At 38.4% G+C, this 143,950-nt stretch overlaps 7 protein-coding genes, 1 long non-coding RNA gene and 2 other non-coding genes across 15 annotated transcripts in view; 4 read left to right on the top strand and 6 right to left on the bottom strand.

Moving 5' to 3' along the window:
• LOC125230074 (CTD nuclear envelope phosphatase 1 homolog) overlaps window positions 1-5,035 on the bottom strand; it is a 12,247-nt gene extending 7,212 nt beyond the window's left edge. For both annotated transcript variants that reach the window (XM_048135077.1, XM_048135078.1), the window contains exons 1-3: window positions 4,784-5,035; window positions 4,634-4,700; window positions 1,955-2,145 (exon numbers count right to left, since the gene is read on the bottom strand). In XM_048135077.1, the coding sequence (XP_047991034.1) occupies window positions 1,955-2,145; window positions 4,634-4,700; window positions 4,784-4,882 (357 nt within the window). In that variant the 5' untranslated portion in view covers window positions 4,883-5,035. The remainder of the gene's footprint in view (window positions 1-1,954; window positions 2,146-4,633; window positions 4,701-4,783) is intronic.
• Window positions 5,036-5,301: 266 nt separating this feature from the next.
• On the top strand, window positions 5,302-19,229 carry LOC125230073 (AP-2 complex subunit mu). Of its 3 annotated transcripts, none has more exons than XM_048135075.1 (11): window positions 5,302-5,440; window positions 5,663-5,851; window positions 6,847-7,009; window positions 9,808-9,923; window positions 10,680-10,782; window positions 11,443-11,565; window positions 13,267-13,435; window positions 14,182-14,389; window positions 15,286-15,450; window positions 16,379-16,496; window positions 17,411-19,229. In XM_048135075.1, exons 2-10 carry the CDS (start codon window positions 5,675-5,677, stop codon window positions 16,484-16,486), a joined length of 1,332 nt encoding a protein of 443 aa, XP_047991032.1. In that variant the 5' UTR covers window positions 5,302-5,440; window positions 5,663-5,674; the 3' UTR covers window positions 16,487-16,496; window positions 17,411-19,229. The 3 variants fall into 3 exon arrangements, with proteins under 3 accessions (XP_047991032.1, XP_047991033.1, XP_047991031.1); XM_048135076.1 differs by having other exon boundaries at window positions 5,304-5,466; window positions 13,276-13,435; XM_048135074.1 differs by having other exon boundaries at window positions 5,304-5,466.
• A 2,054-nt stretch (window positions 19,230-21,283) lies between these two features.
• LOC125230673 (protein hairy-like) lies at window positions 21,284-25,448 on the bottom strand. Its single transcript, XM_048135911.1, has 4 exons — window positions 25,326-25,448; window positions 24,453-24,548; window positions 23,797-24,064; window positions 21,284-21,573 (listed from the first exon to the last, which is right to left on the bottom strand). Exons 1-4 carry the CDS (start codon window positions 25,389-25,391, stop codon window positions 21,332-21,334), a joined length of 672 nt encoding a protein of 223 aa, XP_047991868.1. The 5' UTR covers window positions 25,392-25,448; the 3' UTR covers window positions 21,284-21,331.
• A 7,954-nt stretch (window positions 25,449-33,402) lies between these two features.
• Window positions 33,403-55,228, bottom strand: LOC125230397 (luciferin 4-monooxygenase-like). Its single transcript, XM_048135536.1, has 12 exons — window positions 55,117-55,228; window positions 54,559-54,766; window positions 38,827-39,016; window positions 38,396-38,539; window positions 37,880-37,937; window positions 37,783-37,836; window positions 37,045-37,179; window positions 36,745-36,876; window positions 36,210-36,290; window positions 35,247-35,393; window positions 34,569-34,734; window positions 33,403-33,722 (listed from the first exon to the last, which is right to left on the bottom strand). The coding sequence occupies exons 1-12, from the start codon at window positions 55,207-55,209 to the stop codon at window positions 33,595-33,597; spliced, it is 1,536 nt and encodes a 511-aa protein (XP_047991493.1). The 5' UTR covers window positions 55,210-55,228; the 3' UTR covers window positions 33,403-33,594.
• LOC125230051 lies at window positions 44,793-53,612 on the bottom strand. Its single transcript, XR_007177482.1, has 4 exons — window positions 52,892-53,612; window positions 49,140-49,274; window positions 48,891-48,981; window positions 44,793-45,095 (listed from the first exon to the last, which is right to left on the bottom strand). It is a non-coding gene; the product is annotated as an uncharacterized LOC125230051 (long non-coding RNA).
• A 21,068-nt stretch (window positions 55,229-76,296) lies between the features above and the next one.
• LOC125230577 (putative inorganic phosphate cotransporter) lies at window positions 76,297-93,920 on the bottom strand. The gene is made up of 11 exons (XM_048135774.1): window positions 92,758-93,920; window positions 91,275-91,477; window positions 90,826-90,906; window positions 87,437-87,680; window positions 85,986-86,200; window positions 82,725-82,886; window positions 81,493-81,625; window positions 81,087-81,200; window positions 79,664-79,794; window positions 77,816-77,914; window positions 76,297-76,749 (listed from the first exon to the last, which is right to left on the bottom strand). The coding sequence occupies exons 1-11, from the start codon at window positions 92,849-92,851 to the stop codon at window positions 76,675-76,677; spliced, it is 1,551 nt and encodes a 516-aa protein (XP_047991731.1). The 5' UTR covers window positions 92,852-93,920; the 3' UTR covers window positions 76,297-76,674.
• Trnas-aga lies at window positions 77,194-77,267 on the top strand. The gene has a single exon. It is a non-coding gene; the product is annotated as a tRNA-Ser (tRNA).
• Trnaa-ggc lies at window positions 82,568-82,639 on the top strand. Its single transcript has one exon. It is a non-coding gene; the product is annotated as a tRNA-Ala (tRNA).
• Window positions 93,921-94,624: 704 nt separating the features above from the next.
• LOC125230204 (transmembrane protein 19) lies at window positions 94,625-104,340 on the bottom strand. Its single transcript, XM_048135286.1, has 5 exons — window positions 103,990-104,340; window positions 102,894-103,142; window positions 97,837-97,986; window positions 96,471-96,791; window positions 94,625-95,982 (listed from the first exon to the last, which is right to left on the bottom strand). The coding sequence occupies exons 1-5, from the start codon at window positions 104,135-104,137 to the stop codon at window positions 95,822-95,824; spliced, it is 1,029 nt and encodes a 342-aa protein (XP_047991243.1). The 5' UTR covers window positions 104,138-104,340; the 3' UTR covers window positions 94,625-95,821.
• A 533-nt stretch (window positions 104,341-104,873) lies between these two features.
• LOC125230249 (arf-GAP with coiled-coil, ANK repeat and PH domain-containing protein 2) lies at window positions 104,874-142,476 on the top strand. Of its 3 annotated transcripts, none has more exons than XM_048135356.1 (20): window positions 104,874-105,029; window positions 105,139-105,255; window positions 105,972-106,145; window positions 108,877-108,961; window positions 112,134-112,277; window positions 127,234-127,329; window positions 127,903-128,153; window positions 131,545-131,661; window positions 132,895-133,062; window positions 133,947-134,053; window positions 134,708-134,796; window positions 134,965-135,059; window positions 136,745-136,888; window positions 137,694-137,764; window positions 138,284-138,427; window positions 138,994-139,151; window positions 139,851-139,964; window positions 140,318-140,424; window positions 141,134-141,282; window positions 141,711-142,476. In XM_048135356.1, the coding sequence occupies exons 1-20, from the start codon at window positions 104,977-104,979 to the stop codon at window positions 141,728-141,730; spliced, it is 2,403 nt and encodes an 800-aa protein (XP_047991313.1). In that variant the 5' UTR covers window positions 104,874-104,976; the 3' UTR covers window positions 141,731-142,476. The 3 variants fall into 3 exon arrangements, with proteins under 3 accessions (XP_047991313.1, XP_047991312.1, XP_047991314.1); XM_048135355.1 differs by having other exon boundaries at window positions 136,745-136,915; XM_048135357.1 differs by lacking the exons at window positions 104,874-105,029; window positions 105,139-105,255 and adding an exon at window positions 105,397-105,419 and having other exon boundaries at window positions 136,745-136,915.
• Window positions 142,477-143,950: the final 1,474 nt, after the last annotated feature.

The raw sequence follows: 143,950 nt of genomic DNA, 5'->3' as shown, positions 1-143,950 counted from the left end.
TTCATACAAGTTAGAGATGGGCCGAATACGGGCTTTGCCGAATACGAATATTCGACCGAACATTCGGTTCAGCTGTTACCGAACCGAACATTCGGCCGAATATTCGGTTCCGCCATGTTTTAAATCCTGGCTTAGAGCTAAAAACTTTTCAATGATTGGTAATGGGTACTAAGGTTCTTAATGTTCCTATAATTTAGTGCAAAAGAAAATTTTGGTTTTTGTTTCTTCAGCTACGTTATTTTTACTTTTTTACATAATTATTGTAGGTACTTATATTTTAATGCATGTTATCTCCCTTTGGTGGTTCCTTAGAATGCTGAAATAGGAATTAGGATGTCATTATCCGATGAAAAACAAAACAACTTACGCTACTTATTTACTTTGTTTATTCGGTAAATATTCGGCAATGTAACCGAACTATTCGGCCGAGTAACGAATATTTACCGAATATTCGGCCCATCTCTAATACAAGTGTTCTAAGTCGACGCCGCATAGAATGTACACACGCCCGCCCACCCCACTGCACGCTCCGGGCGTCCACAATTTTAAACTTTATCTACATATTTAAAAGGACCAGTATCATATCACTTGACTAACACATAGTTTAATCATAGATCATGGGAAGTTAACAGTCAGACAGCGACTTCCGGATTTCCAAGGGTTCGGGGACTTTGGACATATTAAGTTGCAAAAAAGCTGCATTTGATTGGTTGGTCAGTTTTTCGAACAAAACAAATCATATCTTTACCGCACCATATATGTCTAATAATTATGCAGACATATGTATTCTATCCCCAATGTCGTGTCGAGCTTGTTTGCATCCCCAGGGCAAAAATGAGTACTTCGTATCTGTCGTACATGTATATTTACATATTAACATGTCTCATAAAGACGCCACATGTGGCATGCATGTGCTAAGTGTTCACACCTCGCTTTATATTAGTTAATTTAATTTATTTCATCTTGTTCCATTCATTAGTGTACATGTACATAAGGGAATGAAACGTTTCAAAATAACGAACTTTATAGTACAGGTTGAGTCATGAAAGCCGGCAGATGGAATGAACGAAAATAATAGACGGGTCCTTCATGAACCGTGTTTACAACGTGATAACGTCGTTTATTTGGTATTTTTGTGGATCATGGAATACTTACGCACGCAATATGCTCATAATAATAATTAAAGTAATTTTATTAGCAAATGGTCCCTGTCTTTCTGTATACATTAGGAAATATTTATTTTCGCAACCATGAAGTTTGTTTATTCATACAGGGTGTGTTGTTGACTAAATAACATCGTGACCGGCTTCCATCTCTCTCTCTTTATAAGTTCTCTTTAATGCAAATGTTCTCTTTATTTTTTTTAAATATCTACTTCTTACTTTTTAGTTATAATAAACATAATTATGTTAATACTTTAGCTAGCTATTATTTAATAGTTACTCTCCTGAGGTTCAGGTTCCCACGATACAGGCTGTGCCTAGTGTGGGGGCCATCGAATTTTTCTTCTTGATTTTATTTCTTGAAATAAATATATTGGTATTGTTATTTTTAATAAAATACAAAATCACATACAAAATTAATATAAAATACATATAAACATAATTATCATTCCTAGACCTAAATCTAGTTTTCCAGTGGCTGAGGACAAGCTCTCCTGGTGGTCAGGACTGCAGTTATATTAATAATTAGTCTAATTATTTCAAAGTAATACTTTTCCATTTGTAGTTAGGGATCATCCACATATTACGTCACACCAAATTTCAGGTTTTTGACCCCTCCCCCCTCCTATGTCACGCTTTTTTGTATCCCTTTAACAGGGATTGTCACATTTAGTATGACCCCCCCCTCCCCCTTACACTGTGACGTAATATATGGATGACGCCTTATAGATATGAGATAAATTTGAATTGAATTTCCAAGATAGGTAAAGATTGCAATAATAGTCACTTACTATATCAAGAAAGTAGTCAACATGTGGCCGCTTGTGCACAAAGAACCTGACGGGATGCTTGTCTATGGTGACTTTCAGGACGAAGTCTGGCGGCGTCCCCGGCTTCACCGTCGGCCGCAGCATCGCGTCGTGATGCGAATGGATTAACGTCTCGTCTAGGTCTAGGACCAGCATCTTTCTCTTAACTAGACCTGAAAGTTGAAGGACTTGGTTAGCGGTTATTGCATGGTATGAATGTAGGTAATACATGAAGTTTAAGCGCAATAAAAACGCACCTTTTAGAAATTGAGGTATCTGAAGTTTTACCATTTAAATACCAAATATAAAGGTATTATTGTAATGTAGAGAAATGTAACTGGTAACTGGTTTCTGGAGAGAATAATTATGAGGGCAAAGTTGAAGGCACATCTTGTGCTCAGGCTCCCCCCCCCCCACTAGGGAGCCCCTCTATGAAGGGAGAGGGACCTAGTCTTCAACAGAATGACATGATGTCACGATCCTCAGCATTGAGGGAACAACTGAAGAAGTAGATTGTAATCTTATACTTTTAAACGAGCAATTCTTGTATATTTATTTATTTATTTATATATACCGACGATCTCGGAAACCGCTCTAACGATTTCACTGAAATTTGTTATGTGGGGGTTTTCGGGGGTGAAAAATCGATCTAACTTATCCTTAGGTCCCGGAAAACGCGAATTTTCGAGTTTTCATGCGTTTTTCTTCGCGCGCCATCTCGTGTGCAGTAGTTGTACTGTTAAGACAGAATTCTTTCGGTCGATGTAAGTACTATTTATTGCAAAGACTAGATGGCGACACAGGTCAAGGCTAACACAAATAGAAAAATACACTATTTGAGCTTTTGTGGCGAAACGCGCGCCATCTCGTGTAGAGTAGTTGTGTTGTTAAGACTGAGAATTCTTTCGCTCGATGTAGGTACTATTTATTTTTGAACTAGATGGCGACACAGGTCAAGGATACGAAACAGAACTGAGCAAAGCTCGGTCGTCCAGATATTGTAACTGTAATTTTCATAATTGCATTTGGTTGGTACAGTAGAAACAGCATACACCTTTTTTTTGTATGTCTATGCCTCAATAGCTGGGTCCGCAGAGTGAGGCACGCCACGAGGCAATGTGCTCAAGTGGCAAATATAATATAGATGTGCCTTGGTGGGGCAGGTTGCTCGGCCGAGCAAAATGTATGTGGACCCAGCTATCCAGTAATGCCTACATTAGTTGTTTCAACACTGCTTGGTATGTGTTGACCTGCCTTGACATTAAAAAGTACCAAAAAAATGCAACAATATTATGCTAAACTTGAAATCTATGTACATTTTTGGCATTTAGACAATGGATAAAATTTAATGTCAATAGCAGATGTTTTATTTCCTATAAACATGAATTGTATAATAATAAACATCTAAGTCATAATGAATATTGTTTGTTGTGTAATATAATATGTAACAATGTTTACAATAAAGTGCACTGTTGATAGTTCATATTTCATACTATTTCCTTTCATAATAAAAACATTTGATAAGAATGTTTGTCCTTATTTCATTTTATACAATTTAAACATTACATTATTCTTATTTAATGAGAATGAAAATTATATATATGAGGACCAGTAATGACTTTCTGTTACATTACCTTTATGTGCGATAAAAAACCTTTTATTCAGATTTTTTGTTGAAATCAAATCTCAGATGTAAAATATCTTATGAGTTTATGTGATGGTGCCATATCTTATTCATTTCCTATCATTTAGAACACTATGATTGGATTTCAGCACCTTATTAGTAATCGGGAACCCATGTGTTACCCAAAATATTATTACAACCCTCAGGTATTGGATGAAATTGTCATTAAGGTCCATAATAGCTATGAAATTGTGCTAAAAGTAAATGGGTAGGTAGCATCTCTGAGCAAGGAATCAGTTTAAACACTTTAAACCCTAATTTAGTTTTATAGTATGTACAGTGTTCAATCAAATTTAAGCAAGGTTGATTTTGGGCTACCACAATTAGGCTTCTAGGAACTGAGTGCTCATTGTCGACTATGGCATGGTGTAAATACTGGGAAGTCAATTGCTTATCGGACACTTTTGAGAAAAAAAAATTGTTTATGGGCATGGCCAAAATAATCAAGAGTATTGTTCCTAAGTAACATTATGTGGTGGTTATCTTATCAATGGACCTTAGAAATACTCTATATTTCAAAATTATGCAGGAAGTATGTTATCATAATGCTATCTTAGACAGTGATATCAGAAATTGTTTGTTGATACATCTATGTCAATATTGTGGTAAACATGTTTATGGTATTAAGACTACTAAGGTAGGAAATATCCTATTGATTTAATTATTAATGAGTATAAAGATCCATGTAATAAGAATTTTATGATGGCATCTAAAATGATTAGGCTTGATAGGTTTATTGACAAGACATGAAGTACGAAAGAAAGAGTCATACAAGATTCTTAGGGCATGGTTACAAAACTGTATTGACAATACAAGGCTCAAAGAAAGTCTTATAGCCTAAACAGATATTAAGGTATTTAATGCATGATAAATCATCCAGACTCTGATAAAACATGGATATGATAAGGATAAAGGGAAACGTAGTATGATTTGCATTAACACGAGAGATAAAGTATGCAAAAACAGATAATACTTACTCAGCCTATGTCTAGATACTGGGGACAGTGGGTACACCTCATACTTGACAGATTGGTATTGAGCCAACTGAAACCAAACCACGTGAACGTTCAGACGTCTGCGCAAATACAATAAAACACAACATAACAAACACTTAAACTTATAATTACCGCTCGGTATTGCTTCTTAAACATATAACAAACACAACTCCATACTTTCGAAGCAAGGAGCATAAACGCGCGAAGGCCCATTTGCAATTGTTTCAGCATTTGAATTGTTTACGAAATGATCAATACTAAATAATCAGGTGTAGTTTTAAACAATAAAGTACACGACGGGATCATTGACGGCGTAATTCAAAACAAATCTTATTGAATCAAGTGCCGAAAACATCTAACCCGCCATGACATAATCGACCCAATTCCCGCACCACAAGCAACATAGAACGTTTTTCGTCCTTTCAAATTTTGTCTGTGACTTATTGATGCGTTCAAGTTAATAATCGTATTCAATTTAATAATCAACTGAAACCAATTGATTTAATTGTAAATTATTCCTCATATTCAGTTTTCTCATGAATTATTTTAATTGTGAATTTGTGCATCCAGAATATTTTCATTTTCATTTTCTCTTCCTTTTCGGCCCCCACGAAACGGACGATATTATATTATCTGTTGACAGTATTGACGTTTCATTTTTGGGGGCGGGCATCATCTTCTTCGATTGACCGAAATACAATTAAAAATGCTGTAACTCGTCAATCCTCATTAGTATTTAGTCAGATATTTAAATACTAACACCTAATGTTTGTATCCAAAGGATAGCAGGTACGTGACTGCAGGCGAAATATCTAGTAAGTTCGTTAATGGTGTCCTATCGGATCTATTGGTCATATCCTGTCTTTTACATTTTTTATCGGTCTTATTGTACTCTTATAGCTATTGTTCTATTGGTAATAATGTTCTCGTATGTATTTGAATTGAAAAAGTCTGAAAAAAGTAGTAAGTGAGGGTATCCGCCCATCAAAACTGACATTTGGCAACTTGTAGGGTACAGTCAAGATGATCGGGGGGTTGTTCGTGTACAACCACAAGGGGGAGGTGCTGATCTCGCGGGTGTACCGCGATGACATCGGGCGGAACGCCGTGGACGCGTTCCGGGTGAACGTGATACACGCGCGGCAGCAGGTCCGCTCGCCCGTCACCAACATTGCTAGGACCTCGTTCTTTCATATCAAGGTAAGTTGTTTCCCTTTATGAAGTGCACAGCATCTTGTTAACTAGCAGTTGGATATCCAGATATTCCAGAGGTCATGGTAAGTTGGCTTGAAGAACCTTGTACACTGCCCCTAGGGCCGAAAATCCACTGTCATAGAAATATGATCATATCTATGAATCTATGATCATAATATATATGATAGTGTAAGTTCGGCCTAAGAAGTCAGAGATGAGATGTCATAAAGCTTTCTAAAGCTGAAAATGATGCCTTTGAATTCTAATCCATTTTAAATCTTACTGCAGGTGAATTCACAAGAGATGGCACAAATATAATGAATGAATGAAGTAAAATATACCTGTGTGTGACAGATTAACCAATAAAATGGTAGCGCTTCATAGTTACAACTGTATATTGTTGCTTCCATTATTAGGATGGTATGTGCCCCTAACCCTTAACCACTGACATATAAATGTTGTGTAATCTCAAAGTTGTTCTGATGCTTTGCTAAAGATCATAACTGGTTATCATATAATAACACTTCAGTCTTAAGTGGTTAATTCAATTCAATTCAATTGAATATAATAACACTTCAGTCTTAAGTGGTTAAGAGATGCCATTGATGGGCATTTTCGCGAGAAGAATCTCAAAAAAATTTTTTTCTAAGGTATGTAAATTTTATGTTTTTCCTACTCAGAATCACAAGCCCTTGCGATCTAGAACAAAAAACAAGAGACAAAAAAATGGTTCCAAAATTTTGTATTATTTTGCTTACTTTCCACTTTGTAACCGCTGTATAAAGTCTTTAAATTTGGTGTCAAAGTGGAAAAATGAAATTCGGGATGCTTCTTTTCAGCTAGTAGGATCGAAAGGGCTCGTGATTCTTTGTAGGGAAAACATTAAATTTACCTATATTAGAAAAAAAAGTTTTTGAATCTTTTTTCGCGAAAATGCCCTGATGTTAGCACAACAACTGTACATTGGAAGTATTTTAAAAACAACTTATTTTTTTTACCAGCGAGCCAACATATGGCTGGCAGCAGTGACAAAGCAGAATGTGAACGCCGCCATGGTGTTTGAGTTCCTCCTGAAGATCATTGATGTGATGCAGTCCTACTTCGGCAAGATCTCCGAAGAGAACATCAAGAACAACTTTGTTCTTATCTATGAACTGCTTGATGGTATGAACAAGTTTTATGCCTTAGTTGCTAAATTAAATCTTAATTTGTTGGACACATATTATCATGGACATAACCTTAAAGGGTTTTTATTCTAAAAATGTAATTAATACTTACTATTTGAACATGATTATGATGATGATTATATACTATTGTCCTCATCAGGAGCATAGGGCTCTTAGGAAGGATTTCCACTGTTCCCGGTCCAATGCGGCCTCCTCCATTTTAACATATGCAAAAAAAATGTTACTAAAGCTAAACCATCCCTGCTATTTTATAAAATTTATACTTATCTGATTAGTAATATAGAAGTAAGTCACATGACCAGTAACCCAGTCCTAGTTTCAAGTTATAAAAATTATAAAATTACATGTCACTTCACTACCTACCAAATATGGCCACTTAAAAAATGAAAGAGATTTTGAGAAATAGTATTGTTCTTATACCTTGGACAACTTTAAAAGAATACTACTGCCTTATTATTATCCATACGGTCGATACTGATCGGGCACGGCGAGCGCCCGCGCTTATATCAGTGCAAATACTAGGAAGGCTGGCCACCGCGAGTCGTCTTGTAATAGATGTCTATAGGGGTTGGTCTGTGTATCCATACTAATATTAACCCATTCATGGCCAAGGACTGTCGAGCGTACACATCACGCCGGGCCACCATACAAACCGTTTTTAGCTAAAACGCGTGACTCAGCTCATGGGTCTCTGGCCTGGCGCGAACGCAAAATAAATTGCCGCTTATGAATCCGGCCAGTTGAACAATCTTATGCAACATTTTTACGAACCAACTGTTATCTGTTCATATTCAAAATAAATGTATTTACTAATTTGTTGCTATTTGTAAGAATTAACATTTTATAGTCTGACCAGAAATATATGATTGTCAAGAGGATGCTGTTATTCTCATATAATTAATTAATAATACGGTTCAGAAAAGTATTTAAAAAATATTTATAATGAAATTCCGCAACTTAGCGCGTGATTATGTATATTTCTAGTCATCCATAGCCAAGGTCACAAAAATCACAAAATACGAAATCACTGAAGAGCACTGCGACGAGTATAAAGTCGCCAACGAATAAATCATGACTAAATAGAATTTCCCATATTACTCTAAAATACATCCTAATATTTAATTTCTTGAGTTTTTGTCAAAAATACCACGTGAAAGATGAGACGACCGCTTAATCCGCCGCCGCTCAGGTGCATTCTTTGTTTATTGGCCAAGTGTCACCGATAATCTTACATGTGGCCTGTCATGATCTTTGTTTTGGTAAACGTCATTATAATAGAAACAATAGAGCACTTAAAAACTGTTATAAACACCACGCAAATGTTTAGAAAAAAACTTGTCTTGTAAATATTTGTCACACACTTTTATGATAATACAATAATTACTATTTAGTTTGTGACTGTTTAAGCCGCCCTGTTTTTGTAATGAAACAAAAAATATAGCATGGTAATAAGTTTGGTTCTTAGAAATGTTGCTTGCTGCCATCCAAACAGTTATCCGTTGTAAAATGGTACAATTTGCAACGAATTTCGTCATGAAATAAGCTTTAAAACAATGCAATAAAGTTTATTTTTGCGTGCTATGAAAATATGTGTAGATTTTACAAGTAGCGCCAGGCCACGGTGACCCATACCTTGAGTCGGGTCTATAACTTCAGGCATATATATATTATTAATATTTTTGAAATGTGGATTCATCCATTTGCTTGCAACACGTATGTATCTCGAATTTCAGAATATTGACTATATTACACTTATAGTAAACCAAACTTGAATATTCTCGACCCCATTTCACTAAAAAAAAACATGTTTAGAATGTTTTTTTCATTATTACCTTATGAAAATGGTTGTTAGCTCAAACTATACTTACATTATTACGTTATATTACGTTTTGTTTATGTTTAAATCAGAATTTATTCAGGACTCACATGCGAGTCATCGGCCCTGCGGAACTGTTCCACCATGACTCATAGGCTGAGTTGCTGGCCCTGAATGGGTTAAAAACTGGCCAAGAGCGTGTCGGGTCACGCTCAGTGTAGGGTTCCGTAGTTTTCCGAATTTTTCTCAAAAACTACTGAACCTATCAAGTTCAAAACAATTTTCCTAGAAAGTCTTTATAAAGTTCTACTTTTGTGATTCTTTTCATATTTTTTAAACTTATGGTTCAAAAATTAGAGGGGGGGGACGCACTTTTTTTTCCTTTAGGAGCGATTATTTCCGGAAATATTAATATTATCAAAAAACGATCTTAGTAAACCCTTATTCATTTTTAAATACCTATCCAACAATATATCACACGTTGGGGTTGGAATGAAAAAAAATATCAGCTCCCACTTTACATGTAGGGGGAGTACCCTAATAAAACATTTTTTTCAATTTTTTATTTTTGCACTTTGTTGGCGTGGTTGATACCAAATTTTAGCTTACCAAATTGCTTGGCTTATTGGTACCAAATTTTAGCTTTCTAGTGCTTACGGTTACTGAGATTATCCGCGGACGGACGGACGGACAGACAGACATGGCGAAACTATAAGGGTTCCTAGTTGACTACGGAACCCTAAAAATGGGACAGTGTTTGTACTGTTTGTGTCTGTTTGTTTGTCGTCTTTCACGGCAAAACGGAGCGACGATTTGTCGTGATTTTTTAAGTGGAGATAGTTGACGGGATGGAGAGTGACATAGGATACTTTTTGTCTCTTTCAAACGCGAGCGAAGTCGCGGGCAAAAACTAGTTTTTTGGAAAAAGAATGATGAACGAAGGCTGGTGTATCTTGCAGAGATCCTGGACTTCGGGTATCCTCAGAACTCGGACACAGGAGTGCTGAAGACATTCATCACTCAGCAGGGCATCAAATCCGCCTCCAAGGAGGAACAAGCTCAAATCACCTCCCAGGTACGCTCATATTGTCTACTCTCTGATGGGAAAGAATATCCATCAAGTCCACACAATAGTAGATAATAGAACATCACGATACTAGTGTGAAAAAAAGGAAGTTCGAAACGAGTGGCGATAAATTAAAACTACTACTACTACTGAAGGGAGTGTTTTAAATCGACACGAGTTACGAATTTCCTTTTCGCACGTGTATCGTACGACGTTTTTCAGAACAGATGGCCCTCCGAAGTTTCGACCTGATATATAATGAACCACTTCTCGCACTAGTGCGTAAAAAAAGCACCATCATGTACTGTCCTGTACATCCCGGTCGTCATTTTTAACTGAATATTTTTTAACCCCCGAGTCCCCCGACGCAAAAACGACGGGTCTGTCTGTCTGTTTGTCTGTCAGTCTCCTATAATGTCCTGTACATCCCGGTCGTCATTTTTAACTGAATGTTTTTTAACCCCCGACGCAAAAACGACGGGTCTGTCTGTCTGTCTGTCTGTCTGTCTGTGTGTGTGTCTGTGGCATCGTAGCTCCCGAACGGATGAACCGATTTGAATTTTTTTTGTCTGAAAGCTGAGTAAGTTGGGAGTGTTCTTAGCCATGTTTCATGAAAATCGGTCCACTATTTGCGGTTGGGGCCGTTGGGGGTTATTTCAAAATTTTTATTTTGTGGTTTTCCTACTCCCGCATTTACTCTGCCAATTTGCATATCTGAATCTTCAATTATCATCATCAATTAATATCTAAATCTTCTGTCAACAGGTGACAGGGCAAATCGGATGGAGGCGCGAGGGCATCAAATACCGACGCAATGAGCTGTTCCTTGATGTGCTGGAATACGTTAACCTTCTCATGTCGCCCCAAGGTACGGTATTTCCATTTGTCAGATACACAATCAGATTTTTGACTCGAGTTCGATGACGTCACTACATCGCTGACAGCGTTTTCGGTGGCCAAAATAAATAAAAAAATTACACACATTATTCATCGAAAATACGTAGTCATCATACACTTTTAATACCCAAAATTTATAAATATTGGTTTTTTATGTCAAATACTACAGAAGACAATTATTTATTGTGCCAAATTCGCTATGAGTCTGGTAGCCTATTTATCGCGCGACCATGCTTGCCTGCCAGGAGTGCCAGGACACTTCGTGAACGTGTGGAACGTCATAATAATTCTGCAACAAAACTCCTAAAGTTGTGAATTTGAAAAAAGTTTCTACATAACATCCACGTCTCTGTGCAAAATTTAGTGCCATTATTATTTCCAAAACCATTGCCAAGATAAAATAAAACTGTATCTGGAAACATTTCCGTCTGAAATGTGCAATTTTTCAAATATCGATTATTCGCAAAAACGACTTAAGTTCCTACTAAAAAGGAGGCGCTTAAGCCCTTCTTGTAGTGTACGGAACCCTTACAACGCGAGTACAACTCGCACTTGGCCTATTTTACAGGGTAACATTGAATTCGGTGTATTGAGGCTATTTTGGTTGAGTGTTTGTGTGATATTGTTACAGGGCAAGTGCTATCAGCCCACGTTGCTGGCAAGGTGGTGATGAAGTCTTACCTATCGGGCATGCCAGAGTGCAAGTTCGGCATTAACGACAAGATCGTCATGGAGGCCAAGGGCAAGGGGAATGGTGAGTTGCTTTATAGATATATCAAGTTTAAGATTATAACGAACTTAATTGAATTACGACGTATAAGGTTATTAATATGATGAATTTGGACTCAATAAAGTAGGTCTCAACTAACCTAACCACGAAATTAAAAATTTGAAAAACCGCGACCGCGATTTAGTAGACCGATTTTCATGAAACATGGCTAAGAATTCTAATGGGGTGGCAACGCGCATGTGACACTCTTTGAGTTGCAGGCGTCCATAGGTTACGGTGACCACTTTCCATCAGGCGGACCGTATGCTTGTTTGCCACCGACGTAGTATTAAAAAAGAAACCTGTGACAAAACCTGTGACAAACCTGTGAAACCTGTAACTATATTGAATGTTGTGTTAACATTTTATTGCCATATCGAAGACGCCATTGAACCCGCTCAAACGGTATCACCGTGGCTAGGGGTCGCGGGGTTGGATAACGGCCGGTAGCAGTAGGGCTAGCAATCACCGGATCGCCAAGCCGTCCACAAAAAGACGGCGTCAGACCGCCCCACATGTATGGGGCGCGCCCCGACACAGCCCCCACAGCGCCCAGCGCGGAAGGGGCCACTCACACCCCAGCAGGGGTGTCGAATGACAACTCACACACAGACGCCATTGAACATAGAACGTATGTAAGTCAAAACCTGTGACATTTTACATTTAACATTCATTGACAAGGAATTAAAAGACAAAAAATAAATCATTTCCGCCTGCTACGTCCACAAAGACACACACACAGAGGCAAGACAGACAGACAGACAGACCGTTTGCAGACGCGACGACGGACAGACAGACAGACAGACAAGACGCAAACTGTTCGTTCTGTCGGGGATCCGGTTAGCAAAGAAAAGTCTACATTGGCCGTTTGCCGCGCGAGGTAGTCGCTGCGTTCTGTCGCGCCAATACGCTCTGTCGCGCCAATACGCAAGAGCGATGAGCGTTTGTGCCATTCGGCTACGTACGCTGATCTGTCTGCTATTATATTTTTTGCTGTGTACTTAACACAGCAAAAAGGAGTGTACAATTTTCTAATTGTTTTTTTTTTTTTTTAAATACTACGTCGGTGGCAAACAAGCACACGGCCCGCCTGATGTAAAGCGGTCACCGTAACCTATGGACGCCTGCAACTCAAACAGTGTCACATGCGCGTTGCCACCCCATTAGAAACTTGTACATTCCCTTTTGCTGTGTTATATAAGTACACAGCAAAAAGGAGTGTACAATTTCTAAGGAGGGTTCGGGTTGCCGACGACTCAAAGGACAAATAGACGGAACAAGTTAGTTCCGTAAGTCCTCCCGTCATCAGCACACCGCACCCTCGTTGAGCTCTGGCAGCCTTACTCACCGGCAGGAACACAACACTATGAGTAGGGTCTAGTGCTATTTGGCTGCGGTCTTCTGTAAGGCGGAGGTTCTACCCCAGTTGGGCTCTGCTCTAGATTCGAGTGAGACGATATCCGCTGTGCTGTGCCCTACCACACAAAGCGGAATATCATTCGCTATGCCCTACCTCCTACCGGTTCCTTGAGTTGCAGGCATCCATAGGTTATGGTGACTGCTTGCCATCAAGCGACCTGTGTGATTCTTTGCTACCGACGACGTAGTATAAAAAAAAATTGTTTCTGTCGAATAAGTCATATTCTAAATGCCTACACCATTAATATTATCCGATTCCCCCCACTGAATTCTCAGGTGGCATCTCCGGCAACACGGACAGCGACCCGGCGCGCTCCGGCAAACCGGTGGTCGTCATCGACGACTGCCAGTTCCATCAGTGCGTCAAGCTTAGCAAGTTCGAGACGGAGCATAGCATCTCTTTCATACCGCCTGACGGGGAGTTTGAACTCATGAGGTGAGTTTATCCAACTATTGCATCTCTTAACTAACAGTAATATTTGTTGATGATTGCCTTCCATCATACAGATTGTAGCATCTCTTTCATACTGCTCGAATTTTGAACTCGTGAGGTCATTGATGATTGCCAGTTCCATCATGATTGCGTCCTTCCCATCAGTGCGTCAAGCTTAACAAGTTCGAGACAGAGCATAGCATCTCTTTCATTCTTAGCATGATGGGTATATTACGAGTTTGAAAAAAAAAAAGTATGCGTGATGAGTTTGAACTCATGAGGTGAGTTTATCCAACTATTAAACCCCCCTTTTGCATCTCTTAAGTAACATGTATCGCTCCGGTAAGCCAATGTTTGTTGATGATTGCCAGTTCCATTTCGAGACCGAACACAGCATCTCTTTCATACATCCTGATGATCCTGATGGGGAGTTTGAACTCATGAGATGAGTTTATCCTACTACCCCCTTATAGTTCTCAGTGCCACTTTTAGCAAGGAAGGGGAAAAGAAAAAGAAATTGTGATATTGTAGTGACAGTTGCTAGCCCATCGTGCATCGCCCAGCCGATGCCCACGGGACGAAAGAGGGCGGTGAAATTTACAACCCGTTATCACACGGGTATCAGTACAGTATTGACAAAATGGGGTAATTAAAACAGTCATTCTACTATCTGTGTTATAAACTTTGGTTACCTTAGTTGGAAATTCCACTAGTACTCGTCTTTATTAATCTTATACATTTTGTTTCAGATACCGCACAACAAAAGACATCTCGTTGCCGTTCCGCGTGATCCCACTCGTGCGTGAAGTGGGCCGCACTAAGATGGAAGTCAAAGTGGTCCTTAAGAGCAACTTCAAACCTTCGCTGCTCGGACAGAAGATCGAAGTTAAGATACCCACTCCGCTCAATACTAGCGGAGTTCAGCTCATTTGCCTGAAGGGAAAGGCTAAGTATAAGGTACTGCTATTTTTATAAAGTGATTTATGCTTAATTTTACTCTCGAAATAAGATGCAGAAAGTGGTTCTTAAGAGCAACTTTTAGCCTTCGGTGCTCGGACAGAAGATCGAAGTTAAGATACCCACCCCACCAGTGGAGTGCAACTCATCTCTCTCAAGGAAAAGGCTAAATATAAGGTATTGTTACTTTTAAATAGTCATAAGTTTGGTTTGACATTTTGTCACAATTTAACTCTATTCCAATAAGTTACATCAAGAGCAAGAGTTGGCCTGACCTGACTAATGTTTGTTCTCATTTAGTGGATTTTTCCTTGTTTAAATTTTATGGTGTCAAATTAGTTCCAGCAGCAGCTGGTAGCATTAATGTCACACATATCTATAAGATGACCTGTATTTGTGACAATCAGCGCCACTCAGTCACTCAAGTTACCAATAGCACCTCTGGTTATTGTCAAGTGATAAAGATAACTTTATCTCATCCTTCTGACCTCAGCCACTTCCATATTTCCGCACCAAATATTATTATTATTTGTTAATGCATAGGCTTAAAGCTGATGATACGTGCACGTCAATGTCCTGATGCATTTGTGTTTTGTCCATTCAATAAATATTTATCGAGGTTTATAAAAGAGTTCACTGCAGGTGCACTGATTACGGTTTCTTGTGATCATTAGTGATGTGATCATATTCTTCACCAATAGCCGGATCCACACAGAACGAGGCAATGTGCGCACGTGGCAAACGTCCAATGTTGAGGCAGGTTGCTCGGCCGAGCAAAACGCGTACACTGCCTCGGCCTAGGCACATCTACATAGCACGCTTACCTCGCGACATGCCTCGCTTTGTGTGGACCGGGCTATTCAGTAAACAAAATAGTAAAGTTGTACATTTTTCAGGCATCAGAGAACGCGATAGTATGGAAGATCAAGCGCATGGCGGGCATGAAAGAGACGCAGCTATCGGCCGAGATCGAGCTGTTGGAGACGGATACTAAGAAGAAGTGGACGCGCCCGCCCATCTCCATGGGCTTTGAGGTGCCTTTCGCGCCCTCTGGCTTCAAGGTAAAAATATATACCACCATAGATGAATAAGTAAGGGAAGAGTGGTAACTCCATACATCAGTAAATGCGGGTTATTTGTATAGGCATAGTTAAGTGACATCTAGCGACAATCACGCGTCAAGTAGCGTGAATTATCGTAAGTACTACTACTCGATACTAAAGGGCAGCAGTGTCTCGTCTGCCAAAAAAATAATATTAGAACAGTTTACAACTTATATTACAAGCAGAAGGAATTGAAAACAGAATACTGATTGATACTATTGTAATATTAGCTAAAAAGTCGTACAAGTACTGATAATTTATGCTAGTTGACGCGTGATTGTCGCTAGATGTCACTTAACTATGCCTATACAAATAACTCGCATTTACTGATGTATGGAATTACAAATTTTCCCTTACTTCGTCATAAATCTAAACCCAACGTGGAATATACACTTGTTATTTTGTCTAGTGATGTTTTCCTACAACGAAGAGCCACTATTAGAAAAGCAAGTGATATTTCTGAAATTTTTAATAGTAGGGTTATTCCCGCTCCAACGGAACCTTTAGGCACTGGTCCCACTGCGAGCTAGTATGAGCTATCGGCTATAAAAACGAACAAAAGATAATCACTCCCGTGTAAATAAAAGAGACACGGCGATGTTTATAATTAGTCGACCAGCGGTGAGCTATCAAACTCGCCGTGTCTCTTTTATTTTCACGGGGGTACTTATCTTTTGTTCGTTTTTATAGCCGATAGCGCGTAGCTTACTAGCTCGCGATGGGACCAGTGCCTTACGCCCTCTTGTCTCGACTATGAAATAACATTTTTGAATCCTCTTCGTCTTTTTGAATTTCATTCAAACCTTTAACTATGATATATACTTAGATTTGGTATTCTTGTATTGCACCAGAATCTATAATACTTATTTAGAATTTTTACTTTTAGGTTCGCTACTTGAAGGTGTTCGAGCCCAAACTGAACTATTCCGACCACGATGTGATCAAATGGGTGCGATACATTGGTCGCTCCGGACTCTACGAGACCAGATGCTAGACTACTGATTGTGAGTATACCTACACTTAACTCTTAAGTTTCGGCCACACTAGGGCGTTTTAATAGCGTAGCAGAATGCGAGCGCATTCAGAGCCCGCTCTGAATACGCTCGCGCGGTCACACATAACACAGTGCGCATTGTGAGCGGACTTGTCTGCATATGGATTAAATGTTAACCATTCAGCTAATAGTTTTATTCCAAAATGTTATTGTGATTTCTTATGTGTCAATCAATACTTATCAGAAGTTTACAGTTGCAAAATATAGGCTTACAAGTTACCATGTGCAGAACGCAGAAAACGCTCGCGATCTGCTCCGTCCGGCGCACCGCCATCATTGCGCTCCGCTAACGCTGCGCTCTCAAAACGCGCTAGTGTGGCCGACCTTTTAGTACAGTCAAGTGCAAAAATATGTATCGAAATAATCGTCTCATAAATATGGTTCTACGCTCTTATTACACCGGACTAAGATGGGACAATTTTTGACTGTACATACCTAAGTTAAAAGTACTACTGCTCGAGAGTACTCTAATAGATGCCACTTTCAATCTTAAGGAACTGATGCCATTAAAAGCGAGTAAGCCATGAGCTATCGGCTATAAAAAGGAACAAAAGATAGTCGCTCCCGTGTAAATAAAAGAGACGCGATGATAGCGCAATAAATGTAACAGAAAGGGTCTCCTTCTAATAAATGTCTATCTATTGGATTATAAGGGTGTGAGCAAAGATAATTTTACCTATAACAATATTTATGGGTGTACTTATTCGACATGTGATACAAAGTTTAATGAACAAAGAGACTTTGCATGTTTTGTTTTCTATTTTTTTTATTATGAATAATACATGTAATTGATTTGGATTTCCTAATATTTTAAGATTCATCATAAATACGTTTTTATAATTCAAGATCTCAATTTCTTTCCAGAATTTCTTGAATCGGGACTCGAGGCGCGTTACATACTGTTTGTTTTTAATAGTAACCCGGCCAAATAACATCAACTATTTGTCCATCTAGTTAAACTTGAAGTCTCTTAAAGATTGTAATCTGTTCAGGGCACTGACTCATGCAACGTTGTAAAATAAGAATTAAGTATCTGAAAAAGCTAACCAGTCTTATTTTATAATTAATCTGACCATGAAATAATGCCCTTATCAGAACATACAATTTGTAACTATCGTACTCATTATGAGTGAAAAAGACAGCTAAAATGTTTGCTCGACTCTTAAACACTGACTTCAGATAATTCATCTATGTAAAGAATGTTTCCTAACATCAAAGTTATGAGATTCTTATTTTATTTTTTTATTTCAATATTTTTAAGTAGATCATTATTATTTTTTATGCCTATGTGCGATACTGGGTAAATATAATTATACGTATAATAATGATATGTTTTGTATATGATTTTTAGAGGACTGCGGATGAAATTTTAATATTTTTAATACATTTGTTTGTCAATGTGCTTCTTATGTAAATGGCTCAAGATCTTATTTTTGTCTTTAGGTAGCGCTGGGTCGCTTATGTACTACCAAAGTATACATACATATATATATACGGTGTATGCAGTTTGAGTCAGTCCTCTAATGATTATATATTATGTTTATTGTACACTAACATGTATTTGTAAGCCACATCGAATCTCAAAATGAAATGTTTTTATAAAATCTTATATTTATTATGATTTTGATTGTGGTGACACTAGTAGGAATTAAAATAATACAAACATCTGTATATTTATGCGATTTAGGATTTTATTGCATCGTGAGGTGCTTATTTGTATTCGACCAAAAAATATAAGTATTATTGCAGTGATTTGTCCATGGTATGTAATTAATTTATATGTAGTATATCGTTATTGAATACTTAATTATGTACTCATTACAATATTGTAGCATATTCATATAAACAAAAGCTACCCCATACATTATAAAGGTTCCGATAGATATGAGCATTCACATCATAAATGTTCTGTACATGTTCCGTTCGAGTGAATGTTTAAATCTGTCAGCACCTTTATGCAATACCAATACCTACCTTAATTTTTTATATAATTTTTAATTGAATTTCTTTAATCGCTTGTTAAAAACGAACAAGTGAAATATTCAAATGAATAATGCATCTAACCATATATATTTTTAGATTATTACAGCCCTATTAGCTCAATACGTATCTGTATATTTGTTTATGCTTTTGTTTTTCTGCTCTAGATATAGATATAATGGCGTCGGTGTCGAATTGGCCTTTTTTTTATGTTCCGACGGGTTTTATATGACTATGACACCGCTATTTAAACAATCATATTGAAATGGGCAATGTAAGATTGGTAACTTTTGTAAGTAAAATATTTTTTACAAATCTGGAGCTCTTTATCTGGTTCGCTTTGCACGCTAAGCGACGCCAACAGAGTTCAGCCAATCTGATCCCGACTACATTTTATAGTTCTAACAATATAGTTTTGTAGACTACCAACGTTAACATACCATTCCTATGAAAGTTCATAACAAGTTTATTGAATTATATAAATTATTGTATACTTTTAAAAAGTATCACTAAATATAATTAGTGTTAATTAGATTTATCGTAGGGTATTTGCTTGGTTATCGTCTTGAAACACGCATTTAAACAACCAGTGATATACAGTAAAAAACGAACTATAATGAGCCTATTGCTCGGGAATAAATCTACCGCAATGTATTTTACCGCAACTGATGAAATCTTATTACGGCATTATTGATAGGTTTTTTTTTAAAATTATAAATGGGCTTTTGACCAAAGCCTAGCCAAAGGCAAAGACGTGGCCTACGTTGGAATGAGCTCGCCCAGAAAATGCCTGTTCACCCTTGTTTTGAAAGTATCTGATTTGCGATTACAAAATGTGGGAAGGGACACGTGTCAATGACTCTTTAACCTGCTTCATGACAGTTTCGTTCTAAACAAGGTAATCAACAGGTCTAAAAAGCAGCAAGCCATTTGTCATGCCAGGCAGGTTAGCATGGTCGCGTGATAAACGATATATGTAACATCAGGTCGTCGTTTTCGCACTATTTTTAAGTGCGATAGAGACGCAACAATTCGATAAAGTTTATCCCACTAGTGTGCGAAAACGTAGATAAAACTGTATAACACCGCGATGGATATTTATTTACCCAATATTGAACACTACATTCAGGTTTTTATATTAACTATAAAAATGTAAAGAATACTTGTATATTGTCCGTAGAATCAAAATATGCGTGTTTCATAGACGCACAGTGTAAGTGCATGCTGTTATAGAAAATGCTTATATGTATGGTGTTACAAAAAGGTTCATGTACAATAAATAGTAAACACAATACGCACGTTTTATTTCATCATGCCCGATTTTGCCCTGACCCACACAGAAGCGACATAAGTCGTAAGACGCGGAGCGGACGCCCGCGCCGCGCCGCCCGAGTGTAATTTTCCTTAGTACATTTTGTATAGGAAAGACGTAAGACGCGCCTCAAGCGAGAGCTGAGGAGACGTGTTTTAGGGTTCCGTAGTCAACTAGGAACCTTTATAGTTTCGCCATGTCTGTCTGATGGACGGACCGTCCGCGGATAATCTCAGACCAGAAAGCTGAAATTTGGTATTCATATGTATATCAATCACCCCGACAAAGTGGTAAAATAGAAAGTGGGAAATGATGTTTTATATAGGGTGCTAAATTTGGCTAATAAAACTTCATAGTAAACTTTAAGCTTTTAATAATAGAGTCGTAATAGTAGTATATAATTTTATTTCATTTTTATGGCACTTTACGAAGTACATTTAGGTTTTAAAACAATTAATGTTTTAATAGTACTAAGTTCATAAATTTACAAGCGTTTTAACTTATCACATAATTTACGTACATTTTAATACATGTACAGTCAAGGAATTAAATCTCTAACGTCTCGTGTAACTCTCTGAAGCACGACTGAATAACTTTCATGATTTACATTCATAGACATGAGATGAAAATATACTTATTTTATATAACTAGATCTAAATATGTGCTTTTCCATAGCAAAAGAATCCTTATATCCGTTGCGTAAGGACCGTTTAGGTTTACGGCGTCATCATTTCGTCAGCAGACAGCTGAAACCCAGTAATTAGGTACTACATTTACTATCACAAGTTTATAGCCATTCGTACTTAATACTTCTGGATTTCTGGCATTACTGAGTTTTATGTGCCACTACTACTCTTAATACTGTCTAGAAAATTCATTCTCGGTATATCACACACGATTACTATCACAGAAGCACAGTATAATAAAGAATACTATCATACATTATGGCCACTCTCGCTCCCCGCTGAAAGTGCCGCCCACCCCCTCTCGGTTACCTACCGGTTGCCGCCTGTCAAAAACGCGAACAGTCGACCTGTCATATTTCACTCATACAAGCACAGTACGCGAGCTTAGACTGTGTGCTGGGAACGCGCCTCTTTCATATATTTGACCGCCCACAGATGTCATATATACCATAGATCAAGCAAATGTATCTACTTAGCGTGTCAAATGAACTCAGTGAAATCCACTGAGTTGTCCGTCTTTAATCGCAGCTTGCAGCTTTCGGGCGTCAATTTTTGTAAGTTGAAGTCAATCAAAACATAAAAAATGCCTCGTTACGTGATATTCAATTGCAACAACACAAAAATTATGAACAATCAAGAGCCTGAGACATATTTAAAATTACAGGCAAGAAACAACTTCAGTACAAAATTTGACACGCTCGGCCCCTATACAAATAGATGAACTTGTTTCTTCTATCTAAATAAAGTTCTGTGTGACCGCCAGTGTCCGAGGTGTGACAGAAGCATCTTCACTCGTTTAACTAGCCGTCACCAAGGTCTCCACGGTTTATCTTCTGTTTTTCTCACAACTAATGCAAGGTCAACGTCCGCAAGGCGTGGGGACCCTACAGAACTGGCAGGTGAGAAGCAAGGGTCTCTGAAAGGTGTTAGGGACGGTGTCCCTACAGCAGCTCTTAAAGATCCTAATGTGTTAGCGTTCACGTTGGCTGGGAGGAGAAACGCGATGTCGCCATTGGGTAGACGTGTTGGGACTAGGTGAACTCCAGAGCCTGCAAAAAAAGAAAAAATGGTAGTGTAATAGTACATTACTACAGAGGCCGGGGCAACCCCATTTCCCGCCGAGGTATGTATAGTGCTTTTCTCAAACATGGTATGAAATAAATAGTCTACTGAAAATAGTAACTTTGGATGGCTGTATCTCCTAAACGGTGCGTCGTAGCGCAAAAATAATCGAATTTTCGTTCCCCTTTGATATCCCGTATACGCTTGTAAAAAAACAAAAAGTTAAAAAAAATTAAAAAAAAAACGAAAAAAAATTTTTTTGTATGAAAACGCACCCAAAATCAAATATTGTCTAGGGCCCGTACCAGTTGCAGTGGGCACGTCTATAAAGCCCCTTATAGTTTTTTTTTAATTGGCTAAATATCTGGATGTTATGTCACAATTATCTGTGTTTGGAAATTAAAAAAGAGGACTTTGCCGGCCTTGGCCTGCAAGGTTTGTATGATGAAAATGAAATTCCATTATCTATCAATCGTCCTAGCCGCACCTGCAACGTCATACTTTGCTGCCAATTATAAGGCACATAACATCAATATTTCATACCATGTTTGAGAAAATGACACTTATTTCACTTTATTACGGGTCAGCAAGGGTAATGGAAAGACTAAGTTATCGTACTAACACTATTTATTATAACTAACTTAAAATAATAGCTAAACTAAATGTTGGACGCCAGGAGAGTTTTCGTCAGTTGGTCGACGTGGTACTCGTCCAGACCCCTGCCTTTGTAACGGCTAGCTCAGTTAATCTGAAGTCGATCTGGTTTTAAAAACCGTGTACCGAAAGGGCATTTCGTTAGGCCCTTGGTACAGCTGTGACGACAACACAAAACAATCAAAAGATTACTAATATAAAATCAGATCCACTGATAGAATTACAATTTCAAAATATTCCGATAAATTGCTATTTTATGCACATCAGTGGCAGAACGAAGTCTACTTGACTCGCCGTCGCAAGTTCAAGTCTTCGTTATACTTATTTTTCGACATAACCGCCAATTTGATTTTATTAACCCGTTCGCTGCGGTAGGTGCCGTCTGTTAGGCCTTATCCAGTATGGATAGTTGCGCGTTCTTACTTCATTACCAACGCGAAGTTAATTTACAAATAATGAGCACAGACGAAAAACATACAAAAAGTAACAACATGTGCCGAGGATCGATCCAGGGACCTCTGTCTTGTGACTCCGGTACAAACACCGCTAAGCCACCGAGACACATAGTCAGTTGACGTAAATAGGTAACCAGTCGATGCACCTTATAGTGACGTCATAACATCCGCCGCATAACGTCATTTAAAACAACTGCATTGAATGAGAGCTTTGTGCTTTTGTGACTACACCACTCTCGGATAACCCTTTTCTAGGCCGCAACAATTTACAAAGCTACAAAAAGAAGTCCCGCCTTGATGGTAAGTCCCAATTTCAGATAGAGGTATCTACTTTGAACCTTAAATCGGAATAGTAAATTTGCATTCTACTGCTAGGGCGTGTGTGTGTGTGTGTGTGTGTGTGTGTGTGTAAAACTTTGAAAGGGCTAATGGAAGTTCAAATAACAGTCATACTATACCAAGGATCGCGTTTCCGAGAATAAAAAGACAAGATGAGAAACAGGAGTGTAAACAGTCAACTTACCAGAGATCAAAACAGTAGACGTTAGAAGGGCATTTTTTTCTGAACTCGGAATGGGTGTGATAGGCCTCACTCCCGGGACTAATCCCTCCAAATGTTTCACCAGTGTCTTCCTTAATTCAACGTCCAGGGGGGCGATTTTTGAATCTCGCATACGGGATTTTGTCACTAAAATACCGGTTGAAAACGGTGACTTGCTTATTATTTTCAGTGACAATTTTCTGAATTCGAACGCGTGAGACTCAAAAATCGGCCCGGGTCAGAAATATAAACACAGCAAACTGGATATGTTTCACAGCACGGAGTCGCAATTCCCTGCGATCAGCGCCCGTCACTTGGAGTCTATAACTACTCAAGTTCGATCCACGTGTGAGTACCTACTATATTATGTACTTTATGTTCCGCCACACTATTTTATATAAGTGTACCAGGATTATTCATGTTTATACTCTCCTATACGATTGACATGTTTAGCTAGGCTGTTAATGTTAATTTAAGGAATAAATAAATAAAGAATAAAGAAATCCGATATCGGTCAGACAACGCCTATAGCCAGATGAGGAATGAAACAGTGAACTTACCAGATATTAAAACTGTAGACGGAGGGACGTCTTCAATATCCGACGTATGACTAGGATTGACAAGCCTTGTTCCCGGCACCAATCCTTCCAAGTGTTTCAATAGTTTCCTTCTTAATTCTACATCTAGCCCCGGAAACCGGGCTATCTCCGTCAGGCAACGCCGGTATCCGGCGCGGAACCTGTCCGGCGCGCCGGATCGTAACCCGCCTAAATGCTTGACGGTCATTTCGAGGATGTCCGCCTTTTCTAGCTTCGAATGACTTGCTGGCTGGAAGAAAATATTCATAGTTATGATCAGGCAAAACGAAAGACTATCGTAATGTATCAAGAATAGGTAACAATTTAGTATGGTAATTGGTAAGGTCTATATTGAGTTCTAAACGTATGATTTGCGGACATTCGTAAATGTCAGTCACAGTCGAAGAAGATTTCTTTATGAGCTGATTGAGCGGTCGGGATTTTGTTTGTGATCAGGGATAGGTGTGAAATCGTACCTAACACAACACAATATGACTTTGGCTAGAACCCTGGTACCATATCACATGACATTTGGCGCCTTTCCTAGGTATTCTAGAAATAGGTATCTAAGCTAAAACTACAACCTTAGTAGGTACTTAAGTAGGCCCATACGAATCAAGCAGTAGAAAAGTACTTACGTCTTTCTTCATAACGTCCAGTATGAGTGCCTTCAGTTCGTTGAGACAATTATTGATTCGCGCCCTTCTTCTCTTCTCCATTATCGGCTTATTGCTCTGCAATAAAGAAACATTCTCATTACCATCAGGAACTTGAAACCTCCAATAAATAATTTGCGAATAAAGGCCCATTTATACGATGCGAGAACTCGCATGGAAGTTTCATGACACTGTGGTATTTGTGTGCTGAATGGTATGTAGATGTACCCTGAACAGTCCTCAATGTAACCACAGTATAATAAAGAGTACTATCGTAATGATGTAAAAATAACTAAAATTGTACCTATGTGATTTCGCGTGCTGTCACATCGGGCCTTAAGGTTCTTAGTCTTACGTTACCTACGGGATATATAAATTTAACAAACATGTTTTTTTTTGTGGTAGTTACATAAACCATTGCCATTAACCATTTAGGTACCTATTAAATGTTGTTTGTTAGAAAAGTGATACAACTGTAACCAGTATTGTGCCTTGGATAATTAATTTATCATGTCATGACCACTAGACCACCCGCCCGCCCAGTCTAGAGGTAATGACGTTAGCCGCGTAAGCTGAAGACCCGGGTTCGATTCCCGGCTCGGCCACTAGTGGGCCTTGTCGTTTTTTCTTTTATATCTATTTCAATTTATAGTACACCTACATTTTACAAAACATACGCAGTGAAGTTTTACTACGCGTTGATGTCTTTTACTCATATCCATCAGACGTTAATTGTATTCGCCAATTTGTCCAATAATTTCGCGCTTATTCCAAGAATCTACAATCTAACCACTAAACTATAATCTCCCAAAAGTTGTAATACGAAATCTAAAGATTTTAAATATACAAACTTACCTTTCGAATGTCATCCCGTTTCTCCGATTGCGGTATCACCACTGTCTGTCCAACATCGGCTACCATGATGATATGCTTGAAACCTAAGACTCCTTGGAAAACTTTCTTGAACTTAAAACAGCACTTCTTTAAGTTGGTCTCACACTACTTAGTCTCGTAGCTTGGAAGCTTATTCACTTTATCAACCGTCTTTTGCAAGCAGTCAGAGTCACTCTTTAACTTGGTAAGGTCCAACGGCTAAGGTAGCTTTGAAATATTCTTATCCACTTTTTTACTGATAATTGTCTTAAAAAAGCACGGCCACAAATAGGTACGGCCCAGGTATTTATCATAGACACACAATCGGCTTCAGCTTTACACGAACGTAAATACACAGTTGCGAAAAGTTGAACTATCTCGGCGTGCTTTTGGCACGGGTGTCGGCGCGCGACTGACGGTCAGAAAAACCGATGTAGAGGCCGAAGGGCCCGGCACGCGACAGGCGTGCTCCCCGCCGAAGTGACAACCGTTGAAGCCACGTGGCGATGTAACGCAGTCTCGCTCTGTCGCGCCACTACAAAAGAGATAGAGAGAGCTATTTGTACGATACGCTTATAGTTAAATCGTATTATAAAGGTGGCGGTGGCTACTTAGTTGACTTTTGAGAGAATCGCCATCGTTCTAGCGACAGTTAGGTCACTTCTACCTGACCCTGTAATGGGCATTGGTTATGCAATGCGAGCCAATTGGTTTTTCATCATCATCATCATCATCATGTCAGCCACTTATCGCCCACTGCTGAGCATAGGCCTCACTTCTAGTACGATATGTATCCCGGTCCTGAGCTAGTCTCATCCAGTTGTGACCCGAAATTTTGCGGTTTGGTTTTTGGCGTGTTCTAAACCATCTCCGTCTTGGGTTACTTTTTTGTGAATAAATAGGTTTATTGTAGAGTTGCTGCCGTTCTTCTAGAGAAAAAGACACATACGAGAAAAGTAATACCTACTGAAAATTGCTTTTCATAAACATCTACTTGTATGTACACAAGAAGTAGGTACCTATACAGTCTTGGAAACGTTATTGCAAGCCGACTTAAGCTTCGCTACGACCTTAGTCATAGCGTAGCACATGCGCTTAAGGCTACAGCTTTTCGTAGTTTACACATCTATTCTCTTCTCTACCTCCCCTTGAGTACATGTAATGTAACAGTCAACCAATCTGAATCCTAGGCCACTGTAGAACCCTTTCACAGTAAAAGCACAGATTATAAATAAGTTACTAACGTAACAGATCCTTCACTTGCCCGCGAAACGACAACTACCTACGCTTTATTTAACTAATATGTACTAATAAGTTACTACGTAAAACTCAGAAGAATAGTAGGTACGTGTCACGTGGGCGGGCGCGTGGCGCCTCTCGACCACTTGTTACCTCGAGGCAACTGCTAGCGGTACCCCGCGGTACTTAACGCGCGACCGCTAGCGAGAGACGTATAGGCATGGTAAAATTCAGTGACTGCTATAGCAAATTATTGGTATGTATATCAAAATGTGAATTGTAGTTGATTAGTGACTGCTAGCGCCATCTATGCTCCCAATGTATGAAACTTATTGAGTACCGTTACTTGTCAAATAAAATGTTTTATTAGGTTATGGGCCCAGCACGCTTCCACTGCGCAACTCTGCTGTTTTATTACAAATAAAGCACGGTGTCAATATGACAGGGTTCGAGAGTGGCCTAGGATTCTAATTGGTTGACCGTATAGTTAAGTATAGTAGTAGTAGTAAACACTTTATTGCACAGAACAAATTACAAGTACAGTACAGTCGAGTTCACAAATATGTATACATTTTTTCACCATATTGCAATGATTTAAGGTGAAGAAAGAGATCTTATCCCTTTAAAAAGGGATAAAGTCATTATAAATGTAGACGGAACAAAGTGCCAAAAATGTGCACGACTTTATTGCATACCTAAGCTTGTGGATACATATTTTTCTACTCGTCGACTTTAATCTGTCAATTATGACACCACAGACTAAACTATAAGTGCTTACTTTTCAGTGTTAGATAGTCTTTGACACTAAGTCAACTATAATATTTCATTACAGTTCACTTTTAGTTAACTGTAATAATTTCAAAAATAGAACTTCATACAAGTTCTATACTTTCTTCTTTTTCATGAACGTTTCGTCGTTGCGAACGGACGTGCTATAATTGTTTCTCGCAAATTAAATCGTGTGCAAAAATATTGCCCCAGATCGCGATCGCGAATGCATCAAGTGCGTTTCTGTGTCACGCGTGTTTGTGCAGACTTATTCACTATGTTAGTTTAAATAGTAACTAAATAACTTATTGAAATGGATAGTAACGGCCAGAGCCCCTTTGGCAGGAGTTCAAAAATACAGCGTAGTCCTCCATCTACCCCTGTGCCGCCGCCCGCTGTTGAAGAGAATGTGCAAGCGCCCAGCGACCAAGAGCAAGTACTATCGACGCATGATATACAGCACTGGATAAAGTACATCGAGAAGTCCCTCAAGGAGATATGCGCCATTGCTAAGGAAGGAAAATTAAACTCGGACCAAAAAAGTCGTGTACACGATATCTGCCGCGGAGTTTCTTCAGGAACATCTCAAATGGCAGTCCTGTATCAGTCTCTGAAACAGACGGCTCGCCTGCAGCGCAACACTATTGACTCCCTTAAAGACAACCAGACAGTATTGAGCAGTATCCAGGCCCTACAGGAATCGATAGAGAAGTCCTCGAAAACCTGCTCTCCTTCCCCGAACTCGCCCTCCTTCGCCGATATGGTCAGATGTACCTCCAAAAACCTGGTCCAACCCGCTAATTTGAGCTCAGTAGCAATTTACCCTACTGACAAGTTGAAATCAAGTGAGGAGACAAAAAACCTTGTCCAAAAACTTATTAAACCTGAGCAGATGAAGCTTCACGTCAGAGCTTTACGCAAGGTTAAAAATGGCGGCGTAATAATTAGCACGGAATCCAAGGCTGATATAGAGAAGCTCAAGGAAAAGTTTCAAAAAACACCTGCAGACCTGACCATCGATGAGCCCCGTAAACGCAGGCCCCGGATAGTCATCGTCGGCGTACCAACTGCACTGCCAGAACAAGAGGTTTTCAGTTGCATTTTCGAGCAAAATTTAGCCGATAAATTGACGGATACCACCAGAGATAAGTTCCTAGCCTCTATTAAACTTAGCCATAAATCGGGGAAAAAGATGCTGAGACCGTCAACTACGTCATCGAAGTTCCAAGCTTGATACGCAAAGCCCTAGTATCCCAAAGTCGAGTTTTCGTCAACTGGTCTTCCTGCCCTGTGAGAGATTTCACCATTGTCACCAGATGCTTCAAATGCCAGCAGTTTGGACACGCCGCGAAATCCTGTAAGCAGGCAGACAACACGTGCGGGTATTGCGGCGACTTGGGGCACTCGGACAACGAGTGCTCAAAAAAGCGGAGCCCCCCCGATGTGCGACCTACAGATTTTTCAAGAAGCCCCACAATCACAAAACAGGTGACCTTGAATGTCCTGCCAAGAAACAGGCTGAGCAGAGATACATAAATTCTATAGATTATGAAGGCGCCTGCTGAGCGCCACTCCTAAGATCGCTTCTTGACTTTACACACAAGGTATACATACTAGGTTATATATATATTTTATTTATTCTTTAGCTTCATTTATAACTGTAATTACTCAGATCAATGAATACAACTATAATTAGCGATTTAGATACATTTTCAATATCAACTTCTAATTATTGTAATGTTGAATGCTGCAAACAAAGTCTATCCGGCTATACTAAACCACTAACAATACTAACTCAAAATATTCGTAGTATCTTTAAAAATATAGATAATTTGTCTGTTTTACTACAACGACTTAACCACCAATGCGACATAATTGTGCTGACTGAGTGCTGGCTAACTAAAAACGGCGGCAACCTGCCTGCCCTTGACGGATATGTAGCCTTCAGCAGTAAAATTAATCACAACCAAAATGACGGGGTAGTTGTTTACGCTAAAAAACTCTCGATGTCGTGATTGAAGAGACGAATTTACAAGACTGTAACAACCTACTTATAAAAATTGGCTCAGATATGACCATAATAGCTATATATAGATCACCTTCATTTAAAAAAATAGACGGGTTTCTAAACTCCCTAAGCCCCCTACTTCACACATTAGAATCTTCTAAAAATGTTGTCCTGATAGGTGATATAAATATAAACATTCTTCCAGAATGCAGAGACCCAGCAACCCAAGAATACTTGAATTTCTGCTCCTACCATGGCTTACTCCCGGCTCATACCCTTCCCACGCATCAGAGCGGGTCTTGCTTAGACCATGTCATGCTTAAATCCCAGATACCATCTTTGACATTAGTTACTAATTCTTCACTCACTGATCATAACGCCGTACTACTAACCTTTAACCTCAAGGCTGTGAGATCGCAACACAAGCATTTATTTTCTAGAACAAATTTCAATAAACTCGAGAAAGATTTAAATAATATTGACTACGACCCAGTTTATAATTGTGCTGACGCTGATGTTGCTATGTCATACCTAATACAAAACATACAAAATGCCATCTCTCGTAACACAAAGTACACTCGGCCAAACAAAAAAATGCACAATATTAAACCATGGATTACTCCGGGGCTCATACGCTGCATGCGGAATAGAGACAGACTACATTTGAAAGCTACATCAAACCCGGACAATTCTATATTACAGATCACTTACAAAAGGTACCGAAATATTTGCAACGATCTCCTCAAAAAAATTAAAACAAATTTCGAAAAAAGTGAACTTGAAAAGGTTGGCAAGGATACCAAAAAAGTCTGGAACCGAATAAAGAACTTAGCATTTACTCCAAAAAATAATGACTCCTCTGCCTTATTAACTACACAAAGCTCTCCACTTTCATCTGAAAATTATGCTAATGATTATTTTGTTAATGTAGGCAAAAATTTAGCTGACAAAATATATGGACAGTCGGACAGCCCTAGCTCACATTATTTTCCTGCGACCACTAACCATAGCTCTAAGTCTTTTGTACTGCTTCCAACCGATGACTCAGAAGTAATTAGAATTATATCTGATCTAAGAGATAATTGTGCAGTTGGATGGGATAACATCTCGAACAAAATATTGAAACAATTTAAACATATCTTAGCTCCTCCTTTAACACATATTTTAAACAAATGCCTATCTGATGGAATTTTTCCTAAGTGTCTAAAAAAAGCTATTGTAATTCCAATATATAAGTCCGGTAACAAAGATAGTATCACAAACTATAGGCCTATATCCCTACTTCCTGCTATATCTAAAATCTTGGAAAAAATTATTAACAACAGGCTTGTACAGTACTTAGAAAAAAACTCATTTCTGTCAGATACACAATTCGGTTTCCGTTCTAAACTATCAACCTCCGACGCCGTTCATCATTTGACTCAAAACATTGCGCTAGAACTTGACAGGGGTAACCATACGATTGGTATTTTCCTCGACCTCGCTAAAGCTTTTGATTCCGTCTCTGTTACCTTACTGCTACGCAAGCTACAAAGCTTAGGAATAAGGGGAAAACAATTTGACCTTTTTGCAAACTACCTCAGTGACAGATTTCAGTGTGTGAAGGTGGGCGACGTCATCAGTTCTGACCTAAAAAATGAAGCTTTTGGGGTCCCACAAGGAAGTATCCTTGGCCCGACCTTATTTTTGATTTACATTAATGACCTTTGCAATCTTCCGCTCGAATGTGGTAAAATAATATCTTATGCTGATGACACCGCCTTAATTTTCTCAGCACAGACGGAGAGAGAGGCATACTTGCGGGCGCAACTAGGATTTAACATTGTAAATAATTGGCTACAATATCATCTACTAGCACTTAACGCAGATAAAACCAATTATGTTAGATTTTTCATGAAAAATAACCAATATATATCTGACCATCCTATCTACGCTCATCGCAATACCTGCCTTGCTAGCAATAGCTGTAACTGTCCCTTCATCACTCCCGCAACTAAAATTAAATACCTGGGTGTTATAGTTAATGACACGTTATCGTTTCGACCACATATTGAAGCGTTAAGTAATAAAGTTCGTAAGCTGATATACGTGTTTAAAAGACTCCGTAATGTCTTGGACCTTAAATTAATAATGCAAGTATACTTTGCTCTTTGCCAGTCGTTATTAACATATTGCATTACATCATGGGGAGGAGCAGCCAAAACCCTGCTTTTAATTGTAGAAAGAGCACAAAGAGCTATCCTGAAAGTCTCAACATTCCGACCGTTCCTATACCCTACTAACCTATTATATAAGTCCTGTAAAGTATTATCTGTAAGACAGCTATTCGTGTTAAGCACTGTTCTAAAACAACATAAAGCACTTCCTTACAACTCAGACATTACTAACAAGAGACGGAAAGATTTGGTTTGCAACCGGCTGACTGACCAAAAGCATGCCTTTTCACAGCGGTTCTACATATGTCTGGGACCGCGGCTGTACAATAAGTTAAACGCAGATTATCACATATATCATCTATGCTACGCAGAATGTAAAAAAGTTACAAAGAAAGCTCTAGAACTAATGTCTTATGAAGACACGGAAAACTTATTAACAGTTCTAAAATAACTAGAAATAACCTAGACAGAGCTACTTAATGTTTACAAATAAATACACCTACCTATGTATCCTTACGCTGATGCGATAAAGTACAACTGTTGACTCATTAAAATGCTAATAAGCAATAAGTATTACATATGGCTTACCATCTTTTTTTGCTGTACTTTTAGAATTATGATAGTTTTAAGTAGGTAACCTACTCTATTTATAAATCTGTAATGTAACTTATTTATTTTTTAGTTGAATACCTATGCAATGCACATGATATTATCAAATAATTTCCCTGTTTTAGTTTGTAAGTTATTTTTTCTGCCTGAGATACAGGATCTCCCTAGTTCAGGCACGGACATGGTGAAGCCTATTTTTGTGTTAATATAGTTTATGGCTTTATGACTGCTATTTTTGGTACATGAATAAATGATTTTTATTTTATTTATTTATTTATTTTATACTAATTTGCGATACCTGGCAAATTTGTCTGCATCTGAAACACATTTTTTTTTATCTATCGCGTTATCGACCAATCACAGACGGTTATTACAAACAATTGGTTGCCAGGTAATTCGATGTTGATGCAACGGTGAACGACGCTATTAACATTAATTTTGACTTGAATGATGATATTTCTCGTCCATTGATGATAAAGATGATGACTCATAGAAAAAGTATTGTATACAATAGTGATATAATTAAGCTTTTCACTCTCGTACCGTACTATTAGGCCACTCAGCAAGCTTCGTGGCCGAAACATGGTACTCGACTGAAAAGCTTTGTATTATATCACGATTGTATAAAATACTATTTGGCACTTTTTCCGCACGATGTCCGGTTCATTACTTATTTTATTAGGCGAGCCGTAAATTTGTTTGCCATAATAATTGTATTACAAAAAACTTCAAAGACAGCTTACGTTCTATCTGTAGAGTCCCGTTCCAAAAACATATTTCTTGGAACACGACCCCATGTTTTATTTTATTGTAAAAACTGTTACAATTTCGGTATTTTGCTAACGGACCCACTTTTTAATGACTGTACAATGTCGTCACCTACCGGCGGCCTAGAAAAAAACAAAAGCATTGCTCTATTTTACTTGTCGGTGGGGTGTTTAATTTTTATGAGTTTAAAATGGAGCGACTGGCTTTTGTTTTCTTTTTGTCAGTTATTAGGGCGTAAGTATACCGTTTCTTTTTATCGGCCTTGTTTACTGCAGGGTTAGCACATGATTGCCGCGAGAGTATGTCGCCGCGAGATAGACTACCCATCCTTATGACATTAATACAGTTTGAAGAAGACGCGTGATGTATCTCGCGGGGACATACTCTTGCGGCAATCATGTGCTAGGCCTACTGATAATATTTAATGGGTAAGTCCAACTTTCGGGCTTTATAAAACGCTGCCTCGGGTCAAAATAATGTAAAGGATTAGTAATAAAAACAACACTTACATTTTTTACATTAATTTATACTTATATCACATTGCATAAATTAAATTCGTCCAGACATATAATTTAAGAAGATTTAAATTAGGTATTTTAAAGACTGATGAGGTACTACATTAGTTTAAAGTAAAGTTAAAGTTAACCGAATACCTATACCAATTCTTTCATATTTTATTGCACTACCCAAAAGGTATTTGTGTTTACTCTCTCTTTGAATTGATTGTAATATTTTTCACTTTAACACGACTAACTTTTCCGTTAGATGTGAGGGGCAGCTCATTCACGAACACGACACCTCCGTACAACTGCTTGTGAACAGACATTTTGCCTGAAATAAAAAAAATAGTTAATGTTAAAAAGATGCAAATTTTGCTTTTACGCAACTTTTTCAAGCAGGAATTAGTATTTTGGAGAGTTCACAAAACGGTTTGAAATGCCACTGAATATCCATAACACAACAACACTAAACTGCAAGATGTTTAAAATCTTTCATCGTAGAAGATTAGACTTCACACCAATGTTAGTTTTTCGATAATAAGTAAACTAAAAAGCTAAAGGTATGGTCCAACAAATATAAAAAAGACAACAAATCTCAAACGTAAATCGTGCGTCGTTGAAAAGTTGTTTTAAGGTTCATGTAGGTATAGTAACTCGGAACAAGGTCTTTGATTTTCTGAGCGGACACGGTGGAGCACTAAACACACAGTTGTACATTAGTATCACTGCTGCAAAGTAAGTATAGCCACACTTACTGGCGATGATATCCTTGATCTCCTGTGCGCACACGGTAAACCCTTGTCGCCACACTATGCACACCGCTTCGAGTAATATCACTATTACATTATTACTGCTACAAAGTATACTTACTGGCGACGAGATCCTTGATCTCCTGAGTGGAGACGGTGGACCCTGGTCGTCGCACTAAGTATACACGCCGCTACACGCTCTCCATCATCTATGTGCGGGACACCAGTAACACACACTAGTACATTAACATCACTGCTACAAAGTACACTTACTGGCGACGAGATCCTTGATCTCCTGAGCGGAGACGGTGGACCCTGGTCGTCGCACTAAGTATACACGCCGCTACATGCTCTCCATCATCTATGTGCGGGACACCAGTAACACACACTAGTACATTAACATCACTGCTAATACAAAGTACACTTACTGGCGACGAGATCCTTGATCTCCTGAGCGGAGACCGTAGACCCTGGTCGTCGCACTATGCACGCCGCTACACGCTCTCCGTCATCTATGTGTGGGACACCAGTAACACATACGTCTTGTACGCCAGGATGCGTTAGGATCACTTCTTCTATCTCTGGAGGTATGACCTGTAAGATGGGGGTTTATTTCTCAAATGTCAACGTAATAGAACAGTAAGTATAAGGTACAGGAGGATAATTTGGACTGGCGGGTGATTGATAGTGAGACGAGATATTATTAGAATAGTTCTATAGATCACAACATACTTAGGTATTTAAATTTTGCAACACCTAAGTAGTAGGTAGGTATAAGTATTTAAAAAGTACCTCTGATTAAAAATATATCTGATTCCGCTGACTGAATCGTTACTCCTATGGTAAGGATTGCACTCTAAGGCATGCGGCTATTTATTTTAATCAGTTGATTTTATGATTTATCCATATATATACGTATACCCGTATACCACGACTAACTTATAAACTTTAGAAAACGATTTTTTGGGCACCTCTGGATGAGACTAGCTCAGACCGGGATAAATGGCGTTCACGAAGGGAGGCTTATGCTCAGCAGTGGGCAACTAACGGCTGAAATGATGATGATGGATATGCTGACGGTTATTTTTGTCTAACTGTAAACTTACTTGATAGTTTTTGTACTTCAGTAGCATTTTGAGTCTATCCACAAAGAAGTAATAGCCGTTTTCATCCTTATACACCAGATCTCCTGATTTTAAGTAACCATCTTCTGCGAACGCTTCGGCTGTTGCTTTAGGATTATTGTAATAACACTAAAAGAAAAATAAAAATGTGAAAAGATTTTCTCTACTATTATCAATAGTTTAGTTTAGCATAATGGTAAATTACAGTATAAATTATTCTACGTTAACCTATATGAATTTACATTATGATCGTCAATTATAATAATTTGGCATGCAAGGATATAAAGAAATATAACGTCAATCATACTCAAAAACAATAGAAATTATTAAATTAACAATTTGTGAATGTGGTTTTCAAAACCACCGTCATAATATTATAATACATATTGAAATAAAAATACAAGTCTATCTTGTTTACCGATAATTTTATGGCATTTACCATATTTCCTGGTAGTTCTGATACTGAGGAAATCGGGAGAGTTATAGTAATTTATTGAATCCTAAATTATTTTTCCCCTCACTAGTAAACACGTGTTTTGTCCTTTAATACCAGCGGGTAAAAACGCATTTTATCCACTAGTGGGTAAAGTAATTTGACCTTGAATAAAGTCAAATTAACTGCTTTAAAATTGATAAAAGTAGATGAATCTAGTAATAAAGATGATTTACCGCCTGTGGAACTACTGGAAGCAATGATAAACGCATTTTTTGCGTTGTAGTTTCCTCGCTATAGTGAGGGGAAAAGTTTTGTGTTACACTCGGGTGCAAATGTATTTTACTTCTCGTGTGTTAAAAAACTCGCAAGTTCAGGATTCTATTCTCGAACCACTCGCTTCGCTCGTGGTTCAACTATAGAATCCTTTCACTTGCTCGTTTTTCAATTCCACACTCGGCGTTAAAATACAACTTTGCCCCCTTGTATAACAAATAACTATTAACACTTGCCTCCATTCTAGGCCCTTTGACTCGGAGTTCTCCTGTCACATTGGGTTCTAAAATAACTTTTTCTGTTTCCGGATCAACTATCTAAAAAGATAAAAAAATATTACAATGGTGTCAAAGTTAGTTTACCAATGTCTTTAGAATTGCACAGATCCACCAGAGACAAACGAGGATATGTTTGTTAGAACATCGACTCAGAGCAGAGCTGAGCTTTAAAATAGGCAACTGTAAGAGAAAATTCGCAAAATGTATCAGGCTTCATACATTCCTCGACTCATACATACATCACGTGGGTACTACCAATACCAACGCATCCTCACACAGCCGCTCACGTCATTCTCGGCTGCCCACGGGTGTCAGATTACCGGTTACAACACCTCGGAACACGGATATCTCTCAAAAGTCGTCGGCAACGTAACGCGTAAGGTTCTGCTGGGGTTCTTGGTAGAGTTGGGTGAGCAAGACTAGTATTAGTATGTATGATGTCGCGTTGCAAAAATCAAGCGTGCTATAACCTAAAACTACAACTAAACCATACCTTTACTTGATACAGCGGATATTCTACTCCAATATTGCCGAAAGGTCCGTCAGGACAGGGCTTAAATACTGATCCTCCACATTCAGTCATACCATATCCCACGACTATCTTCGTATCTTTTCGTACACGAGCCTGAAAGAATTAGAATACCTATTTAACGAACAACCTTACAACTTAAGTAGGTACTCATATAAATGATGAGGTTTGAGTTCCCATGGAAAACTTTAATTTCGTATGTTTTACCTTGGTTTTACCAAGGTTTTACTGACAAACTGAGTTAACTATTAGAGAAATACTTACGCTTAAAGCATTCATGAACTCTAAATAAATCTTGGAGCCGCCGACTTTCAAGACATCGAAACATGTGAGGTCGCAGTGTTTCTCATGATGCAGAATGGGCGACAGCAGTGTTGCTGTTGTGAACGTTGTTACTGGCTGGAAAAAAAAAACATTATGACTATGTATACCATACGTATATTACGTATTATGCGACCTGACGCTGAGCTTCAAAACCCAACAAAAGCGTAAGGCCAAAGGTCCGAAGCGTATCTTTAGAGTGCTTCTACGCGAGTTTAAGGGGCGAAGGCTCGATCGTCAGGTGAGTCCCCGCTGTCAGTTTTCTCTCCTCATTTTACTATGGCCCATTGGTGGAAAATCACCAGTCTGTCGGCATTTTACAGGTTGCACTTCGGGGAGTGTGCTCAAGAGCTACACGAGCTTATTCCACCGTCATCATTCCATTCATCATTGGACTTTACAGACGCACGGCCGGTTTTTACCCTCACTTGGTATATTCGACGAATTCGCACAAAGAGCTTTGCTTCTTCTTTTCTTATACGCTGCCAAGGAGTGGAATTCCTTGCCGGCGTCTATATTTCCCAGCCCATATAACCCAGAAACCTTCAAAGCATAGGTGAACAGGCTTATGGGCGAGCTCCATCCTAGGCCACGTCTTCACAGACTACTGTAGCCATGACCATTTATAATACTTAATTAAAAAATACTTATTGGAAGGTTGTTCTCGTAATGATAATCTACCTTGTACTTATTGATGAGGTCGATGACATGTTCAGTGGTGCACGGGGCAGATGTCTGCAATTTGATATGGTTTACATTTGATATGCATCAACAGTACATTGAAGCACGCGGAGATCCATTGAATGGATGATAGGTTCATGGCTGTTCTACGCTCACTGAAAAATGATGAAAATTTGTAGGTATGCTTATATGTATAATTAAACACTTTGATATCAGCTACGTATGGGACAGGTAAGTGGGTCTGTGAGTTAAGAACACAGAAAACTGTTTAACTTAGTCACAAAATTTCACGAGAACTGGTTGAGAATTAATCGTTTACAATCTGTAATATAATATATTAGAAGGATCCCCACTATTTTTGTTATTTCCACACTAAATGATAAAACAACCACACAATTGAATGAGATTAGCCCACGACCGGGACGAGAGGTGTAAGCTGCAATGGCGTAATTTCGTATCACAGAAATGCTCGGGTATTTTCGAAAGGGGAATCTTGATGCAAATCATGGTGATTTTTATGTTCTTTCTAAATTACCCTACTGCACCTTACTGGATGCTCGGCAGTGGGTGAAAAAGGGATGATGATGAAACAAATAAAATATTAAGCACTAACCCCCCTGGAGGGGCTGCATGACTGAAGAACTCCACATTCTGTAGCACGTTGGAGTGCGACAGTGCTGCCACCTTTGGGAAGCCAGTGGAACCGCTCGTGCTCACCAACCAGCAGTACACTTTGGACACATCGAACTCGGCGACTCTAAAAAAATTACAATATACCCATATTTAACTAACCATAAACATTCTATCGAAGAGGATATATAGAGGTAGAGTGGAGAAGATATAAAAGCAAATGTTGTAGGTATCTACGGTAAATTCGCTGTCTTTCTCATGAGGAGATTGAGGAGCCTATATTGGAATCTGGAAAATCAGGGAAATACTTTTCTAAAATTGTCCACAGCTTTTAAGTTTTACCCATTAGGTCAGGTTTTTTGAGAGTTTGATACAAATGCCAACTGTTTAAACTTTCAAGTCTCAATTACTCACTTAAACTGCTCTTCAGGCTCGAGATCCGTGTAAGTGTTCATCAACTTAGTCATGGAATTTTCACCATCAAACGTGAATATTTTAATGTCGAGTCCTAAATCTTTTGCAGCACGGCTATAGTCCTCGTACATTACGTTTTGACAAAATGCCACTTTCGGTTCCACTATTTTGAAAAGCTCCTTTATTTCAGCTGCAAGGAAAAAACAATAGTAGTAAAAATGATAATTTTTTTTTGAATTATCAGCATTTTGAAAGCAGAAAGTTGAAGGGACTCCAAAATCATTGAAATTGTTTCTGGGGCTTCAGAGAATTTTTAAGATTTTTTATAAATTGAAACTGTTAATAAATTCCGTAAACTACTTATGCGCAAACGACGTGCGCATTCGTCGCGTGCGTTGTCGGGATTCTTTGTGCTATTCTTTAAATTTACTCAGAAATCGACATCTAATCAAAATTCGGCCCTTCAACCTCTTCCCAACATCTTCGCATAGGTAAGTAAAAATTATATTCAAGGTGGTGTTCATACAATTAACTCGATATTTTGGTGATTTTTATTCGGGAATGTCAACAATACGATCGCGATCCTGCAATATTTTACATAAGTATTCAGCTGGAATGTTTCGCTTATTTTAAACTTTTTGACTCTTTCCAAGCGTAACGCACCTAATAAAGTTGCCAGAGTTCAAAGAGCGTGCGGATTGTTATGGTTGGCAAATCGCATGTAGAAGAGAATTCTTGGAGTTGCAGGCGTCCACAGGCTACAGAGACTGCTTACCATCACACTGCTGCATCTGCTTACATCTTCCTCTTTAAAACTAGGACGTCTCCCGGTTTTAACCATAAGTAGTCTTCTGAAGCATTGTGCAAGCCGTATGACTCAGGGGCCCTATTCGAACCGTTATCTAACTGTCAAGTGGTATCATTTCAAAATCAACTGTGGATAATGGTCGCATGTGAGATCGGATCGCAAGTTGGTTTTGAGCCAACCAAAACGTATTAATTGAAAAAAAATATGAATCTAAAATCAACTTTATCTTAGTACAATAGGGCTTATAGTTTTTTACATTAAGCAAAACGGTATATGATTCATGTGTCCTTTTTACCGTTGACAGCTTTTGGTACATGTGGATTTGGTCGCTAGACTTTTTTGTCTATGGAAACGCTGTGCACGATGCGGTGGCGAGTAGCGGAACTAAACATGTCATTTACCGGCTATCAAAAAGAGGTTACACTGGTGATGGTCGATAAAGACTATTATTAAACGAATTTTAGCAGCAATGAAGCTTTATTGACAAGCGTTATTTTTGTGAAACCGACATCTACACGTCACATAATGCTAGCTCCACACATTATGAAATAAACGCCACAAATTATAGGAGGTATATACACGTCACCCAATCTCAAGTTGCTTCTAAACCACGCTTACGGATCAAGTCGTAAGTACATTCACACATTTTACAAAATACTTAAATTGAATTTTTTTTTCTCCTACAGAGCCGCCATTCATAGAGTCTGGCCGGAAAGTGAAGAGTCGTGAAATGTATGGGGTCTAATACATTCCACGACTCACGACTCCTCACTTTCTGTACAGACACTAGTATACAAGGGGTTTGCATTGAAATTCAATGAGGAGGCACACTCGAAGCTTGTGACAGATGGCGCCACCTTATAAGTCCATTGCACAGACAAAGAATTTAATACGTGAGAGTGAGAAGAAGATATATTTTTCTCTCTCTCACACATATGAACGACAATGACATGCCCATTATTACACTTACGTACAGGCGCCGCCTAAAATGTCAGTGCCCGGCGGGATAACATGTCAGTGTGTCTCCTCATTCACATTGACAAAATAGCTTGAACATGTTAAATCCATTAAACTGCAATTGAAATTCCTATCTTTTTTGTGCCAATGTTTTCATTTCAATGACATACAAACACAACTATTAAATATGTGTTTGTATTGTTTATATTTATCAAGAATAAATGATTTGTATTATGATAATAATAATGATTTGTATAAGGCGGAGATTAGTTTTTTACCTCACCCACACAAAAAGGGACTTTGTTTTTTTTCTACGAGGGAGCAAACTGACAATTTTCTGTTCGAGAACTTTGTTGTCAGTACAGAATATTAACGCAACGAGTTTGCATACCTTTAAATGTCTGTCACATAATTAATAATTTACATCTTGGGCGTTAACATTTCAATACCTACTATTATCGAAATCCCTCGCTACGCTTAAAATTCAATGTGATTGCCATGCCCACAATATTGCTGCCGATATACAAATACAGTTGTATTTTTATAGCACCCTAAAGAAAAGGATGCATATAGTTTTCTTTGTTCTTGTTTACTGACACACTTGTTTGACAAAGTATAGTACGCACTTACCTACAAAAATATTGACAAAAATGTGCAAACTCTTTGTTCCGTTAGTATTTTACACTGGCAAATTAATTCTACAACACAAAATATTGGTGAGCGTCAGAATGGCGGGTGTACATCAAGCAATCCTGGTGTGGTATACGTCAGGAGTTAGTGCTAGCAATGTGCCAAATGTGCGCCAAAATTCGAGCAATGTGCTCTTTGAACTCCAGAGATATTTAAGAAATTAATGACACCCGCCATTCTGACGTCAGGTTGGCGGGTGTACTTCCAGTTCTAGCTAATGGCTGCCTACTCAAGAGTGAAAGTACTGCCTGAGGTTAGTGCTCGCAATGTGCTTCCACATGTATGAAACACAAACTAATTCAGAGAACCGTTGAAGAGTAATATGGGATTGAATAAATATATCTATGAGTATCACTTTTTTGTGAAAAGCGCCTGCATGTTAATGCTGCATTGCAGGCAATGAACATTGCTATTTTATTTCAGCAGGCGTTATAGATATATTTAATTCAATCCCATATTACTCTTCAACGGCTCTCTGAATTAGTGTGTGTTTCATACATGTGGAAGCACATTGCGAGCACTAACCTTAGGCAGTACTTTCACCCTCGAGTAAGCAGCCATTAGCTAGAACTGGAAGTACACCCGCCAACCTGACGTCAGAATGGCGGGTGTCATTAATTTCTTAAATATCTCTGGAGTTCAAAGAGCACATTGCTCGAATTTTGGCGCACATTTGGCACATTGCTAGCACTAACTCCTGACGTATACCACACCAGGATTGCTTGATGTACACCCGCCATTCTGACGCTCACAAATATTGTACCTATGGTAACACCACATTTGGAGATACTTTTGCATTCGATCGTAAATATAATAGAATATGCCCAATAAAACAACTGAACAAGCTTCGTTAAACTTTATTTGATGTCTTAAATGTTTGTGTCACAGAACACATTTGTACATTTATTTAGTCGCATACATCTGTATACTCCACAACTATTGTTACTATTGCTATTTACAACAGGGGAAGACAATTATATAACTCCGTATAGACAGATAGGAAGAAAACGGCCAAACTCAGAACTATAAAGAAAAAGGTACGGTGGCTTAGATGGCTTTACACCTTTGGGGGTGCTCGGCTAGATGGCGCCAATATTAGTATTTTACACTTTAACTCATATCAAGCTAAGAATATGGGTCAAATTTTCAAAACTGTGGTTCAAAAGTTTTAAGCCTGTGTCGAGAGATAGCAGTATAGGCACTGTGATTACACATTTTACTTTGACAGTAACTCTTCTTCAGCTAGTAGATATTCCGTGCCACGACCGCATTATTTACCGCATGTATGATTTGAAGAACCACTGCAATTATTACAAAGGGGGAACCTAAGGGCACAGTACAAGAAAGAGCTCTATCTACAGTATGGCCACACCCAGCAATAAACTCTGAACTAATGTAGATACTTACTACAGTTTAAATACACGTGACTATCAAATTAAACAAATATCGTGACTATTATTTTGAAAAATCTTATCTCACACTGATACTTAATATTGAAACGCAGTGCCTCTACATGGACTTCATACATAGTTACTATATTCTTCTTTTCATTGACAGAAAAACAAAGTGATGCTCTCCAGCAATGTATTTAAATACAAAATGCAAATACTTTGGTTTTTTACCTATTTCAAATAAAAATACAAAATAGTTTTAGAAAAAGGTATTTGAAATACAAAATGAAAAATAGGTATCTTCAAAATACCTTTATTCAAATAAAATACTTTTTTGACATAAGGTAAAGCTTTTATTCTAAAGATGTGTTTAAAACACAGAATCACCAGAGAGCCCAGAAACCTGGCTCTATAGAATTAGCACGTTAAAAAGTGAAGCCAAAAATTGGCTGTCTCCATGTCTTTTACCTAATATTATAAAAATCTAATGAAAGAGTTATAGGGGAAGGTTGCTATCATTGGACCACTTCGCTGCTCTATATATATAGTCGGTGGCAAAGTTCCTTTTACCTTCGTGCCTCGATACCCTCGCAACGCTCAAGATTCCACTTTTTGAACCACTCGCTACGCTCGCGGTTCAATATTGAAATCTTTCCCTTGCTCAGGTATCAATATTGGCACGTCCAGTTAAACAACTACTTTGCCCCCTTGTAAAACAAATAACTATTATTTTTTCAAACTCGGTAAACGTAACAGTCAAGACGCTAGCTTTTTTGAGAAATTAATCGTATTTAATCTAAAGAACCTTCCCTTAAAGTTAACGGAATTCAAAAAAGTAAGTAAGTAAACACTTTATTGTACAAGAAAAGAATACAACACATATAATTTAAAATAGAAACAGGGTGTATAGTTTGCTAACTGGACACCACCCGACTAGTCGGGGCAGAGGTAGACCAAAAAAAACGAGGCGAGATGACCTCGACGTATTTTGCAGCGGCTAGCCGAAGCAGGCGGCAAAACGTGATGGGTGGCCACAGAACACCCCACTAGAAGCCAAATGCAAGAGATATTGTTCGAGACGCAAATCACCAATCCTTGCGGGGTGAGGCGGGCGCGCACGGTGCTGCCATTGGTCGTTTCAAATAATGGCGCGCCTTTACGATTAGCAGCAGGGATGGGAATGGGACATGTCTATTATAGACAATGGTACCGGTACCAGTACTGTGGTGAATTTGTTTTGCAACAAATTATAATATTATAATTAAATTATAATAAGTCCTAGTTACCCTTCGGGTTGGAAGGTCAGATGGCAGTCGCTTCCATAAAACTAGTGCCTACGCCAAATCTTGGTAGTAGTTTCCAAAGCGGACCCCAGGCTCCCATGAGCCGTGGCGAATGCCGATGCCAGGATAACGCAAGGAGGATGATGATTGTGATAGCATCTCAATAAAAATCATTCTAATAACTAAACTGTGCATTTTTACTTACGTTTATTAAGTTAAATTACCAACTAAATATTCTAAACTAATCAATGAACTAAATACCACTACAGACTCTACAGATTCTAGATAATTATTCACTATTACAAATCTGCTTTCTTTTATATTTCATAAAATGGTAGCACATGGTACGAACGGCAGTACGAAGTTCCCGCAACAGACATAAACTAACATGGCCCCATGCCTAGTCGTTTACGTGAAAGGGATAGCATATCACATTGTTAACTCGGCAAAAAGGGATGGACGCGCCTCGGCGCCGCTCAGCACAACCATATTGACCAGTATAAATGAACTCCGCGGATAATAAACAATATTCAACAAAATAATTAATTTGACTTAACTGTGGAATGTTATTCCATCTTTTTTATATGTAGAAGTGTTAGAAGACTTGCCACACCACTTTATGCTGTAAGAGACCATTGTTTGCAACCAAATTTGATTATTTAAGATTTTTTCCCGAGTGGACACGGACACTGTTAGCGGGTCGTATACTTGGGCGCTACTGATCGGTGTCGCACGCCTTCAAACTTTTATAAACCTGATTTGTCGTATGCTTGGTGACCGCGAGTCGCCCTGTAAGGGCCGTCTTGTTGTATTGGTCTGTGTGGGTGGCGGAAGAAAAGAGAGGCCTTTGCAGTGGGTCACAAATATAGGCTAGGAAAAAAAATTGTTTGCTCTTGCCTGGGAGTTTTTATCTAGCACGAAGTCGAAACTCCAAAACCATGCAGAGTGCGTTTTTTAAAAATGTAAAAAAGTACCTACAATTTTTTTTTCATGAATATGTACACTACTGTACTGTAAACACCACAATCAGAAAAGGTATCCGGGGGTGGCACATGAGGAGCCCACGACGGTCCTGGTCAGTTCCATGTCGCTAATAGGTCCGGGTTCTCCATTTTAGTAGTAGCTAGGTGCTCCGCATTCCTGTGATAATGGTGATTTAGTCAATGAACATTAATTAACAGTTATTTGTTATGCTAGGGGGCAAAGTTGTATTTTAACGCCGAGTGTGGAATTGAAAAATGAGCAAGTGAAAGGATTCTATAGTTGAACCACGAGCGAAGTGAGTGGTTCGAGAATAGAACTCTAAACTTGCGTGTTTTAAAACACGAGAAGTAAAATACATTTGCACCCGAGTGTAACACAAAACTTTTCCCCTCACTATAGCGAGGAAACTACAACGCAAAAAATGCGTTTATCACTGCTTCCAGTAGTTCCACAGGTGGTAAATCATCTTTATTACTAGATTCACCTACATTTATCAATTTTAAAGCAGTTAATTTGACTTTATTCAAGGTCAAATTACTTTACCCACTAGTGGATAAAATGCGTTTTTACCCGCTGGTATTAAAGGACAAAACACGTGTTTCCGAGCTAGTGAGGGGGAAAATGTTTTTTCATCGCACTCTATTGCTATTTTGCACTTAATACATGCCAAGTTGCGCTTTCGCTTTCTCCCAGACCGGACTGTAGCTCCGGTTAAAAAGCCGTAATATAAGTAGTTCTCGAGATATTAAGTTATGTGACAGACGGACGGACACACAAGACGGACGGAACGGCACCATAAAGGTTCCTTTTGTACCTTTTTGGTACGGAACCCTAAAAAACCGCCGCTTTTGGAGTTCTGGTGAAGGTACTTACGAATGTTGAATAGGCTACTTGCCTCCTAGTCAAATCAGCTTCCTTTAAGAACTGTCAAAACGAATTTTAACGTTTTGCTAATATGAAATCGAATTGAGTGACGTCACGTTCAACTCATTTACTTTATATATTTCTACCTGACGAATTAAATAGAATTTGTATTTAAAAATAACTTCTATCCATGTTTTCCTTATATTTATCTGATGCTTTATTTCGTGCATGGTATTAAATAATTTATTTTAAGTACAGTCAAGTTCCATGTTGTGTAGAAATGTGTATTTTTTAAAACTGCTTTCAATGTCTGGTTATTTGATGGAAATACAAATGAATACATCAATAACCGAACGTATACCTACCGTTAAGGTTTAAGGAGTTCCCTCAATTCGTCATGAATCCAATATCCGACTACCTATAAGAAATCGAGTTTGACAAAATTTGAGTTAAAAACTCAATATGCTTAGCAAACAAAGATCCTTTTGTGTCGTCTTTGAGAAGTTTCGTTCTGATCATCATAAGCAGTTCCACTGCACCAACCCCAAACTCAAGTAATTTTGGAGAAAATAGGCTGTGACAGACGGACAGACAGGCGCACGAGTGATCCTATGAGGGTTCCGTTTTTCCTTTTTGAGGTACGGAATCCTAAAACCAAAGTCATAATAAGTGTCTCGTTCAAATTTGAGTAGTTCCGTTCTGATCATCATCAGCAGTTCCACTGCACTAAATGTCACTGTTCGGTACGGTCGACTACAAAGAGATGTATCCATTTCTCACCTTATTACGATGCAAGAAGCTGAAAAAGTGTATACATCTCTTTGTAGTCGACCGTACGTAAACGCATGCTGTTCTTATAATAACACAAAAACCAATATATGTATACCTGAATAAATTAAAGTTATGGTCTTTGGGAGCCTGGGGTCTGCTTTGACAATCAATCCCAAGATTTGGCGTAGGCACTAGTTTAACGAAAGCGACTTCCACCTGACCTTCCAACCCGATGGGTAATTAGGGCTTTATTAGGATTACCCGGTTTCCTCACGATGCTGTCCTTCAGCGAAAAGCTACTGGCAAATATCAAATGACATTTCGCACATAAATTCCAAAAACCTCATTAGTGCGATCCGGGGTTCGAACCCGCGAGCTCTAACGCGACCACTGTTCTGAACGTAAATGCATACTGTTCTTATAATAATACTAAATTAAGTCACTATAAGTGTGTCGTCCAGATTTGAGGAGTTCCTTTATGACCATCATCAGCAGTTCCACTGCACCAAATGTCACTGTTATGAATGTACTTAAATTAAAGCTATTCTCATTTAAATACCAAATTCATTGTAAGTGTGCCGTGCAGATTTGAGGAGTTCCATTCTGATCCATTTCCATCATCATCAGTTCCATTGCACTGAGTTCCACTGTTCTGAACATAAATGCATGCTGTTCTTATAAAAATACCAAAGTCACTATGAGTGTGCCTTTCAGACTTGAGGAGTTCCGTTCTGACCATCATCAGCAGTTCCACTGCACCAAATGTCACTGTTCCGTACGTATATGCATGCTGTTCTTATAAAAACACAAAAATCACCACATGTATGCCTTCAAGATTCGAGGAGTTGCCTTGATTTCTCCAGGATCCCATCATCAGAACTGGGTTTTGATAAAAATAGGACTAATCTCAAATCTGTATACATATATACATTCAATCAAAAAAAAAATGAAATCGGTCCTGTAACAACGGAGAAATCGACAACATAAAGAAACCGGTCAAGTGCGAGTCGGACTGGCCCACTGAGTAGTATCCGTACAAACTTACAAAAGTTAAAATAATCTCATGTATCTCATATATGTACCTATAACTTTAAAGATTTGACTATAATTACCTATAGGTATCGGTGAATTCGCTAACTAATTTGCGCGACCTGTTTAGTATGTTAGTTTTTCAGGGATAATTATTTCTTAATGTTAACTCATTTGCATAGTTTAATCTTTATTTAGAAGAGATTTTTTTTACGTATAATCTCGTATTCATTTGTAGTTCGATCTGTTCGATAAAATCCGCAAGGGTGGTTAAATTGAATTTTAAATCTGATTAGTTTTTAAAACCGAAATAAATTACACATATGAAAGAAAAAGTGACCAAGGCCTCCAGTGCCTGAGGCTGGAATCGAACCAACGTACCCTGCAATCGCGGCAGATGCCTATTTCCGCTCGGCCACCCAGGTCACAGATGCTGAGGTCGAAATTATCTCTCATATGAGTAATCTATACAAGGACTCGCAGCGCCCTCTGACCATCCCTAGAACCTTCCTTCCTTGACAGATTTGAGGCGGCGGTTAAAAATAGTTTTGATATGTACAATTTGAGCTTTTTCATACGATACCCCACTTGACGTAGTAGCTTGACATGATTTACAGTTTGCCATTAGAAGTTAAAAATGTTCATACCTGTTCCAAATTTCAAATCGATAGCAAAATTACCTAGTTCTCGAGATATTTAGAAATATGACAGACAGACAGACATACGGACAGAGTGGGACCATAAAGGTTCCTTTTGTACCTTTTTGGTACGGAACCCTAAAACCAAAAAACGACGAATTGAGAACCCCTTCCTTGAGATTTGGAGCGGCGGTAAAGTTAAAGAAAAACATGAACCCTAATAATTATATAACCTCCTTTATTTTCGATAAAAAAAGTCTGTTAAAAAAGGGACATAACTCTTTTCAAATAATCAGTTCAGTATTTTTTTATGAATTCAAGCTTTTATTTTTATAAATTTAACCCTTAAATGCATGACCTTGACAAAGATTAATTCAAATTTGTATTTTGACATGCTGTCATTACAGTCAAAAATAGATGATGCATATATACATCGCTGTGCATTAAATGGTTAAGTCGTTTTTCCTCTATTGTTGGCATTGTAGATACACAGATATTTTCAATTTTGTTAAACTTATTATAGTCTGTCCGACGGTTTAAGAGCTAAAAGCCATAAAACTTGTTACAATGGCATACAATGGTTAACAATAGATGAATAATTAGCTTATCTTTATGGCTTTTGGCTCTTACACTGCCGGACGAACTATACCTGGCTCTCAGATTCTCCGCTCATTGTAGCTGCTTCCGTGAACGTCGGCGATTCTTGACGTTTGGGTTCCGACGCGCCTTCATCATTAAATCTGCAATAATAATGATCACGAATAAATCAGAAGTTTCCAACCATTGGCGTGTGCAAAGGGCTTGGCACTTGGCAGTAATAGTTATTTGTTATACAAGGGGGCAAAGTTGTATTTGAACGTCGAATGTGGAATTGAAAAACTAGCAATTGAAAGGATACCTGCGTTTCACGATAAAATATCAAGAGCCAACACCATGAAAGCTCCTCGAAACAATCACTAGTCCTTGTTCCAGGAAGCCCAGGAGATCCGAAAATTGGTCCTGGACAAATCGGCCTTGGTCCGATGAAGAATCACTGTAACATAAAAAATAAATTTACAAGTTAATTAGTGTTAATTTACAAGAGAAAATGCTTGAGTTGCTAAAAAATCCCTCAACTCTTCATGGATTCCAACATCAGAACAGCGCAGGTTTCGACATGTCACAAAAGAACGCCACCTCAATAAGTCAATACGTAGGCAACAGAACCCTAGGCGTTACGGGGCCCGAATAGAAGGGGCAAACTAAGAAAGAGGTAGCGCAATATCATTTTTAGGGTTCCGTACCAAAAAGGTACAACAGGAACCCTTATGGTGCGACTCTGTCCGTCTGTCACATTCCTAAATATCTCGAGAACTACTAATGCTATCAACTTGAAATTTAGTTAATAGTTGTGAACATTGTGAACCTCTACAAATAGAACATATAATTTTTTTTAATTTATTAATTTTAATTGTAGAACATGGCCAAAATGAAAGGGGGGCAAACTGTAAATTTCAAGTTACTAGGTCAAGTGGGGTATCGTTAGAAAGAGCTCAAATTGAACGTAAATAAACTATTTTTTTTTAAATTTTTGTTGTGGAAAAAAAGTAATTTTGAAGGAAAATGTAAAAAAAAATACCGTTCCCCCCCCCCCTTATCTCCGAAGTTTACCAACGAAAAATTATGAAAATTTTAGGAAACATTTGTTTTATGCTAAATATTACAGGAAAAATATAATCGTGTTTGTATCTTGAAAACCTTTTTTTTAATTCACAAAAAACTTTTCAGATTTTTACTTTTAATTTACCCACCTTTGCGGATGTATATAGTACTTCAAATTAATACGAGATGTTACGTAAATCAAATTCTTTCCAATAAAGTAAAAATTGTTTAAATCGGTTAACATTATAAAGAATAATCCCTGAAAAACCAACATACTAATATGGTCGCGCAAATTAGTTAGCGAATTCACCGAGAGATGGCGCTATACACAATAATGCTCATTAGTACCTATACTTTTGTCTTCTAGTCAAGTCGTTAGAGGTATGTGAAAACGTGAGATTATTTTAACTGGGGAGTTTGAAAGTTTGTACGGAACCCTCGGTGGGCGATTCCGACTCGCACTTGACCGGTTTTTTTAAATTTGTTTTAGAATAACGTCACTTTTATTCGACTCGACTCGACTCGACTCCAAAAATAATTGATTTGTTTATAATTTGGATGTTTAGATTATTGCAATACGATAAGAAATATGAATTCAAAGGTTTATTATTTTTTGCTTTTTAGTTTCTCCGTGTTTTGTAACGCGCTTATTTTTGAAGGCGGTTTTATTTTTTGTTAAAAAGTTAATTTATTTGTTGATTTTTAGTGGTTCCTAGTGATATTATATGTATCAGTCCGAATATATGTACAGTAGTGAAAGAATTATCCCTTAACTCCTAACCATTGAGGAGTTGACCTTCCATCATCAGCTCAGCCACATAAAATTACTACCGTCAGGCGTAAATACTGGTGTAACTTTGAAAAATACACCAAAAACATTACATGTGCCTATAACATTTGAAGAGTTCCCTCGATTTCTCCAAGATCCCATCATCAGACCCTGACTTGGTGCCAATGGGACCATCTCGGGGTTATACCCGTTCGATCAAAAAAAAAATTTTGAAAATCGGTCCACGATTCTCGGAGATATCGAGTAACATACATACAAAAAAAAAAAAAAAACATTCAGTCGAATTGAGAACCTCCTCCTTTTTTGAAGTCGGTTAAAAAGAACGTCTAATGTCATCTCACATCGCTGATCATTGAGCGAGACATGCGCTCCAAGCGGAGATATTTGTAACTGCAATTATAAAGGCTCAGCCGGTCATTTTTGCGACTGTTCTACTTCGACAGACTTTCCTCCTTATCTCTAGTCTCCCTGGCAAAATCTTATTGGTAGTTGTCACAAAAACCTACTTTTTCCATAAAGCCTGGCTTCCACATATGCGGAATCGAGCGGCGTCGAGTCGAGTTTTCATCTTATACATTTGAATGCTATTCGACGCATCATGAGAAATGCAAAATACGAAAGTATAGCTATTAGTAAACTACGTAATAATTTATGGCAGAAGGTCCTTTAAAGTATTAGGGACTGAATAAATTAACCGACTTGGTATTACAGGGATCTCAACTCTTTTTTACGCCAGAAGAACTGTGTTGAAGGACCAGCGATTACGTAGTTCCTGACGAACTATTGTAATATAAAATAAAATAAAACGCAAAAATAAAATTATGGTAATTGATGCGTGCCGAACTTACTGCTGTTGTTTTCTCGACAGTTCAGCGGGCGGCCACCCTTTCGAATATTTACTTGGTTCACTCTTTCTTGTGTACACTCGCGAATCGTTATTTATTTAATTAATAATTATAACTTTATTCGTCGTTGCGGATATTTTTTCACATTGACATCGAATGTCTTTTAGTTTAGCAGATTGACGTATTTTCTTATATTTTTTAAGAAGGTCGGCAAAAAGGCGGGTGACACGACAAATAAAAATGAGGTTGAACCTATCATAAGGAAGAGCGAACGGGATGGACGATATGAATGATAATGAATGAAAAGGGCGCGAACAAACTGAGTTGCGAAGACTTGGTGTTTTTACAAGTTTTGTTTTTGATGGGATACAGTATCTATTGTCTTAGTCCGTTGTTATCCGATCCGATATCGGATGTCGGAAGGATTTAAATGGAAAAACCGGCCAAGAGCGTGTCGGGCCACGCTCAGTGTAGGGTTCCGTAGTTTTCCGTATTTTTCTCAAAAACTACTGAACCTATCAAGTTTAAAATAATTTTCCTAGAAAGTCCTTATAAAGTTCTACTTTTGTGATTTTTTTCATATTTTTTAAACTTATGGTTCAAAAGTTAGAGGGGACGCACATTTTTTTCCTTTAGGAGCGATTATTTCCGAAAATATTAACATTATCAAAAAATGATCTTAGTAAACCCTTATTCATTTTTAAATACCTGCCCAACAATATATCACACGTTAGGGTTGGAATGAAAAAAAATATCAAACCCCACTTTACATGTAGGGGGGCAAACTAATAAAATATTTTTTTCCAATTTTTATTTTTGCACTTTGCTGGCGTGATTGATATACATATTGGTACCAAATTTCAGCTTTCTAGTGCTAACGGTTACTAAGATTATCCGCGGACGGACGGACGGACGGACAGAAAGACATGGCGAAACTATAAGGGTTCCTAGTTGACTACGGAACCCTAAAAACAAGTAAAAATATAGGTGAAATTATGTTTTTTTCAACTCCCGGGTTGCAAAACAATGCCATCTAGTTTTGAACCAAAAATTGAGCTTTTTTCAGGGGTACGCTTTTTTGTATGGGCTATGTCAGTCCAGTATTAAATGGTTCTTGATTATACTAATATAATATAGCAATACCCATGACGAATTTGTGTCAAATGTCAGATTCCAAATTGAACATTAATTTTGAAATCAGCAGCCCCGAAACCTAATTTACGACACTCCCATGACGACACAAAAGTTAGGAAAAAATGGGTTCTGTAATGAAATTAATGATAATTATACTAATGGTTAAGATGTGAACTTAAAATATAGCTTTTTTGGCTCACCTTAACTATAAACTGAAATAGACCTACCATAACTACTTACATAATTTGCTAACTGCCGGACAAGCGCTTGACGAGCAGCGCGACCCAGCTGCAGCTCTTTGTTTAGCCAACACCTGTCAGGAGCCATTGCCAAATAAATATCAGCATTCTGCTGACGGGCGTCAAACTCCGCCGCTAATCTCTGCTCCTGCTGCTGCTCCTGTTCTTCGTGTCGGTTCAGCGGAGGCAGTTCACAATTCGCTTTGTTAGCTATATTGTCAAGCACACAACACGTTTTAACGATCTTAGCTGCCGCTGCTGGCTTGTAGTGCAGTTTCTCCATTGACGACAAACACTGCCAACTGATTTTTAGTCGCCCAAAACACTGCTCTATACAGTTGCGGGCTCGAACTTGTAAAGCGGTATAACGAGCTTCTGGAGATCCTACAGGTGCATCCAAAAGTCAGTGCATCCATCAGTAGTGTTTGCCTCTGTGGGTAAGCTGAATCACCTGAAAGAATATAAAAATGTATGGCTGTGATATATTGAAATATACAATTATGCTACGAGATAAAGTGTTTTGTCTAACAGTTCTTACTTAGAGTGATATTTAAATTGACTAAACAATAAATCACACGTGCACGGAAGAAGATATTACACAGAAGATACTATATTTCTTTTAGACATTTGTCAAATTTATGTCACGTTAGCTTTTTTTTAAATATAAAATTATCATATCTACGTTTTCATGATGGGTCTACACCGACGCAAATGCACGTCATTCTTGTTTAATAATACCAACGCCATCTTGCGACGAGTAGAGGAACCAAGTTGTGCCGAAAAAAACTTGCAATTTACTCTTTGGTACGACAAAATCCCCGTCTAAGTGTCATAAACCAAACATAACGGCCATACCCATCGACAAAAAAGTCTATATACTGTGCCATTCAGGAGAACGCATGCCTTGGTTCGTATTGTCAGGCCATGAGAGATTAAATTCGTGTAAAATTACGCAATTCATATCTTTGTAATGATATGATGATTCGAATTGCAATCTCATTCTGTCACTTTGACACAAGAGTAAAATCAAAGTAGAATCAATACTAGAGTCGTGACACGTTAGCAAAATGCAGACCAAAAGTGTGTACCAAAAGTATTGCCAGTATTACAAGTTTGACCCAAAAAAGGGAATTTAATCGTTTGCCGTGCTTAGGATTTCCACAAATAGGTGTTATTTGTGAATATTTTATCTTTTTGTTAGAAAGGCTCGGACGTATCGCGAAGTTTTGAGTCAAAGAGATTAATCAACTAACATATTTTTAAGCAATATTTTTTTTAAATATTTTTTGGTGTAGCTGGCACGACGACGACCGTCTATTAGCAAAAAAACATTTTACTTCAAGTAACAGTGAAAATGGAGATACGAGGTGATAAAAATGTCATATGTTATTTATTTCAAAGATAGAAGTCCGTTCTTTTAAAATACTCAAAACTTAAAAAATACTCCATCAAAAATAAATGTTACAAAAATTTTATCCGGTACATTGCCTGAGCTCTAGTCCCAACCTAGTACCAATCCAGATGACAGCTGCACGTATTCGACAACCCGTGATCCAATCCACTATCATTTGAGAGTCAACGTGAAACGTCAAATTCGCCATGCCGAATTGAGCCCCAGGAGATAATAAGTAATAACAGATGATCTTAGCAAAAACTTGCAATACTCACTGTATTTGAATTGTGGGTCAACTCCAGCTAACGGAAGGCCATTGACAAGAGCTGCGTAGTAAGGGATGTGGACATCCAAATGGTTCTTTCCGCCCAACACTAGGACGTCTCCCGGCTTTAATCCTAGTCTTCTGAAGCATTGGGCTAGCCGAATGGCTCGGGCGAGCACAGACCTCCTGGTTTCTTGCTCACCGGTTGCTGCATCGATCTATTCGTTTATAGACATAAACTAATAATTAGACTAGTCTATGACGCCGATAAAAATATGTCCGAATCGTTTAGCACACAAACAAAAATGGTATATAGGCGCCTAAAGCTCTTCAAATAGAGAACAGTTTAAGGGAAAGAAATAACTCACGTTCTGAGAAATGGCTTGTCCAACAGGTCTAATATATCTGTATCCTCTAAATACATCGCTATAATGTACATAGTAGGTATACGTCATACAATACAGAGGGGTAGTAGGTACGCTGCAGTGCAGTCATGGGGACCTTTGGACCCGGCGTGGAGCAGAACGGGTTTAAATTACAAAATTTATTTACTTGATTAGGTAAGTACCTGACAAATCTGATCCTGATCTTTCTTCATATAATTCACAAGAAAGTGGCCGACATGATTGTCGCTCCTAGCCTGTATCAAAACCCCCGCCATAATCTAAACTAACTTTTAAACAAGCAAATCCTTCCACGTTCTATGACCAACTGTCGTATGATTATATTCGTTAGTATTTTATACTTAGTGATATTTATTTTGGTATTATCTAATTGCGTAGATATGTATTAGGTACGTAACGATGAGATAAAAATCGTAAAAGTTTTTAGTACTTACACATTGTTTAGGATTTAGATACTCGCTTTGTAGATTGAAAGACAACTACAAGGCTTCTAGTAGGCGCTTAGAATAAATAAATGAAATGATATCAAAGAACTATAGATTTAGGTATCTAAAATATAAGAAGCTAAACTGGAGCTGAAATTATGATATTATTTTAATTGATACCTAAGCCTGAACCATCTCCTCCACGGGACAGGCATCTGCCTAGTGTGGAGGTCAGTTTAATTGTATACTTGACTGTATTTTCTTGGAAATAAACAAATTTTAATTTTTAATTTTTAATTCCCTAATTCATGAAGTTGGCACACGTGCCTTGGTATGAAGTACCTATACTGTGCGGAAAGAGAAAAGAAGAAGTCACAAATGTACCTAGGTATGTCCGTGGTAAGTCCTATATGTTATGGACTAGAGATGGGCCGAATATGGACTTTGCCGAATACGAATATTCGGCCGAACATTCGGTTCAGCTCTTACCGAAACGAACATTCAGCCGAATATTCGGTTACGCCATATTTAGAAAGCATATGTATTTGTAATTCTTATGGGAATAAATAATCTTTAACCGTATATGTTAAGATTAAAACTATTAAATGATTGATAATGGTTACATATATGACTAGAACTACATATGTTATTTTCTTATGATTTAGTGGATAACAAAACTTAGTTAAAACAACTCTGAATTCTTCTCAACTCTTAAACTACGGTTTTTTCAACTTTTTTACAAAACAATTCTATTCATATTTTGACGTGTAGTGTGCACTGTACGTTACACACACCTTCACGTAATCTCTCTATATATTCCGTAGCTTAAGGTTCATATTTCAGTAATAAAACATACATTCATCCAACAAGTTGTTTCCATCAACGCTCCTCCTTTACATGGCGATTATCTCTTTTTAGTAGTTCATTAGAACCTACTAAAATAGGAGCTCATTATCCAATGGAATACGTAAGATCTTCATTAGTTATTTACTTTGTTTATTCGGTAAATATTCGGCAATGCAACCGAATTATTCGGCCGAATACGAACATTGAAAAACTTGCCGAATATGCCGAATACCGAATATTTACCGAAAATTCGGCCCATCTCTATTATGGACCAAGTGATATAGTGCCCACTGAGAGTTGGCAGTTTGATAATAATTATTCTATATTACTTAAATTGCCCGAGTATTATGCATAACGCCCATCCTGAAAAACATAATGGAGTGGAGTAGGTAGGGTGAGGTTGCCAACAATGAGCCACCAAAAATTAAAATCTTAATAAGTCAGTCATAATAGGTCCAAATTCAATTTTTTTTATTCAGTGCATTTGTTATTTATCTAGCTCTAAATTTTCATCATTATTTTTTAATAAAACTGAATAGAAGTCGAGATATTTTAGTTTTTTTAAAAGATGAACAATGGCTCATTGTGTACAATCTCTGGTACAGACTGAACCGGTACTATGTATTCAATGAACCGGCCTAGTACACAATGAACCTACCATTATATAATTGCATAGTTTTTGATAAATAATTGCAAAATATACAAACTGATTTAGGTAAATATGGGGCAATTTAATAAATACAACATTTACAATGTCAAAAATGCTTATTTATTTAAACTAAGAGTAGTTTACTAATGTAATCGTCACAATATTCTTCGTTATATGAAAAATAAAGTCTTGCACTTCAAAAACTTAAATAATATATGTATTATCATATATTTTTGTACTATATAGTAACGTTATATTAGATATATTTATATTAACTCTTAAACATGGCAAAAGTTGTACGAAATAGACCTTCCAAAGGCTAACTAGAGAATTACCTAGAGAACCTCCTGGTTCATTGAGTACTCTAGCCTTGTGGTTCAATGTGTGCTAGATATACATTTTCACTTTTTAAATTCGGTAAAAAATAAACGGCACAAGAAAGCCGCATCAGTGAATGTCAAAAAGGTAGAGAAATAGTCACTCCGCACAACTGATTAATTAGATAAATCAAACATAACTACATTCTGAGAAAATAAAAAAACTAAATACTTAATTTTTTTCTGTTTTCTTGTCCAAAATCACAAAATACTTCACTACACGTGCAATTTCAACGCAGACCGGCCGCCGACTGGGGAGCGAGCGGGGGAACCTTAGCGGCGCGTGCCTATGTTCGCAGTGCAGTTTGGCAACGTCGCATTTTCAAATAAAACCGTTGGTTCCTTGTGTACCACTGGTTCTCTGTTGCCCACCTTACCCTACCTAAATAGGGCTCAAGACATTAACACACATATAATCCTTGATGAGTGACATTAATTCATTATCATCATCATCGGCATCATCAATTTGTAATGAGAATTACCGAAGATTCTAAACTAGGATTACAGTCCCAAAGAGTCCCGTTCTAAAACACTTCTCAGAACTCAACGGTCTTCTATTTACTATAAAAACTGTTACAATTTTGCTAACGGACCCATTTTTTAATAACTGCACAAATTACGTACTGTAATATCACCTACCGTCATCCCAAAAAAACAACAACAAATGAACTGCTCTATTTCTTGATTTTTATGAGCTTTAAGCAGAGCGAAAGCTTTTTTTTTTCTGACCCGTAGAAACAGAAACGGAAACCGTTAGGCGATATTGTTTATTGTTTAAAAAATACGCATGCTGTGTTTGTTTTTTTTTTCGTGTGACATTGGTAATATTTGCATTGATTAATTTTAAATTGTAGTACATACCTATATTAGGTCAGTGTGGCGCCACCATAACCGGTTACCTCACAGTTACCGCCTGTCAAAAACGCGAACAGTCAACCTGTCATATTCATATCTCACTCAATACAGTAATAAGCATGGTAAGCGTTCACCTACATGAGCTTAGAATGTGTGCTAGGAACGCGTCTCTTTCATATATTTGATCGCCAGTGTCTGAGATGTGCCAATACATTTCAATACTTATAAATTATAGTTGTGGATACCTAGTGCTATGGACCCACTTGGTATTTTTCTGGTAGACCAGTTAGTAGGTACTAGTCTTTGTAGTTAAATCTGTCAAAGTCGTCTCTAAAATTAAATTATCAAAAACTGTAGCTTCGCTCACCGCGGTCAAGCCTGCCTGTAGTGCCTGTCCCTTTTCTTTTGCCTATTCATATCATATTCACTTAGCAACCACTAAATATCGGTAATTCCTGCGGTACAAGGTACAACCACAAAGCATTCGATCCGGTACTGTTCCTGTTTTATCGAAACGTCTTTACTCCTTAAAAAATTCATGAGTCTTACGTCATTTTTAAACCGGACGGGATTCGACGCGGTGTTTTAGTACCGATTCTATTGTTTGTGTGAATATTTGTGTAGCTTTTCGAGGAAGGAACAAGCCGGCTTGTTCCACGTCATCTTTGTTGCCACGTTTATTGCTACTGAAACCGACAACACTGTAACTCTAAGTAATTGCTTTCTAAAAAGCCGCGAGTTGAGGTGGCGAGATATTTAAGTTTTAAAAGTAAAGACTTCACTGTACCATCGAAACAAAACAGATAATTATTAGATAATATAAAAACATGAAGGTTAGTACAGAGGCGAACTTATCTCTAAGAGAGATCTCTTCCAGTTAACGTATATTAGACCCAAAACGTAGCTAAGAGGTATTAGCGTACATTTCAATGTTAGAAAAGATCCCAAAGCTGATCGTCGTGAGCGGTTTTAAAAGTGGAATCTTGAGCGTTCTTAGGGTTCAAAACACCAACCGTATTAACTGCATAAAGTTATAATTGTTATAAATCAACATCATTTATAGTAATTTGTGCAACTGGCGTTTAAAGGAGGTCAAAAAAGACGATTGGCGCGAGTAACAATTTGAGGCGAAGCCGAAAATTGTTATTAAGACGCCACGAGTATTTTTTGACTCTGACACCGTTGCATACAATACTTTTTCTACGACCATGCACTTAGTTTTTAATAGTTTTCTTGAATAACTTTCGTGAAATTCACACTGTTTCCTGTATTTTGACGCAAAGGTTTGCACTGTCAGCTCAGCTACCCAAAGCCTTCCCGACCCGAGTTCCCGCGCACGCGCGTAGTATCGTTATAATAATGTGTTGCCATGGTTACAGAGCCAAACAATGCGTTTTCAGTTTTTTCGATACTGCGCGCATGCGCGGAAAGCCGGCGGACGCTGGCTTTGGGGAATAAACTTTTATGTAGGGTTTTAAAGATCTATGCAAGACCTTGTAAATGACGACAGTTCGGGAGTAGAAAAAAAGTAATTCGTATCCTTGCGAAGCAGCGGCACTAAAACAAAATACTTATGCCGCCACGAGGCCTTCACATTGCCATTTCTCCTTCACGCAATTGCTTGTATAAGTAGTGTAAGTACTTACTATTATTGGTAACCGAAGAAAAAATGTTTATTAGCCCTGCCATAAAAATTTTGGCCGCGAAGCTTTATTTTCGCTTGCGCTTCGATCGTAAACCTTTTCTTAAATATTATGTGCCCGCAGCAACGTTTGAAACAGTTAAATGATGGGTTAACTTCACAAAAATGACAAAAGAACGGTCGAATATTAAGCAAACACGCGTAGGAAGGAACCGGCAAAAATACTTTGTAGGTAACCTTAATTGCATGGGCTCTTTGCCACCTTAATTGTTAAAAAAAATGTTTATTTGTTTTTTATGATGTCGCGGAAGGTTCTTTATATTTTAAGCGTGCTGGTTACGAGCGGAAACAGTTAAAATATTCAAAAACATGCGGCATTCTGATCCTTTATTTAAGGAGCGAAATTAAATAAACACGCACCTTGTCCCTCGGCGAAAGTTTAGGGGTTTATTTTAGATAAGTACCTACTTGTGTTTTATTATTTTCTATTGAATCTAATCTACGAATCAAATTGTCGAAAAATGATATCTATGATTTGATGTAAAAAATTTCAATAATATTAAGTATTCCTCTTTCAGAAATAATGGCTTGCTAAAGAAACTTGGTTACTTGCAACACGTTTCCATGGTGTATATGTATATGGTATATATCTACCAAAGAGGATCGAGTATTATAGAGAGTTACTGTCAAAGTAAAATGTGTAATCACAGTGCATAGACTGCCATCTCTCGACACAAGCTAAAACTTTTAAACATCAATTTTTACAATTTGGACCATATGCCTGCCAGGTACCGTGCCTCATAGGTATCACCTTCGATGCGTTATTCTTAAATACATACCTACAGCTTCCTGTCCTGCGCAATCATTCAGACAGCCAAATTACTCCAAACTCGACCGAGGAATGTCTCGCACCTGTCGTAATCACTCATCTTCATAATTACCACACCACACCTCGTTACCCTCTCCAAAAATCTCTTCAGGCCCCGAGCCAAATGGCATTTCTACGACGCGAAACGCCGCGAAAGGTAGTCTGGCTCTGTCGCGCCAATACGCAAGAGCGATAGAGATAGATATCTACAAGCGTCTCGTTTCGTGAGCGTTCGTGCATTCGGCTACGTGCGGGCGAAAACAAATATTAGCATTGACGAAACCGCTCACACCCGGCGATTACATTCGACCAAAAAAATATACACAACTTTAAAACTTCTCCCTTTGAGATAAGTCGCAAAAAAGATACAGATTTTTGAGTCTGAACGCCTTTAGTGTTAAAGTATGCAGCTGACCGTCGCGCCCTTGGGGCGTAACCTATAATTTTCTCCCCAGCTTTAAGTTAGACCCGCAAAAAACTAAATTCATCATAATAAGGCTCGTTCGCGGCAACCCAATATTAGTAAGGTTTCCAATTTTGGCGATGAATAATAAGCCATTTATTATTTGAAAAATTTATTCATGTAAATATAAAAATAGGTACATTATAATATATTTCCTAGATACCTAGATGAAATTAAGATGAATAATCACAGAAACTTAATTTTTGATTACTTATGATATAAATGAATGTATGCGTATGCAATTGAACTATGAGAGATTCTTAATAAATATATAACATAAATAATAGAAACTCTTATAATCAAATTGTTAATATTGATAAGCCTGATTGTAAATATAGTTATTTGTATGAATAAAGGAATAAACAATTAATTAGATAAAGCAAATTGAGCACGTGTAAGTGCGTTTTCACATTATCCGATCCGATATCGGAAGTCGGAATGATTTCAAAGGAAAAAATCAAAGACGGCGGCGTAAATATATGGAATATCGGTCCGACATCCGATATCGGATCGGATAATGTGAAAACGCACTAACCATCACTGTTCCAAGTCAATGTCCTAAACGTTTACATTCGTAGCGATCGATACGCTTGTCTCTGTTGCACTAATATGGAAAAGTGATAGAGAATGAGTACGCTTTCGTACGCTAAGACGCAAACAATTGGCACCTTGGCTATGCAGTTAAACACCTAGACTGCACCCAAAGCACTTTCATTATCGCGCGCTACTACTTCTGTATCGTATCTGGTGCCGTAGCCGAATTTCTGCGACGCGAAACGAAAACGAAACGCCGTGAAAGGTAGTCTGGCTCTGTCGCGCCAATACGCAAGAGCGATAGAGATAGAATCTACGAGCGTTTCGTTTCGTGAGCGTTTGTGCCATTCGGCTACGTACCCTGTATCGTCATAATAAACTGAACATTCTTATGAGTTATTATTAAATGTTATTGAAAATCAGTACACTGTATTAAATTTCATTATTATATTAAGAAATACAGATGTAGTGCGAAAAGATTTTCTTTCGTATTTTTACGGAACGTACGAACATGTCATGCTATTTCAGTGTCTCAGAACAAGACGTACTGACAGTGTGAATCTGAACCACAGAACTTTATTTAGATAGAAGAAACAAGTTCATCTATTTGTATAGGGGCCGAGCGTGTCAAATTTTGTACTGAAGTTGTTTCTTGCCTGTAATTTTAAATATGTCTCAGGCTCTTGATTGTTCATAATTTTTGTGTTGTTGCAATTGAATATCACGTAACGAGGCATTTTTTATGTTTTGATTGACTTCAACTTACAAAAATTGACGCCCGAAAGCTGCAAGCTGCGAGTAAAGACGGACAACTCAGTGGATTTCACTGAGTTCATTTGACACGCTAATAAAAACCTTATTCATATTCATACTCATTTGTTGATTTTATGTTAAAATGCCTTTATAGCGATAGAGTATGATAATAGTACATTACTACAAAGGCCGGGACAAATGGGATTGCCAGCCGAAGACATATAGACGGCCGAGCGAAGCGAGGCTGGATAGGTCTGAGGCGGGCAACCCCATTTCCCGCCGAGGTATGTATAGTGCTTTTCTCAAACATGGTATGAAATAAATAAAGTCTACTGAAAATAGTAACTTTGGATGACTGTATCTCCTAAACGGTGCGTCGTAGCGCAAAAATAATCGAATTTTCGTTCCCCTTTAATATCCCGTATACGCCTATAAATAACTATAAAGACAATAATATTGTGAACGACTACATTTGTAAATTGGCCAGCTTTAACTGTAAAAATGTTAAGCGGTCACTTGAATCTATTAGAGAGCTGTGTAAACAAGTGGACATAGTCGCTCTTCAGGAAACTTGGCTGTACAGTGATGACCTAGCATACTTGGATACTATCAGTGACGAATTTGCTTTTACCGGCACCTCGGCCATTGACTCTGCGGCAGGGATTCTACGTGGTAGGCCACATGGAGGTACGGCTATATTATGGAGGAAGAGTGTGTTTCCTTCTGTTAAAGTGCTTGAGTGTAACAACTGTCGTGTGTGTGGTGTTAGACTAGCGTTGCGAGATAGAGAAGTCCTGGTTTTCAGTGTGTATATGCCCACGGACTGTGCAGACAACCTGACTGAATTTACGCAGTGTCTAGGTACAATTAATGCTGTAATTAGTGACTGTGATGCTGAAAGTGTCTTTATTCTGGGTGATTTTAACTCGCATCCCAACGAGCCTTTTTGTAATGAACTTCTTAATTATTGCTCGGACCAATCGTGGATCTGTGCTGATTTTGATAAACTTGGCATGTATTCCAGTTGTTATACTTACATTAGTGAATCTCACGGGTGTAAGAGGTGGCTTGATCATTGTATTGTTACAAGTGCAGCTTGGCCTACCATTATTGATGTATATATTAAGTATGATGTTTACTGGTCAGACCATTTTCCACTCATAGTGAAGTGTAATTTGGGCTCCGTACAGCCAAAACAATTTATCTATAATCAAAGTAAAAATAGTGTTCTGTGGGGAGAGAGAGATATAGAGGAAATTGAGCTGTATAAAAATAAATGTAACTTGTTACTAAAGAATATTGACTTTCCCCAGTCTCTGTCCCAATGCTGCGATGGTATGTGTCATAACTTGGAACATAGAAATATAATTACCAAATTGTACTGTGATATTATTAGTGCTCTAAGTTTAGCTTCTATAACTTCTAAAAGTAAACTGTGTAGAAGGCATAGAGGTAGGCAGATCATGGGTTGGAATAAATATGTGGCTGATGCCCACAGGGAGTCTAGGAGTAAATTTCAGATGTGGCAACTTTGTAATGAGCCCTCAGCGGGTCCAGTGTATGAAGAAATGTGTAGTAGTCGACGCAGGTTCAAGGCCAAACTAAAGTGGTGTAAGTTAAACCAAGAACAGATAAAACTTGATAGGCTTGCTTCATGTCATTCCGATAAAGACTTCCGTGCATTTTGGAAACAAACTAATAAACTTAACATAAGACCTGGACTTCCTGTGAGTATCAAAAAAAGTACTGAGCCGAAGGTGATAGCGAATAAGTTTAAGGAACATTTTTCTGTGAAGTCACCATTGAACTGCAGTGCTGCGGTGCCTGATGCTGGGGCAGCCATGGCCGGGGTGAATGTTACCAAATTTTCTGCTACGAGAATTTCTCAGATTATTAATAGCATGAAGAGGGGTAAGTCTCCCGGGCATGACGGCTTGAGCATCGAGCATCTCCAGTATGCAGGTGCTCATCTGCCTAGGGTTTTGGCTATGCTTTTTTCCTTTTGTATGAGTCACTCCTTTATGCCAAGTGAGATGACTAAAACAATTGTTGTACCTATCGTTAAAAATAGAACGGGAGATGTATCTTGTATAAATAACTACAGACCTATCTCACTAGCTACTGTTGTGTCTAAAATATTTGACAGTTTACTTAATGCTGAGCTTGATAAGTATTTGCAACTTCATGATGCACAGTTCGGGTTTAGGCCCGGCCTGTCCACCGAAAGTGCTATCATATGCATGAAGGAGACTGTTAAGTATTATACTAATAAAAATACACCTGTTTTTGCATGCTATCTTGATTTATCAAAAGCTTTTGATCTAGTTAATTATGAGCTTCTGTGGAAAAAGCTTTTTGAGGCAAATGTACCTAGAGAAATAATCTATGTTTTTAGGCATTGGTATACTAGTCAAACTAATGTTGTTAAATGGGGTGATGCAATGTCTGATGAGTATGGCCTTGAATGTGGGGTTAGACAGGGGGCTTGACTTCCCTAAATTGTTTAACTTGTATATAAATGCACTTATCGAGGAGCTCAGTAGCATGCATGTCGGCTGTCGCATACAGGACACAAGTTTCAATAACATTAGTTACGCAGACGACATGGTGCTGCTGAGCCCCTCGGTAGGCGGGCTTAGGAAACTGTTACTAGTCTGTGAGCAATATGCTAACAGTCATGGTCTTAAATATAATTGCATTAAAAGTGAATTAATGATTTTTAAATCTGGTAATAAGTGTCCTGAAGAGGTTCCTCCAGTGTTGCTTAATGGAGTGCCATTAAAAAGAGTGTATGTATTTAAGTACCTTGGCCATGTATTATGTGATGATATGTGTGACGATGAGGATATAAAGAGGGAGCGGAGGGCGCTGGCGACCAGGGCGAACATGCTGGCACATAGGTTCGGGCGATGCACAGTGCCTGTCAAGATAACTTTGTTTAAAGCTTTTTGCACATCACTATACACATGTGCACTATGGGCCAGCTGTACGCAGAGGGCGCTGGGTGACCTCCGCGTCCAGTATAACAATGCGTTCAGGGCGCTGTTGCGGCTGCCGCGCTGGTGTAGTGCATCGGGAATGTTCGCGCATGCGCGCGTAGATGGTTTCCAGGCCATGCTGCGCGCGCGGTGCGCGGCATCTTTGTGCCGCCTGCGTGGCAGCCGGAACAGCCTTCTGGCCGTCTTAGCTGATCGCTGGGATAGTCAGCTCCTCATACACTGGACTAGAATGCACTCGGTGGTGGCCACCTACACATATAACTGAGTGTATGTGGCTGTTACCAAGGCACTTTAATTAGAATTAGAATAAGTTTTTAAAAATGTATTTTGCTCACTGTATGGACTTTGGTCTGAAATAAAGATATTTTATTTTATTTATTTATTTATTTATAAAAAAAAAAAAAAAAAAAAAAAAATTTGTATGAAAACGCACCCTAAAATCAAATAGCATAATTTTTATTTTTCTTGAATAACAAATCCCATTTTGTTGTTGTTTACAAAATATTAGGAGCCACCTGTATAAGAACGGCACTCACACTAACACTCGAAGTGACAGGTGACATAACTTTCATTCAATCCATTCGTGCCAGCTTTAGTGAATCTATCTATACGTTTGCTTGATCTATGGTATATATGACATCTGTGGCTATTTCGGTGTCTCAGAACAAGACGTACTGACAGTGTGAATCTGAACTGACATGACAAATACAACGTTTTCGGAAAACTACGAAGGAAAACCTTTTCGCACTATATACATCTGTACTTAATAGACAATAAACGCGATACGGATTTTTTTCATACTGTCAATTTACTTTAACTAATTACAAACAATATTTAAAAAAGTTATATTCTTTTCATAACTTATTGAGCAAACAAAAGAAAAACAATATTAACGTCTTAATAAAATATATTTCATACATGCCTCCAATAAAATCACATATGAATACTGATCTACGAATTGTCTCACTAAAACATAACTGCAAATTGCATGTGGCTTTCCATGTCAGAAGGATCCTTGTCTGAAGTGAAAAAAGAACAGTGACTCAGTCGGTGCCCTAATGTTAGTACAAACGTACTAAACGTAGTCTAGACATGTTTTTCACGGAAAGAGCGGGGCTATGCTATATCCGCCATCTTCAGGACACGAAGTACCTACGATGTTGACTGAACTAGTATGAAAAATACGAACGTTTCCGGAAAAATACGATGGAAAACGACGTGGATTAAGTTGGGGTACCGGGTACCGACCGCATCATTCCATCTGAAGTTCCAAAATTTTTGGTAAAACCAGTTGTTTAACCCCCGACGCAAAAACGACGGGGTGTTATAAGTTTGATGTGTCTGTCTGTCTGTTTGTCTGTCTGTCTGTCTCTGTGTGTGTCTGTCTGTAGCATCGTAGCTCCCGAACGGATGAAATTTAGTTTTTTTTTGTCTGAAAGCTGAGTTAGTCGGGAGTGTTCTTAGCCATGTTTCATGAAAATCGGTCTACATGTCGCAGTCGGGGGTTTTTTCAAAATTTTAATTTTGTGGCTAGGTTATATTTCACATTTTTGATGCTTAAGGACCTTTTCTGTTGGAAAGCCACGTATAATCTTAATGCATTCGTATTATTAAGAGCGTCTACTAGCTATCGCGGTTGCACGTAGCGAATGGGCGGGCGGAATCAACAGCTTACTCTGTGGGGCCTGAGTGAACGCTCGGAGCGGAGCGATCGGCGGGGCGTGCAGCGAGGCGGGCGAGCACTACACACTAACCCCCTTATTCATATTCACTAAAGTTATCAAGCCGATAAAGTTCGTTTGTCCCTTTCCGACGTATTAGTGTGATAGAAAGGGACAAACGAAGTTTACCGGCTATGAATAAGGGGGTATGTAGCGTCGACTCACGACATTTGTATGAGCTTCAATTGTTAAACATGCACGCCGCCCAACTTGAGCGCGCACTCAGGATTTAGGCACTGGTCCTACCGCGAGCTAGTAAACTATGAGCTATCGGCTATAAAAACGAACAAAAGATAATCACTCCCGCGTAAGGCACTGGTCCCACCGCGAGCTAGTAAGCTATGAGCTATCGGCTATAAAAACGAACAAACGAAGTTTGTCTATCTTGCCTACTTTAATGTTCCTCTCATCTAATCTAAGGTTAGCTGGAAGAGATCCCTTATAGGGATAAGTTCGCCTTTGTACCTCTGTTCCTGTATATGAATCTGTTGTACACAATAAAGTGATTACTACTACTACTACTACTACTACTACTACAAAAGATAAGCAATTCCGTACAAATAAAAGAGATACGGCGATATTGATAGCTCACCGCTGGGCGAGTAACATAAACATCGCCGTGTCTCTTTTATTTACGCGTGAGTGATTATCTTTTGTTCGTTTTTATAGCCGATAGCTCATAGTTTACTAGCTCGCGGTGGGACCAGTACGTAAATAAAAGAGACACGGCGATGTTTATAGTTACTCGACCAGCGGTGAGCTATCAATATCGCCGTGTCTCTTTTATTTGCCAGGGAGTTCTTATCTTTTGTTCGTTTTTATAGCCGACAGCTCATAGCCTACTAGCTCGCGGTGGGACCAGTGCCTTTCACTTTGAATTTTTTACCGAGCGTGCTCGTTTGCCGTCGTTAGTACCATTAGTCTCTTTTCTCTGTTAGTACGAAGTTATACGAAGATTTGTGTTATTTATTAGACTTCGGCAAATTGAGCTGGATATTTTATGTCTTAAGTAAGAAGCTAGCGGGCGCCGCTGTATTAGAGGTACATTTTTTATAATTGGAATGATAATTACACTTAACTTTGCCTTAAAATATGACCCAGTTACTTTGTTTTTTGAATGTCGCATTTTCTGTTTATCTAAATTTTTTTGTCAATTTTTGGTGATAATCACTGGGTTAATGTCATGTTAGAAACTCAAATGAATAAACAAGTAAATAACTTGACAGAACTGAGACAACCATGTTATTCATGCACTTGGTGCTAAATTGGCGCTAAGGAATGATACTAAAGCTAACAGTCTGAACAGACCACAGAACTTAATTTAGATAGAAGAAACAAATTCATATATTTGTATAGGGGCCGAGCGTGTCAAATTCACGAAGGAAAACCTTTTCGCACTACATCTGTACTTCATAGACAATAAACGCGATACGGATTTTTTTCATACTGTCAATTTACTTTAACTAATTACAAACAATATTTAAAAAAGTTATATTCTTTTCATAACTTATTGAGCAAACAAAAGAAAAACAATATTAACGTCTTAATAAAATATATTTCATACATGCCTCCAATAAAATCACATATGAATACTGATCTACGAATTGTCTCACTAAAACATAACTGCAAATTGCATGTGGCTTTCCATGTCAGAAGGATCCTTGTCTGAAGTGAAAAAAGAACAGTGACTCAGTCGGTGCCCTAATGTTAGTACAAATACTAAACGTAGTAGACATGACAAGAGCGGGGCTATGCTATATCCGCCATCTTCAGGACACGAAGTACCTACGATGTTGACTGAACTAGTATGAAAAATACGAACGTTTCCGGAAAAATACGATGGAAAACGACGTGGATTAAGTTGGGGTACCGGGTACCGACCGCATCATTCCATCTGAAGTTCCAAAATTTTTGGTAAAACCAGTTGTTTAACCCCCGACGCAAAAACGACGGGGTGTTATAAGTTTGATGTGTCTGTCTGTCTGTCTGTCTCTGTGTGGGCATCGAAGCTCCTGAACGGATGAAATTTAGTTTTTTTTGTCTGAAAGCTGAGTTAGTCGGGAGTGTTCTTAGCCATGTTTCATGAAAATCGGTCTACATGTCGCAGTCGGGGGTTTTTCAAAATTTTAATTTTGTGGTTAGGTTATATTTCACATTTTTGATGCTTAAGGACCTTTTCTGTTGGAAAGCCACGTATAATCTTAATGCATTCGTATTATTAAGAGCGTCTACTAGCTATCGCGGTTGCACGTAGCGAATGGGCGGGCGGAATCAACAGCTTACTCTGTGGGGCCTGAGTGAACGCTCGGAGCGGAGCGATCGGCGGGGCGTGCAGCGAGGCGGGCGAGCACTACACACTAACCCCTTTATTCATATTCACTAAAGTTATCAAGCCGATAAAGTTCGTTTGTCCCTTTCCGACCTATTAGTGTGATAGAAAGGGACAAACGAAGTTTACCGGCTATGAATAAGGGGGTATGTAGCGTCGACTCACGACATTTGTATGAGCTTCAATTGTTAAACATGCACGCACGCCGCCCAACTTGAGCGCGCACTCAGGATTTAGGCACTGGTCCTACCGCGAGCTAGTAAACTATGAGCTATCGGCTATAAAAACGAACAAAAGATAATCACTCCCGCGTAAGGCACTGGTCCCACCGCGAGCTAGTAAGCTATGAGCTATCGGCTATAAAAACGAACAAACGAAGTTTGTCTATCTTGCCTACTTTAATGTTCCTCTCATCTAATCTAAGGTTAGCTGGAAGAGATCCCTTATAGGGATAAGTTCGCCTTTGTACCTCTGTTCCTGTAAACTGTATATGAATCTGTTGTACACAATAAAGTGATTACTACTACTACTACTACTACTACTACTACAAAAGATAAGCAATTCCGTACAAATAAAAGAGATACGGCGATATTGATAGCTCACCGCTGGGCGAGTAACTATAAACATCGCCGTGTCTCTTTATTTACGCGTGAGTGATTATCTTTTGTTCGTTTTTATAGCCGATAGCTCATAGTTTACTAGCTCGCGGTGGGACCAGTATGTAAATAAAAGAGACACGGCGATGTTTATAGTTACTCGCCCAGCGGTGAGCTATCAATATCGCCGTGTCTCTTTTATTTGCCCGGGAGTTCTTATCTTTTGTTCGTTTTTATAGCCGACAGCTCATAGCTTACTAGCTCGCGGTGGGACCAGTGCCTTTCACTTTCAATTTTTTACCGAGCGTGCTCGTGTTGCCGTCGTTAGTACGAAGTTATACGAAGATTTGTGTTATTTATTAGACTTCGGCAAATTGAGCTGGATATTTTATGTCTTAAGTAAGAAGCTAGCGGGCGCCGCTGTATTAGAGGTACATTTTGGAATGATAATTACACTTAACTTTGCCTTAAAATATGACCCAGTGAATACTTTGTTTTTTGAATGTCGCATTTTCTGTTTATCTAAATTTTTTTGTCAATTTTTGGTGATAATCACTGGGTTAATGTCATGTTAGAAACTCAAAAGAATAAACAAGTAAATAACTTGACAGAACTGAGACAACCATGTTATTCATGCACTTGGTGCTAAATTGGCGCTAAGGAATGATACTAAAGCTAACAGTCTGAACAGACATTTTAAATATGTCTCAGGCTCTTGATTGTTCATAATTTTTGTGTTGTTGCAATTGAATATCACGTAACGAGGCATTTTTTATGTTTTGGTTGACTTCAACTTACAAAAATTGACGCCCGAAAGCTGCAAGCTGCGAGTAAAGACGGACAACTCAGTGGATTTCACTGAGTTCATTTGACACGCTAAGTAGATACGTTTGCTTGATCTATGGTATATATGACATCTGTGGAACAGACATATATTAAAAAGTGGCAGTGTAAGGCCTGGGTGGACGCTTAGAGCGGAGCGATCGGCGCCGCGGACGGGCGAGCGTGTATCCACCCTATCTATGCAGCGTCGACTTAGGCCCCGTACTCGAATGGCATTTCTACGACGCGAAACGAAACGCCGCGAAAGGTAATCTGGCTCTGTCGCACCTATACGCAAGAGCGATAGAGATAGATATATACGAGCGTTTCGTTTCGTGAGCGTTTGTTCCATTCGGCTACGTACCCTGGACACTTGTGTGAGCTTCAATTGTTTGACTCAATATGAGCGTGCACTTTGCCTTACACTGATGTCACCCCTTTCACATCAATACTCACTACTACTTTGAAAAAATCTCGTATCTCACACTGCTAATAATACTGTTAATGGACTAGGACAATTGTAATTTGAAATTAGTTTAAGTATGACATATTGAATATTTATTAGCTTGGGAATTATAAGAATTGACTTGTACCTACAAATTTTAGCCTCGCTTAGAAAACTATACTTCGTTTCTTTTAAGATTAGAATTATCTGTCAAACGGGTAAACAAAGAAGCAGTGGTCGTAGACCTTCCCTCTTCGATTTCGGCCGATACCACTGATTTCTTGGAACTTATGTACATAGTATTATAAGTTATAAGTTCCAAGTGTATATATTATGTTTGTGTTTTTGCATGCCAGCTGCTGGTGAAATATGCATGTCCTAAATTATAATAAGTCCACCTTGTGTACCATATTTTATGCAAAATAAAGATATTTGATATTTGCTCCTCAAAGACAAAACGTAGTAAGTCTATAATTATGCATTCCATACTTAATACATTTTTGTCTTCATTTACAGAAGAAGATACAAGTTTTTTTCAAAGTAGTGCCGATATAAGAAACGGGATGACACTACAATTTTGCCACTTTATAAGTTCTATAAAATCTTGTCGGACTGTAACGCTAGGAACAATTTACTAATCCATCGTAGGCCACGTCTTTGCCTTTGGCTAGTCTGTGGTCAAGAGTAAGCCCATTTATAATTAAAAAAAAAAAAAACTAATATGGGTACAGTCAGCATTTGAGCGGATAAAACAACACACAGTATGGTATTAAATCCTTTATATGGCTAGCATATAATATCAGCACTGCGTATGCAAAATTGGACCTTATTTTTTTGAAATAAAGTTCAAAATCGGGAAGGATATATATTCCTGCTTTATAATTATAAAAGTTTTACACTATATTTTATATCTTTGACTAATCCACTAGTTTTGATTACGTGTACATAAATAGCTACACTATATTTTTAACTAAGGATTACGCATGCACCTTAATTAGGCTGTTCGTTAACGCTTCACTATAAAGACGTCTATAGACGTCTAAATAGTGTCCGCGAACGTATTTATTAATAACTATCTACGCGTAGATACCATTGGAAGAAACACACCTTTTAGGTTTCAATTATTTTGTTCACTATTAATTTTGACTTCCTTGAGAGTGTAGATTTTTTTTCAACTTTATTAACTTATGTTGTATTTACTTAGAAATAAGGTTTTTTTACAGCTTCAAGGAACGGTACAGTACATTTGAGTATAGGGTTTTTCCGAAATAAAGAATATTGACAAATAGATAAACGGATTGACAAGAAAGTACATAATTGTATAAGGGTTCCATTTTTCCCTTTTGTTCATCAATAACTTAATATTCGTACAACATTCATTCATTTTTAAGATTTATCATAATCATTAGGTACTTTTTCTACTACGCAATTTTGTAGTGTATCTATGTTATCTGTTGTATGCAAATAACGACTTAAATGATAATAATTGACAAACAAGATCATAATAATTACATTGGGTTAAGCCAAGAAAAGTTAAGATAAAAATTTGAGTAAGGTAAATGAAAACATTAATACATTTGGCGAATATACAATGCAAAAAAATCGTATTGACAATTAAATTTTATTTTAAATATAACAGCAACACGTTTAACAGCGATTGACAATAATTTTATCATGTACATCTTTTTCCATTAGTTTCATTAAAATCACAGTCCGCTAATTTTATACATCCACCACATTTACCATTCCATTTCAACGATTAGAATTTAAAAGTACACTTAAAATTATGGGAAATTTACCTCTCCAAATTACCTACAATATAAATATTTATAGGCCTCTGGGCGGCTACAGGAAGGTTACAAAGGTTTCAATCATTTGAGGAGTGACGATAATAGAGTAATTTACCTTACTTATAATATAAGGTTTAGTTAGTTAAACCCCATTCACGGTACGATATAAAATCGCCGTCAGTAGATATTGTCAACAATGTAAACAAACCATTCTATAAAATATCAATATTCTAGCACAATTTTATTATTTTAAAGGTTGAGGATCATAATGTGATATGAATTGATTAAATAACATATGGATTTAGCTAGTATTTGATGAGTTAGAATAGAAATTAAAGGCATTTTGACTACAGGGTTTGTTTACATTGTTCACAAATTCTATTGACGGCGACTTTATCTGTATGATCCATCGCAACAGATCAATTGAAACGACCGATCGACAATGTATGTCAAATTGTCAATATCGTTAACGATTTACTTGATCGCATACGATATCGGACATCGCAAGTATCGCAACACAATCCCGTGCAAGCATGAATATCGCAACGATGGATCGAAAGTGTGTGGACGCTTGCGACCAACGATTCAATTTTATCTCATACTTAAATAGTAACGGGGGCGTTTGAAATCGATCGTTCACGATATCTGTCCGATCGTGACAGAGGTAGATATCTACGATATTATCGTGAGCGTTTGTTCATTTGGCTACGTACCCTGAGCCGCTACTCCGAGATTTTGACATTTTACTAGAAAGCGTAAAGGTCTGACATGTATGTATTTTTTGGTTCTAGGAAGTAACCGTTTGGGGGCGAGGCGTCACTTTCTAAAACGTCAAAAGTCGTGGTTTTGGGTCTGTATGCTACAGTAGCAATAGCAACTACTAATTAACCTTGTAAGTTAGTTTTCCCATTTTTAATTTGAACCTTGTTAAATAAGTAAATTGGTAAGAATTACGAGATTAAATAAATATTTATCATATTTTTTTTCCGTATTGAATTTACACCCTGTATGTGGGAACCTACAATTCAAAGATTACTTCTCTACGTTATTGTCATTAATCGATTACTCGGCTCGCTGTTATTTGATGAATAAAATACTGGTCCCACCAAAACCGAGTAACCGATGACGATGAGTTATCGGCGATAGAAACGGACAAAAGACAATCGATCCAGAGTAAATAACCTAACCACAAAATTAAAATTTTGAAAAACCCCCGACCGCGACCTAGTGGACATATTTTCATGAAACATAGCTAAGAACACTCCCGTCTAACACAGCTTTCAAATAAAAAAAACTAAATAGAAATCGGTTCATCCGTTCGGGAGCTACGATGCCACAGACAGACACACACACAGACAGACAGACAGACACGTCAAACTTATAACACCCCGTCGTTTTTGCGTCAGGGGTTAATAAAAGAAACGCTATGATAGCGCGAGCTAGTCACAGTTCGTCGACGAGCGATGAACTATAACTCGCTCGCTTTCTCTTTTATTCACACGGCTACGACTATCTTTTGTTCGTTTCTATCAATGATAGCTACACGCTTTTGGTGGGACGAGTGCCTAAGAATATATAGGACTTATCGGAATAAGAAACAATATTTAAACAGTTATTTGTTTGTCTTCTTATCAGTCCTGTCTTGACAATGTCTTTAACCCATTTTCGGTTTATAACAGAGCTTATATTTTGGATGCAAAAACTTAGTTACAATGCGATTTTCTTATCAATATGGATTATCTACTTTTTCTTTGTAATAAAATTGCAACTGCATGGAATTGGAACTAAATAGTAAAAATATTGAATAGTATATTTAAAGCACCATAAGCTGCGATTAATCGTCACTACTTTAAAAAAAACTTGTATCTTCGTCTGTCAATGAAAAGAAAATTGTAGTAAGTATGTATGGAATGCATATAGACTTACTGCGTTATAACTTTGAGGAACAGCGTGAGATACGAGATTTTTTAAAAGTAGTGACGTAATATATTATAGGTACATAATATTTATGTACTTTCAAAGTTATTTAAAATTATGGGATTAGGGAGATAAAAAGTATAGTGAGTACAAAGTTACACTTTGTTTATTATTTCCAATGCAATTTTAATACTGGTTGACTTAGTATTTTCACATCATCTGGGTGGCTAGCCGAATGGCACAATCGCTCACGAAACGCTCACGAAACGAAGCGCTAGTAGATATCTATCTCTATCGCGCTTGCGTATTGGCGCGACAGAGCCAGCGGCGTATCGCTTTCGTTTGGCGTCGGAGAAATGCCATTCGGCTACGGGGCCTGAGGTGATATCAGATGTAGGAAGAATGTCAAAGGCAAAAGAAAAGTTGGCACCTTTAATACATGGATAGAGATGACTAGGATATCGGTCCTACATCCGATATCGGATCGGATAATGCGAAAACACAGTTATGTCTCGAATATAACTGGTTGAATAATAAAATAATTACATAATGATTAATCATATAAAATTTGGTATCAATATTCATAAATTATAAAATTTCACTAAACCACTTTTATTATTTATCAATGTGGCCAATATACTCGTAAAGTCATGTCATAAGCATTAATTTCAGATATTTCCGAAACATTCTTATTCGATTGTAATAAGACTCCTTTTTCGAAATTATCCGCCATTCTTAACATATTTTTTCTATCGGATTCACCCGAATACACCTTTGTTTAAATTAGTTGTCGCTTGTCACTCTTGAGAGTGAAATTGTTTATTGGAACGAAGTTTTTAATTACAATTATTGAAATGTTGAATACACTCTGACATACCCAGTTTGTCAGTAGTATCAGGTTCGAAATTTTATTTCCTACGGTAGGGTTAGCTTTCCCATCTATATTGATTATTTTTCCGTTCTTTTTATACTGATATGCTGGATATGCCAGAGTTGAGAGTTTATAATGCATGCAGAGGCAAAGTCAGCCAAAGGCGCTCATTAGCTACTTCTGCCACCCTCCATAAAAAGTGACTGGACATGCTTTTTCCGTGTACAGTCGAATTCATACTGTACATTTCTTCACCTTAATTCTATGCAACAAGGTGAAAAAATGTATAGTATGAATTTTCTGAGAAGGTTTTTTTTAGCTTTTGCCGTAATCTGTGAAACAAAAGCCTTTGTTTCTGTTATTCACAGCGGCTAGCTCCCGTCTCCACGGTACGAGCTAAAGTCTCAGTGTAGTTAAAAAGCAACTATCATGATAACAATAAGGTACAAATTTATGAAACAGTTTACAGTATGCAGGTAACTTTTTTTGAAGATGACAAAACGCGTTCTCCGAAAGGGCTTTTTATGGATTTTAACCTTATTACTAATCATGATATTTGCTTTTTAACTACACTGAAACTACAGCGCGTGCGCTAGAGACGGGAGCTAGCCGCCGTGAATAATAGAAACAAAGGCTTTTGTTTAACAGATTACGGCAAAAGCCAAAAAACCATCTCAAAAAAATCATACTATACACATATTTGTGAACTCGACTGTACCATTCTTTAAATCGGTGTTGCAAGGTTAACCTCTAGTGTGAAGTGCTAAGTGTACGCACAGAGTGTCACCTGCGCGTCGCCGGCGCGGAAGGCGGCGAGGCCCTAGGACTCGGGGTACATGATGCTCTCGACCGGCGCCGAGGCGGTCATGTCGTCGCTTTCTGGCAGCGACCAGTCCTGGAAAATAAAAACTAATTAATAAATCAATTTTGAACAAGCGGAAACGTCCGCTAACGATACTTTAAGTTTTTATATTAAAGGAAGGATTGAGTATTATAGAGAGTTACTGTCGAAGTAAAATGTGTAATCACAGTTCATAGACTGCCATCTCTTGACACAGGCTGAAAACTTTTGAACCTCAGTTTTGACAATTTGGCCCATATTCTTAGCTCGATATGTGTTAAAATGTCAAATATTAATATTAGCGCCATTTAGCTGAGCGTACCCCAAAGGTGTAATGCCATCTAGGCAACCGTACCTTTTTCTGTATGGTACTGACTGAGGTACGTTTTTATCTTAGACTTAATCTGGCTATACGGAGTTATATATGTCTTTGATTAAAGGAAAAATGGAAAGGTGTGTGTGCATAAAGGATGGAAAGATTTGCGAAGTCTGGCGGTGGCTTCCGTAGCTCAATTGGTTAAGAGCGGCCGCCTAGACTGCGGCTGATGCGGGTTCGAGTCCCGTCCGAAGCGTAAATTTTTCCATTTTTTCCTTTAATATAAAAACTTAACGCATTAATAAATGGTTGACATATTGCTTTACGAATATCATAAATAGACCATGTCCACGGCCACGGCATTCTTCTGCCAGCTTTGCGGTCGTGGCTGCCGCTCTCGCATTGGACTCACTAGCCATTTTAGGACATGCCACAATCTGACAGACGCTGCTTAACCCATCATGTTATTGATGTTAGAGGTGATTAATGATGATCATAAATAAATATACGACTAAACTTTTCGAAGCTCAGTGGGCATTTAACTAAATTGAACACAAATTTAGCATTTACTGTATTTTTTCGTTATAAGAGCAATTATTGCAAATAAAATTGTCTTTTACAACTAAAATGTCAAAAACGATTGTTTTTTTATATGCTAAGGGCCGGTTGCATCAAACCGTCTGTCGCCGTTAAAGGGTTCGTTAAATTTTATTGTATGGGAAGTTCCATAGACATCTGCTGCGTGACGATGATGTGTCTGTCAAATGTGCTTGATGCAACTGGCCTTAAGTATACTAAGCATACCTGTTCCTCAGTGCTAGCGAAGAACAAGTAGAAAAGATTGGCTCCGAGGTCAATGGCCGCAGCCAAGTAGAACACTTCTCGCCACTGGCCCAGCGTTTGCTGAAAAAAAAACCACCCTACAATCACAAGTTTGCAACGACTATAAAGGTAGAAAATCTAAAAACCCTAAAGGAATATAGAAACGGTCGTCAATCCCCCCAGAAAACCCCTTATTAGTGACGGTTAAGATTTTCACCACTCCCTTGCCTCCCGTGGGTGTTGTAGAAGCATAGCTGGGCATTAACTCGTTAATCCGTTAATCGTTAATTAACGAAGTTAACATTTCGATTAACGGATTAACTTTTAAGTTAACTTGAAAAAATGTTAACGGACTCGTTAACTTCCGTTAAATTTCTCCGAGTCCGTTAATCGTTAATCTAGTAGGGCACAGGCGCCATCTGCGCTGCGAAAAACACGTTCTGAACGCTACTATAAAAGCCCGAAGTACGGCAAATCCTATGATTTGCCGGTAAATCCTAGGTTTTACCGATGTCGATTGCTAAAAGTCCGAAATATTACCTAAAAAAGTATTCTCACATGGATTTGCTTTTACTAACTTTGATTCGGTGAATCCTAAGCCTTACCATGGCGACTGTTGTAGTGATAGGGCAGCAAATTCGAGCCCTATTTACGACCACATTCGCTTCCCTAGCCTCTACCGCCCAAAGTGCCACAACAGTCCCGTCACAGCCAGCATCTCTCCTGACACAGCTCTTGGCAGTAGCTCAGGCGATCACTGCCTTCCACGTGCAGCCTAGAGTTCAATAGGCTAGCTGTACTTCGGCCTTTTACAGAAATATAATACGTTATAGTGGATACTGATGCAACTAAATATTTAAAGAAAAGTTCATTTTTTTTTCACGTGTTAACGGATTAACGATTAACTTTAACTTACGTTAAATTTGTCGAAATGTATCGCTTTAACGATTAACGAAGTTAACTTTTTTAGTAACGGATTAGCGATTAACGAAGTTAACTATTTGATTAACGGTGCCCAGCTATGTGTAGAAGTCTACTGAGGGGTATAGGTTCAATTGTGGCGTAGGCTAGAAGGCTGGCAACCTGTCACTTGTCACAATTTCGTATTTTTTCAACCTGCTTGATAAGCGTGGCACCACACCTCGGACACTGGCGATCAAATATATGAAAGAGGCGCGTTCCTAGCACACAGTCTAAGCTCGTGTAGGTGAACGCGTACTGTGCTTGTATGAGTGAAATATGACAGGTCGACTGTTCGCGTTTTTGACAGACGGTAACTGTGAGGTAGCCGAGAGGGGGTAGGCGGCACTTTCAGCGGGGAGCGGGAGTGGCCATACTGTACTATAGTACTCTTTATTATACTGTGGTGGCACTGATAATTCGACGGTTTCGTGTGCTGTGCCTTTATGCAGGTGTGAGTTGAGTACATGTATGTATGAGCGATAGATAATTTAATAAGATGGAAGGATGACGTATTATTAAGCAATAATATAATTTATTGAAATTAATTTCCATAGAGTACCTAGTCTGTTCATATTCTTTGATGAATACTTTTGCATGCTAAATTGTATCTTGTTATTTAATGCATGTTAATTATAAGATGTAATGTTTTGAAAAGAAGTTGTCCGCCGAGTTTCTTGCCGGTCCCATAGTGGATACCCCCCTCCCAACTGAGGGGGGACTGAAATCTTCTCGAGGCTGAGGCGTAGGGTTAGAGCCGGCGTAGCTTTATTTGACGTTCATATGCGCATTGTAATATGCCTACTTGAAAAATAAATATTTCATTTTCAATAAAAGTGTGATAAGTTTCTAGACTAGCCTCTATCATACCTGGTCACTACTAATGATGCGGCCGATGGCATAAGGCGCTAGGAAACCACACAGGTTACTCGCAGCATTGGTGATGCCATACATCGTGCCCGCGAACTGAGGCGACAGGTCAATGTGGTTCATCTGGTTACCTAGTATATGAAAAAGATGGTTAAAACGTGCTAGTTTAGTTGCTGATAGTGGCTGTCATTTCAGACAGGAAAGAATGAGTGAATGAAAATATTGAACTTGACGGTTACGACTGTATAGCGATGCAGGTCTCACTCAAACAAGAAAAGTTTTGTTAATTCTATCAGTGCCAGGTTAATTGAATTGACAGAAATGTGTCTCAGGACTCATAATAAAACGGCCCAGGAATAATTCATATATTTTTCTCAAACATGGTATGAAATATTGATGTTATGTGCGTTATAATTGGCAGCGAAGTATGACGTTGCAGGTGCGGCTAGGACGATTGATAGATAATGGAATTTCATACAAACCTTGCAGGCCAAGGCCGGTAAAGTCTTCTTTTTTAATTTCCAAACACAGATAATTGTGACATAACATCCAGGTATTTAGCCAATTAAAAAAAAAACTATAAGGAGCTTTATAGACGTGCCGACTGCAACTGGTACGGGCCCTAGACAATATTTGATTTTGGGTGCGTTTTCATACAAAAAATTTTTTCGTTTTTTTTTTTTAATTTTTTTTTTAATTCTTTGTTTTTTTATAGACGTATACGGGGAATTAAAGGGGAACGAAAATTCGATTATTTTTGCGCTACGACGCACCGTTTAGGAAATACAGCCATCCAAAGTTACTATTTTCAGTAGACTTTATTTATTTCATACCATGTTTGAGAAAAGCACTATACGTACCTCGGCGGGAAATGGGGTTTATCCATTTGTCCCGGCCTCTGTAGTAATGTACTATTAAAACACAGATTAATTAAATACAAAACCAAAACTCCTTGAAGTCCCAAACGACTGTCACCGTCATCGGAAAATCATGTCAAATAACGAACGATGGTTACTGCAGTGAGCTTCGCCAATGCACTAGATAAGCGAAGACTCATCAGCTAGCTACACTACAATATGATTTGGCCATCGCAATCCCCAGACCTTAACCCGATCGAACTTTTATGGGATGAACTCGACCGCAGAGTCCGAAGACAATGTCCGATATCTGCAAACGCTACACAAACTTATAGCAAGAATGCCAAGAATCTGCTCGGAAGTGAAAAAGCGTCGAGGAGGATTTTTCGATGAGAAAAACGTTTAGCTTTTATTTATTATTATGATCCCTTTTTAATAATTGTTATACGCTTTATTTTGTCGGTTGTAGGTACTGAAAAGTAATATTCTCATAGGAATTTCATGAAATGTTGATTATTTACATATATCGTGTTTGGTCTTAAACTTTTTGACGGTAGTGTACTTACCGGCGTAAACTGCGCCTCCAAAGGCAGAGGTGATGCTCAGTAACAGCATGACAGCGGTGCGGTCGCAGCCCGCCCACGCGATGCCCAACAGCCCGAACGCAGGGATGAACGCCGCTGAAAATAGTTTCACCATGTTATACTAAATTACCTACACATTTCTACATAATCCAACATTTGCAAGTACCTTTCACCAGAACCCCAAAAGCGGCGGTTTATTTTCTTTAAAATTATATATAAATAAATTTTCTAGACACTAAGGAAAACCGTCTAATCAATCAATGTTATATAGCCGATGTAACTGTAGCCGCCATTTTTTTTTGCTAAGACAAATCTAAATATAATTTTTAAATTATAAATTCACTATCAAATTAAATCTTCAATGAATACAGTGGTTGCTTTCACTTACCGACTGTGTTCCACAGTTTCATACTGTTGAGCCGCGAGATGAATCCCTTCGCCAACAGCCAGTCGGCGAAGATGCTGATAATGATACCGGCAATCCAGGCCGTGAAGTATGGGATCGCTGATAGTCTCGCATTCTGTACAAAATTATAATTGTTAGAAAAATAACACAAGGGTTTATAACTCAGTCAAGAGCACTGAGGTTGGTTTTAGTGTCACGCGGACCGACCGCTTGGAGCGCATCGGACTAATATACTCTGTCAAACAAGTCTGTCAGTAAATAAGAACAAAGAAAACTATATGCATCCTTTTCTTTAGGGTGTTGTGTTCCTGCCGGTGAGTAAGGCTGCCAGAGCTCAACGAGGGTGCGGTGTGCTGATGACGGGAAGACTTACGGAACTAACTTGTTCCGTCTATTGTCCTTTGAGTCGTTGGCTTCGGAACTTACGTACACTCCTTTTTGCTGTGTACTTAACACAGCAAAAGGGAGTGTACAGTTTCTAATGGGATGCAACGCGCATGTTGTTTGAGTTGCAGGCGTCCATAGGTTACGGTGACCGCTTTACATCAGGCGGACCGTATACTTGTTTGCCACCGACGTAGTATAAAAAAAAAAAAAGTAAGTTCAGGGAGCGTTTTAGAGTAAAGCGGACGGGTCCATACAAATTAGTCGTGCGGATCGCTCCGCGCGACAATAAAACCAGCTTGAAGGAAACTTAACGGACCGACTATGTACAGATTGTGCAGGTATAGGTTGGAGCGAGACACAGCACACCCTACGTTTCACTCCCACCATGGCTGCCGCTTGTCGCTGCTGCCGCCACGGGAAATCGTGCCCGGACCGCTATATAATTCTACCACAAGATTCACACTGACTAGTACATTACATGTTTGCTGGACGAGTAACACTACTATGTGTGGTGTGGTCGGGAGGTTAGTCTTGCGCCGATGCAAGTCCTCAGGGTTGGCTAGGGTTGTAAACCTTGAAATGTAGATGTCGCTGGTGATGCATGACTACGTCACGGTGACGTAGTCGTGCATCACAGTCGCAATGGTTAAATTCGCAGTCATGGACGGATGGTCGGCTGGCGCAATTGGTAACGCATTGGACCGGCAATCCAAGGATGTGGGTTCGAGTCCCACGTTGGCCAGAGTCGATCATTGTTGATTTTTTCATTGCGATTGATGTCTGCATTTATAATTTGCGACCATGTAATGTACTTATTTGTTACTCACTGAAACTATGTCAAAGTGCAGTATATTGTTCATATAACTCGGCAGCTCGGTCAACTGCGTGTAAAACAGCCAGGACTGCCCGCACTGGGCGATCAGGATGGCCCACAGAGGAACACACGTCAGGAACTTCATCCACGGTATGGCCATGCCACGTTTGTCTTCCTGAAATCAAAACAACAGAATTTAAAAAAATACTGTTTTATATGCGATAACATCTTTTCTCGATACGTATCTACCTAATAAAAAAAACTGGCTTGAGTAAACCATCCTTTCGTTGGCAGTTTTTTATTTAGCGGCAATGCTTTATAAAATCATTTTAAATTTCGTTACTTATGGGACGTAATTTCGACGTAATTTTAGGGTGTCGAAAAATGGTAAAAAAAGAAACCCGTACGACCGTAAGCATGGCATTTTACCATGTACTTCCATTTACCTAACCATCTTGCTAATAGAATAAAAAAGTATACAAAAACACATGTTTAAACAGAACTATTATATAATGAATGCCTGAACGTCCAATAATCAATGCTATCGCTCAAAACAGTAAATACTAAAATATAGCTTTCAACTTACGACATATTATTTCAACCAAACAATTGGTGTATCGTAATCTAAAACACTTGTGTTATAATTATATTGAATGCACAGATGTCGCGGTGCATTCACATTTAATTACCTACCTACATTCATTTGCGTAACTGTTCTATCAACACTTTGGTATTATTGCATGTCCTATATTTATCAATTGGATTCATATTCCTATTTCCGATTCCGGCGACTTCCTAACGGGCATAAACTGCAGGCAACTGTACCTACCTTTATTGACAGTCGGTAGGCAATAAGTGGCGATAGATAATTAAATAGGGTGCCCTCTATTTCGCCTATCATTAATTCGCATAATTTGAATTCGCAGAACAGATTTGGCATAACATAATTGTTCATAATATTGAATAAGCATAATATTAAAAATGCATAATTCTTATTTCGCATAACAATGAATCTGCATAATTTAAATTTGCATACTATTATTTCGTATAACTTTAATTGTCCTAAAATGAATTACCATACTTACTAACTGTATGGACCAAGCGATTGGATCAATCAGGGGCTGATTTTCCAATTTCGAGCGCTCGATTTTGAGTGTTTAATTTTATACTGTCTCACTTATTAAGCATGAAAAAAATAGGGGTAAGTAAGGTACAGCGGGGCAAATATCGAGTGGGGGGCAAATGTAACTGTGGTCAATCTTCCATGTTTTATAATGTTTGCATTATTTAAAAAAAACTGTTTATTTTTAAGAAACATACATGTATTTATGAACTTATCTGCTAATCTTAAATTAAAAAGATTATTTGAGTTAAGGAGTCTTTATTTTATTTATACATTACTATTAAGTTTTTTCGTTTTTCATAAGTGTTTTTCAGAGAATACATAGAGTGTCTACCAGTTATGTAGTAAGCGTGTTCAGTGGGTACATGTAATAATGGAATAATGGAAATAGTGTAATAATGGAAAAAAATGGATTAGTTACAATTGCCTTTTAGTCTAGATTTGCCCCGCTGTACCTTACTAAAGAAATTGAAAATGGATAGTATTTAAATAATATTATTTCATCGTTCAGATTTTCGCAGATCGCACGTGCCAATACTGATACCCGAGTAAGCGGAAGATTCCAATATTGAACCGCGAACGTAGCGAGTGGTTCAAAAAGTGGAATCTTGAGCGTTGCGAGGGTTTCAAGGCACATTAACCTTCGTACGGCACGTTAAACATTGCCACCGAGTTTGAAACACAAAATTTTTCATCACCCCAACACGAACAAAATACTGACTATAAAACATCAAACTAAATCAAATCCATCGATTTCTTCAATATTTATGATTCAAAATCATCATTTATAGGTAAAATTCTATCAGCTAGCTTAAGAAATCAAGTATAAATTTGTATGAAATTACTTTGCACTCTTGTGGATAAAATGCAATTTTGCTATTTGTTTTCGAACAGAAAAGTAAGCCGTTACCCGTTAGTGTGGTGAAAATATAATTTTCTTGTATGCCATTTAAACATTCTACGAAACAAAGTTATGCTTATTATACTTATACCAATTCATCGTTATAACAATTTACATTATGCGCATTAGCATTATACGAAATCTGTTATGCGAAATAATGATATGCGTATTAAACGTTATGCGTAATAAACGGTATGCCAATTCATATTAGGAGTATTCAGTTATGCGAATTAATATAGACCCAATTAAATAGATTCCGTAGAAAAGTCAGAAGGTATTGGTCCCCAAGTCCCCATACCATTCCACGATCCTTCTCTTTCTGCATAGATATACTTTAATAAAAATCCCCTTTGTTCCTTTTGCAGAAGACTGACATAATGTACGCTTCGAAAGGACGATCATTTGCTACACTATCGTATAGGTAACTGTAATGGTAGTTGTATCGTTGTTGTAAATAAATAAAAAAACTGGTTCAAGTCTTTATCAATTTCAAACTAAACAGTTGATTCGTAATTATTCGGCCAATTAAACCCTTAATCAAATGTAATGCATGTATGCATCGAACAGCCTAGTTTGTAACCGATACGGCGTCCAATTCGCGCGTAATCAGCAAATTGACGCGAGGTCAGCCGCTGACTCATTCGCAGTTGATAGTGCGCGAACAGAACGTTACGACTAACAAACCGTTTCGTATTGATGCAGTCCGAATTTCATAGGTTATTTGAAAGTTTTATGGTTTTATAAAATGGATGCAAACGTTTTTGAAACGGTTTTTTATGACACCACTGTTGAAGGGTGAAAGTGTCGCCATGTTTGTCATTACGTGAGCGACTTAGTTCGGTGACCCTTGCCATAAACTAGGAAGATGCAATTTAATATAAGTAGATACTTTAGCATCTATGCCAATATTTTAAAGAGGTGAAAGGAACGTTTATGTTTCGAAAGGCGCTCTAAAATGCATTTTTTGCGCTTTATAGGTACCTACTTATGACGTGTCGTTGACATTTACAACTTAATGTACCTAAATTAAGTTTACTGCACTGCAAAGTACACAAAAAAATCTGTTACTAACAGAAGTAATACAAAATCGATGATTACGGGCCAGTTACATAAAATAGTAACAGACATCTACATCACGCAGCAGAGGTGTTTATTGAACTTCCCCATACAATAAAATCTATTGAACGCCGTAACGGTAACAGACGGTCTGGTGCAACCAACCTTAAGTGTAAAATATTTCAAAACCTCACCTGCGGTCCAATACTCTGAGTAATATACTCAATCTCCTTCGGACATATCCTAGGATGGCACTGCGGGGAGTCATACACCAGAAACAGCCACCCGATGAACCAGATCACTCCCAGCCCTCCGAACAGATAGAAGCAGAGCGGCCAACCGCCTCCCCAGTTCAGGGTGCAAAGCCATCCGGATATGGGCAGTGAGATCACTGTACCAAAGTTTGATCCTGAAAAAGGAACCTTAGTTAAAAAAAACTGAAAAACACGCTTTAATAGAAATCAAACTATAAACCTAATCGTGGCCAAACTTTATTTCTAGAATTTTCTAAGAAATCCAAAAACAGCAAAAATACGATGGCTGGTATATACAGATACACGTTAAACTTTCGTGAGACATATTCAAATAAATAAATAAAAATAAAACAATTTTATTTCGTAAAAAGACCATATTTAGTAACATATTTTAAAATAGAATCTACGGTTGTACTTACGTTATTATATCGCTATTGCTGCGACATGTTTCGGGCCAATTCGGAGGCCCCTCTTCGGGCATATAGGAGTTCACGCGACGGCTAAACCCCGTGGACATGGCGCAGCAATAGCGATATAATAACGTGAGTACAACCGTAGATTCATTAATCACTCCCGTATAATTCAACTTTCAAACAAAAAATCTAAATCTAAATCGGTTTCCGTCCGGGATCCGCCGACAGACACACATACAGTCAGACACGTCCAACTTTTAACATCCCGTCGTTTTTGCGTCGGGGGTTAAACAAGAAGATGCGATCGTAGATTGAGCTGGGGAATAAGATTTGCTCAGAACCGGAAAAGATGACATACTTAGAGAGATGCCCTTGCATAGTATGACCATAAAAAGTCATAGGTGAATCATTACCTTTATTTATAATGATGAAAGTCTAACTAACACTAGTACACACATACAGAGTACCTATAAACACCAACTCAATTGGAATTGGATGATATTTCATCGGTAGTTTTTAAGTTTTTGAATCACGAGTTATAGTTACGTTTTCTCGCTTAAAACATGATAATGACGTAGCCTCTGTAGAACACTGTGTTAAAAACACCTTGTATTCTAAGTAAGACGCTTACCTGCGTATACATAAGCCGCAAACTTCGACTTTTCCAACGGAGGAATCCACCGAGCGAGCTTAGCGTGCATAGCTGGATATGTCACGCCTTCAACCAATCTCCCCAAATTCTCTACAGCTATGAAGAACTTGAAATCTGGATCTGGCGATTGAGTCAAAGATGCTGAAGCTGAACGTAGTGTTTAGTGCTTACCTGCATAAACATATGCAGTAAACTTCGACCTTTCCAACGGTAGTATCCACCTAGTCCCTCCAAAACCCTCATGGCTATGAACAACTTGAAGTCTGTACGCGGTGTTTAAGGTAAAAATGCCGAAAGTAGTAAGAGGTAGTTATTGGGACGCCTACCTGCGTATACATAGGCTGCAAACTTCGACCTTTCCAACGGGGGTATCCACCGAGCGAGCATAGCGTGCATGGCTGGATATGTCACGCCTTCGCCCAATCCCTCTAAAGCCCTCACGGCTATAAAGAACTTAAAGTCTGTGTATGCTGCAATTGGGCTAAGGATGGTGAATATGGCGGTTAGTAGGACGCCTATGCCGTATACTAGTTTACCGCCGAATAGCTCGGCTATTCGACCTCCGGGGACCTGTGGAAAAATATTAGATGTAAGGGTCAATAGATAATTTTATTTTGTACAAGTACATATCGTCACTACTTTTAAGAAAACTTGTATTTTCGTCTGTCAATGAAAAGAAAATTCTAGTAAGTATGTATGGAATGCATATAGACTAACTGCGTTTTAATTTTGATGAGCTGCGTGAGATACGAGATTTTTTAAAAGTAGTGACGATATGTAAACTTGTTTTGGTATTTTTTATATTTACAAATGTGACTAAGATCTGCGAAAGCTGTCATGGTAGAGAACAATCTCAGAAAATGCCGAAGACCAGGCACTGGCTGGGATAAGTGCGTTTCACATTATCCGATCCGATATCGGATGTAGGACCGATATCTCATACATCAGGCGCCATCTTAGATTTTTTTCATTGAAATCCTTCCGACATCCGATATTGGATCGGATAGTGTGAAAACGTACTAACGCTAGGTAAAAAAAAGCCAAATGTGACGAATAATCAATAAAATGACACAGGGTCAATTGCCATGCCTAGAACAAACCTGTAGAATTAACGACTGTATTTCGGACATAACATTCTCGGCAGATAAAATTCAACGAGCAATCAAAGAAATGAAACACGACTCATCACCAGGCCCAGACGGCGTCCCTGTCATACTTTTGCAGAAATGTGACGCAGTTTCTAGTACATTATCAATAATGATGCAGCTATCGTATGACACTGGTATCTTGCCGGAGCAATGGAAAACCGCTAACGTGACCCCGATTTTCAAGAAAGGAAGCAAGTTGGAGCCAGCAAATTATCGACCAATAAGCCTAACCAGTGTAGTTTGCAAGGTCATGGAAAAATTAATAGTGAAACACATTAGAGGATTCCTTACCAGCACACTATTATAGGTGACCAACAACATGGCTTCTGCCCCCACCGCTCGACTGTGTCCAATTTACTATCCTGCCTTTCCTCATGGACAAATAGTTTCAATGTAAGGGAGCCTACCGACGTAATCTACTTAGATTATGAAAAAGCTTTCGATAAAGTCCCCACAACAAGACTTCTTTTTAAGCTGGAGCACCTGGGCATTAGAGGAAGCTATTAAAGTGGATTGAGGCGTTTCTGCGTCATAGAACACTCAAAGTGAGAGTGGGTGATTCGATGTCATTGCAACGAGATATTCACAGCGGAGTTCCACAAGGTTCAGTGTTGGGCCCTGTTCTGTACATTATATACACTTTTGACTTGCCTCACTGCTTAAACTGCAGCATCAGTACTTTTGCAGATGACACTAAACTATTCGCCAACCCATTGCTTGACTTTGATTTGCTACAAGACGACCTGAACAAAGTATGGAACTGGTCAAAAAGATGGCTCATAAACCTTAACATTTCAAAATGTACTGTTCTGCACATAGGCAAAAATAACCCTCGTTATGTTTATAATTTAGACAATGCTCCCCTAAAAGCTGTCAAGACACAAACCGATCTGGGCGCCAAAATCACAGAGGATCTAAAATGGGAAGAACACATAACATCGATCGTTAAGAGAGCAAAGAGTCTCATCTACCTCATAAGAAAAGCTTTCGGGAATCTGACGCCAGATATGATGCTCAAAATTCACAAAACCTATGTTAGGCCTATATTGGAATACGCGTTTCAAGTGTGGAGCCCTTATTTTATCAAGGACATCGATTTGTTGGAGAAGGTTCAACGCAGCTTCACCAAAATACCGAAGAAACTTAAAAAAATGTCCTATGAGGAAAGATTGGAGTTCCTAAAGCTTACAAGCCTGAAGGAGCGTAGAGAGCGTGGAGACCTGATCGAGACATACAAAATACTAACCCAACATTATGACCTCAAAGATTTTCATAAAATGCTAGAACGTAATAACAACACCCGTCTGAGAGGTCATCAGTATAAACTGGTCTCTCGCAGGTCATACAACAATCCTCATAGACATTTCTTTAGTAATAGAGTGGTAAAAGCTTGGAATCAGCTCCCGGAGGATGTAATATTGGCCCAAAGTGTAAACGAATTCAAGAATAAGTTAGACAAGCACAGTGCTAATTCCACATAACACCTGAAACCTCTACCGACAACTGGATACAGGCTTTATCAGTTACTACAACTGCCTGCCTGCTTTACAAATAATAATAATAATAATAATAAGCCCGCAGGGCAGCTTGTGGCGAGCTGTAGGGGAGTGACGACCCCACGGACCCGAGTGTTCCCGAGAGTCGGTCAGGGTCTCCGTCTCCGGCGTGTCTTCGCCGGCCGGAGTGGAACCCCAAGGGGACCCGCAGGACTCTCAGCTCTGGCTTGCCTTCATTGGCCGTCCAGAGAGGAACGTCTGAGCTGTCGCTCCAGGGGTGGAAGTGTTAAAGGGCATAACGCCGCGAGTAACTTCGGAGAAAGCGCAGCACCACCTCTCGACACCCCTGAGCCACTCATGCTGGTGTTGCGCCTGGCCGACTTTATGATGGCAAATCAGGTGCCCATCTACCGAGTGGCGAGTCACCGCCTGCCTCGATAACACTGTATTTACAATGTTATGGCAGGTGTCCCGAACTCTTAGCAATAGCCCAGTCTTATTTCCATCCAAATTTAAACCATAGAACAGGCATCTTTCCATTTTCTACAATAGTCCAATGCCTGCTGAAACCGGTTCACGGGTTTTTCATGTACCCGTGAATGGGTTCCAGCAGGCGTTCTACATGACATCAAAGCTCTCCAAATGGCCTCTACGTGTTGGATCTATATCCCCACGCACGCCTTATAAATGACCGGGCTCGAAAGACCCGAGAGTTTTAAACGGAGATACAAATAATAATAATAATAACAGCAAAAACCTATTTCTTCAATTAGAGTACAATAAATTAAATCAATCCAAAAGAGACTAGGAGGACCTGTCATACAGACCATTCACCATGTCAAGTATATGCTGTATATGACTGTATACCTAGTTGTAAAATGTTAATTTAAAGCATTAGGTTTCAAATTAGTTAAATTATTCTATTGTTCTTATCCTCTATTGTAGAGACATCATCTAATGAATGATAGGCAAGCTAACTTTTTATAAGCAAATTCCAAACCAGCCAGTGCCAGGGTCCAACACATACTAAATTTATGTGGTACTCATATCATATCTAAGTATAGAATTTACCTGTGTCAGCACATATCCATAGAAAAACGAGCCTAGAATTATACTCTGCTGTTCAGCAGTCCAATTAAAATCACCAGTTTTCTGAAACAATATACTTCAATCAATTAAAAAAAAAAACTTCAATCAATTAAATTGATCAGTAAATAAATTACCCTTTATTGAAACTTACACTATTTTTGATCTCTCCATTCTACCGCTGAATATTGCTAGTGTGCCCTCAAGTGAGAGACATGGCCACCAGCCAAAAGCTAAAAAGCTTATGTTTTATTCATAAGTTAATATTTAAGAAATTATTTATACTATACAAAATTGCAAACAAGTAATTATTCCCATGTATGCACTTACCTAACAAATAGTTAATAAGCAAAAATAGTATACATGTAGATGAAAGCTTCAGTAAATAAAGGCTATTTTTTTTTTATTTATTTTATTTATATTTATGCACTTACCACTGGTACTGTACTATTATCGGGTATTCCAGTCGGGCAGACATCTAACGTGGAGTCGTTTGTTGATGGAACTGGGGCTGTGGCGTTGATCATAGCCACTATAGCCACCGAGAGGTTGACTCGCATGGCATACACATTGGCGAACCCCAGGAAGCCCATGATGCCGAGAACTGTGCGGCTTTTGATCCATCCTGTTGTTTCTTCTGCAAGAGTTAAAGTTTCATATTAAGGTCCGACCGAGATTATAGCCGGCCGAGAAATCTCGGCCGAGACTTCATACAACTTAGTTTGTAGCCGAGAATCTCGGCTGGACCATATTTCATATTAAGAGCTTGTTTTTAATGACATATTGATTGTTTTAAATCTTTACAGGTTGGCTAGGAGGTTATATTTTTTTATAATAAGCTTATTGTTTATATAAACGTTTTTTTATTTCTTTCTTTCTTTCTATTGTGAATTGTTGTCACTGCAAGATATACTAGTTTATAAATGGGATTAGGAAATAAAGGCTTTTTTATTATATTTTATTTATTTATTGTGAAAATGGCTTGCTTATAACACTACCACCAGAAAGGTATATTTTGTTAGTTTAAATTTCATAAACCAGGTTATATAGTACAGGAGAATGTAACTATGACAAGGAGTTAAAATAGCCAATCTAGTTAAAGATAAATTGTAGCAAAACTTACATGTCAAGAACACAGTTAGCAGCATAAATAGAAAAACACAATAAATTAGACTAAATATCTTACTTATCTAAGCATAACAACAAACAAGTACTGTTCATCAAAAGTAAAACTAGAGATAAACTAATAGTTAAACTACAACCATATCCTCTTGGCGCCCAATGTACTTTCTTAAGTACATTTGGTTTCAATGGGATTTTAACTTTCATGTAAACAAATAAAATATAATTTCTTTTGTTTCTAAAATTTTACGAACAAATGAAATTGAATTCAATCTCAAGTACAATAAGAATCAAAATTCCCTAGCAAAAGTTTTGTAAGGTGGGCGCTACAAGGGTAATGTAAAATATATAACTATGTGCTTTCATCCTTCTTCACTCACCAGAACTTGAAATAATTTTATTATAAAGGAAAATGTAATAATTTGAACACTGTTTTAGCAGCTATTTTTTTATAAATTGAATGAGTAGTGTTAACAAAATTTCACTTCATAATGACATAATAGTAATGTATACTTGTATAGAATAAACAAATAGTAAGTTATTGATATTATTCCGCCCTTTACTCCCCCTGACCCACATGCATAAATCAGTTATATGACTAAAAGCAATATTAATGAAATACAATAATGAATACAACAATCTTTATAATTATTATGAACTAATTATAGGAACATTAAGATTGTATAATTTACATGGAAAAGTTAAGTATGAACAATATAAAACTCGCAACGCGACCTTGAATAGGATCGGCGGATAGGGTAGGCGTACTCAAAAACATAAACAAATTGGATGTACCTCGATCTTCCACAATCAGGTTTCTGCTGCTGCTGGTCACATTTTCGTCAATGTCCGAGTTAATTATAGGACTTTCTTCTATATCCAAAGACATCGTTAATTTATAATAACATTCCGTGCTCCACTTATCATCTAGGTGTTTAAATTAACACCAAATTCGCGTATTAAGAACCTAAGATGGATACTGATCACAATGACTTGTAATCAGTTTAATTAAAACTAGGTCCGTTCATTTCCCTATAGAATCTGTTTTATTCAATTGTGTTGTTACTTGTTACGGTGAGTCACTCGCGTTTTTTGTATAGAACGATTACGTCGTACATAAACAAAGAAAATTTGTTCAACGCAAACCGTGCTGCGTTCCATCCGCAGAATAGCTGACAGTGACAGCTGTCCAATTCTACCACAGACTAGGCAATGTGAACATTTTGACATGTTAGTGCTTGCACATGGAGCGTACTTTAAGGGCTTAATAGACATTGGATCCGTTTGCAAGTGCCCAATAATTAACCAAGTGCTCCAGCGAGGGCAGATCAAGGGCAAATCCATCTCGTGCTTTATAACTATTGAGTAGGTTACATGGTCAAATTCTTGGTCCAGCCTAAATACGAGCACTAACCCGTACTTATAGTTAACACCTCCTAGTGAGTATTATATCCTTTGGTTAACACTCATAATTTTATTGGGTCATTTCTTCTTAACCAATTGTAGGTAAAAGCAGACTTGCGTTGCTGCTGATGCATCTAGTTTGATGTTTGATCATACGTAAGTGTAGATCGCGGCTTCAGTTGTTTTAGAGAGCGCGCTCACGGGCATCTTTTGGCAGCGACTTTTTTGTCGCTCACATCATCGGTCTATGGGCTAGTATGAAAGTGGGCACACGAAGCGACGCAACTTTTCATACAAATACGCCGAGCAACTTTGTCGCCCGTGGGCGCGCACCCTTACATGTAGCTTAATAAGCCTCGTACAATAAACTAAAATTTGATATGTTATGTACACGGAGCTTCAAAATTTGTTTATCAGATTACAGAAAACTAGGTTACTGAATGTAACAGAGAATGATTAGGAGGCTAAAGTTTTATTGAACTTGTGAATTAAACAGTGGGAATTGCCTATTAGTTGGCATGGTTTGAGTATTAGGTATCTACATAATAAATAAGCTATACAATTAAAAAAAAAAAAAGTGTACCCAGCTGGGGAATCGAACCCGGTTGTTTTGAAAAAATAAACTTACACTATTTCTATTCAGATATCGTTTGTGTAGGTCTTAAGCAGTAAATATCTCTAAGAAACATAATGTCTAAAATGAATAAAATGCATTTTTTTCACATACTTTAATTTATCATAGTAGGTGTTCAAAGTGACCACCGTTACAATATTCAGCAAGTTCACTTCATCTGTACACTGTCACAACAGTGTACAAAAATAGCTATAATACCGTTGAAGACCTAAAAGTAGCCATAGAGTCAACTTTAACGCAGATTCACCACATGAAGATACAAAATGCAATAGTAAGATCGTTACCTAGACGTGTTGAATATTGTATTGAAAAAGACGGTGGTCACTTTGAACACCTACTATGATAAATTAAAGTATGTGAAAAAAATGCATTTTATTCATTTTAGACATTATGTTTCTTAGAGATATTTACTGCTTAAGACCTAAAATAGTGTAAGTTTATTTTTTCAAAACAACCGGGTTCGATTCCCCAGCTGGGTACACTTTTTTTTTAATTGTATGAATGCAGTTTTTCTTTTTATCAAAATCGGTGACATGGTTCCTAAGAACAAATCTTCGTATGTCTTATAGTTTCAGACTTTTCCATACTGACCGATTTGAATGGGCCACCCTGTATATATTTAAAATAAGTATTATTTTTATTAGAACATAATTATAACATATTAACACCTAATGTTACAACTTTATTGACAACATAAAAACATACTAGGTACCCAACAAATATAATTATATATTGATTTAAACTAACACGATCTTCACTCATATTATTATATTAAGTACTAACATATACAAATTACAAAACATTACATTTGACCGTCGAGTGAGAATTAATTAATATTTCCATATAACCTACCAAAAAACCGTGTTGGCAGTATGCTAAGAAGTATATAAACACTTTATGAAACTTAAATTAAATTATAAAATGGACGGACAGACAAACAACAACCACTAAATATTTTGGCATAATAAGAAATGAAATTAAAAAGTGGCAACATTCTAGTATTGTCCCGTTTTCACCCGTAAATCGATTTGAAAGCGATTGTAATATTTCTAATAATAATATTTTTTTGCCAAGCTGTACTTGTTTATTTTAGAAATTGAAACTATGTATTTTGAGTTCTGATATAACACTCAAAATGAATAATTTTATGTATGGTATCGTTTTAGTATAGAGGCTCTGCATAAAACCTGAGGAACATTATAAAAAAAAAGAATTACTGCCGTCCTCGCAATTAATCCCCTATTTATTTAAGACTTAATTCAAAAATAAAAAAGATATCATACACAGTTAATTCATTAAAACCAATCTAATATTATTTTACGTTATGTACATTGGATAATTAAAAAAGTCCAGTTACCTTTAAAACTTACTGTTATTAATCCTAAAAACAATGACTCGATTTTTGACTCATAAAAAATAGTCGCATATAGCTGCTTCCTAAGTTAAATTTCTCCATGAAAAAATCTAAATACAGTCCGTCTTCCAAAACTGTGGACTTACATCTTCGACTCTTTGCCACATTACTCAAATATAAGTATAAGCCATAAAAGTGATATAGAATAACATATGAACTTTTATTGTATGATGTTATCGTGGCAAGAAGTTTCAAGTACCTATGTCAGAAATGTTTATAACAGGGGCCTAAAACGAAAATCCTTACACATACACACCGGTTATAGCCCGGCACTGTAACTTGCTTGTCTATTTTAGGCACAAATCTCAAATCAGTTCGTGAGAAAAGGCCTTTATAATTCAATTAATGTTTTTAGTCTGAAATTGCGTTCTCTGCTGATCTTATCTTATATGTCAGTCTTATTTACATCATATGATTGGCCAAAAAGTTTTACTTATAGTAGGCATAAGTAGTCCCATGATCACGGTAGTTATAAGGTTAACACTGTGGTTGTCCAGAATATTTCTACCGCTGATATGCTTCACTGTTTTGGAAGAGTGTGATACAATCTTGCCTTCTTTGTCTAACCCTGTGAACAAAAAAAAATCAGGCGTTATTTTGCAGAAAGCCGTATTTAGATGTCCGTGATGCCTTCGCTTGAACCATATATGAGATTACACCCTAAAGAAGTGCATTTTTAGGTAGCAGTGCCATCTAGTGTGCGGTAAGAGCTAGTTTTATGTTAATTATACAGCAAGAGCAAAAAGCATTAAAAATTCTGGCAGTTAATACAACAGCACCACCGAGAACGATAGCTTTGTTGTGCCTCTACGCTTTTGCATATTCAAGACAAAAGAGGCAGGAGAAAAATTATGTTGTCACTCTATATAGCAACAATGTATCATCTCTTACCGGTAATTTAAAGTTAAATAAGAATAAGAATAATTTATTAAAAAAAAAAAACCTCATTGCTAATATTACATTTATGCGTTTAGTTATCTTACTTGCAGTGATAACGTGCGCCCGAACTAGGAAAAAAATAAATAAATGTAACGTTACTAGTTTTTATTAGCTTACCCGAGTACTGCAAAGTTGCCCCCATAAGGGAATCAATTAAGCTGCCCAGAAATCCCGCTAGGGCTCCAAATAAAATGATAGGCCATTGAGGCGGCGCGTTATCCCACGCTGCCTTGTCCGAGAAATATAAAATTGCCAAACACTGCGATATTCCAATGACGGTTCCACCAATAATACTACATAAGGTGCCAATGATAGTAACGCCGCCGTTGGTGCCGGGTGGAACCCGTTTTAGGGAAGTTATTAGGAAGGGCTCGGATTTGGATAAGACGGTGCCTAGTTCGGAGGCCCATGTGTCGCCGTTGCAGCAGGAAAATACACCTGGAAAGTAAAAATAACTTTTAATGTAAGATACACAATAACAAACTAATTTTGTCAGCAAAATTCAAATTCATGTTTTGTATAGGTAAAAAAAATCTTTGGCAAGTTCCATAATGTTATTTGAGGCCACGAAAAGCAGACTGACAGGGCCGATATGTAATTGTTATAAAGGTCCTTAAATGGAAAAGTATTTGAAAATATACAACGTGTTTCCGGTATCACTCAAAACCTCAGACACCCCAACTGATTTTTATTTTTCTAAACTCATCTAGAGTATTCGTCTTTTAATCTGATGGTTACTTTTTTTCTACCATGCTAAACCATTAAACTATTTATTTGTGTACGTTACTACAACGACATAAGGTTTACCAATAGACAGCTAAGATGTCACTGTAAAACACTTTAAAGCTTTGTCACAGTAAACTTCAAATTGGACAGGTAATCGCAGTAAGCAAATTTAAACCCAATATTCAAAATGACAAGGTTGTAATTAGGTACGAGTTCAATTTGTTATGACTTATGATAAACATTAAGATTAAACTGACAAACAATGTCAAACTCGTAGCGGAAAAAATAATCGTCCAAGTAACCAGCCAGTATTAATACCCCCAAATACTGAAAAAGGCAAACAACCTCTAGCAATGCGATATACACAATGTTGTATTACGAATACAATAGAATAGGCACTTAAAAAATAACTAATAATTAATAATACTAATTTAAATAAAAATATTACCCCCATCAAGATATAGCTCAATCGATTCTACTCTCGATTCTGAACAAACGGTTTTCAGGTTTTTAGTGTTAAGTGAAACACGGTGTATATTATCGTCGAGTGTATTTTTTAGATGGTCTCAAAAATCAAACTGCGTATCAAACTTTTACAAGTGGCCAAAGTTCTGAGCCTACCGTCGTTTTTTCAAGCGTCGTCGTCGTCAAGAGTATGCTAACACCATTTTAACGGGTAACGCGCAAATCACAATCTGACAACGAAAAGCGCCACCTTCATGGTAATGTATAGTTGTATAAAATATATCAAACTCACCAAGGATTCCCATAGACAGCCAAGATGCTCTATAATAGTTTAGGAAATCTATAGGTTTCTCAGAAGCCCCAACATCCATCAGGTAAAGTATCCCAAGCTGTGTCGCCATGCCACCATTGCACAAAACTTGGATCCAGTTTCTTTGGCCACCTGAAAACCAAAGAAAATAAATTTTAGTTTATTCTATATTGTAAGTAAGTATTTAAAAGAGTATCGTTCGTCTAGCGTCGCCCTTATTAGAGGTAGTGAGATAACCCAGTCAATTTCTGTATAATCCGGTATAGACGGAGAGCTGGCAGGATTTTGGAGTAGGTCCTTGAGGCAACCTGGAAAGGTGCTCAGATGCTTCTCTGATCATAGCCAACATCAGGTCTGCAAGTCTGGCAGCTGGGGAGCGGGGCTTTATCGAGCTATGAATTTTTGAAGATTTAATTTTTTGAGGCCCAAAAAAGGTGTTTGAGGCAACCTGGAATTATTAAAAAGTGAAAATAGAGTTCCTCAGAAGTCGCATAGTATTTATGCCAGATCATTTGGCCGGGTCCTTCACCGTGCCAGAACGGTACAAAGTGGTAAAAAAAAAAATTCCAAAAAAGGTTCTTGAGGCAGTCTGTCATTTTTACCAGTGAAAGATGAGGGTCTAAATAGCCATGGAAAAATAATGCCATGACATGAGGTGGGGTCCGTACCCTGCCATTCGATCTTGAAAGTCAATTTTTTAGTTTTTCGTAAATAACTCGTAAACGGTAGCCCGCAGCAAAAAAATATGTTAAACAGAAAATATCTACATAAAATTTCCTACAAGAAAGGTTATGTACGTTTTTTCGATAGGATCAATATATAAATGGATAATTAAGTAAGAAAGTTTTTTTTAATCGATTACATGCTCCGTTTTTCGTCAATACCTCGTAAACGGTGGCCCACAGCAAAAAATTATGTTAAACAGAAAATATCTACCTAAAATTTCCTATAAGAAAGGTTACATAAGTTTTTTCGCTAGGGTCAATTTTTAGTTGGAAAGTATTTTTAAATAGATATTTGGGCCGTTTTTTGTTGATAACTCAAAAACGGTGGCTCACAGCCAAAAATAATGTTAGACAGAATTAATCTACATAATATTTTCTACAAGAAAGGTTCTATAAGATTTTTCGCTAGGATCAATATTTTAGTTGGAAAGTATTTTTAAATAGACTACATGGGCCGTTCTTTGTTAATAACTCGAAATCGGTGGCTCACAGCCAAAACTAATGTTACACAGAATTTATCTACATAATATTTCCTACAAGAAAGGTTCTATAACATTTTTCGCTAGAATCAATATTTTAGTTGGAAATTATTTTTAAATAGATTTCATGGGCCGTTTTTTGTTAATAACTCGAAATCGGTGGCTCACAGCCAAAACTAATGTTACACAGAATTAATCTTCATAATATTTCCTACAAGAAAGGTTCTATAATATTTTTCGCTAGGATCAATATTTTAGTTAGAAAGTATATTTAAATAGATTTCATGGGCCGTTTTTTGTAAATACCTCGTAAACGGTGGCCTACAGCTAAATAAAATGTTGACGAGAAAAAATCTACATTTCATTTTAAGCATTTCTTTTTTTTTACAACAAAAAAATTTTGATTGTTTTAGGAAATTTTAGGTCAATTGTACTCAGAATCACGAGTACTTTCAATCTCACTGGGAGACAAAAAGTGTCCCAGAATTTCCATACATTTTTGTTACTTTCCTCTTTTGTTACCCTATACAACATGTACGGAAAAGATGAAGAAGATTAAAAAAAAAGTTAAAGCGCGGAAATTTAAAAAATTATACCTATATTTGCTCGGATTTATCAAATACCTATGCTTTTCAAATTTCAAAATGAGTTCAGACAAAAGTGATGTGGATGTGGATTTAAACTGTAGTAACCTATAACTGCAGTAACCTTTTCTTATAGTAAATTTTGTGTAGATTTTTTCTCGTGGAGATTTTATTTAGCTGTGGGCCACCGTTTACGAGGTATTTACAAACACGGCCCATGAAATCTATTTAAAAATAATTTCCACCTATAATATTGCTCCTAGCGAAAAATCTTATAGAACCTTTCTTGTAGGAAATATTATGTAGATTAATTCTGTATAACATTATTTTTGGCTGTGAGCCACCGTTTTTGAGTTATCAGCAAAAAGCGGCCCATGTAATTTATTTAAAAATACTTTCCAACTAAAATATTGATTCTAGCGAAAAAACGTATAGAACCTTTCTTGTAGGAAATCTTATGTAGATTTTTTCTCGTGAACATTTTATTTAGCTGTGGGCCACCGTTTACGAGGTATTTACAAAAAACGGCCCATGAAATCTATTTAAAAATACTTTCCAACTAAAATATTGATCCTAGCCAAAGATATTATAGTACCTTTCTTGTCGAAAATATTATGTAGATTAATTCTGTCTAACATTATTTTCGGCTGTGAGCCACCGTTTTTGAGTTATCAACAAAAAATGGCCCAAATATCTATTTAAAAATACTTTCCAACTAAAAAATTGATCCTAGCGAAAAAACTTATATAACCTTTCTTATAGGAAATTTTAGGTAGATATTTTCTGTTTAACATAATTTTTTGCTGTGGGCTACCGTTTACGAGGTATTGACGAAAAACGGAGCATGTAATCGATTAAAAAAAACTTTCTTACTAAATTATCCATTTATATATTGATCCTATCGAAAAAACGTACATAACCTTTCTTGTAGGAAATATTATGAAGATTAATTCTGTGTAACATTAGTTTTGGCTGTGAGCCACCGATTTCGAGTTATTAACAAAAAACGGCCCATGAAATCTATTTAAAAATAATTTCCAACTAAAATATTGATTCTAGCGAAAAATGTTATAGAACCCTTCTTGTAGGAAATATTATGTAGATAAATTCTGTGTAACATTAGTTTTGGCTGTGAGCCACCGATTTCAAGTTATTAACAAAGAACGGCCCATGTAATCTATTTAAAAATACTTTCTAACTAAAATATTGATTCTAGCCAAAAATGTTATAGAACCTTTCTTGTGGGAAATATTATGTAGATTAATTCTGTATAACATTATTTTTGGCTGTGATCCACCGATTTCGAGTTATCAACAAAAAACTGCCCATGAAATCTATTTAAAAATACTTTCCAACTAAAATATTGATCCTAGCGAAAAATCTTATAGAACCTTTCTTGTAGGAAATTTTTTGTAGATTAATTCTGTCTAACATTATTTTTGGCTGTGAGTCACCGTTTTTGAGTTATCAACAAAAAACGGCCCAAATATCTATTTAAAAATACTTTCCAACTAAAAATTGACCCTAGCGAAAAAACTTATATAACTTTTCTTATAGAAAATTTTATGTAGATATTTTCTGTTTAACATAATTTTTTGCTGTGGGCCACCGTTTACGAGGTATTGACGAAAAACGGAGCATGTAATCGATTAAAAAAAACTTTCCTACTAAATTATCCATTTATATATTGATCCTATCGAAAAAACGTATATAACCTTTCTTGTAGGAAATTTTATGTAGATATTTTCTGTTTAACATATTTTTTTGCTGCGGGCCACCGTTTACGAGTTATTTACGAAAAACTAAAAAATTGACTTTCAAGATCGAATGGCAGGGTACGGACCCCACCTCATGTCATGGCATTATTTTTCCATGGCTATTTAGACCCTCATCTTTCACTGGTAAAAATGACAGACTGCCTCAAGAACCTTTTTTGGAATTTTTTTTTTACCACTTTGTACCGTTCTGGCACGGTGAAGGACCCGGCCAAATGATCTGGCATAAATACTATGCGACTTCTAAGGAACTCTATTTTCACTTTTTAATAATTCCAGGTTGCCTCAAACACCTTTTTTGGGCCTCAAAAAATTAAATCTTCAAAAATTCATAGCTCGATAAAGCCCCGCTCCCCAGCTGCCAGACTTGCAGACCTGATGTTGGCTATGATCAGAGAAGCATCTGAGCACCTTTCCAGGTTGCCTCAAGGACCTACTCCAAAATCCTGCCAGCTCTTGGACCAGTACATATTAAATACAAGTTGTATAGAATTATAGGGACGCCACATTTATTCAGCAAAAGCCGGACAGCAATGGGCTTCAGCCGGCATCGTTGAATGATTCTGAAACTCGCTCAAGTCTCTCAACTTATCAAACACGGGCGCTATTAAAATTTTCATAGGATCATTCAAGGCTATAATATGAATATGTATAATTAATTTTATCTTTATCTTTAAATATATGAAAGAGGCGAGTTCCTAGCACACAGTCTAAGCTCGTGTAGGTGAACGCGTACTATGCTTGTATGAGTGAAATATGACAGGCCGACTGTTCGCGTTTTTGACTGGTGGTAACTGTGAGGTAACCGAGAGGGGGTGGGCGGCACTTTCAGCGGGGAGCGAGAGTGGCCATACTGTACAATAGCACCCTTTATTATACTGTGCTTTAGTCAAGGTCATGCTGACCTGGCAATTAAATTGGGTGGCAAATTGTTTACCAGCAAAGTTGGATGCTGTTGACAGTGAAACTTTCCTATTTAAGTACTGAATTATCGTAATAGGAATATATTAATTTTAAATTGCCATTGACCTAGTTGTAGAGGTATGACTTGATAACATTTGACTTTAGATACTGGAGAGGTGAGACTGAGAGTGTTTACATTTATAATATTTAAAAGGATTTTGTATACATAATTTTGAATGAGTGACCAATTAATTAGAAGACTGTTTAAAAGAAGTGTCTAGTGAGAAGTTAGATAATAAGATTAAGTTTATATCAAACCAAAGTCCAACTATATTTATCTATGTAACTTCTAATCAGTCAATAAATATATTAAATATCCTGTTTGGACATTCTGCTTTAGTAAATTAATTAAGTAAGCGAGAATTAGGTACCTGGATGATACTCAAAACAAAACTAATGTAATACAGCAAAACGTAAAAAAAAAAACCTTACTATAAAACCTTGTGCATGTGGATTTAGGTTGATTAGGGAGTAGTTAAATTACTAAACATTTGATTATTATTAAAGACTGACCTTCTTTGAAATCCTCTTCAATTTTCCTTTTTAAGTGTGGCCTAAATTTCGTTGCTTTAGATGAAGATATAAAGAATGTAAACAATGTTGCTAGGAAGCAAAAATTGCTGAGTGTTAACACAAATCCTACGAAGAATCCTAATAAAGCTCCGCTGAGGTTGAGACTTTTTTTTCTGTAGCCGTAGAAGGCTATCATAATAGGGATGAAACATGCCGCTAGCCAGCGAGCAGGAGATATGACCACAGGCTCTGAAAAAGAAAGTTTTATATGTAATATTACGATGATTACCCTGCATTTTCACTTACTGTGCACTTTTCTATCAAGTATGCCCAGATCTCAAGGTAGTATAGAGACTATAGAGACACCCATCCAGAAACAAGCATGTTGTACAAAATCAGACAGACATATATTCAATAGGCTAGTTTCCTACTAGTCAAATCAGCTTCTTTTTAAGAATTGTCAAAACAATTTGCTTATATGGAAATACTATGAAATACTGAGGAGTGACGTCACAGTCAATTCATCTACTTTATATCTTTCTCTTTGACTTATTAAATAGAAATTATGTTTAAACATAACTACTGTCCATGTTTTTCTTTCTAATTATGTGGTGCTTTATTTCGTGCATGGCATAAAATATTTTATTTTAAGTATAGGAAACTAGCCTATTGTGTATGGTTATTTAATACCTTGTATGTCTATCTCATGTTTCAAGATAGGTATCAACTGCTGAGTAATCATTATAAATGCTGAGCATTAAATATCAAATTTATAATTGTCACTCAATTATCTTGTGTACCTATTGCCTAGTTCAAGGCTGCTATTACTGCAATTATAGAATAGACTCCTGTTGCAATGCAATAAAGTTCAATAGGTGTTTCAATGTGCATTCAGGTGATGTATTCATAGACTACCCGTCAATTAATACAGTTAGACGTGGCATCTATCTCGCGGCGACTACTCCCGCGGCCATCATGTGCTAGTATGTATTCTGGCAAACTGATATACTGCGATATACTCATTAAGATCATGTAAACATGATAACTTTACGAACATATTACCATTTTTAGTATTATACATTTATGAAAAACTTACCATCAAATCCTGCGTTCTTAGCAATATATTTAGTATATATTAAATTAATTATCCATAAAGACATCGACAGAGGTATCGCTATGGCACAAACCAGTACAGTCACGATGTGATCATTTTTAATACGAGATTTAGTATTATTCGTATTCATTTTACTATTTCACTACACTATAATATTATTACTATTATCAGACCCACAATAGACTAACAAGCTACTTCTTGTTAACAGATATATGTTTAGGTAGACACGTATAAGCATAAATTTGTGTTTATTTACAACTTTCTCTTATAACTGTTGGAGGCAAGAAAACAAATCACGTTCAAGCTAACCACAATTAGCCACAAGCCGCAAAGCCACACAAACCGCTGTGATAGTGAAGTGACATTTCTGACTGGATAATTTTATCAGCTGTTTTTGACACTACACAGCTGTATTTTTCTGACAAAAGAACACAATTATACATTCGAATTTATATTATCTACGTTGGCTAGCATGATTTTTATACAAAAATATAACCTCCTGCATTGTCTTTTTAACCGACTTCAAAAAAGGAGGAGGTTCTCAATTCGACTGAATGTTTTTTTTTTTTTTTTTTTTTTTTTTTTTTTGTATGTATGTTCCTCGATATCTCCGAGAATTGTGGACCGATTTTCAAAATTTTTTTTTTGATCGAACGGGTATAACCCCGAGATGGTCCCATTGGCACCAAGTCAGGGTCTGATGATGGGATCCTGGAGAAATCGAGGGAACTCTTCAAATGTTATAGGCACATGTAATGTTTTTAGTGTATTTTTCTCAATTATTTTTGCAGTCCTTTTGCATTATCTGTGTCGATTGATTGACAGTTGTGTGACGTTCTGACGTTTCGTGTCGGATTTGTGAAAGAGGTGGATCACCAGTTTTTTGTTCGACACGAAGATAAAAACACTCAATTAAAATATCGCATATCGTGTAATTAAATCAATGCAATTGTATTCACAGTTTTGATTATGAAACCTTTAATAGATTTCGATGAGTGCCTCAGAGATTCGCCAAAATTTCGGTAATTATTTTGTAATCAATGAAAGTTATTCTTGTTATGATAGAAAGTGAAATCCATACGTGCTGTGTGTGTTAAATATTTGTGTAAGAGTTCCTTTTTTGTTGTGCAGAGAACAGCTGGAAACGGAGGAGGCCAGTATCGACGGCTTGGAGTTGAAGCTCGATAAAGTGCTGAAGGCATGTTCTGTTATGATAGAATCAGGAAAAACATACATGACTCATCGAGGGTAAGCTTGTCGTGTGTATTTCTTGCAAACGCATAGCTGTGCAGTCATCTGAGACTGTTATATCATTGAATTGTTCATTATGGCTGTGGGAATGCTATTCCATAATTAACAATGCCTTTGTGTATTGCCATAGATACTCCCAAGACAACTCTATTATAAAAAATGTTAAGATATATATTACTATTTACAATTAAGGCTTTTACGATTACAACATAACTATGTCACAAGAAATTTATATTACATTTCATATGTTTTAATTAATTACCAAATTGTAGGAGGTTCCTTCATATAAAAACTTATTCAATTGTTAATGTATGTATGTATGTAAACACTTTATTGTACATAAGACAAGTTAGGACATAGAAATACAGTATAGTTATGGTGTACAAAGGCGAACTTATCCCTATAAGGGATCTCTTTCAGTCAACCTTTGAGCGAATTGAGAGGAAAAACAAATTAAAACATGATAGACAAACAAACACTATGTATAGAAAAGAAAAATTTGAACCCAAGTAATATTATACTAATATATACAAATACATAAATATATATACCTTATATTTAAATATATATATATACACTTAAATATAAATATACACAATTAAATCAAATAATTAGTTAAATCACTTGAATCAAATATTGTTCAGTTTACATCTTCAAAAATATGTTTTAATTTGTTTTATTACATATTAAAAACTTTGTAAATATATTTGTAGTGCGTTCACAAATGCACTATGGGATCTGAGCGGTTACTTCTCGGAGGACCCGACGGTGGTAGCCACGCTGAACCGGATGATCCACGCGCTGCAGGAGATGAACAAGTACCACTCCATACTCCTGGACCAGGCCTCCAGGACCGTACTCAAGAATCTCACAGCTTTTATTAAAGTGTAAGTCTATCTATTTTTGTTTGTTGCTCTCTTCTGAACCTACAAAACCGACAGGGTGTTATAAATTTGAAATTAAAAAAAAAATGAAAATGATAAAGATTTAGGTATCAAAATGTCAGCCTATTACATGAGATGTATGCTATTGCTAAAAGTACATATGAATAATGGAGTTTGACGTGTCTGTCTGTCCATCTCTCTGTGTGTCTATCTGTGGCTTTGTAGCACTCGAACATATGAATGAACCGATTGTGATTTCGTTTTTTTGTTTGAAAGCTGAGTTAGTCGGGAGTGTTCTTAGTAGAGTTGTGCCTGGTCCTTCACTGAAAAGATTGCTCCCAACTAGTATGATCTCCGAAGTGCACTAGTTTGTTCTTTTAGGACATTTAGTACAGTAGTACACTGAGAGAGCGAGAGACAAATTGTGCATATGACATGTACAGTAACTCTCACTCGTACTAGCTGAGAGCTGATCAACCGTTTTCGCGCGCTCTCGGTCCGAGTCAGTCGGTTCTAGTTCGGTTGCGGTTGGATCACTCGGATCACTTTGCTATCATTGTCACTTCTCGGCCCTTCGCTCCTTTCGCTCCCATTCTGTTGCGCGTGTGTGAGTGTACTAAATGTACTAAGAGCAGAATCATTTGGGAGTAGTTTGGCCTAGTACAGTGCAGGGAATCGTGCTTTTGTACTATTAGTGTACATGTACTACACAAGCCAAGTTCTTAGGTCTCATGTTTAGGTTTTTTTTTCTTACATACTACATTCTTGTTACAATGGAACAGGAATCAATGGTCATCTATACTAATATTATAAATGGGAAAGTGTGTGTGTCTGTTTGTTTGTCCGTCTTTCACTCTATTTTATTTAGGACGCTGCCTTAGTAAATCAATTTTTTAAATTGAAATTCCTTTTCGTTCCTTATAACTGATGCAACCCCTTGAGGATATTGTTTTGTCTGTTTTGGTCTTAGTTATCAATCATTACAGCACGGAATCGCGATTCCTTTCGATTAGTAGCCGATACCTGGAAGCTAATAGGACTCCAAGTTCCATTAGCTACTGATTATTAATCAATCATAAGACCATAAGTGTGTACCCTATTGTATGAGTCTCTAAAACTATCCTCTTATTAACGTGTATAGCCTGTCTGTAAGTGTTAATTTTAAGGAATTTATAAATAAAGAAATAGGGCAAATAAAATCATTAGGCGGCAAGCAAAAGTCACTAATTACAAAAAAAAAGCAAATATCAACCTTGTTTTGACACCTCTTCCGTTCACAGTGGCTCTGAACTTGTGATTATGGCTTTGTTTGTCAGCAAATGAAATTATACTCTATTCTGCAATATTCATTATTCTTTTTTTCAGGTACTGTATAGATATATTCTGAATATTAGAATTGAGGATTTTTATTTACTGAGGAATAACGACAAAATAAAAATTTCAAAAAAAACCCAACCGCGACATGTAGACCGATTTTCATGAAACATGGCTAAGAACACTCCCGACTAACTCAGCTTTCAGACAAAAAAACTAAATATAAATCGGTTCATCCGTTCGGGAGCTACGATGCCACAGACAGACACACACACATAGACAGACAGACAGGCAAACAGACAGACAGACAGACACGTCAGACTTATAACACACCGTCGTTTTTGCGTCGGGGGTAAAACGAAATCTAAATCGGTTCATCCGTTCGGGAGCTACGATGCCACTGACAGACACACACATACAGACATACAGACAGACACGTCAAACTTATAACACCCCATCGTTTTTGCGTCGGGGGTTAAAAAATATAAGGAATAATCATTTGCAACACAAAAAACTTTTTTAAATTTTGATTTCTATTTATGTCAATTTAAATTTCCCACTAAACAGTTTTTATGGCAGGATATCAACAAAATAAGCTATATCAAAATAAGATAATGTGGGATTTACACTAAACCCAAATAAATTATTTTATCAGTGTTGGTTACATCATTACTTTAGTTAGGCAAATATTATACATACACATTTTATTTATTCGTTCTGAGTAAGTTAACAAAGTGATTCATCATTATTGTGATAAAACTGTAATAAAAATACAGACAATATCCTATTGTGGCAAGATCTTATATAACTAGTTCAATAATTATTTAGTTTGTGTAAATTGCATTTAAATAGTACTTCCGTTACATACATGATATGATAAAACAATCATATAAATACTTACACATCTTCATGTACTCCATCTGCTCTTATTAGATTAGAAATTAAAAATCGTAACAACTCATTATTTAATATTTACATTTAATTGAGATGAGTAAAATTAGTTTAGTTAGAAATTTTCATGCCCCCCAATGCAGAGTCATGACCCTTGTCCCCCGAATTCGCGCATGGCTAATTGAACATTATTTGTAGGATTTTTACAAAAATAAAAAACTCGTCAGCAGACTATGAAAGAATCATTCACTCAAAACGGTCAAAGTCGTTATGTCATATTTATAACTTGTAATATGTTAGTATGTTACCCTTTCCTGATCCTTTTTCAAAATTCCATCCTTCCCGTTTTTTTCTAAATCCTTAATTCAGCGCATTCAGCCAGCCGACGGGAAAACAGCCCGTTTTACTCGGCTGGCTGAATGCGCCAGGAGCGCGATACCATTATAAAAAAAAAGTTGCGATTAAAAAGTACAAGTACTATAGAAACAAGGAGATCAATTTAAAGACTCAAATATCCTTTTTGTTTCAGAGATATTAAAGGTGTAAAGGAAAGCAAGCACCACTTCGACAAAATCTCAAATGATCTGGATCTAGCTTTAAATAGGAACTCTCAGGTAATTATCATTGATTAACAAAAACAAGTTATAAAACCTATTTAATAATTACCTACTTATTGAGTAAACAATACAATATTTTTATGTAACTTGGCAAAAAAGAGTAAATGTAAAGTGGCAACATTATAGTGTCAGCTGATGGGATGCCAAGTGCGGCGCGCCGGCCAAGTCTGGCCTGCGATAGGTTTTTATCCGGCCTGCCACCGGTCCTTCAAAGGCACTGGTCCCACCGCGAGCTAGTAAGCTATGAGCTATCGGCTATAAGAACAAAAGATAAGCACTCCCGTGCAAATAAAAGAGACACGGCCATATTGATAGTTCACCGCTGGGCGAGTAACTATAAACATCGCGGACCAGTGCCAAAATAGTGTGTGATATGGCCAGCACTGTAGTAAAAAAACATTTTTGGTGTAAATCCGGCCCGCCTCTACGTTCCAATTTTGGCCCGCAATTAAAAAAATTTGCTCACCACTGTCGGTTGTCCCTTTCTGATCGGTATGTGCAAGAAAACGAGACAACACGACGTTGCCAGTTTTTATTTTCTTTTTTGCCAGGCTATAAATTATTCCCATTGTAATTTAATTTAAGTATGCATAGAAGCTGCCAACCACATTTATCCTCCCTCCCCTTGTTTTTGCTTACACTAATTGTCCTTTCAAATAGATTTGAGTAATGTCATTTATTTTTTAGGGAAAATTACGATTCAATACTGTGAGGTGGAAAAATGCCAATAGAGGATCCTTGACTTTGCCTGTTAGTTCTATTTTTTATTTATTTAGTATAACATTAAAAAAATAATTGACTACTTTTGTTGTTAATAACTGTTATGTCGAAATTCATCTTAATTTCTAACCCAATGGTTGTGTTCCATTTTAAGCGGTAGTAGGGTCTAAAATACACAGCCTGGAGCTATAGAAATGGACAACCTTCAAATCAAGGGTGAACAGGCATCTTCTGGGCGAGCTCACTCCATTGTAGGCCACGTCTTTGCCTTTGCCTAGTCTGTAGTCAAGAGTAAGCCCATTTATAAAAAAAAAAATAGAAAATGTCATCATCATCACATAATGTAGGTAACATTTCCTATGGCTCTAGACTGGACTGGACGCAAGCGTTGCGACAAGCGGCATATCTTTCGACCGTTTATATACATTTGTTCGAGCAAAGTATGAACGAAGTCGGACCGCTTGCGTTCAGTCCACAGCCTAATACAGTCACAGCTAGGCTTAGAAGTGATGATTTCTGTACCTTATCGCTTTTAATCGTTTGACAATTTCGTATGACATTTCCAAAAAGACGTTAATGTGACAAGGTATAGAAATAATCACATATTTTTACCGGTGACTGTACCACAAACACTATCTGTTTAAGTAATACATATACAGTCTAAGATAAGTTAGCAACGATTTTGATATCCTCACCGGTTCAAGTGGTATTTTAAACATCAAAGTTAGATGAAATTGACGTAACTCTTGCAGAAACGGGGCTATTAAAATCTTTGCCAATGTATCTTGTTCTGACTATATCAAACAGTTAATCAAATTTTGGGTTTGAGTCTCGGATCGGGTATTTAATTTATGTAATTATCGCATAATGTATTTGTTCCCAAATCATTGTTGTTTTAAGAGGATACGGTAGCGAAAATGTTAAAATGGAAAGGAACCCCCCTTTCAACTTGGGAATTTTAGTTAAATATACAAGTGTTATTAACTAGATTTATCGAAAAAAAATTGTCCATTAACAACAACTCAGTCAAAAGATATTTCAAAAAAACTTTAAAATCGAGGTTCCGCTCGACTCTTTCCTCCTTCAAAACTTAATCAATCGGAACGAAATTTTAGAATCTGAATAACAATGAAATAATCTATGTCGGACCGTTTAGCTTTTTTGGTTAATTGTTACCAATCTTGAGTATCACACCTTTTTTTGCGCCACAATGAAAAATGCCGTTTTTGGAAATTTTTGATTGGCTCTAGAGTCTTTAAAAAGCAGAATATCAAAAAAATCAAAACGGTCCGACACATAAAAATAATAACAATCTGTGTTGAAAAAATCATTGCTCTATCTTCAAAAACCAGGGAGGAAATAGTCGAGAGCGTTTGTATGGAGAATTGACCCCTACCGTATCGTCTTAAGTATTTGTCTGTCTCCATGCTTACCACGGGGGCTTCGTCAAAGTATGATGCCATGACCGTGCACTCAGGCCATATACTAACTCAAATTATCTAAAAATATCCTATATTATAAATTGAAATAGATATCATACACGAAAGAAAAAACGACAAGGCCCACTGGTGGCCGAGCCGGGAATCGAACCCGGGTTTTCAGCTTATCGTAATCCTGCAAAGGATTCGTATAGGAGGTGCAAGCACTAATTGCTCGCCCTTAGAGTTGGTCAAAAGGTGCCTAGCCTTATCAGAGATAACATACACTAGAGAAATTTCGTCGCGTACCACGGCAGGCGGTTTAGTGGTGAAGACGTTAGCCGAAGCTGAAGACCCGGGTTCGATTCCCGGCTCGGCCACCAGTGGGCCTTGTCGTTTTTTCTTTCGTGTATGATATCTATTTCAATTTATAATTTATACAGGGTGGAAAAATCGAATGCCACATGGATGGCAACTACCTTAAATATTGTAAATAGCACATTTTGTGTAACGGAGACTTTCCTTTGTTTTTAAAAACAATAAATTCCGCATTTAAGGATTTATGAAAAATCGCTTGCCTCAGTCGGGACTCGAACCGGTCAAATGTGACAAAAAATTACGTGCCAAATAATGTGCCAAATTTTCATGGCCTTCCGTTGTTCTGATTGTATTTGTTATTTAGAGAAAAATGAACCTTATCAGTAACCCTTTCAATCTGCATCATAAAATACGGCACGTTATTTTTTGTCACATTTGACCGGTTCGAATCCAGACTGAGGCAAGCGATTTTTCATAAATCCTTAAATGCAGAATTTATTGTGTTTAAAAGCAAAGGAAAGTCTCCCTTACACAAAATGTGCTATTTACAATATTTAAGGTAGTTGCCATCCATGTGGCATTCAATTTTTCCACACTGTATATAGTGACTACTTGAAAAAAGAACAAATCAAAGAAAATTCAATAATTTGATTTATTCCCTATAGTTGTAATATCCTATATTATTTATTCAAATTTGAACTCTTATCACCCAGGTCTCAAGGCACAAACCTACCGATGTGGAGGAGGCGGTGAATCTCTTGCTGGCAACGCGCTCCTGTTTCCGTCACACGGCGCTCGATCATGTCCAGAAAATTACGATGCTGCAGGCGAGGAAGCGCCATGAGATTTTGGCCACTGTGAGTTGAATTTGAACTTCATTACCAGTGATCGGAACTTTGACAAAACCTTAGAGAGTTGACATAAATCCATACTAATATTATAAATGGGAAAGTGTGTGTGTCTGTTTGTTTGTCCGCCTTTCACGGCAAAACTTAGCGACGAATCGACGTGATTTTTTAGGTGGAGATAGTTGAAGGGATGGAGAGTGATATAGGCTACTTTTTGTCTCTTTCTAACGCGAGCGAAGCCGCGGGCAAAAGCTAGTTTAAAATAAAACCAAGATAATTATTTTCAGATCAGTGTTAAATTTGATTCTATATCTGAATCCAATATTTCCAATACGTTACTACAAGGATATTAATATTTTCATGGTTGTAACTCTAAAATGTCCACTTAGCAAGTTTTGTTAAAGTTTTACTCCCATAGTTCCGATCACTGTTTATTACCTACAAGATTTTGCCCGAAGCTTCGCTCGCGATAAATTCGAAAATTGCGGAATGCTCTATACAAACTTCCACCCCCCATTTTGGGGAAGTGGGGGGTTAGAAAGAGACAAAAGTAGCCTATGTCACTCTCCATCCCTTCAACTATCTCCACTTAAAAAATCACGCCGATTCGTCGCTCCGTTTTGCCGTGAAAGGCGGACAAACACACAGACACACACTTTCGCATTTATAATATTAGTATGGATTGTCAAGAGGGCGGGGCGCTCTTATTCTGATGCATGCGGTGACAGTACAGTATATAGTATAAAGATAAGTTGACCGTGATAAAGACAGAAAAAAAAAATATTGAAAAAACCGCCGACCGCGACATAGTAGACCGATTTTCATGAAACGTGGCAAAGAAAACTCCCGATTAACTCAGCTTTCAGACAAAAAAAAACTAAATCTAAATCGGTTCATCCGTTTGGGAGCTACGATGACACAGACAGACACGTCAAACTTATAACACCCCGTCGTTTTTGCGTCGGGGGTTGAAAATAGTTCTAATGAAATTCCGCAACATTATGCGTGGTCATAAATTTCTTGTCAGTCTTTACGTCTTGTCCAACAAAGATTGACGGTAACACTAATCGCAATTTTCGCATTAGGGAATTTAGGGACCATGTATTAATTAATTATAGGGGGTTCCTTGGGCCCCTTGTTTTTAACTCCCGACGCAAAAACGACGGGGTGTTATGTTTGACGTGTTTGTCTGTCTGCGTGTGTGTATGTCTGTGGCGTCATAGCTCCCGAACGGATGAACCGATTTAGATTTAGTTTTTTTTTGAAAGCTGAATTAGTCGGGCGTGTTCTTAACCATGTTCCATGAAAATTGGTCCTAGGTGGACTATGACGGGGATTTTTTTCAAAATTTTATTTTTTGACGCGTGTATTTTTAATGTCAAGTTTATACATATTTACAATGTACCTAAGCCAGACAGAAACTACAAAACACATGAAAATCCATACTAATATTATAAATGGGAAAATGTGTGTGTCTGTTTCTTTGTCCGTCTTTCACTGCAAAACGGAGCGACGAATTGACGTGATTTTTTAAGTGGAGATAGTTGAAGGGATGGAGAGTGACATAGGCTACTTTTTGTCTCTTTCTAACGCGAGCGAAGCCGCGGGCAAAAGCTAGTTTTAAATAAATGAATAACGTATCGAACAAGATTTTGTTTACGACTGTTTTTGCCGTTGTAAACATAATAGAATCGCAACGAGGACCGGTAACAGCAATTAAGTAACAATAAGTATCCGTCGATTGCTATCTCAAGGTCTGTCTATGCACATTCTTGTGTTTAACTTGACGTATACCCAGGTCAGGTGCAGGTGTATTAATTTCATTTCTTATTGATACTATATGTAGAGCAAGGGTCACCAATTTAATTTCTTCAGGGGCCCTAATTGCAAGAATAAGACCACCATATCGGTGCGTTCCGGATAGTACCTACAGTACAACGAAAAGCCTGGATCCACTTAAGGTAGCTCGGCTGCGGTTGCGGAATGTAATCGTCAAAAATGTTTTAGTTTGCTAAAATATATTTTGACTTTTTTATGTGATAGAAGACAAACGAGCAAACAGATGATGATAAGTGACTTATGATGGTAAATAATGATGGTAAGACACCCGAAAAACCAGATAATGCAGACATGCTATTACACCATTCAAAAATTGGCTTATAAGTCTTATAACTAATAAATAAATAAATATTATAGGACATTCTTACACATATTGACTGAAAAGCCAGATCACTGTCATGTATATATAATTATAAATACTTATATACATAGAAAACATCCATGACTCAGGAAAAAATATCTGTGCTCATTACACCCTTACCGGGATTCAAAAACAGGGTCACTACCGACTGCGCCAGACCGGTCGTCGACCAACTAATATAACTATATTCACAAGCGGCGCGATAACTTATAAAGATGTTGCCTTAACCATCTAAAAAAAATGTACTTTGTAGAAGGCCCAACAAAAGTAAACCGACTCTTTATATTATCGATTTACTTTTTATTTATAAACAAGAACATAATTACATTAGTGACGATCGCAGTTCGTGTTAATCGTACTTAGGTGCGGTAATTGAATTGATTCCGGATACGTGATAAATATTCATATGCATTGAACTTGTCCTGCGCGTATACAAGCTAACAACCTAGCGCGTAACATACGAGTATTTATTTATAATTCGTTCTTCATACTCGCTATAAAAAAAAATCTGGAGAGGTGTACTATTAATACATACAATCAAGTCGAAGCCAGAAATGTGTATCATCCTCCTTGCGTTATCCCGGCATTTGCCACGGCTCATGGGAGCCTGGGGTCCGCTTTGACAACTAATCCCAAGATTTGGCGTAGGCACTAGTTTTTACGAAAGCGACTGCCATCTGACCTTCCAACCCGAAGGGTAACTAGACCTTATTGGAATTAGTCCGGTTTCCTCACGATGTTTTCCTTCACTGAAAAGCGACTGGCAAATATCAAATCAGGGTTCGAACCCGCGACCTCCGGAACGAAAGTCGCACGCACTTACCGCTAGGCTACCAGCCAGAAATGTGTAAATGTGTATAAATGTGTATGCCTGTACACTAAAGAGAGTTACTGTCAAAGTAAAATGTGTAATCACAGTGCATAGACTGCCATCTTTGGACACAAGCTTAAAACTTTTGAACCTCAGTATTGACAATTGGGCCCATATTGTTAGCTTGATATGTCTTAAAATGTCAGATATTAACATTACCCATCGGGCCCATTTTTCAAACCTGAAAGTTACAAGTTATAAGCGGGTCTTTTTTCAACTTGTCATATTAGACATTGACTACCAGTCGTAAATTGTAACTTGTAGCTGAGAAATGGGCCACTGGTATACATATTTTTGCACTTTTGATGTACATATTCACATCTTTGTTGCTGACTGTATTTCCTATTATTTTCATTTCAACCCATTGATATACTGTACTCGTATATATATTAATAAGCGCCGGTGGCCTAGCGGTAAGAGCGTGCGACTTTCAATCCGGAGGTCGCGGGTTCGTACCAATGAGTTTTTCGGAACTTATGTGCGAAATGTCATTTGTTATTTGCCAGTCGCTTTTCGGTGAAGGAAAACATCGTAAGGAAACCGGGCTAATCCCAATAAGGCCTAGTTACCCATCAGGTTCTAAGGTCAGATGGCAGTCGCTTTCGTAAAAACTAGTGCCTACGCCAAATCTTGGGATTAGTTGGCAAAGCGGACCCCAGGCTCCCATGAACCGTCTCAAAAATGCCAGGATAACGCAAGGAGGATTATGATTATATACTGTACTCGTATCTCTGTACGAATTACAGATTTTGATTGTATCCAGAAACCTTAAAGCTTGCAAAATATTTTATACAAGCTGCGTGCAATGAAGAAAGTGTTAAAAACCTTAAAATAGGTACTTAATTAACATACCTACTAAAAAACCTCGTTCGTGGGAACATCCTACCCAACTGCGCGTGTCGGCCACAATAACATATGAATAATCATGTGTCTTCAACTATTATGCTACCCGTACGTTATTTCCCCCGCACGGTGTACCGGAATATTAACAGTAATTTTAACGTTTTAATACTGATAGAAAGAATAATTTAACGCGTCAAAGTTGTCGTCTGTATCTCCCCGATTGTACGATACTGTATAAAGAAATTGAGTCATGAAATGGTATGAAAGAGTAATGACGCTGATTGTAAAGTTGTAAACTAGTCATTTTGTCGCAAATTCACGAAATCTTATGTTGGAATGATGGTATTCATTCCACTCCATAAACTTTAAAGTAGAAAAGTCTACAAAATGAGGGCATAACAAGTCGTGCAACTAGCTTAAAGCGGATAATTTACCATATGATGTCTGATCGATGTATTTAATAGATGGCGCTATCATAGCTTGCCTTGTCAAATTATGTGCGTAATTTTTTGCCCCTGTTTGAGCCCGATCTCGACTCAAATTGAGACAGAGGAAAACTATGATGCATCTATACAAACCTTTGACAGTTGACCCATCGAAAGGTTTTAAAATATTCAAAATACAAAATTTTCGTTGTACTTATATTTAAAAAAAATTATTTAATTATCCGAAATTGTATTCGAAGGAAGTTTATAATTTTGTCTACAGGAAAACATACATGTAGGTATTCTCTATTATACCTATCCTGTCTGAGTATTGTTATTTTCCTTGTTAATAAATAAGTTCTACCACGTTAAATTCAATTTTTATGTTGTTATTTAACTGTCATTATTTTACTATAAACATAGAAAGTTTATGTAAACCTGGCCTTAGAGATTGTTATCGATTCGATGCGATAATTTTAGTATCTATGTCAATACGTAAGAGATTACCCGTAATTGTTTACCTACACCAGTGGTTCTCAAACTTATTTTCCCATGGAACCCTTTTAGAAAGCAAAATATCTGACAGAACCCTTTAATAAAAAAATAGTTTAATGCAATTGTTCGACAATTAATGGACTGTATGGGGGCGAAAAGGGGAAAACGATAGAGTGGAATTTAGGGCCGAGTCAGCAAGGAAGTTGGTATGGAGTGAAAATGATAAATGTGATGTTAGACGAATAGTGTGAAATGAGTGTAAGCGAAGTTTACCTTACAGTCCGGGAATGTGAGGACTGAGTCGTTGGTCGCGCTGTAGGCCCGCTGGCGGTGATTTCAGCTCCTTGTCGCAAGCTAGAGGAAGCGTAAAACCGTTACCTTCGAGCTTTCAACTTAGACCTTCGACGTTCTCTCCACGGATGATCCTGGCGCTCTCCGATACACAACACTGATTGAAATTAAGTTAAATTACGGGTGATGGTGCTTTCAAATAATCTACTGCGAGAAATAGCGAGACTGGCTAAGGTGATGGTGACTGTTCGCGAATCTATTGCGTACTGGCTCTGTCAATTGCATGACAGAGCAACCGTTTTTTTTTAATATTCAAATTTTAACCGTGACAAAGTGTTGCCACAGTTAACATGAAAAAATATCCAAAAAATGATGAGCAAAACTGAACATTCCGCCCACCAAAATACACTAGTATTTTGACGTAGTGTGAGAAAAAAATAAAATAAAAAAAGAATGGCGAAAACGATACGGATACGAAAACATTAAAATTAAACGAGAAAATAGACGACACAATTGAACAGCTTTAGAGCAGCAGCTACACCGGCAATGGGCACAGCTTGACCACAGGCCGTTTGTACAACCCTGTGGCAGTGCGCACGGAAACCACACGACAGATTCCATCGGATCCGGGGTGTGTCTCGACGATGCGACCCAGGGGCCATTTCATTGGGCTCGTCTGCTCGTTTATGACGAGCACGAGTGCTCCGACCTGGATGTTAGACTCTTTGTCGTGCCACTTCATCCTCTGTTGGAGAGTATGCATGTACTCCTTAGACCATTTGCTCCAGAAGTCTTGGTGCATTTTCTGCAGCAGCTTCCAGCGTTGGAGAGGGCCAACCCGGACGTCTGCCAGATCCTCCTCAGGCACGACCGACAGGGGTTCTGTGGTCAAGAAATGACCCGGAGTCAAGGCTGAAAAGTCATTAGGGTCGGAGCTGAGAGGAGTGAGTGGCCTTGAGTTCAGCAAAGCCTCGACCTGAGTTAAGACCGTCGAAAACTCCTCGTACGTCAGCCTTTGGTTCCCTATGACGCGCGAGAGGTGTGTCTTTACCGCCTTGATCCCGGCTTCAGCGAGTCCCGAGAAATGTGGGCTCCCTGGCGGGTTAAATTCGAAATGAATTGCTTCGCGTGCGGCAGCATCCTCCACGAGACGTTGGAGGATGTTGCTCGCACCGACGAAGTTTTTGCCTTGGTCAGAGACTAACCGACTGCACCGACCTCGACGGGCGACGAAACGCCGGAGCGCAGCCAGAAAGGCGTCTGAGGACAACTCCGTAGCCAGCTCAGTATGTATCGCCTTTGTCGCGGTGCAAACGAAGACGCAGATGTAGCCCTTGTACGTCTTGTTCCCGCGACCACGACCAAGGGCGATATCGAAAGGTCCACCAAAGTCGACCGCTGAGCTCGAAAAAGCCTTCAGTTGAGTGATGCGATAAGCTGGTAGGTCTCCCATGAATGGCGCAGGAGCGCCCAGCGGGCGAACCCGGAAGCATTTCATGCACTTTGAGACCACGGCGTAGATAGCCCGCTTAGGACTCATGATCCAGAAATGCTGCGCCAGCAAATTATGGAGCGTTTGGATGCCCGGATGCATGAAACGCCTGTGGTATTCGTCAATCAAGAGATAGGTCAGACGGTTGTCGCGAGGTAGCAAAAGGGGATGTTTAACATCGAATTCGAGAGAGGCTCGCGACAAGCGTCCGCCCACCCTCAAGAGACCCGCGTCATCTAGGAATGGGCACAGTTTTTTAAATGCCTTCGGGAGAGAGTTCGGAAGACTACTTGTCACCTTCTCGATCTCCGAAGCAAAGTGGTGCTTTTGCACATGGCACACGAGGAACATGAGGGCCTGTTTAAGTTCTAGCGGTGTCAGGGGACCGCTCAACAAGTTGTTGGGCATCTTCTGATTCCTCGCGTTATATGCGAACCTGCGACAGTATGCAAGGACACGTTGCAGTGTCCTTAGCGACGAGAATTTATTCATCAGGTTGTCTGTCCATGATTCTTTCACTGAGACAGTGAGCACAGTGACCTTGCGCTCTTCGTGTAGAACGTCCAGATCCACTGCCACCGTGGACTTAGGCCAGTCAACCTTATCCAAACCTAGCCAAGATGGGCCCTGCCACCAGTTATTGTGGTGAACCAGGTCATCTGGCAAGAGTCCTCGCGATCCACAATCTGCAGGATTGTCACCAGTCCTCACGTGCCGCCAACAGTCTGGAGGGATGATATCCTGAATGTGACTCACGCGGTTAGCCACGAAAGTTTGCCATCTGGACGGGCAAGACTTTATCCACGTCAAAGCAACGCTGGAATCAGACCACGCACAAATTTCACAAATCTTGTGGAGGGGCGTCAGAGCCTCTGCAACAGATGCTATCAAGTCAGCAAGTAGAACCGCAGCCAGCAACTCTAGACGGGGTATCGACAGCTTACGAAGGGGTGCCACTCTTGATTTGCTGCAGACCAGATGAACATATCGCGTTCCATCCTCACCTGACGTCCGTAAATAGACCACCGCGCAATACCCTCGCTCTGAGGCGTCGCAGAAACCGTGGACTTCGAGCGAGACGAAATCCTTGACCATACGGCGCGGGACAGACACCGATTTCAACGAAGGAAGCTGCGCTTTGAATTCTTGCCATTCGGATGCAAGGTTCTCTGGCGCATCATCATCCCATGAAACACCTGAGACCCAGAGCAACTGCATGAGGTACTTCGCGAAGAACGTCACAGGTGAGAGGAGGCCCAGAGGGTCGAAGATTCGAGCGATCTCTGAGAGGATAGTGCGTTTAGTGCACCGTCGATCCTCGACAGACACTTTGAAGGTAAAGTCATCCGTCTGGAGTAACCACGAGAGGCCGAGAATTTTTAGTGAGATGTCCCCAATGGTCCTCGGAATATAGGTCTGAGGAGGGGACACCCTCGAAGAACTCCTGGTGGTTGGACGTCCATTTCCGTAGATGGAAGCCACCAGAAGCTAAGATGGTAGACAGCTCCGATCGAAGCTTCCGTGCTTCTTCGACAGACTGAGCTCCAGACACCACGTCGTCGACATAGATGTCTCGGTCTAGCACTGCTGAGCCAGAAGGGTATTCTTCTCCTGATTCTTTCGCCAGTTGAGCTATTGTCCGAAGAGCTTGGTAGGGAGCTGAGGACACGCCGTAAGTAACGGTCAACAGCCGATAGTCCCGGATAGGCTCATTGACAGACGGACGCCACAGGATGCGCTGATATTCAGCGTCTTCCGGGGACACTAAGATCTGCCTATACATTTGCTTGACATCTGCTGTGAACACAACACTATGCCACCGAAAACGAAGGAGCAAGTGGAAGATGTTGTTTTGCAGCTTCTGCCCTGGCAGTAGCGCGTCATTTAGTGAGACACCCCGGCTGTCCTTGGCACTAGCGTCGAAGACTACCCGAAGAGGAGTGCTGGTCGACGAGGGCCTCAACACTCCATGGTGGGGTATGTAAAAGAACCCCCCCAAATCCACCTTTGGAGGATCACATTCCTCAAGGTGGCGACAGCTTTTGTAGTCCTTCATGAAGGCTACATAGTTCTGGTAGAAGTCGGTGTTACTTAATAACTTCCGCTCCAACGACAAGAATCTCTCAAGAGCGATGGCTCGAGAGCCCGAGAAGATAGGTTTATTAGAAGTATCAGCAAAAGGTAAAGGAACGACAAATCTACCTTCTTCTGTGCGACGAAAATTAGCGAGAAAGTATTCCTCGCACAGCTGATCTTCCTTCGATAAAATGACGGTGTTCGGAGAGTTGACATCTTCCAACTCCCAGAACCTCTTAATGGAGTCGTCAAGCGATAACTTGCCCATTACCAGCTGACAACTGTTGTTACGGAACCGAGAACGACAAATGTCCGTAGTACAGTCGCCTGCGTCTCCCATCAGAATCCACCCGAAAACGGTGTTGACGGCAGTCGCCTGGCCCGGGGCCCCATGGATTAAACCTGGGCGCAACGAAGAAGCGAAAATATTGACATTCAACAATAGATCAACAGGTCCTGGAATGTGCCAGTAGGGGTCAGCTAATTCTAAGCCCCTAATATGTTGCCATGATGACAGGTCGACAAGTTCAGGCGGCATCTCAGGACAAATTTTAGGCAGCAAATAAGCCTGAAACGAGAGGCTAGTATCAGCCTTCCCAACGCTCGGTGTGATGGTACATGACAATGTGCCACCAGGCTTCGACACGAGTTCACCGATACCAGTGATGGCATGGTTCCCATATTCTGCCCGGAGACCAAGTCTCTGTGCACATGCCTCACTTATGAAATTACAGCCACTGGCACAGTCAAGCAAGGCCCTTACCTCAACTAAATTCCCTCTGGCATTCTCCACCAATACCCTCGCAGTCGAAAATAGGGATGAAGCGGCAACATTATTGGCTACCATCACCAGAGGATTTGTTGAGCTCGATGGACGCTTCAAATTATCCACATCCGTTGCCGGGGGTACAGGCACCTTACCACTATTAAAATGCAACAGCGTATGGTGAGAGAACCGACATTGCTCACACCGCTGCTTCGACTTGCACGACCTCATAGGATGTGACCCCGACAGACACAGAATACACAACTTATTCTCTTTTGCACACTTAAACCGAGAAGCGGGGTCATAACTCAAAAAGGTTGGACAGGATGTAAGACTGTGGGCCTGTCCACACACCTCACACTTAGGAGCCGAGACTACCAAGGCTACTTTTGGCTTATTAGATGGCTTGCTACTACTTGGCTGCGGAGCACTAGCGACAAACCCCGATGCCCCTGCCGCGTCTAAGGCACGGTGTCGCTTTTCAATAAAATCCTGCAATTTACTAAACTCAGGAATGTCATCAGAGTTATGTTCTAATTCGAATTGCTCTTTAGTGTTCCTATCAAGCTTCGACCACAGTAGTTGTACGAGAAGGAAATTTTTGTCCGGTAAGTTGAAACCCTTCAAAATCGACAAATTTTCAGCAAAAACCCTATAAACCCGCTGCAGGTCACTAGCCCGAGATGCCTTCACCGGCTCACACTGTACAAGCCTCTCATAGTATGTAGTAGCAATTAATCTTGTTTTATTATATTGCTTGTACAGCGCTTCATATGCTACCTTATAGTTGTCATCAGTGACAGGATAATTCTTTATAAGGTCATAAGCTTCGTTTTGCACACTGGACAAAAGATAATGTAATTTTTCAACCGGAGCAATGTCAGTCCGCTTGTCCACCAAAGAATTAAACAACTGCATAAATGTTACCCAATTTTCAATTTTCCCATCAAATGCTTTAATTTGCAGTTTTGGTAACTTCGGCAAGACCGGCTGCGGCACGCCCGAGACTGACGAAGTCCCAGCACAAGGCTTCCTATTCTGTAACCTCGACCGTACTGCCCTTACTTTCGAATCGAACATCGCGGTATGTGAGCAGATCTCCCTGTGTTCGGACCGAGGAGCACTACTTAATAACTTTATTTGCGCTTCATGGAAGTTCTTCGCTATAGAACACAGCTCACTTTCGTCACATAGCGCAAGTTCGGAGTCCGACAACATTTGCAAATATTCAATTCTCATTACCTGATAGTCACGCGCAATCATCACCGTGTCAACCTCGGTTCCGACAGACTTATCGCCATTCGTCATTATTACGGCGTTAAATTACACTAAAAACGGCGATATTAATATAAAATTACAACAAAACTAATCTTCACAGAATAAATCACAACACAAAGTCGGTTGATTGACACTGACAGAAGTGACAGGTGTCAGCTGACAGGTGACACTTGACAAAATTGTTGCCAGTAAAATGAAAAGTGAGTGAATGATTTTTGTTAAAGCACCATTACCCGACCAACTTTCTTGCTTACCCACAAATTTTTAACAAGTCTACCCTAAATTTTAAAGTGCGAAAAATGACAATACAAATTTGAGAAAGCGAATATTTAAAACGAAAACGACAAATCATAGGCGCTTTATCAAAGGATCCGGCTCGAAGGACCAAAATGTTCGACAATTAATGGACTGTATGGGGGCGAAAAGGGGAAAACGATAGAGTGGAATTTAGGGCCGAGTCAGCAAGGAAGTTGGTATGGAGTGAAAATGATAAATGTGATGTTAGACGAATAGTGTGAAATGAGTGTAAGCGAAGCCCGCTGGCGGTGATTTCAGCTCCTTGTCGCAAGCTAGAGGAAGCGTAAAACCGTTACCTTCGAGCTTTCAACTTAGACCTTCGACGTTCTCTCCACGGATGATCCTGGCGCTCTCCGATACACAACACTGATTGAAATTAAGTTAAATTACGGGTGATGGTGCTTTCAAATAATCTACTGTGAGAAATAGCGAGACTGGCTAAGGTGATGGTGACTGTTCGCGAATCTATTGCGTACTGGCTCTGTCAATTGCATGACAGAGCAACCGTTTTTTTTTAATATTCAAATTTTAACCGTGACAAAGTGTTGCCACAGTTAACATGAAAAAATATCCAAAAAATGATGAGCAAAACTGAACAGCAATCTTTATTTAATAAGTAATCATAATAGTAAACTCTAATCATTACATTGCAATGTGAGGTATTACATGAAACTGTTTTTTTTTTTTAAAGAATTGGTGAATATTTGGTTTAATGGAAGAGAGTTGAAGTTGCATATCAGGCAAAACTCACACGGAGCCCCTAGAGACGCTTTGCGGAGCCCTAGAGATCCGCGGAGCACACTTTGAGTATGGCTGACCTACACTATACACACTTCCGCTAATGATACCATATCTAAACTCAACTTTACTTTGCAATACTCGTATATTGTTGTTTTACAATATATTATACTCGTATACAACAATACAACATTAGTCTTATTGCAATCATCACTGTCTCGTTATACACGGTGTAACATGAGGAAACCGAAAGATTTTAACTACGCATTTCTGAGGGCGAAATGAAGATAAAATGTTACATGACGTCAAGCAAATTTCGCAAAAATTTTTTTTTGTATTTTTTTTGGATGTATTTTCACATAAAAAGTAAATTGAATTTTTTTATTTAAAGTGCTAGTTTTACGAAATTTTTATTTTAAGTAAAATTTTCAATTTTTTTCTAAAAAAATACTTTTTTGCAATGTGTCACTAGTTTCTTTTTGACATCTATCAACGAGGATAGTTAGGTCTAGGTTGTCTGGAAGAGATCGCTCTTTAGCGATAAGACCGCCTCTTGTTTTACCTCTTGTTGTTGTGTATACTTACTATATTGTTTCCTGTATTGAGGTGTGCAATAAAGAGTATTTGTATTGTATTGTATTGTATAGTTAGATTATGTCCGATAACGGCATCATCGCCATCAAAACAGCGTTTTGTTCTGAGAAATGATAAGTAATTGTTATTTTTTTTAATGCTTATAACTCTGAAAGTAGGCGAAATCCAGAAAAGTTTATATGACATTTTACTCTTCTAATGTGATGTGGAATACGCTGTTAAAATTATTCGGTTTTCCTCATCTTACACTGTGTATGTAACAAAAAAGCATTAGAGAATTTCATTCACATACGTTTATCAATTATCATCAACAATTGAGTATTAAAAAAATCGATCTTGCTACAAATGTCATACAGTCCATATTTAAAGCATCTTTGAATGAAGATTTGACAAGGTGAAGAGTTGAAAGTATTCGATATCGGCAATGGAACCGTGTCATAATGTTGCATCTCTGTCGCACCTGCATTAATTTGAAGGACAGACTCAGTCGAAGTTGGAAGGATTATCGTTTCATATCGATAATCGCTGTGATGTTATCGTATTCGTGGGCTCAGTCGTAATTGTAATCGCACAATAGTAAGTGTTCTGTTTCGCGCGTCTTCGGACTGCAGTGTTGTTTATTTTTAAACTGTGTCATACTGATAAGGATTTACATACTGTTTTTAAAGGTGAGTTTTTTAAAGGCTTTTTTGAGACGTGTGTCCTACATAATTGGCGTTATTTGAGATAATTTTTGTAATACTTATTGTTTTCATGATACTTAAATGTATTCTTATTTGGTTTTTCCTTAAACTTCTATTGATGATACTGAATTGTGTTTCACGAATAAGGGTCCCCCCACATCTAGCGTCTCGCGAGCGTCGCGTCGGGCCAACTGTATGGAAAAAGACGCCGCGTCGACGCGAGACGCTAGATGTGGGGGGACCCTTATTCGTGAAACACAATTCAGTATCCCTGGGGGACCCAAAGTAACTAGAAGAAATGAGTGCCGTACGCCAAAATAAAATAGATTCATAAAATAGACGATTTCTGTAAAGTTATAAGCACATTAATAATACATTATTGCATAGGACGGGAAAGAAAGACAGAAAAGAAAGTAAGAAAAAAAAATCTTTGGCATAAGAAAAACATAGGTACAATACAATACAAAACGAGTGAACCGGTGTACCAAATAGGATGCCGCTCAGCGTAGACCGTGTCTAAGAGACACGGCACTGATTTTGAGGGCACCCATAATTAAAACTAGACTTAAAACTAAAACTAAACTTAAACTTAAAAGAGGGATTCGTCTACGAGTTTAACGAAGAGGAACCCACGAATTGCCATAGTTTTTCAAAATTTTCCTTATAAAAATAGCTTTATAAAGTTTACAACAATATCTGTTCAGTCGTTTTTGAGTCAAACCTGGCGGGGGATTTAAGCGCGTAGGTTGAACAATCAAACAAAAGTCCTTTAATTCATTAATTTCTTAAAACAATTGACCCAAGTTCAAAGATGAATCCTTATAAGGGACCTCTTCAAATCGACCTTCAGTAATCCTACGTGTATATGTGTGTGTTCTGCCTACAAATGGCATACTAATGGTGAATGGACTCGGTTACTCACGAATACGTCTGCAAGTACTTGTTTGTCATAGTGTGAGTCATAGATCAAAGATAATATAGGTAAACAATTAATGTTTTTGTGCGAAATAAGTGATGTGAACTAAAATTGTTTATTGATTATTCATTAAGGCAATTTCTTAATGAGTAATCAATAAACTTTTTTTATACTAAAGCTATGCTATTTAAAAGTTAAGAACATTCTGTTGATTATTTGTCAATGGCTTCGTATCGAAAAATACAGTAGCGCTCCGTTTTTAAAACAATAATTATATTTGAGCTGTATTGTGTACGTAATGTACGATGAGATAAAGAAGATGTAAACAAATTTCTATGCATGGAATTCACTTCATACATCTGACTGCACATTAGGTTGACCTTGTTATCCCTGGCTATATTACAGTAGCTTGGCGATCCAATTTATTAGTCTATTCTGCTGGTAGTCTAGGCTGCATATCGTCACTAACTACTTTTAAAAAAACTTGTATCTTCATCTGTCAATGAAAAGAAAATTGTAGTAAGTATGTATGGAATGCATATAGACTTACTGCGTTTTAACTTTGAGAAGCAGCGTGAGATACGAGATTTTTTAAAAGTAGTGACGATATGTACCTTAATATGTACAATTGTTACAGGTTGATTCACGAAAGCTGGCATGAATGGAATGAATGAAACTTTTATTGTGTGAGTGACACTTGCATCGGTCACTGTCAAGAGCCACTAATTTATTGGTTAGGGCCGGTTGCATCAAACCGCCTGTCATCGTTAAAGCGTTCGTAAAATTGTATAGTATGGGAAGTTCCATAGACGTCTGCTGTGTGACGATGATGTGTCTGTCAAATGTGGTTTTTGCAACGGCCCCTTAATCTGTCACACACATAGATAGTTTCATTCACTCATACGTTCCATTCGTGCCAACTCTTGTGAAGTGACCTGTATATTTCCGTTATAATTTTCTTGTATCGTTACTTTATTGACAATACGTTGTTTTGTTGCAGTTCCTGTCATACATGCAAGCTTGCTGCACGTACTACCACCAGGGCGCCGACTTGTCTGAGGACCTGGAGCCTTTCCTCAAGGTTACAGCTGACGAGGTACTTGTACATTTCTATATTAGCTTGCTTTTTCTTAAAATGTGCGAGTGTTTGTTAAGTACAGTAGAATCACTTCATCAGGCTCTTATTTATAAGCTTCTGGCCACTAGGGATGGCACTTAGATTTCCAGCCATCTTAAATTTATACCCCCCTCACCATTGCTAGGTTGTGTGGGTCCCTAGGCCCTGGCCTTATAGGACAAGGGGCACCCTGCACTTAATTACGTATCCTATCCTTCCCCAGGTATAGGATAAAATAACCGTTATGTAGGTAAATAAGTACGTTATTTTCCGCATAAAATAGGTCCTAACTTGACAAACACTGTTACGTACTTAAGAATGTTTGCTTATCTTAGGTATGACAATGAAAATGAATATTTACGATCAATGATAAATAGTATTTTCTTATACTCAGTACAGATCGCTATCACATCTGCATGATCTACCAAATACCTTAACAGTAATTACACGTAACATTGCCCAAGTGTTATACGGAATTAGAAGAAAGTATATCTGTACTAATTGCTACAATTCAAGTGATTCCATCAGAATTCACCGCTAATTGAATTTCAGGTGTCAACAATGCGTAACGACACTAAAGTCTTGGATAAGGAGATGGAGAATCGTCACACTATCGTGAATAGCAAAGACAGTGTGTTACCAAGTTGCAAGCCCCCTGAAGGAGATTGCAAGGATGGACTGCTCAGTACGCCCTTAAAAAGCTTGCCAAGGATGCAAGGGTACCTGTTCAAACGGACTTCGAACGCGTTTAAGACGTGGAATCGACGCTGGTTCTACTTGTATGACAACCGATTGGTCTACAGGTGAGTTTTTTTACAATATTCTTACGGTAGATGTCGCTAATAAGTATTGGCAGGCGATTGTCAATAGTAAGGACAGTGTGTTACAAAGTTACAAGCCCCCTGAAGGAGATTGCAAGGATGGACTGCGTAGTACACCTTTAAAGAGTTTGCCAAGAATGCAAGGGTATCTGTTCAAACGGACTTCGAACGCGTTTAAGGCGTGGAATCGTCGCTGGTTCTACTTGTATGATAACCGATTAGACCAATCTGTAGACCACAGGTGATTTTTTTTCAACTGCTAAGGGACGCCCAACACTGTTGTTCTATGAGCATCGTTGCGCCAATGCTGTATCGAGCAGCAAGCAGCCATAGAGTACACTAGACTTGGTGTCTTGGGCCTCTGGGAAGACACACAGTATAATAAATAGTACTATCGTACAGTATGGCCACTCCCGCTCCCCGCTGAAAGTGCCGCCCACCCCTTTCTCGGTTACTTCATAGCAAAGAGAATCGAGTATTATAGAGAGTTACCGTCAATGTAAAATGTGTAATCACAGTGCATAGACTGCCATCTCTCGACACAAGCTTAGAACTTTTGAACCTCAGTTTTGACAATTTGGCCCATATTCTTAGCTTGATATGTATTAAAATGTTAATTATTAATATTAGCGCCATCTAGCCGAGCGTTCCCCAAAGGTGTAACGCCATCCAGGCCACCGTACCTTTTTCTCTATAGCTTTGAGGTACGTTTTTTTTCTTAGACGTTATACGTCTATACGGAGTTACATATGTCTTTGTCTCATAGTTACCGCCTGTCAAAAACGCGAACAGTCGACCTGTCATATCTCACTCATACAAGCATGGTACGCGTTCACCTACACGAGCTTGAGACTGTGTGCTAGGTCTGCTAGGAACGCGCCTTTTTCATATATTTGATCGCCAGTGTCCGAGATGTGACGCTAGTGTGGGTTGGCTCTAAGATAGAACATTTTTCGCTGAGAAATTACCCTAAAAAGTTTCGCTATATAGGCGGGTACACAAATAAATCATCGTTCCGTTGTGAAGAAAGTTGTAACTTTTAATCTTACCGTAATTTTTCCTTTAGTAGAATTTGTAGCATCACTGGCAGACTTATCTGCTTGATAAAAACGGTACAGTGAAGTTTGTTTCAACAGTCTATGTTATTTTTCGAAAGCCCCACCAATCCACGGTTTAAACATTCCTATTTTTATTTTAAAGCTTGTTATAGTAAATCGGGATGCATTTCGTTGGTTTCATAAATCAATAAAATAAACGCTACTTTATTAAATTTGGTTCTATAAAGCATCTAATGAGATTGGAACGTCGTGTACAGTCGCTATCTGATATATCGGAGCGGGAAAGGTGCTCATAAATATCGAAACACGCACTCTAAAGCTGAATTTACACCTGCAAGTTATTGATGCAAGTTTTGAGACGTAACCAAGAACGATTTAATATTGGTCTGACAAAGCCCATACAAAAAAGCGTACCCCTGAAATGTATGGGCCTTTTAGGCTTAAAACTAAATGACAAATTTCTTTATTTTAAAATCATGATATCACGTCAATACACATTTTGAAAAAAATTAATTTGTAGGCATCATCAGTGTAGTCACAGTATAATAAAGAGTACTATCGTACAGTATGGCCACTCCCGCTCCCCGCTGAAAACGCCGCCCACCCCCGCTCGGTTACCTCACAGTTATCGCCCGTCAAAAACGCGAACAGTCGACCTGTCATATCTCACTCATACAAGCATGGCACGCGTTCACCTACACGAGCTTAGACTGTGTGCTAGGAACGTGCCTCTTTCATATATTTGATCGCCAGTGTCCGAGGTGTGGTGTAGTTATGATAGTATGAGCTACGATAACACAGACAGACCACACACAAATAGACAGACACGTCAAACTTATAACAACCCGTCGTTTTTGCGTCGGTACCACTTCTCGCACAAGTTGATTGAGTTGCAGGCGTCCATAAGTTACGGTAACCGCTTTCCATCAGGCGGACCGTATGCTTGTTTACCACCGACGTATTATTAAAAAAAATGCGTTAAGTACCATCAGTACCATGTGTACTAAAATCTTTAAAGTAACGGAGTTTTCGTGTTTATTTACACAGATTCGTACAAAACGTAACAAATCAGTTAAAATATTTCGCAACGCACAAGGCCGGGGTCAGTTCTTGCAATGTAGGCCATTTGGTCATAGTCGTGTAACTGAACAATTAGCATCTACGATTCTGTATTTTCTTCATTGTATTTAAATATATGCGGCTTTCCGTCAAAAAAGTGTCCTTATGATAGTGGGGATTTTTCGTTGACTCTTCTTCCTCCTACCCTTATCCCACGTTATGTGGGATCGGTACAACATGTCTTCCTCTTCCATTCTCCCCTATCTTTCGTCATCTCAACACTCACATCTTTCTTTCTCATGTCCTCTTTCACACAATCCATCCATCGTTGTTTGGGTTTACCCCTCCCTCTCCATCCATCAACATTCATCTCCAACATTCTTTTGCCTATATGACACTCATCCCTCCTCATTACATGACCGTACCACGCCAACCTGCCACTCCTCATCTTTTCCGTTATAGGCGCAACTTTCAAACTTCCCCTAATATACTCATTCCTGATCCGATCCATTCTGGTCACTCCACACATCCATCTCAACATTCTCATTTCCGCTACGTGCACTCTCCTTTCATCCTCCACCTTTGTCGCCCAGCATTCAGATCCATACAATACAACAGGCCTTACAATCGTCTTATAGATTTTCCCCTTAAGTTTAACACTTTCGAAACCGGGCTTAACGACATTTTCGGGGGAAACATCCGTCGATCGCATGTTGTCCTTGAGACCTGTCGCCATTTCATCCATCCCGCATTTATTCTATTTTTCACGTCACGGTCGATGCTTCCGTCATTTTGGAATAATGACCCAAGGTACCGGAAGTCGGAGCAGACTGGTAGGTATACACCATCTAAGGCAATATTGACATTAACAGAAATTCGCCATTAAATATGACAGATGAGGCATACGTAGTATGTTCTATGCCTAGTAAAGTGAGTTTAAGAAAACGCGCACCATGACATGTCGACTGGTCGCGTTTTTGGCAGGCGACTGGTCGCGTTTTTGACAGGCGGTAACTGTGAGATAACCGAGAGCGAGTGAGCGGCACTTTCAGCGGGGAGCGGGAGTGGCCATACTGTACAATAGTACTCTTTATTACACTGTGACGACACACGATATTCTGAACCCGTCACAAACAAAAAACAATTGAAAGGTACATGGGGCCGTATGAGCTTATGTTTTAAAACATGTAACGGAAACTTTCAAAAATAATATAATGAACAACTACCTACAGTTTTGATTTTTATTTTATTTGTAGGAAAAGGACGGGAGAGCTGAATGTGACAGTGATGGAAGAGGACCTTCGATTGTGCACGGTGAAACCTGTACTCGATGGCGAACGTCGGTTCTGCTTCGAAGTGCTTTCACCCTCCAAGTAAGTACTAATACTATCAGCATCACTCGACAGACTATCAGTGGATATCTTTGCTATTGGCTTACGCAGATAGAGTAGATGTTCGTATTCTGTATATTATCATGTCATAGTCACTGATACGCAGATTCGTCAAATCTAACATTAAATAGCATGGCAATCAATCGGAACTTAATTGTATGGAATTTAAGATCAGATTGTCTGCACAAATAACAGGTTTTCGATTTGCCCGGGTTCTTTGTGGAAAATTGTTGTAAGTAGTAGTAGTTTTGTTAGTTTTAGTTAAGCCTTGAGTAGCATATTTCGAGATTTGTGCCATAGTTTTTTTTTTCCTTTCTTTAATGTCATACTTCACAATAGCTATGTGCGTATTTGCGCGTACATTTTATATATTGTCCATTCAAATTCTATCTGTGAATACCTGTAATTGGCTTTGTGTTATTATTTAAATTAGCAAAATGTTATTTATAGCTGTTGGTGTTCCGAAAATAAATAAATAAATACGAACTAAAACACGCGTCCTCGTAAAACGATGTTTCATTCATACTCCTTATGTGTGTAGATGATGCAGCGTCGAGTGCACACAAATGGGGGACCCTTTAATGCTTTATTGACTTTATCAATAAAGAGAAACGTGGAAAACACGAAGCGGTTGACTCTTTCTATCGACCAATTTCAATTTATATTAAGGTTTACAATTTGTGTTATGCATAGCGAATAGTAGTTTTTACTTAAGAGATGAATATCTGTACTAAGTTCTGCTATTGATTGGGACAATAAATAATTGCTTAAAATATATTTGAACCTTACACACGGTGATTTTATTGAATTCCGTTGACTTTAAGGGAAGGTTCTTTAGATTAAATACTATTAATTTCTCTAAGAAACTAGAGCCTTAACTCTTACGGTTACCGAGTTATTAAAAAAATAAGAATAATTACTGAATTTAACTTAAAGTTACATACAGGATGGTTCCTGATTAACGGACCTAACAACGTATCGAATTTAACAGAAATCAAATAAAACACGGTGTATATTTATGTTATGATATAATAATTACAATAATTACAACAATAAATTACTTTGATAATTAAGTTAGATTATGATCATAATATATATGTAATGATTGTAATGAACTATTCATAAGAGCTTGTAATTAGGCCTACACGAATAAAGATATTTTGAATTGAATTGATTTTTTTTTTGCGTAATTTGATTGTTCTTATTTAATTCAAGGAGTCACATGCTTCAAGCGGATTCCGAAGAGATGCTTTCCTCCTGGATCGCAGCCCTACAACACGGGATCCGATCTGCCATACAACAAGGCCGGAGCCGCGACGACTCGAGGGTCCAGACTGAGACACCTTCTCATGAGTCCATGCCTCCTGGTATGAGGAAGATCAGGTAATAAAACCATTGACTTGCAATCAAAGTGATTTTGGTCGAATGCTCGCATGTTGGATCCCAGCCCTACGAACACGGGATCTGCTCTGCCATACAATAAGGCTGGAAGCGCGACGACTCGAGGGTCCAGACTGAGACACCTTCTCATGACTCCATGCCTCCTGGTATGAGGAAGATCAGGTAATAAAACCATTGACTTGCAATCAAAGTGATTTTGATCGAATTCATCTTGGATCGCAGCCCTACGAACACGGGACATGCTCTACCATACAACAAGGTCGTAGCGTTGACAGTTCAGACAAACACTTTCTCACGAATCCATGCCCGCTGGAGGAAGATCAGTTAGAAAACCATTGACTTGCAATCAGTGATTTTGAAGAGATTCGAGCGTTTTAGATGGCAGTCTTATAATATGGGATCCGATCTACCATACAACACGGCCGTAGTCGAGATGACACCGATGGTCTGAAACACCTCATGAGTCCATGTCTCGCAGTATTGCTATAGTTCACTTCGAAAATTCTCAGCACTTAGTTTTACAACATATATATGATCCATTCAGCGAGGCCGTAGTTGTGATAATTCGAGATCAGTCACATAATTTGACACATTGTCACCTAGATCAGAGGCGGCTCACTCCGCGTTTCTTTCGTACATTTCGACGGCCGCGAGTTCGCGGTCCATAAAGTTTGACAACCTTCACGCTGCGCAATAGAACTCAATGTCGCATGCAATCCGTTGACAGGTCGTTGAGTGAGCCTTCTGTACTTATACTTTTATAATATTCTGTGCCTAGATTATCAATTAGCCACCTAACAGACCCATTCTCGCCTAAATTGACAGTACGTCTTGTGTGTAATTCTTCAAATATTATGTTTGTGCAGAATATGGGAGCAACTGCTAAACATTCCCGGGAACAACTTCTGTTGCGACTGCGGCGGTCCAAATCCTCGTTGGGCGAGCATCAACCTCGGCATCACTCTTTGTATAGGTAAGTCATTATGTAATGTTTATGTATGTTTGGTTAAGATTTATAATCCCACATTCCTGCTACAAATGTTTGGCCCGGTAATGGTCAACACAACTTGAATAAAATTATTTATTGAATAAAATGTGTTGTTTGACATTAAAGAGATTGAAATTGAAAATTGACATTGAAATTTCTTTTTACATTTTGCAAAAACCATAAGGGAAGAGTTACTCCATACATCATAAAATGCGAGTTATTTGTATAGGCATAGTTAAGTGACATCTAGCGACAATCTAGCGTAAATTATCAGTACTTGTAAATAGATGTGGCGACGAACGATAAGTCTAATGCTCACCAATTTTTAGCTAATATTACAATAGTATTAATCGATATTCTGTTTTCAATTCCTTCTGCTTGTAATATAAGTTGTAAACTGTTCTAATATTAAAATTTGGCAGACGAGACACTGTGACACCTAGTATCGAGTAGTGGTACTGATAAAATTCACCCTATTTGACGCGTGATTGACGCGTGATTGTCGCTAGATGTCACTTAACTATGCCTATACAAATAACTCGCATTACAACTCTTCCCTTACTTATTCCTCTGTGGCAAAAATTGAGAATCTGGACATTTTTAGTTACTTACAAGGACACATTTTTTTATTGTTTCTAGAATGTTCGGGCATACATCGCTCTCTTGGAGTTCACGTCAGCAAAGTCCGATCTCTTACACTCGATGACTGGGAACCTGAAATCATTAAGGTATGTGATCCATGAACATATAGCAAAATTTCGTTGTCGTAATGTTTTTTTTGATATTTAAATTTAATAATGGCGGACCACCGCCAACTCCGGGGTCGGCGGCGTGCAATTTCTCTATCGGCCCTTACGTGTTTTGTTCATAATAAAGTTTGTATGTTTTTTGTGCAGGTTATGGCAGAACTGGGTAACAAAATAGTGAATTTGATATATGAAGCTAACACCGAAGGGACTACTATTACCAGAGCAACGCCAGAATGTGAAACGTAAGTTCTTACGTGAGATCTGGTCACTTTCAATTGAACCCTTATTTTTTTGGGTCACAAGTTACGCATTATGTACTTAAACGGTGAAAAACGAGTCATTAGGTTCTTCCGTATATCATCTTCTCTTCATATCTCTTTCTGTCTATCTCTCAGTGTATTGTATCTGTTATGTGGCGTAATACTTGTGTAAATCGTAGATATATGTACTTTTTTCTACTCCAGCACTTAAATCTGTCAATTAGATTATTGTCAGCGGTATCCAAATTAAGTTCATTTGAGTAACGATAAGAAAGTCTATTTGTCTATAGGTTCATATGATAACTGCTGAGCAGTATTCATATGAATATAGGAGTTCTGTTAATTTTTTTTTAAAAGCACAACTTCCAATATCAGGTATGTTTTCATTTGCAGTAATAAGTAACTTTTAATAAATAATAAAATATTTAGGTTCATAATTTAAATCAAGATGAAAAAATAAACTGAAATGCGTTTTACATATTAGATATTGCAAAACAAAGGTAAAAATCATAAGTTTATCCAATAATGTTCCATTCCACATTTAAATATTCTTGAACGCAACCACATTTTTCGTAATTGAAAACCGGCTTATTTTCTATTTCTCTTGTCTATGGTATGTTTGACATTTGTAAACTTTTGACGGAAGTATTTGAACTATTTCGGTGTTGTGTAGTTTGTTTTAATTCGACGTTATTGTGCAAAAACTTAAGTAATTATGAGTGATTCTGGTGAACAATATACTTCCGAAGAAATCAAGGCTATGGCGCTCAAAGAAACTGACAATTTGTTACCTAAAAAGTCGATAAAGCGTACTAAAAATGTTATGAATTATGATTGTTTTGCAATGGAAATTGCAAAAATATGTTTCAACTTTCTCTGTTGTTGGCATATTTTGAAGAATTGTGCAACAAGTTCTCGCCATCAACATTACATTGTGGACAGAATATAATAGTTAAGATCCACACAAATATTCCCATTCATTATATGAAGTAGGTAAGCAACCCATTTTATTATTCTCGAATAGGTATGTATTTGGCTGTCGTAGAAAAAGTATAGTATACAATCGTAACATTATGAAGGCTATAAAAGTCTCGTACCTTACTTAGGCCACTCGGCAAGCCATCGTGGCCTAACCGCGGTACTCAACTTTTATAGCCTTCATAACGTTACCGTTATATAATATACTATTATATACCTATTACGTATTACACAAAACCATTGATGGAAACCGCGGGTCCTACTGGATTAATTTGGTTTCAGTTTTATTAATTTTAATTTAATTTTAATAATTTATTATGTTAATATTAGTAATAAATTATTACTAATAATCTATGGAATGTATTTCCAACAATAAATAATTTCATTTCATTTATTCGCCACTAATGTAGACCACCTACATTTCGAAATGTCGTAGCTGATTTACATTCGCTTTAAATAGACTCCGGCTAAGATGTCTGCAAAAAATTTAATAGCCCCGCCTCTACAAGGGATAAGTAAACGACATAATGTCATCAAAGTTTGACGTTTAAAATAACATCTGCACTAGCGAAGCTGTGAAAATCGTTGCAAACTTATCTTGGATTACCAATATCACTGCTTCAAAACCATTAGCTACAGTGGCGCCACCAAAAACGGTAGCCCTGATTAACCATGTGACATACTTACAGCGCGGTACGCGAAGCATGGATCCGCGCTAAGTACGTGACACTGTCGTTCGTGAAGGACATCACAGCGACGAGTCTCGACGCGGACGCGGAACCTTCGCCGCGCCGCTGCCGCAGCCGCTGGTCCGTGCGCCGCGCGAGGCGCAGGTCCGTATTCTGTACTAATATAGCCTCGTAAGTTTGTTACTAACACTAATGTCGTGTGTGTAGCTTGGTATTAGTGTGAGAAGTATGTTTTGTCCTTCGTAGAAATTACAGCGACGAGCCTGGAGGCGCACGCGGAGCCGTGCCGCGCGGTGCAGGTCCGTATTCTGTACAGTCGAGTTCATATGTGTACATTTTTTTACCTTATTGCAACGAGTTAGTGTGAAGAAATGGGTACTAACCTAGCCTCGTAAGTTTATTACTAACACTAATGTCGTGTGTGTAGCTATTAGTGTGAGAGTACGTGCTGTCCTTCATGAAGGACGTCACAGCGACGAGCCTGGACGCGCGGACGCGAAATCGTCGCGCGCGGCGCAGGTCCATATTCTGTTCTACTACCTAGCATAAGTTTATTTATTACTAACACTATTTATGTGTTGTATCGTGCATGTATATAGCTTGATCTTAGTGTGACGCGAATTGCGTAAAGGCATCCTTCTTAAAGGACATCGAGAAGTCTTAACGAACGGCTCAGCCACGACATTGGTCTAAGCGCGACAGCGGCAAGCGGCGGCCATACATTGAAGCGAGACACAGTGATGGGACTTTTCAATCACACGTATGGCCGCTCGCATGTCGTGGCTGGGCCGTAACGCCGGCGTAGGCCGTATTCTATACTAACCTACCGTCGTATTTTTGTAATTCCTAGCTAACACTGTTTTTATGCGGCTTATTATTGCCCATGGGCCCCAATAGTTGAATTATATGGTACTAAAATACACTATTAACTGATTTCTTGTATTTTCAGAGTCCGAGCTCCTCCCGCCGTCCCTGAAACCATCCCCGATGAAAAAAGCGACGTCAACAGCAATACCAGTGGTAACTTATTCATTTGTTTTCTCAAATTTGCCAATCCCTCCAATGAAGTCCTCTATTAGTTTTCAGTTTACTTGTATACTCTGGCTTTAAAATATAAAACACTGGTCCTGTACATTTAGACAACAGTCGGTCCTAGCCGACAAAGGTTAGTATGTAAAAACTTAATAATATAAAAAAATAGACGTTAGCCGGTTGTAAGCTCGCGCGGCAAATGTTCCAATGTAGACGAGCCTCGGGCAAGTTATTCCGCCGAGCAAAAGGTGCGTGCTGCCTATCCGTGACACACATACACAAACAGGCACTACATACATATTACATACATATGTATTGTATACACAACTAAACGTTTGCCGCGCGAGCACATTGCCTCTCAACGTGCCTCACCCGGTGTAGACCCGGCTGTTTCCATTGTTATATAAAATAGTTGAGGTGGTCCTTACCTTACCCTTTCTCTTGTGTAACAAGAGAAAATTGTTGTTTATTGAGATATGTTTTAACTTTTGACATTTCTGTCTCCAGAGAGCTCAACAAAGTCCGGATCGGGTGAAAATAGTCCAGTGCTCCTCATCGGGTCAGAACTGGCGAACGAGCGACGGGTGGATTTGACCCTAAGCTTGCCATCCGACCACGATTCCACTGAGGGCGAAGATGAAGATGACCTGGGTACGTACATACATCGGGCGCAAACACCCGCTGCTCTTAATCGGGTCAGAATTGGCGAGCGTGTACTACAATGTAATCTTTACCGGATAGAAGTTACCAGCTTAGGTTTGATCTCACTCTTACAATCTAGCTCGCTCCTACCTACCGATAGTTCGCTGATCGACCATTTCAGGCAGTAGGCTCATCTGCCTGCATAGTGTGTTTTCACATTATCCGTTCCGATATCGGATGTCGGAAGGATTTCAAAGGCAAAAATCAAAGATGGCGGCTTAATACACATACAATCACGCCTGTATCCCATGAAGGGGTAGGCAGAGCGCACTCAAGTTTCAGTCGCATATAATGTGAAAACGCACTAAGGCTGGAAGGCCTTGCCTCGCGTGACATTCGCGTGTCGCATATCGTATCGCTACATCGATCTCCAAAAAAAAAAAATAGTACTTATTAAGTACGTCAAGATCCGCATGTATGCCGGCGCGATACTCACGATTGCTCACGGGCATTGTACTCGTACTCTGCATATATTTTGCTGGAGTTTGTGGCCTAAGTTTGTGTATTTGTTTCAGAAGCGGAAGAGATCTCATCGCTGTCGGCACAGTCAGTGCTATGGCTCGCGGCTCGCGCGCATAACGTCCCAGTGATGCGAGCGGCTCTGGCCGCCGGTGCCGACGTGAACGTGCCGGCCGCGCGCCGCCGCGTGCCGCTACACAACGCCGTGCTCAGCGTACGTAATGCTTTATACACAAAGGGCCAGTTGCATCAATCAAAGTTAACAGACATATTATCGTCACGCAGCTGAAGGCTATTGAAATTCCAATTCATAAAAAAATTCGGACGTTAATAACCCTAATTCAACCTATATCATACCAGAGAGGATCAAGTATTATAGAAAGTTACTGTCAAAGTAAAATGTGTAATCACTGTACATAGACTGCCATCTCTCGACACAAGCTTAAAACTTTTGAATCTCAGTTTTGACAATTTGGCCCATATTCTTAGCTTGATAGGTGTTAAAATGTCAAATATTAATATTAGCGCCATCTAGCCGAGCGCCCCCCAAAGGTGTTTCGCCATCTAGGTCACCGTACCTTTTTCTGTATGGTTTTGATGGTACGTTTTTTTCTTAAACTTTATCTGTCTATACGGAGTTACATATGTCTTTGATCATACACACTCTACATGACACAAGAGATCGCAGAACAGGCACGCTCCAGTACCAATTCATATGTATAGAAACGCTCATCATCATCACAACCACAATCAGAGAAAAATTGAAAATTACGCTTTTTTACATGAATAAGCATTAATCATATCATCTCGGACGCTATCGTCCTAAATGTTTAAAAGAAATAGTAGGTACCATAGTTTTGCCGTTAAATCAATTTTCCATTAAAATCTCTTTTATTGTCAATATTTTATTCAGGGTTCCGTGATGGCGTGTTCGTTCCTGCTGCTGAATGGCAGCAAACTGAACCCGCAAGACGAAGATGGCAAAACGCCGCTTCATCTCGCCACAGAGGCCGGACACACAGCTCAGGTAACATATCATATCAACATTATCATTATCACAATAAAGGTATTGCTAAAGCCAATCAAAACTATCTGGGAATGTCGCATTCGCATGCCGCTAGGCAGGGTCGCCATGTACGGACGGCGTTAGGGAATCAATAGTTTCGCTGGTTTTACAGCTCTTGAGAGCCTGAGGTCCGCTTTGGCAAATAATATCAGGATTTGACGTAGACACTAGTTTTACGATACAGATTGCCAACCCAGTACAGACATTTCGTAGTGTCTGATAACGAGTCGCGGTTTAGACCCGCGACCTTCATTTTTAAGAATCGATTTCGTCTCTGTAAATTATGATTTTCTTCACTGAATGTTGTATTGTAGGTTGTCCTATTATTGCGGTACCGGGCGGACCAGTCAATAGCGGACCACGAAGCACAAACGCCGTTAGACATCGCCGTCAGCCACGCTAACGCGGACATCGTCACCTTGTGAGTATAAGCGGTAGAAAATACATGTCTAATGGGGTAGCCCGGTCAAAATATCCTGTCCTTGGGCGGCAGTGATCGCTTACCATCAGGCGACCTGTCTGCTCGTTTGCCTCCTATCCCATAAAAAAAAATACTTTTCTGTTGGCGCCACCGTAGCTTGCTCTGTCCTGTTTTGTTTTTGAAATTTTTGATCTGGATTCCAGTTCTCTAAGCCAAACGGCATAGAACAAAGTTACTCGTAAGGCACTGGTCCCACCAAAAGCGAGTAAACTATGAGCTATCGGCTATAAAAACGAACAAAAGATAGTCGCTCCCGTGTAAATAAAAGAGAGAGCGAACGATTTGTACCTCATAGCTCGGCTACGAACTATAACTCGCCCGCGCTATCATCTTGGTGGGACCACTGCCTTAGACACAGGCCAGCTATGATGGCGCCATAAATGAGATATCTATTGACAGTTACCCAGACTACTGTGATTTTTTTTCGTATGTGTATGTATGTACATAATTGCATTTCGTGCTCGACAAATACTTATGGATTCGGTAGATTTTTGTACATTCGAGTCACGAATTAACTCGTGAATCTATAGTTTCGTTCACAATTTCGCTTTATACTAACCCTTCCTGCACAATGTGGGTAGGTTTAACAAATTAGGGTTAAGTTTGAAATAATTTTGTCAATTTTAGTAAATATCGTTTCTGTTTTCAGATTACGGCTAACAAAGCTGAACGAGGAAATGCGCGAATCCGAGATGTCATCCAACGATGACACGTACAACGAGGTGTTCCGCGACTACACCCAGCTCGCTCACTCGCACCCCGAGCGGCTGGTGCGAGCGAGACACAACAACAACGAGGGTGAGTTACTAACTAGGCTGTAGAATCAGTTTCATTGGTAGACGGAGCCTCGCTATGCGGGAGACAACTAACGCTACTATACCCAGCTCGCTCACTCGCTTCCCGAGCGGTTGGTGCGAGCGAGACACAACAACGAGGGTGAGTTACTAACTAGGCTGTAGGCTCAGTTTCCTTTGTAGACGGAGCCTCGCTATGCGGGAGACAACTAACGCTTCTATACCCAGCTCACTCACTCGCTTCCCGAGCGGTTGGTGCGAGCGAGACACAACAACAACGAGGGTGAGTTACTAAACAGGCTGTAGGCTTAGTTTCCTTTGTAAACGGAGCCTCGCTATGCTCCCGTACCGTACAGGGAATCGTGTCTTATGTACTATTAGTACATGTACTACACAAGCCTACTTCCAATTAAACTTATTGTTTATTTCCAGGAGAGCAGCCTAGCGAATGACACAGCGGGGCCGCGCGGCGGCGCTGGCTGTGGTAACGACTGGACGGACCGGGTCATCCCGATTTAAGGTTGGACTGTACCGTAGACTAGACTGGATAGCTTATATGTATTGTACACAATGGAAAATACTGATTCGTGACCCAGTGTAATCCAACTTCGAACGAAAGTTCTGGAACGCAGGTAAAAACAAGTGACGACGCGACTGATTCAATCAGGAGCGCTCGGAAAAACCGTCGCGCGCGTTCTGTGTGCAAGATTTTGAATTTCGAAGTGGAATTTTAAACTGTTCGAATTGGGACTACTGGATCTAAAAGATACCTTACACTGTGATAGAACATTTTCACAGTGTCTAATAACTTTACATTTAATCAATGCCAATGACGTCTACTGTGAAAAGGTTTCAGTGGGTCAGGAATCAAGTTGTACCATAGTACTTCACTCAACCGTTCATTTACTATTTTGCTCACGACTCTTATACTATTGTTTAAAAAAAGTTTACATTTCACCCTGCTTTTGATACTTGATAAACAATCATGAATTAAAATTGAAGGTTTTATAAAGTACTAAACTAGTATACCTCTTCGGCAATGTACCCTATGTTGTGTATAACCGATGGTGGCATCCACAACGTTAAATTATGTAATTTATTTATTCATAGATCAACTTTACGATCCATACTAATATTATAAATGGGAAAGTGTGTGTGTCAGTTTGTTTGTCCGTCTTCACGGCAAAGCGGAGCGACGAATTGGCGTGAATTTTTAAGTGGAGATAGTTGAAGGGATGGAGAGTGACATAGGCTATTTTTTGTCTCTTTCTAACGCGAGTGAAGCCGCGGGAAAAAGCTAGTTTTGGTATATTGGTGAACAATTTAAAAAATCCAATGGTTTTTTGTCACACACCAATGCTTCAAAATGTATTCGCAACTTGCAACCTATTTCAAATACAGGCAATCTATATCAATATGCTTCAAATTATGCTATTTTCACGACATAATTACCATAAATGTATCTACACATGTCTCGCCTTAAATGATGTTTAAATTGTTTAGAATCTATATTTATTTACTTAACGAAAATCTCTGTATGAATATAAAGACGTGATTATTTGCTTCTAAATGTTGAGTGTTTCGTATTAAGTATTGATATTTTAGATAAGACATGAAATGCATTTTGTTAAAAGTATTATATGTTAGTGTGTATCTTCCAGTTTCCTAGAAACTAACGAATTTTTCGTAGTGATCGTTATTTGATATTACATATTATAAGGTAAATTACTTATTTCAATAGGTGACCGTGGGGATAATCACATAAAACTCATAAGGGACGCACTAATACTAACAGCAAAACCCTTAACTAACCATCGGCACAGTATAAGGGCCCATTTAGACGGTACGAGAACTCGTATACGAGTTTTATTACATTGCGGTATTTGATGGCTGGGCTGCCTTGTATGTAACCTCAACAGCCCGCAATGTAACTAAAATCGCATGCGAGATCGCACGCCGTCTAAATCAGGCATAAACCAGTAATAACTCATCTAACAAACGTACGCCGCGCGGAGTGCACACAAGCGCGTCGTGTTGACCTTTCGCGTTGCCGCTGCCGGAGAGTAACTACAGAGTCGTCCTTACACTGTGCCATCGGTAGAGTGTCCTTGTGATAAGTAATACAAATGTACAGCTATCAGTGTTTTTGATGGTACAAATATTGAACTAACCGCCGTGTTGCATCAATATCATGTGTATCATATATATTTTTATTAATAATTTCTCGAAAAAAAGCTCAACCAAAACTTAAGGCCAGAGGGCAGAGGGGTATCGATCCAGAAACCGATATTTTCTCCCACATTCAAAGCCTAAAAGCTTCATTCGCAAACATTAAAAATAGCTTCTTAATAAATAAACTCTGAAAATTCTGAAAATACTTTTTACGGCGTTGTAATAAAAATATACTCTATGTTATATTGTCTTCGGTTACCGCGATAGTGACTCATGAAATAAAACTATGGAAACGGATTCATTATACGCGATTTAATCCGTTTCCATAGTTTTATTTCAAGATATACTCTATGGTTTACGGTTTGTGCTTGTGCTGCGCTCTAGCGGGTGTCACATGGGCATACCACCCATAAAACTCCCATTGATAGTGGTTTCCCTGGATTCTATTGTAATAACTAACTTATCTATAAATAATCTAACTATATTTCGGCTGTACCGTA

The sequence above is a fragment of the Leguminivora glycinivorella genome, chromosome 10 (genome assembly GCF_023078275.1).
Source record: "Leguminivora glycinivorella isolate SPB_JAAS2020 chromosome 10, LegGlyc_1.1, whole genome shotgun sequence".
Taxonomy (NCBI): Eukaryota; Metazoa; Arthropoda; class Insecta; order Lepidoptera; family Tortricidae; genus Leguminivora; species Leguminivora glycinivorella.
Note: the sequence above shows the minus strand (reverse complement) of the source record. Positions and strands in the feature narration are given on the sequence as shown.

Excerpts from the sequence above, each read along its gene's own strand:
- LOC125230397 (XM_048135536.1), bottom strand. The coding sequence starts at position 55,209 with ATGGCGGGGGTTTTGATACAGGCTAGGAGCGACAATCATGTCGGCCAC. Across the intron at positions 37,938-38,395 it reads CATGCAGCCCCTCCAGGGGG|TGAGCGTAGAACAGCCATGA; the intron begins GTTAGTGCTTAA and ends ATCATTTTTCAG. Across the intron at positions 37,837-37,879 it reads GGATCTCCGCGTGCTTCAAT|ACATCTGCCCCGTGCACCAC; the intron begins GTACTGTTGATG and ends ATCAAATTGCAG.
- LOC125230204 (XM_048135286.1), bottom strand. The coding sequence starts at position 104,137 with ATGAATACGAATAATACTAAATCTCGTATTAAAAATGATCACATCGTG. Across the intron at positions 97,987-102,893 it reads TGAAGAGGATTTCAAAGAAG|GTGGCCAAAGAAACTGGATC; the intron begins GTCAGTCTTTAA and ends TTTGGTTTTCAG. Across the intron at positions 96,792-97,836 it reads GCTGTCTATGGGAATCCTTG|GTGTATTTTCCTGCTGCAAC; the intron begins GTGAGTTTGATA and ends TTTACTTTCCAG.
- LOC125230073 (XM_048135075.1), top strand. The coding sequence starts at position 5,675 with ATGATCGGGGGGTTGTTCGTGTACAACCACAAGGGGGAGGTGCTGATC. Across the intron at positions 9,924-10,679 it reads AAGCTCAAATCACCTCCCAG|GTGACAGGGCAAATCGGATG; the intron begins GTACGCTCATAT and ends TTCTGTCAACAG. Across the intron at positions 10,783-11,442 it reads CCTTCTCATGTCGCCCCAAG|GGCAAGTGCTATCAGCCCAC; the intron begins GTACGGTATTTC and ends ATATTGTTACAG.
- LOC125230673 (XM_048135911.1), bottom strand. The coding sequence starts at position 25,391 with ATGGTAGCCGATGTTGGACAGACAGTGGTGATACCGCAATCGGAGAAA. Across the intron at positions 24,549-25,325 it reads AACGGGATGACATTCGAAAG|AGCAATAAGCCGATAATGGA; the intron begins GTAAGTTTGTAT and ends TCTTTATTGCAG. Across the intron at positions 24,065-24,452 it reads TGGACGTTATGAAGAAAGAC|CCAGCAAGTCATTCGAAGCT; the intron begins GTAAGTACTTTT and ends ATTTTCTTCCAG.
- LOC125230249 (XM_048135355.1), top strand. The coding sequence starts at position 104,977 with ATGAAACCTTTAATAGATTTCGATGAGTGCCTCAGAGATTCGCCAAAA. Across the intron at positions 131,662-132,894 it reads GAAGTGCTTTCACCCTCCAA|GAGTCACATGCTTCAAGCGG; the intron begins GTAAGTACTAAT and ends ATTTAATTCAAG. Across the intron at positions 134,054-134,707 it reads CGGCATCACTCTTTGTATAG|AATGTTCGGGCATACATCGC; the intron begins GTAAGTCATTAT and ends TATTGTTTCTAG.
- LOC125230577 (XM_048135774.1), bottom strand. The coding sequence starts at position 92,851 with ATGTCTTTGGATATAGAAGAAAGTCCTATAATTAACTCGGACATTGAC. Across the intron at positions 86,201-87,436 it reads TGCAGCCTATGTATACGCAG|GATCAAACTTTGGTACAGTG; the intron begins GTAGGCGTCCCA and ends TTCCTTTTTCAG. Across the intron at positions 82,887-85,985 it reads CTCAGAGTATTGGACCGCAG|GAAGACAAACGTGGCATGGC; the intron begins GTGAGGTTTTGA and ends TTTTGATTTCAG.